Source organism: Phycomyces blakesleeanus, assembly GCF_001638985.1.
Source record: "Phycomyces blakesleeanus NRRL 1555(-) unplaced genomic scaffold PHYBLscaffold_9, whole genome shotgun sequence".
Classification (NCBI taxonomy): domain Eukaryota; kingdom Fungi; phylum Mucoromycota; class Mucoromycetes; order Mucorales; family Phycomycetaceae; genus Phycomyces; species Phycomyces blakesleeanus.
The window spans coordinates 237,874-371,470 of NW_017265142.1; the positions used below are offsets into that span (position 1 = coordinate 237,874).

General features: G+C 35.4%; 45 protein-coding genes and 1 non-coding gene across 46 annotated transcripts; 24 read left to right on the forward strand and 22 right to left on the reverse strand.

The window, feature by feature from the left end:
* Positions 1-1,624: 1,624 nt before the first annotated feature.
* PHYBLDRAFT_167579 (hypothetical protein) lies at positions 1,625-2,133 on the reverse strand (the record flags this gene model as incomplete). Its single annotated transcript, XM_018435672.1, has 2 exons — positions 1,625-1,743; positions 1,821-2,133. The coding sequence occupies 2 exons, from the start codon at positions 2,131-2,133 to the stop codon at positions 1,625-1,627; spliced, it is 432 nt and encodes a 143-aa protein (XP_018292192.1).
* A 1,875-nt stretch (positions 2,134-4,008) lies between these two features.
* PHYBLDRAFT_144608 (hypothetical protein) lies at positions 4,009-5,046 on the forward strand (the record flags this gene model as incomplete). Its single annotated transcript, XM_018431250.1, has 1 exon — positions 4,009-5,046. The coding sequence occupies one exon, from the start codon at positions 4,009-4,011 to the stop codon at positions 5,044-5,046; it is 1,038 nt and encodes a 345-aa protein (XP_018292193.1).
* A 2,915-nt stretch (positions 5,047-7,961) lies between these two features.
* Positions 7,962-10,305, forward strand: PHYBLDRAFT_88021 (hypothetical protein; the record flags this gene model as incomplete). Its single annotated transcript, XM_018443683.1, has 10 exons — positions 7,962-8,080; positions 8,203-8,262; positions 8,382-8,506; positions 8,622-8,711; positions 8,799-8,936; positions 9,039-9,086; positions 9,173-9,304; positions 9,431-9,834; positions 9,908-10,027; positions 10,096-10,305. Coding segments are annotated over 10 exons (1,446 nt in total), but the record flags the coding sequence as incomplete, so codon positions are not given.
* A 1,478-nt stretch (positions 10,306-11,783) lies between these two features.
* Positions 11,784-12,263, reverse strand: PHYBLDRAFT_144610 (hypothetical protein; the record flags this gene model as incomplete). Its single annotated transcript, XM_018431251.1, has 1 exon — positions 11,784-12,263. One exon carries the CDS (start codon positions 12,261-12,263, stop codon positions 11,784-11,786), a length of 480 nt encoding a protein of 159 aa, XP_018292195.1.
* Positions 12,264-13,012: 749 nt separating this feature from the next.
* On the forward strand, positions 13,013-13,740 carry PHYBLDRAFT_167583 (hypothetical protein; the record flags this gene model as incomplete). The annotated part of the gene is made up of 3 exons (XM_018435673.1): positions 13,013-13,065; positions 13,214-13,291; positions 13,437-13,740. 3 exons carry the CDS (start codon positions 13,013-13,015, stop codon positions 13,738-13,740), a joined length of 435 nt encoding a protein of 144 aa, XP_018292196.1.
* A 405-nt stretch (positions 13,741-14,145) lies between these two features.
* PHYBLDRAFT_144611 (hypothetical protein) lies at positions 14,146-15,586 on the forward strand (the record flags this gene model as incomplete). Its single annotated transcript, XM_018431252.1, has 5 exons — positions 14,146-14,163; positions 14,397-14,771; positions 14,955-15,158; positions 15,266-15,326; positions 15,399-15,586. The coding sequence occupies 5 exons, from the start codon at positions 14,146-14,148 to the stop codon at positions 15,584-15,586; spliced, it is 846 nt and encodes a 281-aa protein (XP_018292197.1).
* A 702-nt stretch (positions 15,587-16,288) lies between these two features.
* On the reverse strand, positions 16,289-16,572 carry PHYBLDRAFT_144612 (hypothetical protein; the record flags this gene model as incomplete). The annotated part of the gene is made up of 2 exons (XM_018431253.1): positions 16,289-16,365; positions 16,449-16,572. 2 exons carry the CDS (start codon positions 16,570-16,572, stop codon positions 16,289-16,291), a joined length of 201 nt encoding a protein of 66 aa, XP_018292198.1.
* A 555-nt stretch (positions 16,573-17,127) lies between these two features.
* PHYBLDRAFT_167585 (hypothetical protein) lies at positions 17,128-20,053 on the forward strand (the record flags this gene model as incomplete). Its single annotated transcript, XM_018435674.1, has 8 exons — positions 17,128-17,201; positions 17,364-17,379; positions 17,774-17,956; positions 18,208-18,325; positions 18,454-18,550; positions 18,717-18,806; positions 18,949-19,070; positions 19,176-20,053. 8 exons carry the CDS (start codon positions 17,128-17,130, stop codon positions 20,051-20,053), a joined length of 1,578 nt encoding a protein of 525 aa, XP_018292199.1.
* Positions 20,054-21,001: 948 nt separating this feature from the next.
* On the reverse strand, positions 21,002-21,962 carry PHYBLDRAFT_63888 (hypothetical protein; the record flags this gene model as incomplete). The annotated part of the gene is made up of 4 exons (XM_018441198.1): positions 21,002-21,145; positions 21,288-21,482; positions 21,587-21,700; positions 21,816-21,962. The coding sequence occupies 4 exons, from the start codon at positions 21,960-21,962 to the stop codon at positions 21,002-21,004; spliced, it is 600 nt and encodes a 199-aa protein (XP_018292200.1).
* A 267-nt stretch (positions 21,963-22,229) lies between these two features.
* On the reverse strand, positions 22,230-22,674 carry PHYBLDRAFT_63887 (hypothetical protein; the record flags this gene model as incomplete). The annotated part of the gene is made up of 2 exons (XM_018441197.1): positions 22,230-22,578; positions 22,604-22,674. The coding sequence occupies 2 exons, from the start codon at positions 22,672-22,674 to the stop codon at positions 22,230-22,232; spliced, it is 420 nt and encodes a 139-aa protein (XP_018292201.1).
* Positions 22,675-23,718: 1,044 nt separating this feature from the next.
* On the forward strand, positions 23,719-24,227 carry PHYBLDRAFT_167588 (hypothetical protein; the record flags this gene model as incomplete). Its single annotated transcript, XM_018435675.1, has 2 exons — positions 23,719-24,031; positions 24,109-24,227. The coding sequence occupies 2 exons, from the start codon at positions 23,719-23,721 to the stop codon at positions 24,225-24,227; spliced, it is 432 nt and encodes a 143-aa protein (XP_018292202.1).
* Positions 24,228-26,026: 1,799 nt separating this feature from the next.
* PHYBLDRAFT_133191 (hypothetical protein) lies at positions 26,027-27,357 on the reverse strand (the record flags this gene model as incomplete). The annotated part of the gene is made up of 6 exons (XM_018429553.1): positions 26,027-26,408; positions 26,474-26,627; positions 26,704-26,768; positions 26,834-27,088; positions 27,145-27,216; positions 27,290-27,357. 6 exons carry the CDS (start codon positions 27,355-27,357, stop codon positions 26,027-26,029), a joined length of 996 nt encoding a protein of 331 aa, XP_018292203.1.
* A 1,857-nt stretch (positions 27,358-29,214) lies between these two features.
* PHYBLDRAFT_124422 (hypothetical protein) lies at positions 29,215-29,981 on the forward strand. Its single transcript, XM_018428990.1, has 2 exons — positions 29,215-29,230; positions 29,474-29,981. The coding sequence occupies exons 1-2, from the start codon at positions 29,228-29,230 to the stop codon at positions 29,912-29,914; spliced, it is 444 nt and encodes a 147-aa protein (XP_018292204.1). The 5' UTR covers positions 29,215-29,227; the 3' UTR covers positions 29,915-29,981.
* Positions 29,982-30,593: 612 nt separating this feature from the next.
* Positions 30,594-31,083, reverse strand: PHYBLDRAFT_144618 (hypothetical protein; the record flags this gene model as incomplete). The annotated part of the gene is made up of 3 exons (XM_018431254.1): positions 30,594-30,684; positions 30,881-30,918; positions 31,009-31,083. The coding sequence occupies 3 exons, from the start codon at positions 31,081-31,083 to the stop codon at positions 30,594-30,596; spliced, it is 204 nt and encodes a 67-aa protein (XP_018292205.1).
* A 910-nt stretch (positions 31,084-31,993) lies between these two features.
* On the reverse strand, positions 31,994-35,823 carry PHYBLDRAFT_77533 (hypothetical protein). The gene is made up of 6 exons (XM_018443267.1): positions 35,083-35,823; positions 34,701-34,937; positions 34,235-34,586; positions 33,484-34,100; positions 33,159-33,383; positions 31,994-33,037 (listed from the first exon to the last, which is right to left on the reverse strand). Exons 1-6 carry the CDS (start codon positions 35,719-35,721, stop codon positions 32,381-32,383), a joined length of 2,727 nt encoding a protein of 908 aa, XP_018292206.1. The 5' UTR covers positions 35,722-35,823; the 3' UTR covers positions 31,994-32,380.
* Positions 35,824-35,967: 144 nt separating this feature from the next.
* On the forward strand, positions 35,968-38,107 carry PHYBLDRAFT_144620 (glycosyltransferase family 59 protein; the record flags this gene model as incomplete). Its single annotated transcript, XM_018431255.1, has 9 exons — positions 35,968-36,099; positions 36,175-36,263; positions 36,333-36,636; positions 36,712-36,868; positions 37,033-37,083; positions 37,164-37,305; positions 37,520-37,662; positions 37,773-38,019; positions 38,092-38,107. The coding sequence occupies 9 exons, from the start codon at positions 35,968-35,970 to the stop codon at positions 38,105-38,107; spliced, it is 1,281 nt and encodes a 426-aa protein (XP_018292207.1).
* A 306-nt stretch (positions 38,108-38,413) lies between these two features.
* On the forward strand, positions 38,414-39,263 carry PHYBLDRAFT_111940 (hypothetical protein; the record flags this gene model as incomplete). The annotated part of the gene is made up of 3 exons (XM_018428249.1): positions 38,414-38,614; positions 38,685-38,986; positions 39,062-39,263. The coding sequence occupies 3 exons, from the start codon at positions 38,414-38,416 to the stop codon at positions 39,261-39,263; spliced, it is 705 nt and encodes a 234-aa protein (XP_018292208.1).
* Positions 39,264-39,360: 97 nt separating this feature from the next.
* PHYBLDRAFT_77532 (hypothetical protein) lies at positions 39,361-41,864 on the reverse strand. Its single transcript, XM_018443266.1, has 8 exons — positions 41,232-41,864; positions 41,046-41,161; positions 40,719-40,990; positions 40,484-40,611; positions 40,188-40,427; positions 39,765-40,084; positions 39,614-39,699; positions 39,361-39,546 (listed from the first exon to the last, which is right to left on the reverse strand). The coding sequence occupies exons 1-7, from the start codon at positions 41,855-41,857 to the stop codon at positions 39,692-39,694; spliced, it is 1,710 nt and encodes a 569-aa protein (XP_018292209.1). The 5' UTR covers positions 41,858-41,864; the 3' UTR covers positions 39,361-39,546; positions 39,614-39,691.
* Positions 41,865-42,611: 747 nt separating this feature from the next.
* Positions 42,612-43,410, reverse strand: PHYBLDRAFT_181133 (hypothetical protein). Its single transcript, XM_018438421.1, has 4 exons — positions 43,352-43,410; positions 43,205-43,289; positions 43,026-43,090; positions 42,612-42,950 (listed from the first exon to the last, which is right to left on the reverse strand). Exons 1-4 carry the CDS (start codon positions 43,394-43,396, stop codon positions 42,888-42,890), a joined length of 258 nt encoding a protein of 85 aa, XP_018292210.1. The 5' UTR covers positions 43,397-43,410; the 3' UTR covers positions 42,612-42,887.
* Positions 43,411-43,621: 211 nt separating this feature from the next.
* On the forward strand, positions 43,622-44,340 carry PHYBLDRAFT_181134 (hypothetical protein). Its single transcript, XM_018438422.1, has 2 exons — positions 43,622-43,656; positions 43,704-44,340. The coding sequence occupies exons 1-2, from the start codon at positions 43,641-43,643 to the stop codon at positions 44,093-44,095; spliced, it is 408 nt and encodes a 135-aa protein (XP_018292211.1). The 5' UTR covers positions 43,622-43,640; the 3' UTR covers positions 44,096-44,340.
* A 122-nt stretch (positions 44,341-44,462) lies between these two features.
* Positions 44,463-47,206, reverse strand: PHYBLDRAFT_144625 (hypothetical protein; the record flags this gene model as incomplete). The annotated part of the gene is made up of 2 exons (XM_018431256.1): positions 44,463-45,568; positions 45,631-47,206. 2 exons carry the CDS (start codon positions 47,204-47,206, stop codon positions 44,463-44,465), a joined length of 2,682 nt encoding a protein of 893 aa, XP_018292212.1.
* Positions 47,207-48,973: 1,767 nt separating this feature from the next.
* Positions 48,974-49,820, reverse strand: PHYBLDRAFT_181135 (hypothetical protein). The gene is made up of 4 exons (XM_018438423.1): positions 49,514-49,820; positions 49,363-49,450; positions 49,208-49,309; positions 48,974-49,147 (listed from the first exon to the last, which is right to left on the reverse strand). The coding sequence occupies exons 1-4, from the start codon at positions 49,747-49,749 to the stop codon at positions 49,094-49,096; spliced, it is 480 nt and encodes a 159-aa protein (XP_018292213.1). The 5' UTR covers positions 49,750-49,820; the 3' UTR covers positions 48,974-49,093.
* Positions 49,821-52,940: 3,120 nt separating this feature from the next.
* Positions 52,941-54,839, forward strand: PHYBLDRAFT_167598 (hypothetical protein; the record flags this gene model as incomplete). The annotated part of the gene is made up of 1 exon (XM_018435676.1): positions 52,941-54,839. One exon carries the CDS (start codon positions 52,941-52,943, stop codon positions 54,837-54,839), a length of 1,899 nt encoding a protein of 632 aa, XP_018292214.1.
* A 289-nt stretch (positions 54,840-55,128) lies between these two features.
* PHYBLDRAFT_13635 (hypothetical protein) lies at positions 55,129-55,818 on the reverse strand (the record flags this gene model as incomplete). Its single annotated transcript, XM_018429780.1, has 4 exons — positions 55,129-55,241; positions 55,334-55,486; positions 55,557-55,640; positions 55,710-55,818. Coding segments are annotated over 4 exons (459 nt in total), but the record flags the coding sequence as incomplete, so codon positions are not given.
* Positions 55,819-56,088: 270 nt separating this feature from the next.
* On the reverse strand, positions 56,089-56,863 carry PHYBLDRAFT_63875 (hypothetical protein; the record flags this gene model as incomplete). Its single annotated transcript, XM_018441196.1, has 3 exons — positions 56,089-56,173; positions 56,252-56,401; positions 56,751-56,863. 3 exons carry the CDS (start codon positions 56,861-56,863, stop codon positions 56,089-56,091), a joined length of 348 nt encoding a protein of 115 aa, XP_018292216.1.
* Positions 56,864-61,126: 4,263 nt separating this feature from the next.
* On the forward strand, positions 61,127-61,733 carry PHYBLDRAFT_144631 (hypothetical protein; the record flags this gene model as incomplete). Its single annotated transcript, XM_018431257.1, has 2 exons — positions 61,127-61,372; positions 61,440-61,733. 2 exons carry the CDS (start codon positions 61,127-61,129, stop codon positions 61,731-61,733), a joined length of 540 nt encoding a protein of 179 aa, XP_018292217.1.
* A 266-nt stretch (positions 61,734-61,999) lies between these two features.
* On the forward strand, positions 62,000-64,923 carry PHYBLDRAFT_186720 (hypothetical protein). The gene is made up of 8 exons (XM_018439275.1): positions 62,000-62,655; positions 62,723-62,826; positions 62,927-63,022; positions 63,109-63,355; positions 63,411-63,716; positions 63,794-63,895; positions 63,983-64,198; positions 64,269-64,923. Exons 1-8 carry the CDS (start codon positions 62,016-62,018, stop codon positions 64,898-64,900), a joined length of 2,343 nt encoding a protein of 780 aa, XP_018292218.1. The 5' UTR covers positions 62,000-62,015; the 3' UTR covers positions 64,901-64,923.
* Positions 64,915-66,733, reverse strand: PHYBLDRAFT_124431 (hypothetical protein). The gene is made up of 6 exons (XM_018428991.1): positions 66,632-66,733; positions 66,436-66,527; positions 66,251-66,359; positions 66,071-66,181; positions 65,630-65,987; positions 64,915-65,533 (listed from the first exon to the last, which is right to left on the reverse strand). Exons 1-6 carry the CDS (start codon positions 66,725-66,727, stop codon positions 65,109-65,111), a joined length of 1,191 nt encoding a protein of 396 aa, XP_018292219.1. The 5' UTR covers positions 66,728-66,733; the 3' UTR covers positions 64,915-65,108.
* Positions 66,734-67,887: 1,154 nt separating this feature from the next.
* On the reverse strand, positions 67,888-69,149 carry PHYBLDRAFT_144634 (hypothetical protein; the record flags this gene model as incomplete). The annotated part of the gene is made up of 4 exons (XM_018431258.1): positions 67,888-68,682; positions 68,742-68,820; positions 68,911-68,960; positions 69,021-69,149. The coding sequence occupies 4 exons, from the start codon at positions 69,147-69,149 to the stop codon at positions 67,888-67,890; spliced, it is 1,053 nt and encodes a 350-aa protein (XP_018292220.1).
* A 349-nt stretch (positions 69,150-69,498) lies between these two features.
* PHYBLDRAFT_111755 (hypothetical protein) lies at positions 69,499-70,028 on the reverse strand (the record flags this gene model as incomplete). Its single annotated transcript, XM_018428235.1, has 3 exons — positions 69,499-69,629; positions 69,717-69,813; positions 69,900-70,028. The coding sequence occupies 3 exons, from the start codon at positions 70,026-70,028 to the stop codon at positions 69,499-69,501; spliced, it is 357 nt and encodes a 118-aa protein (XP_018292221.1).
* A 771-nt stretch (positions 70,029-70,799) lies between these two features.
* On the forward strand, positions 70,800-71,914 carry PHYBLDRAFT_144636 (hypothetical protein; the record flags this gene model as incomplete). Its single annotated transcript, XM_018431259.1, has 2 exons — positions 70,800-71,430; positions 71,850-71,914. The coding sequence occupies 2 exons, from the start codon at positions 70,800-70,802 to the stop codon at positions 71,912-71,914; spliced, it is 696 nt and encodes a 231-aa protein (XP_018292222.1).
* Positions 71,915-72,718: 804 nt separating this feature from the next.
* On the reverse strand, positions 72,719-74,962 carry PHYBLDRAFT_63867 (glycoside hydrolase family 125 protein; the record flags this gene model as incomplete). Its single annotated transcript, XM_018441195.1, has 8 exons — positions 72,719-72,909; positions 72,956-73,106; positions 73,227-73,417; positions 73,527-74,027; positions 74,221-74,572; positions 74,641-74,665; positions 74,743-74,877; positions 74,934-74,962. 8 exons carry the CDS (start codon positions 74,960-74,962, stop codon positions 72,719-72,721), a joined length of 1,575 nt encoding a protein of 524 aa, XP_018292223.1.
* Positions 74,963-79,393: 4,431 nt separating this feature from the next.
* Positions 79,394-80,441, forward strand: PHYBLDRAFT_167609 (hypothetical protein; the record flags this gene model as incomplete). The annotated part of the gene is made up of 3 exons (XM_018435677.1): positions 79,394-79,501; positions 79,709-79,940; positions 80,095-80,441. 3 exons carry the CDS (start codon positions 79,394-79,396, stop codon positions 80,439-80,441), a joined length of 687 nt encoding a protein of 228 aa, XP_018292224.1.
* Positions 80,442-93,693: 13,252 nt separating this feature from the next.
* PHYBLDRAFT_63863 (hypothetical protein) lies at positions 93,694-95,436 on the forward strand (the record flags this gene model as incomplete). The annotated part of the gene is made up of 4 exons (XM_018441194.1): positions 93,694-94,462; positions 94,637-94,857; positions 94,931-95,233; positions 95,302-95,436. The coding sequence occupies 4 exons, from the start codon at positions 93,694-93,696 to the stop codon at positions 95,434-95,436; spliced, it is 1,428 nt and encodes a 475-aa protein (XP_018292225.1).
* Positions 95,437-95,520: 84 nt separating this feature from the next.
* PHYBLDRAFT_77526 (hypothetical protein) lies at positions 95,521-96,988 on the reverse strand (the record flags this gene model as incomplete). The annotated part of the gene is made up of 5 exons (XM_018443265.1): positions 95,521-95,866; positions 95,993-96,196; positions 96,259-96,604; positions 96,739-96,862; positions 96,972-96,988. The coding sequence occupies 5 exons, from the start codon at positions 96,986-96,988 to the stop codon at positions 95,661-95,663; spliced, it is 897 nt and encodes a 298-aa protein (XP_018292226.1). The 3' UTR covers positions 95,521-95,660.
* A 4,242-nt stretch (positions 96,989-101,230) lies between these two features.
* Positions 101,231-101,726, forward strand: PHYBLDRAFT_102850 (hypothetical protein; the record flags this gene model as incomplete). Its single annotated transcript, XM_018427743.1, has 2 exons — positions 101,231-101,578; positions 101,658-101,726. Coding segments are annotated over 2 exons (417 nt in total), but the record flags the coding sequence as incomplete, so codon positions are not given.
* A 1,666-nt stretch (positions 101,727-103,392) lies between these two features.
* PHYBLDRAFT_144644 (hypothetical protein) lies at positions 103,393-106,956 on the reverse strand (the record flags this gene model as incomplete). Its single annotated transcript, XM_018431260.1, has 15 exons — positions 103,393-103,540; positions 103,676-103,948; positions 104,052-104,205; positions 104,303-104,471; positions 104,534-104,655; positions 104,763-104,832; positions 104,924-105,068; positions 105,135-105,260; positions 105,349-105,539; positions 105,650-105,709; positions 105,809-105,882; positions 106,031-106,349; positions 106,445-106,484; positions 106,598-106,705; positions 106,802-106,956. 15 exons carry the CDS (start codon positions 106,954-106,956, stop codon positions 103,393-103,395), a joined length of 2,154 nt encoding a protein of 717 aa, XP_018292228.1.
* Positions 106,957-107,502: 546 nt separating this feature from the next.
* On the reverse strand, positions 107,503-107,947 carry PHYBLDRAFT_144645 (hypothetical protein; the record flags this gene model as incomplete). The annotated part of the gene is made up of 2 exons (XM_018431261.1): positions 107,503-107,746; positions 107,916-107,947. 2 exons carry the CDS (start codon positions 107,945-107,947, stop codon positions 107,503-107,505), a joined length of 276 nt encoding a protein of 91 aa, XP_018292229.1.
* Positions 107,948-108,842: 895 nt separating this feature from the next.
* On the forward strand, positions 108,843-110,696 carry PHYBLDRAFT_167615 (hypothetical protein; the record flags this gene model as incomplete). The annotated part of the gene is given in 7 exon segments (XM_018435678.1): positions 108,843-109,046; positions 109,171-109,497; positions 109,746-109,841; positions 109,912-110,016; positions 110,036-110,208; positions 110,376-110,607; positions 110,667-110,696. The coding sequence occupies 7 exon segments, from the start codon at positions 108,843-108,845 to the stop codon at positions 110,694-110,696; spliced, it is 1,167 nt and encodes a 388-aa protein (XP_018292230.1).
* Positions 110,697-111,682: 986 nt separating this feature from the next.
* PHYBLDRAFT_112042 (hypothetical protein) lies at positions 111,683-113,201 on the forward strand (the record flags this gene model as incomplete). The annotated part of the gene is made up of 6 exons (XM_018428260.1): positions 111,683-111,861; positions 111,924-112,012; positions 112,130-112,283; positions 112,367-112,592; positions 112,676-112,786; positions 112,869-113,201. Coding segments are annotated over 6 exons (1,092 nt in total), but the record flags the coding sequence as incomplete, so codon positions are not given.
* A 184-nt stretch (positions 113,202-113,385) lies between these two features.
* PHYBLDRAFT_63857 (hypothetical protein) lies at positions 113,386-114,373 on the forward strand (the record flags this gene model as incomplete). The annotated part of the gene is made up of 5 exons (XM_018441193.1): positions 113,386-113,471; positions 113,535-113,653; positions 113,768-113,881; positions 113,965-114,030; positions 114,105-114,373. 5 exons carry the CDS (start codon positions 113,386-113,388, stop codon positions 114,371-114,373), a joined length of 654 nt encoding a protein of 217 aa, XP_018292232.1.
* A 2,847-nt stretch (positions 114,374-117,220) lies between these two features.
* On the forward strand, positions 117,221-120,035 carry PHYBLDRAFT_133214 (glycoside hydrolase family 51 protein). The gene is made up of 8 exons (XM_018429554.1): positions 117,221-117,262; positions 117,346-117,523; positions 117,616-118,266; positions 118,364-118,775; positions 118,862-119,139; positions 119,206-119,280; positions 119,349-119,449; positions 119,557-120,035. Exons 1-8 carry the CDS (start codon positions 117,257-117,259, stop codon positions 119,788-119,790), a joined length of 1,935 nt encoding a protein of 644 aa, XP_018292233.1. The 5' UTR covers positions 117,221-117,256; the 3' UTR covers positions 119,791-120,035.
* Positions 120,036-124,398: 4,363 nt separating this feature from the next.
* PHYBLDRAFT_t114 lies at positions 124,399-124,471 on the forward strand. Its single transcript has one exon. It is a non-coding gene; the product is annotated as a tRNA-Thr (tRNA).
* A 1,133-nt stretch (positions 124,472-125,604) lies between these two features.
* On the forward strand, positions 125,605-127,173 carry PHYBLDRAFT_181146 (hypothetical protein). The gene is made up of 2 exons (XM_018438424.1): positions 125,605-126,029; positions 126,133-127,173. The coding sequence occupies exons 1-2, from the start codon at positions 125,790-125,792 to the stop codon at positions 126,907-126,909; spliced, it is 1,017 nt and encodes a 338-aa protein (XP_018292234.1). The 5' UTR covers positions 125,605-125,789; the 3' UTR covers positions 126,910-127,173.
* A 285-nt stretch (positions 127,174-127,458) lies between these two features.
* PHYBLDRAFT_144652 (hypothetical protein) lies at positions 127,459-130,470 on the forward strand (the record flags this gene model as incomplete). Its single annotated transcript, XM_018431262.1, has 10 exons — positions 127,459-127,586; positions 127,645-127,723; positions 127,963-128,145; positions 128,200-128,439; positions 128,513-128,821; positions 128,878-129,253; positions 129,318-129,429; positions 129,485-129,613; positions 129,696-129,927; positions 129,988-130,470. 10 exons carry the CDS (start codon positions 127,459-127,461, stop codon positions 130,468-130,470), a joined length of 2,271 nt encoding a protein of 756 aa, XP_018292235.1.
* On the reverse strand, positions 130,428-131,694 carry PHYBLDRAFT_124450 (hypothetical protein). The gene is made up of 3 exons (XM_018428992.1): positions 131,448-131,694; positions 130,940-131,393; positions 130,428-130,874 (listed from the first exon to the last, which is right to left on the reverse strand). The coding sequence occupies exons 1-3, from the start codon at positions 131,684-131,686 to the stop codon at positions 130,467-130,469; spliced, it is 1,101 nt and encodes a 366-aa protein (XP_018292236.1). The 5' UTR covers positions 131,687-131,694; the 3' UTR covers positions 130,428-130,466.
* Between the last annotated feature and the right edge of the window lie 1,903 nt (positions 131,695-133,597).

Sequence of the window (133,597 nt, forward strand, 5' to 3'; positions counted from 1 at the left end):
TTCTTTGTCTAATGGAATAGGATGGCCGCCTTCAGTCTTCTATTAATTTGTGACCTCTCTTTGTGACATAATTTATCAAGAAAAGACTTTGACTATTATTGAAATGTTCACCACTATCTAAATTTGTCTCATAGAACCATTGCTATTCAAGAAAAAATCGGGCATAAAAGTTACCAACGATATATTTTTCGATGCACTACAAGAATAGTATATATATTCTCCATTATTATCAATTTCAGTATACACTTTTATAAATTTTTGATAGCAGTAATCCATATTTTTGGGCCAAAACCAATCGGTTACTATCGTGAATTGTGGATCTGCTGTCCATAGGGTGCTGAATGAATAGGAGTAAAGTAGAGCCTAGTGCATTTAAGAACATGTTTAAATTAAGCTTCCAAAAGCTTGGTATAGCAAAAATGTACTTAAGTCATATACCTATTCACAGTTCTTTATAGGAAGGTTTGATTTGTTGTAAAGGAAATCTTTATATTTTGAAGAAATTAGTAAGAATATTTTATTGGATTTGATAACTGTGATAAGAAAAATAGTTTGTGAATAATTTTATATAAGGCAAGTCAGGCTAAGTGCTTTTTTAAAAAATAATCTTAATGTTAACATCCAAAACTCTGGGATTCCTTAGGATTAAAGCACCAATAGATCAATAGTCAAAGTAAAACGAATACGCTTGGCAAGAAGGAAATATTCTATTATTTAATAAAAAGAGAGGGGCATTAATACTAAGTGGTCTTTTTTTCTCTATGATAAGAATGCCATAAAATGACGATATTTCTCTTTGTAAAGTATAAAATTTCGCTAAAGTAACTGCTTTACTTTTTTTGTAGATATCATCGCAACACAGCATTAACTGTATATTTCAATAAAGCACTAGGTGCTTGTTACTATAGAGTCACCGTTACTTTTGTCAATTAAGCAACTCTAGTTCATAAAAAATATTGTTATTGGCATTGAATAAGCTGAAGGTGTAACTAAACTTTTTTTGTTCAAATCGATAGCAAAATCCCCAGTATATTATTTTTCTTTATTAAACATATCAACTATATATATATATATCTATATTTGCTTTATTTTCTGCTGTTTACTTATGGCTCAATATTGCTTTGAATTATATGTAGTTTTATGTCCTAGTGACTGTTAGGTTCCTTTTGTGTCTACTTGTACTGACAAAATAAATATATAAAAAAACGTTTTTTTGTACCTTTGAGCAAAAAGCGCACAGACCAGTTAAGAGTAACCTACAAATCGCCGTTATAGAATTATGTACTCCATCTTTAGTTATTGCTACACCGATCAAAGCTAAACTCTTCATTATTCTTTTTACTTCATTGCTTCTTTGCTTTGCCTTACTTTACTTCACTTTGCAAAATCGCTTTTATAAGTAACTTTATTAAATATTATTAGCCTCCCCTTCTGTCGTAAAACAGTTACACAACCTCAGTAAAAGGAATATACAGTCATATCACGTTTGCTCTGACGTGGACATCTAGGACTGACAAAAAGCGCAGTCCTAAACTTTAATCGCAGATGAAAACTTTTCGATTACATATAGAACCCCTCCAACGCGCGTCGTTTGTTTTCTCCTTGAGCAACAACAGTCCCGGTTTCATAGTGAGGCGTCTCTTGCGACCGTTGCAGGGAGATTCTTCCATGCTACAAGCATCGGAAAGTGAAAGTTGTTACTCGCCAGCTCAGTTAATTCTGAGAAGTCGTGGGGCATGGTCTCTTTTCTTTTGGAAAGACTACTGTGTACATCGCATCGCCAATGTGGAATCATGATGCTGGGGGGAGGGAGGTCTAACCTGTGGTGAGATGTGCTGGCTCTTCACTGCTAACCTGACTGAACTCTTTAACGGCTGACGGTGAAGCTACTGGTAGTCGAATGAGCTGGACCTTATCACCTAGTGGTAAGTTCTCTGGCGAGTTCGCACCCACATTACTCGGTGACGAGATGTGGGGCTGGATGAACGGGTGCTTTCCGTTGGTTTGCCACCATTCCAGCACCTCCTTCGCTACCAAGTCAGGTTTACGTCCTGAAGGAGATTGAGCCGCGTAATGCGGGGACAAAGAACTTGGTGTCATGCTTTTTATTCTTTTACTCATGTAAAAGAACATTAAGTGAAATTCAATCAAATAGAATAAAATAGCTTCTTTATGTATATCTTTAAATAAATAAATAAAGTCTTTTTTAACTAGTATCGTCTCCAATAAAAAAAACACGCTTTTAAACTTTTTTTTTTTTACTTGATTGAAGAAGTTAATGTTGTAATTAGGAGGGCTCATTTATAAGAAAAAATTAATCTAGTCGAATAAATCTGAAAAGAAATGAAGTAAAAATGTAGTTTAATGTAATATAATATCTGTGCTCTTATCCTTGTGTCGATCACCGTGTTTAACTGTAGAGGCTATTGTTGTCTGTAGATTATATAAGGATAAAGGCAGAATAATTCTTGAGATTTTCGATGGCACGAAATATATATTGGTGAATTTGGCTAATCTTGATGGACATTGTAAATAAGATTATTTGAATGAGAGAAATAAAAAGCAATAGGTCAAAGGCAAAAATAAAAATAAAGAGAGATGAGAGGTGAGAGAGAATAAAGAAATGCGTGTTTGAAAGGGAGACCAAAATGGCGTGGTGAATCAAATACACAAGTAATGCCCTTGTTGTATTTACACAGACTTTGCACAAAAAAGTTTAATTTGGATGTATTTATGAAACAAGCATTATTATCTACAATTTTTTTGTACTTTGTATATTAGTGAATGTCTGTTGCTCTCAATCCTTTATTGAACATACACCAACATACGCGTGCAATTATATGCACAGTGCAAATTATGATCTGAATCCAAATAGGAAGAGTGAGCAAGTATTGATACATTACAGAATATACATCCTTTAATATTTTGTTTAAGAATAATTCGCCAAAGATGTACAAACAGCTTTTATATTATAGACCTTAAAGATAAGCTGATAGGAATAGAATATGTTGAGTAGTAAGGTATGAATGTCATGAACGAGACACATTTTCACTGAATTGCATGGAGTGAAGTGGGATTCTGATAAATTCTGGCTAATACAGTTGATTAATTTATAGAGTTTGTTTGCATGTCAATTTTTTGTTTTGTTTATGTTCAAGTGCCCAAAATATACAGTGCTTTTGCTATTTCAATATCGTTAAATTATTGGATAAAAGCGTTTTCTGGAAGTGTTTTAACCTGTTTAAAAAGGATCTGATTTTGATAATAGTATTTTTTTGCTGTAGTATCTCTTTGTCCTTTGAATAATATGATATACATGTATATATAATATATCTGTATTATATCTTAGTTACACTAATGCTGGAGCATCGATATACTTCAACTTCTGGCAATTGACAATTTAATATAATATAATGAGATAGACCAAAACAATAATTGAAAAAAAAACTCTCCTACACTCATTTAAACCCCCATGACGGAACCTCTTGGTGGGGTTTAATTATTGAATTAATTACATTTATACACTTTTTCAATTGAAAGACTTTATTTATTTATTCTGTTAGTCAAAGTGTATAGATTTGGTTTGTAGAAATATTATTATTTTTAATTTTTTAATTTTTTTTTTAAAAATTTTTATTATAATTTAAAGAAGTACAATTTCAACCAAAAAAGTACCAAAAAAAAAAGAGAAAGAGCAAATTCACATGTCTTTAACACACTTGTGTACTTCTTGTATTTAATACAAAATACTATTTTTTGTATATACATGTCTTTTCGGTTTTTCTTAATTGAATCTTCTAGACTAATACCTGGCTTAATTTCCTTTTTTTACTTTATGCCAACAATATGTCAATGCTAATTGATTAATAATCCATCCTTTTTCTCGTTGTCAGCTTAAATGCAATATCGGAGTTGTGATATGTCTATTCAGTCTATAAAAGGGAAGCCTATGTTGTGAATTTTGTTTTTTTTTTGATCTACACTTCATCACTTCTTTATTGAATCAATATGGTTTCCAACACTCAAATCATCTTCTCCAAGATTCCTACAACCTTCCCCGAGGTTGGAGAGCACATGACAATCAAGCATGACACAATTGATCTCGAGGCTGAACTTCCCGAAAACCACTACATTGTCAAGACCCTGACTCTTTCTGTCGACCCTTACATGCGCGGCCGTATGCGCGCTGCTGGAACCAAGTCTTACTCTCCTGCATTTGATCTTGACAAGCCCATGGCTGGCCACACTGTTGGTGTAATTGTCAAATCCAACAATGACAAGTTCAAGGTCGATGACATTGTCTATGGCATTGGACATTTTGCCGAATACACCCACGTTCCTGCCCAGCTCGCCTTCCTTTTCACTCCTCGCAACGAGGCCCGTGAGTCTGGTCTTCCGTTGTCCAACTACATTGGTGTCCTCGGTATGCCAGGTATGACTGCCTATGTTGGTCTGATCAAGTTCGGTAAGCCCAAGAAGGGGGAGACTCTTTATGTCTCTGCTGCGTCTGGCGCTGTTGGTCAGTTGGTTGGCCAGATCGGCAAGGTGCTTGGTCTCCACGTCGTTGGTTCGGCTGGTTCGGATGAAAAGGTTGCCTACCTCAAGGAGATTGGTTTCGATGGCGCTTTCAACTACAAGACCGAGGACACTAATGCTAAGTTGACCGAGCTTTGTCCCAACGGTATTGACATTTACTTTGAGAATGTCGGTGGCAAGATGCTCGAGAATGTGATCAACCACTCCAACAACTTTGGCCGTATCGTCTGCTGTGGTATGATCTCCCAGTACAACACCACAAACCCCGAGCCTATTCACAACCTTATTCAGATTGTCAGCAAGCGCTTGAGAATCGAGGGTTTCATTGTTGGCGAGCACCCCGAGATGGAGGCAGATTTCCGCAAGGATGTCACCCAGTGGCTCAAGGATGGTGTTATCCAGTACCGTGAGACTGCTGCCGAGGGAATCGAGTCTGCTCCCCAGGCCTTGATTGATGTATTGAAGGGCAAGAACTTTGGCAAGCAGGTTGTCAACATTGCTTCTCTCTAATCCTTTAATTCATTAATTCATTAATTTATTATGTATTATGTACTATTTTCTTGTTTATATCCCAATATTTTATGCCATTCTTTTTATTTCATAATTATATGAATCAATCAATAAACCAAGCTTGTATAATTGATAATCTGTATACATAACATATATTCTGGTTATCTGAATTTGTAGCTTACTAGTGAGCCCAACTAAAATAATCACATCAACAGCAATAGCAACAATAGTAAATGTTCCTCATAATTGTTTTGAACATATTTTTAATTTGGGGTGGTCATTATTATTATTATTTTGACATGCTCAATTTTTTAAGTAAAAAAGAAAAAATAGAGAGGGAGAGGGAGAAAATATTCAAAAAAGGGAATCTGTCAAGCGAGATTTAGGAAAGTGGCGGATATAGCGGAAAAACGTTTTGGCTCAAAAAATAACAGTAATGATTTTTTCTACGATTTTTTAAATGTTCCTCGATTGTTTGAATAAGAACAGCACATTATAATATGATATATATATATCGGATTTCTTTATAAGCTTGAAGATCAAATAGCCATGACATTTTTAGCCATTTCCTTCTTTTTGTCTTTCTTTCGCTCATAAGAATGGAACTGTCTTGGTGGAAGGATAAATATATATGACAATTTTATACAGCCAAGAATAATTTATCCAAAGAAAAAAAAAGACATGTGCTTATGAGTCTCAGTAAAGTTCTGAGGTATAAGGTACAGGATATCATACATATATATATATCTACATATTCAAGTAATAAGTTATAAAGATACAAGAAATGTCAAGGGCTTGTAAAAAAGAGCTTTTTACTCTTTTATTTTGAATATATTACATGATATTTCACTCTATACCCATACCGATATCCACGTGTTATGTAGTATTTTGTCGTGTATTGCTCAACACAAACCTAGCCGTCTCAAAAGTAAAACGATGGGCAAAAGGGGAATAAGAATAAGAAGTAAAAAGCATTATATACATAGAGAAAGAGAGAGAGAGAGAAAGATAAAGGTAGATAGATAGATAGATAGATAATTAATTAATTACTTAAATAAATAAATAAATAAATAGAGATATTACTGTACATAATCTAGTAATCTGAGAAAATGAAGATAAAGAGATTAAATATAAGAGCAGAGAAAGATACACTTATCATTCGGAATTGCGGTTCGGTACAAAAGAGATAAGCAGTTAATCTTGTAAGAATGAAAGAGACAGAGAGATATATAAACCAAAGATAATACATTGTTAATCCTCAAAACGAAATAATAGTATAAAATTTTATTATTATTATTAATATTTTTTAAAAAAAGGACATTATTTTGCCAAGAAACTATCCGATCTTGTGTGGCCTTGTACACCGGTCATTCTCTTATTCTTGTAATTATCTTTTTATTGAATACAAGATTGGCTTTGTAGATTCGTGTGAATTGTTTGTACCGAGTACGTTTTATACACATATATTTTTATATATACATGTGTATGTATGTGTAATTATTGGGATAAAACATCAACCGCCTTTCATTGTAAAGTACATTCTAAATCAAATGCATTGCAATATGATAATAGATATATTAGCATGTAAAATTGATACAGTGCCTAATTAGAACCGAGAAAGATATAGCTTTTGAAATATAGCTATAATAGTGATAATAATAATGTGAAGATGAAGTAACTTATTATATGTGGAGTATTATCGACAGTGAAAAACACACACACAAAAAAATCTAGATCTCATTTCTTTTTTAATTCACACACACAATCTATATGACATATTAAAGCTTTTGCGCAACAAGTGTAACAGTCCACGCAAAATATTACAAAAGAGATGTGAGAAATAATAATAAGGGTAGAATATATGCTATATATGTATGTGTATTTGAGGTGAGACTCTTTGTTCTTTTGACACTTGGCTAACGGTATGTGTAATATCATTTGATGTTGTCTGTACAATGAGAATATAATAGTTAACCTAAAATGATATACTCAAAGATATACAGCACAAGGAGACTAGAGTGAGATTAGGTTATCTTGGTTACTTCATTCCACGCTTATCGACTTTCAAACTTACTACAACCAGAACTTTATTCTACTTCCCAGGAACTATATCTTCTAAACGCACACACACACCCATATGTAAATTATCTGAAGTTTACCTGGTACAAAAAAGCCCATTTCAAAGACAACGCCAATCAACCCTTGAAGTGTTTGTCATCTTTTCATAGTTTTACTCTACTAACTTTTATCGCCTCTCTAATATACATTTTTTTTTTGGTTCCTCTTTTGTTCTTCATTTTTTTTAGCTTTGTAAGAACCAAAGGCACACAAGATATCAGAATTCAGTAAGGTTGTCCCTTGTGACAAAGTTATAGACCATAAAAAGAAGAAAGGAAGGAAGAGAGAGACCAAGTAATGTGATGCTATGGTATATGATGGGAATTACAATGATAAAACTATCAATATTATAAGGAGTATTACCACTATCACTATCATTCTTATTTTCCTTGGAAACACACACACACACACATATATATATATATATATATATAAGCTAGAGATTTTCCTTTACCTTGTCATTACTTTTTTTTCTCTTTCTCTTTTTCTTTATATTATCAAGCAACTTTAAGCTTGACATTCTCCAAACAAGACAAAATAATATGGTGGAGAAAACCAGCACCTCTACAACTGCGACTGCGACTGCAACTGCAACTGTAAATATCAATATTAATATCAATATATTCTTCAAAGTTAGCTTTATTACAGCCACAGTTACAGTTACGGCTACCGTTATAATAATGTTCTATTATTAAAAGATGCGCAAAAAAAGGCAACAACAGCTAACAAACATGTATTAGGTATTGAAATCAACTAGTGATAAACAGGCTTCAGCCGAACATATTGAATCTAATGGTCTTGATCGTGATGCTCAAAGACTCAGAGATCTTGGTTACAAGCAAGAGTTCAAGCGAGAAATCAGTCTTTTTGTCCAGGCTGGCTTTTCTTTCTCCACAATGGCTGTCTTGCCCAATTGGTAAGCAATAAACAAGCAATAGTAATAGTAGCAAGGCATTTAATTAGATAATAAATGTAGACATGTATGTGGGTATTTCTGTGCATTTCTGACATTATCTTCTTTTTGTGAACGTTTTAAAGGCTAGTTGGTTTTGGTGGATGTCTAAGTGCGGGTGGCCCGAGTTCTCTTTTCTGGGGATGGTAAGTGAAAAGCAAATATATATATATATATATAAAGATATTCTTTTTTAAAATTGACAATTAAACAAAATCAAAAACTAATGGGCATCTATGTATATGTTATATGTATATGTATTTAGGGTTGTTGTAGTTCCTTTTGTTGCATGTATTGGATTGTCTATGGCTGAGGTCATTTCAGCTTACCCGCTGGCGGGTGGAATTTATTCTTGGTGTTACATGCTCAGTAACAAGAAATGGGCTCCTTGTAAGTTTGAATTTGAGCTTGAGATCTTGTAGTGGTGATAATTTGTATATATAATCACATTATCCCTTGACCTGATATTGGTATTCTAAATATGAATTTATGTATATATATATAGTCATGGCATGGATCAGTGGTTACCTTTACTTGACTGGTTTAATTACGGCCAACATGACACTCGCTTGGTCTGCAACAGATTTTATTTATGGTAGGATCATACACTTATATATACCCACATATAGATGTTATTTATTTGCTTATTAATTCTTATATATAAAAACATCTTTTATTCTAGGTATTGCTAATCTTTATCTGGAGACTCAAATCACATCTCAAGGCGCATTTGTTGGTCTTTACTGTGGTATGTTTGTTCTTGCTACTGGTTACAACTGCCTTGGAATGAAATTCAGTACCTATCTCAACAAGTTCATGGGTAAGAAAGAAAAGAACGTTATCAATACTATCAATGCTAACAGAATATAATTTAATACTTTTATATCTCTATTTACATATATCTTATTGGTACTTTGATTAGTATTTTGGGTTTTTATTGGTACTATCATTGTTGTTATTACTGTTCCTGGTAAGGTGTATAAAGGTGTATAAAGGTAGATATTAAACATTTGTATGTATCTATGCATATGTGCATATCTTTATTTTAATCATCAGTCATGGCCCCAACCCACACCTCTGCAAAGTGGGTTTTTACTGAATTCATGAATGGCACTGGTTATGACAACTTGGGACTTGTATTTTTCCTTGGACTTCTCCAAGCCGGTTGGACATTGGTTGGATATGAATGTAAAGTCCTTTTGATGATTATTTTGATTTTTTTTTTACCAGCATTTCTATCCAATTACTCACCTACTTATCTATCGATCATTATTATTATTATTGTTATTATTATCGTTATTTTTATTTGTGTAGGTGGTGCTCAGATTGTTGAAGGAACCAAGAACGCCGAGGTTGCAGCACCGCGTGGAATTATTCTATGTATTGGAAGTGCAATCGTACAAGGATTTGTGCTTATTATTGCGGTCCTGTTCTCTATCCAAGACGTGGATGAGCTTCTTGAGTCTCCTATGCCGATTGCCACATTCTTTTTGCGATCGACTTCTAAACCCCTGACTGCGTTCTTTTTGGTGATTTTGCTAGTAGCCCAGTTTGGCTCGTTGTGCAACTCAATTCTTGCCACTGGCCACCTCTTTTGGGCCCTTGCTCGTGATGGCTGTGTTCCTTTTCACAGATCGCTTTATCAATTGTCAGATAACCATATTCCTGTTCGTGCCCTAATTTTACAAATGGCGATTTCTATTATTGTCATTATGCCTGTAAGTTGTAATTGTATATACCTTTTTTTTTACTTATTTTGTGTTTTGCTTTATATACTTTAATAATCTGCAGTCTTTTGGAACCATGATTTATTGGAAAGCTATTATGAGCACTGCAGTAATTTGTATTAATATCTCATATGGTCTTCCTCTCGTTTGCCGCTTGATTTGGACTCGAAAGGATATGCCCAAGGTAACTATTTATAAGTATTATTGAGAATAATATATTTTAATAGTTTATTGATATCATTAATCCAATAGGGTCCTTTTAATCTCCATGGCTGGAGTATCCCATTAAACATCTTGAGTGTATTTTGGATTTTGTTCTTTGGTGTTATTTTGTGTGTTCCCTCTTATCACCCTGTGGAGGCAGAGACCATGAATTGGGCAAGTTTGATGATAGGTGCGGTATCGATCTTTGCCTTGTGTTTCTGGTTTATCTCTGGTCGAAAGAACTATAAAGGACCAGTTCAGACCACTGAAGAGTAGATATATACTTTTACTTATTTATTTCTTCCTGTACATAAAAATAATATGATAAATTACTTTTTTGCTCCATACTCTTTTATCTATATATTCAATAAATTCAAAATAATAATAACAAAAACAACAACAATAAAGGCACCCTTTGATTCACTATTGTCGCTTTAAAAAATGTGGTTGTTATGGAAACCATACAGAATATTATATAAAATAAAAAAGTAGGATATTTAAATGTTTGTATACATGCGTATGCACTAGGATAAATCAGCTTAGACCCTCTTCTAAGCCTATTTCTATTTATTTAATATTGAACCTCTTTAAAGCTATTTAGCTGTATATTTCTATTTCTACTTTTATTACCTTTGTGTTCAGACCATTACGCATCTTTTAACTCCACTCAACTTAACATGTTTGTATCCAACCATTTTGTTCACGCTTTCCTATGTGAAGACGTGTATAAAAATAAATAAAAAATCATTATTTGATTGCATTAGGCGTTCACATAGTTGCGGTCGACCGATTTTTTTCGTCGGTCGACCGGTTTTTTTTCCCAATTTTAGGCAAAAAATTTATTCCAAAAATGGGCAACAAATTTAAGTGCATCCCCAGCAAAAGACAGGGGATGCACTAAAAATCGCTCCTTTTATAGAATATTTAATCGACGACATCTTTTTAAGCTGACGAGTCTTTGTCTACTTTTTTGCTGAAGTCTTAAAGCACTTAATTATTTACATCATCTGCATATTGCTCTTATTTTTTAGGCATTTCTGATAAAGAAAAGGTTGTTATTAAAAAAATCAGTAAAGTTCATTTTTTGAAGCCTTTGAACTGACTATTATTACTGTTATTCATGTTTGTAAATAGATAGAAAAATAAAAGTTTATTAGGGGGTATTTTAGTAAAATACAAATATTATGTGAAACTAACCTCGAGTGACTCTTGTTTTCAATTTCAGAAGCTACTATAAACAGTAAAGAAAATTAAGGCGGTCGACCGTTAAAAATCGGTCGACCACAACTATGTGAACGCCTATTAATTTCTCCATTGAGTGTAACATTGCCGTGAAACGTGGACATTAATTTTGGTTTTGGACAAAACAGATAATAATTTCTTGTTTTAAATGTCATATATACATAAACTATTATAAATATTATATAAAACCATGAACGCATTAAAGCACCAAAGCATTAAAGCAAGATAAACAGTAAGAAAAAAGAAAGAAAAGAGAAACATGAGTAAAGAAGTACGTAATGTGAAGAAATAAGGAAATTTATGAATGAATTAATGCTATAGGTGCTTTCCATGATTCTATATATTTAAAAAGAGATTTTTCAGTATCAAATAAGCTAATTTTATCCACTGATAGCCTCATCATACGTCTACTTTACCTGATGAATGCACGAATATCATTTGGTTCTGTGCTTAACCCGGCAAAATCGATGACTGCCAAACGGATATGTAGCTTGTCATATCCCCATCACAGTTCTTGACCAATGCCAAGTGATGTTTATAGTTTCCTTTGCATCGCAACATGATGATATGTACACTTTGGTGCATAAGCTCCTCGTGCGCAGACGATGGATCATTTCGCTCAGAAGGTTGCATCTAGTGTTAATACGTTCTTTGCCTTTAGATTTTCTTGCATATCCAATTGTTGTCATCGGATGGTGACGACAGTGTTGCTCGTATTTGACCAGGTCCTCGGTAACGTTGATTCCCAAATGTTTGTCCAGAAACACCCACAGCCATCGGCCTTCCAATCTTTTGCCATTTGACTTCATTGCTGTACGTTCACCCCACGCGTTACAGCTGTTGATCCAACCCTCAATCTGCTTCGTCGAGTTCGTGGCTGGTCGGAAGCGTTTTTCCAATATTGATTTTTGCTGAACTGACGCCAAGAAGATATGCTGGAATAGGGTAACATTCAAGGGTCGGTTTACATGCATGATTTGCTTAAAATGTGCCAGGCACAGCTCTTTCGCACATATCTCACTTTGGTCGGGGAAGATAGTGTGAAGAGTTAGTCAATATGTAACGGTCCACCTCTATGTCCCCACCCATCCTCTTGGTCACTCTTTAAACCCACCTTCCCGGTTATTCTCTTCATCCATCTCCCCATTGTTTCCTATTTGACTTTAGGTCTATCTCCCTGGTAGAACCTAGAAGCCTTCAGATCTGTTCTATCTCCTTTGGGAAGACATGGCTACTAGATGTGCCTTCTTGGGCTCTCCCCATCTCTTATTTAGAAAATACAAAGCTCTCAAAAAACATCATATAACAAATAAAATTCAAAACAAAAGCCGTGGTGTCTTCTTTTGCTTCGCAGCAATGGAGGCTCACCAACCCTCTTGAGCACAAAGCTCTCTACAAACAAAAAATATACATTTGGTAATCATTGCCTGTCGGAAAAGTAGTAGACTAAACTCACGAACGCTGCTTCATATAATCAAGCTAACGAGGGATTCGTTAACTTTTATTAAAAAAAAGTCATTTTTTTTTGATATTATGTTAGGGCGGGAATATTACTAATACCTTTATTAGAAAAAATAGTGAAAAAAATAAGTAAAGAAAAGTATACTGAAGGGATGCTTATATTCTTACACGCATACGTTAAAAATTACATCTATTAATATTTTCACGCTTAACCTTATCGTCAATTTAACAACAAAAAATAATACAACATGATTGGTCTATCATGTCTTACAATGTTTTTCAAATTTCTTTCAAGTTTGGCAAACTTTTGAGAAAGTTTATCAAACATTTGCGTTTTTCACGCCCAGATTTCTTTATAAGGATAATTTAAACTCCTCTAAAAGTTTTACAATGGGGATACTCAGCCAGATTGATTGATCAAACTTTAAATTCAAAGCTCAATATTATTGGACTAAAATTGTAGTAGCGACGATCAAAATTTGATCGTCTTTTTGAAAGATCAACTTTCGATCAAATTTCGATCAAAATTTGATCGAAAAACGTACGGCTCTCTGATTGGCTGAATCATTACTTTTTTATATGCAATACGATACTGTTTTTATCTTTCTCCTTAATAGATCATAGAATTTATTGGCGACAAAGTCATATAATACTTCTTTCTCTCCATCTTACATTCCAAAATATAGTACAAAGCAACAAACAATTGATGCCTTGAAGAAATCGCGTAAAATCAGTGAATTTATCGTGAAAAAAAACACTGGTAGAGTCTTTATAGCAAGTATAGACGAGCTTATTAAAGATATTTTAGAAGTAATCAAAAAGGAAGTTAACGTAAAGTTGGAGCAGATGGCTGCCGTGAAGAAGCTTGAAAAATCCCTTAAAGCAAATAGATACATACACAAGGTTGACAATGTATTGCCAGATCTTGAGTCAAATGAAAGAACGCTTGGCTTCTTCGAAAGTCTAGGCGTATATAGGTTCAAAGAATAAATCAGAATGTGCAAAAGGTTGTTCTATATATGCTATAAAATCTAAGAATTTTGTACGAATTTTGTACTTTTGTCTTTTGGTGTCCTCAACTACAAATGGAGATCATTGGCTAAGATTCACGCAAGAATTTGATCGATCAAACTGGCTGAGTACCCCCAATGTTTCACAAGGTCTCTATTTTCTGTGAACGAATTGACAGCTTTGTCTGGGTTTTAATAGTTTCTTTTTGCGTCAGTTAAATACCTTTTTTTGGAGATTGACTTGCGTTTCATACTTCCTTACAAAAAAAAAGAAACCCATCTTTAATTTCGTATTTATTTCATAGCACAACTTGCTTGGACTTATCTCGTTCTTCTTTCTTCTGAATTCTTTACTCACTTTATAAAAGCCGTTACATTTTCTCTAATGACCACCTATAACAAAGTAAATATTATACCAGAAATACTATATAATTCTAGATAAACTCTATATCCATTCGATTAGCTATTAAAATTCATCAATTGATTAGATAGTTAATTAGTTATTTCAAGAAGTATATATATATGTGATAATTCAACAGATTATATATATATATTTAAATTATTATACATCTATATATCAACTTTAGATTTATTAATTTTCTTTACTTTACTTATCTTGGTCGCGTTTGTTAATAGATTCCAACTTCTGACCTTACCAACTTAACATCCACTACGAAATCTGATCAGCCTTGGGATGTTCAAGCTTCAAGCTCAAGTGATGTATCTGCCGTTGACTCCACCTTAAAAATTCAAGTCTCTTGCGATGACGACAATGACGAAGAACAGGAAGACCAAGAAGACCAAGAACGACGTCAACTACTGCAGCAGCAACAAGTCGATTTGGATGCCAGTTTTGAAGATTCAGTTTCGATTGACATGAGCTCTGAGACCCAATCACTTAATACAGCCATGCCATCTACTGCCAGACAAATGACGACTACTGATGGAGTGTTTTGTAATCTGTCTGCTAAGCCTGAATCTGAGGCTAATTCTGTAGAAGAAGCACCACCTGTAAGTTGACCAACCAAATATAATTATTAAAATATATATATATATAATTCAAACCAAGACAAGATAAGAATAGTATTATTTTTATATAAATATATTTTATACTCATTACTCATTACTCATTTTAATGCATATATAAAATATATAATATATAATATATATATATATATACATATTGTTTTTTAGACTTATGATGTTGCTACAGCAGATCGGGTTCCACCTTATCGGTACACTACAATTGTACCGATTCCTATTGGAGACATGATCCTGGTTGAGGGAATTCCAGTTGGAGATTTTTTTCACTTCTTTTTGAATTTCGCTATTTCATACGCTTTCCAGATCTTTGGATTTCTGCTCACCTACATGGTTCACACCTCACATGCAACCAAGGTAATTCATAATATAATTCAGCTCAATTGGATTTAATTGAGTTGAATATTATTGTACTGTATTATACATATATAAATATAATACTGATTTTTTTAAAATGCTTGTAGCAAGGATCTCTTGCAGGATTAGGTTTGACTATGGTCACATATTCAAGCTATCTTAATAACAGTAAGTATAACAATCTATAGTTTGTCTTTTTTTTTTAAAAAAATTAAATTAAATACTTAATTGATCAAATAGTGACTACTGGTGACGGTGATGTACCCGATGATTCAGCACAAAATGCACAGGATTCTAGTATTGAATCAAGCATATTATTGATCCTCGGTTGGTTCTTAATCATGCGTTCAGTACTAGAATACACACGAGCCAGAAAACTTGAACGAGCCATTGCTATGGAACAAGCAGTCGAAGATTCTATTGTTTAAATTCACTGCTGTTCTTGTTAGTACTGATATTTAACCTACTCTCTTTTGCATATTCACAAACACACCCACCACAGACACAGACATACATTTGTATATTGACATATTTCCCTTTTCTTACCTTCCTTTACCTCTTTACTTTTTTATTTTATTTTGCTTTGTTTTGCTTCGTTTCATTCTGCTTTATTATTATTATTATTATCTTATTCTCTCATCATACATTCACAATCTCACCCTCACGATTTCCTTTCCTCTCTTTTACATATATATATTTCTTGTTTATAACATGTTTCCATGTGTATATACACACAAGCATAATATTTATATATATAAAATAAATAAAAAAATAGTTTATTTATTACAAGTATAAGTTTAATCGAAATAATTGCAGAGAATTGGGTGGGTAAGATGAGTAATATTAATATGATTGTTCATTTTTTTTCTTCCTTTTATTCTAAAGCTAATTTGAATAGATAAAAGTACAGAAAGAACAATATTAGTGGTAAGAAAGAAGAAATGGTACAAATGTGGAGTAAAAGAGGATGTTTGATTTAGTGTGTAGTGTGCAGTGTGTATATGTATATATAATTTTAAACTTCTTTAAGAAAAAATAAAATAAAACTGGGTGCCCTTTTGAAAGCAAAAATAAATAAATAAAAAGGCTATAGTTTGTTTTGTGTTTGTTGAACAAGCTTCTTCTTTCTTTTACTTTCTGGCATTTCTGGCTTCCTTTTCCAAGTTCTCCTTAAAGGCTTTCATGAATTCACTGCCGGTCTTGGTACCTATTATTAATATTAAATACAAGTCATTACAAATGTTGTACATTAAGAGGTTAAAATATAAATATATTTATTATCTAATTTACCTTTCTCAGTAACAGTAGAGACATGCTGATGGGTCTTTGCAGCCATGCGGTGGAAGAGAGGACTGGCCAACAGACGCTCGGTGACAAATGAAGACAGCCAGAAGTTTGCAATGCGTTGGAACATTTTGGTTTTATTGTAAGAATGAAATAAAGAACAAAAGAGAGAGAGAGAAAAATAAAATAAATAAATAAATAAATAAATAAAATATATGATATACAGAAATTTCTAGGCTTGTTCTTCCCCCGCCACACACACTCACACACATTGAATACTTATTTCTTATTGTAACCTTTGACATCCAGATGTGGATTTCAACCAATAAAAGCAGTCACGACATGACATCAAATCCCGTCCAATTTTTTTTATTTATATATGTATATTATTTATTTATTTTTTCGAACCTCGCAAAAAAAAACAAGAAAGTAAAAAAATAGAAAAAAAGGTTGAAAAAGAGTTACGCTTGTTTTCCGCACTTTTCTTATTCTCTAAGCGATCTCCCACCCCCTCCTCTTTTTCTCTTTTTTCTCTCTCTCTCTTTCTCTATACATAAACTCCCCTTTTTTTCTCTTTTATATTAAAGGAAGAAAAAGCCATTTTTGTAGACCAGAACAACAAAAAGAAGAACAAAAAAGAACAAAACTTTCATATTATATATATATATATATTTAATATATTAAAATGAGTGACAAATTGACTCGTATTGCCATTATCAATGCCGACAAGTGCAAACCCAAGAAGTGTAGACAGGAATGGTAAGTCAATTGAAAACCAAACGAAGATTGCAAACGAAAAAACGAAAAAAAAAGTCAAAACAGTGCTACTAGTAATAGTATTATGTTGTAATATTATTATTTGAATGAATACTAATGTCTTGTTCATCCCCCTTTATATATATATATATATATATTAAACAGTAAAAAGTCTTGCCCTGTAAACAGAATGGGTAAAGTTGGCAATATTCAATAAGCAGGAGAAAAACAGTATAAAAACATACAGGCAGACAGACTCGTTATATATATATATATATATATATAAAATCAATCAATTAATCAATCAATTAATTAATAAACTAATCGTCTTTATTGTTTCAAATATACATTTTTATTATCTTATAGGCAAGTTCTGTATTGAAGTCGAACCTACTTCCAAGATTGCCTACATTTCAGAATCCCTTTGCATCGGTTGTGGTATCTGCCCCAAAAAATGTCCCTTTGATGCCATTCACATCATCAACTTGCCCACCAATCTCGAGAGCGAAGTCACCCATCGTTATTCTGCAAACTCCTTCAAGCTCCATCGTTTACCCGTCCCACGTCCTGGCCAGGTACTCGGTCTTGTCGGTACCAACGGTATCGGAAAGTCCACTGCCCTGAAGATTCTCTCCGGAAAGATGAAGCCTAACCTCGGTCGCTACGACAATCCCCCCGACTGGCAAGATATCCTTAAGTACTTCCGTGGATCAGAATTGCAGAACTACTTTACCAAGATTCTTGAAGATAACTTGAAGGTAAATAACATTTGCTTTGATCTGATTTGATCTGATTTGATATGGGTTGATCTAAATTGATCTGGATCATTACAAATAATGATAGTAGTTGTAACAACAATTTAGAGATAATTTATTATACAAAAAAGAGAAATATATATAAGGGGGAAAAATAAGGAGTAAAAAGAAAATGGCAAAAATGATATATATTATATATAAATGCTTGGATGAATAATTGAATTTGTTTTTTTTGTGCTTTTAATTGTTCATAGGCTATTATTAAGCCCCAGTACGTCGATCATATCCCCAAGGTTGTCAGTGGCAAGGTTGGCGCTTTGCTCGATGACAAACTTGAACGCAACAACCTCGACGATATCATCGATGCTTTAGGTACACAATATATAATTTAAATTTAAATTTAATGATATGTGAAAAGGGAGAGAGAGAGAGAATATGTATATATTAGATTTATCATTATTATCAAACTTTGATTACTTACATACATATATAATATTTAGATCTCCAGGAAGTTTTGACCCGTGAAGTTGGTCAATTGTCTGGTGGTGAATTGCAGCGTTTTGCTATTGGTGTTGTTTGTGTCCAGCAAGCCCATGTGTGAGTTGGATTTTATTTGTTGTTGTTTGTTTTATGGTGTATGTAGATATTTGAAACAAAAAATGTATATATAAAACATTCTTTCTGAGGGGGGGAGGGGCGAAACATAATATCTATCATGCAAAAAAAAACCTTGATAATTTGTTAATTGATTTGTATTTTATAGTTATATGTTCGATGAGCCTTCTTCATACTTGGATGTCAAGCAGCGTTTGAATGCTGCCCGAGTTATCCGTGGCTTGATTTCCCCCGAAACGTAAGTTCTATAGTGAAAGAGAGAGAGAGGGATAGTTTTTTGAAGTTGGTTAGCTGGTGTATGTGGTGTATACGATGGTATATAAATATGTATGTATGTGCGTGTGTGTACTTGAATAATAATGAAATGTTCTTCTTTTTAGCTATGTTATCGTTGTTGAGCACGATTTGTCCGTATTGGATTACTTGTCTGATTACGTCTGTATTCTTTACGGTGTACCCTCTGTCTATGGTGTTGTTACTCTCCCTGCATCAGTTCGTGATGGTAAGAAATGCTAACTGATGGCTGAAAATAATCATCATGTACCGAATACATAAAATACCTGGTTAAAGCTCTCATATTAATCAATTGATTACTCAAATATTATAGGTATCAACATTTTCTTGGATGGTAACATTCGTACCGAGAACTTGCGTTTCCGTGAGGAATCCTTGACTTTCAAGATTGCTGAGGTTGCAGATGATACCACAGTCGACAAGCAGAGAGACTACAAGTACCCTGCTCTTTCCAAGACTCTTGGAGACTTCAAGCTCGATGTTCGCCCTGGTGAATTCACAGACTCTGAGATTGTTGTCATGTTGGGTCAGAACGGTACCGGTAAGACTACCTTCATCCAGATGCTTGCCGGCCGTCTTGCTCCTGATAATGGCAAGAAGGTCCCCGAGCTCAACGTGTCCTTCAAGCCCCAGAAGATCAGTCCTAAGTTCAAGGGAACTGTCCGCATGCTCTTCATCAAGAAGATCAAGGCTGCCTTCCTCAACCCACAGTTCCAGACCGACGTCGTGAAGCCCATGAGCATCGAGGGTATCATTGATCAGGAAGTCACCCATTTGTCTGGTGGTGAATTGCAGCGTGTGGCCATTGTGCTTGCACTCGGACAGCCCGCCGATATTTACCTTATCGATGAGCCTTCTGCCTATCTCGATTCAGAGCAGCGTATTATTGCCGCCAAGGTCATCAAGCGTTTCATTGTTCACTTTAAGCGCACAGCCTTCATTGTCGAGCACGATTTCATCATGGCTACTTACCTTGCTGACCGTGTCATTGTCTATGACGGTACTCCCTCTGTCCACGCCGTCGCAAACTCCCCCCAGTCTCTCTTGTCGGGTATGAACAAGTTCTTGGCATCACTCCAAATCACCTTCCGTCGTGACCCTACCAACTTCCGTCCCAGAATCAACAAGCTTGATTCTCAATTAGATCAGGAACAGAAATTGAGCGGAAACTTCTTCTTCTTGGAGCAGTAAGAGAAACAAAAACAAAAAGTTTAAAAAGGAAAAACAGAAAAAATTATAATTATAATAACAATTATATATAAATATATATAAATATTAATCATGGAAGTCAAAAAAAAATATTAAAAAAAAGCCAAAAATAATAATATTTTGCATCGAAATTATATTCTTGAAAAAGAAGGGAAAAAGAGGAGGCTTTATTTCTTCTTCTTCTATAATATATATATATATATATATACATTATGATTATTATTATTAAATACATATACATATACATATACATACATGCATACTGCATTCATTCAATACTAAAATAATAACAAGAATTTGCATATAATTATTTTCAAGTGGAACGTTTTGTATCAATATATTAGGGTGTTGGTATAAAGAAGAAGGAGGAAGAGGCTGTTAACTATAAAAGAAAGAAGATCTGTAGAGTCTAGAATAAATATTTATAAAAAAAATACAATATGGGTACAAATGGTAATAATCTACCAATTTTGATTGCTGTTTTTTGTAGCAGATAATAGAGAACTTGTTGGGATGTGATATTTTCAAAGACTGCTAAAAAAGAATTATTAGTGAAACCCAATCAAAAAAAAAAGAAAAAACTCAACCACAGTTGATGAAAACATAAGTACTGTGACAAACATAAGATAGATACATCTTAATAAACTTGGCTTTCCAAGACTTATTCTCTTAAGTAGATAGATAGAGAAGACTCTTGACTATATTAGATTTATGTTAGAAGGTGGAAAAATAAACTCAACTCTTAATAAAAACTTGGTGATGAAATGGAGTGAAAAACTAGAAAACTCCCAATTTTTCACTCCATTTCATCACTAAATGGCCTCCCTCAGTAAAATTTTTTCATCTTTTCATTGGAATTTCAATCGCCGCGTAAAGCAAAAGTGAGTGAAAATTCTAAATTTTCACTTGACAACGGGTTCTCTAATAAGTTCAAAATTCTTTGTAGATATTTCCAAGATCTGAATCCTTGTGCACAGAATACATGTGGTTGTCCTGGTTCATTTTGACGTACAGCTTGGCGTCATCATAATCTTTTGCATGAGATACGGGAACAAGCCGAGCCCAATCAATTTCCTATTTAAAGAAAGACCAAAGTAATCAAATAACCAAATAAGTTGTTGGAATTATTATCAGTATCATAATCATAACAACATTAAAAAAAATTGAACAGAAAAATAAAGTAAGTGATTCCATCTCTTTTCATCTTTTACTTTACCAGGCCACTTTTCCATGATGAGCTTATATCATTGTGTACAATGTAAACCTTTGAAAACCCGAGCTTCTTGTCTATACCAATTGTTCCTGGTATGGTAAGGACTAGCCAACCACGACGAACTATCGAAGGATCGGTGTAAAACTTTCTAGGCATCAAACGTGTCTCATCAGTTACGGGAGATTCTTCAGGAAACGACTATATAAAACGACATAATATATAAGCTCCCGCACAGCTTTTACAGAAACAGATGCTTTAAATAATAACAATGACAATATTCTCTATTCTTTCTTCTTCTTTACCTTTAAAGAAACTCTGAATTTAAACATGCCATGATTTATAATAGATTTAGTGACGCGTATTCTCCATTGAATTTTGTATGTTCCTGAAGGAACAGATTCAAAGTTTCCGAAAATCTTAAAAAGTGGAGGATACCATGCTATTGTTATTCTCCCTTTCCCTTTCCTTTCTCTTTCGATCTTTCGTTGGTTCTTTCTCTTTAGAATTTGACTGTAATAAAAAGATATTTACACTGAGCCAACACACGAAATTTAGTCTGGCTACATGACCGTAAATGCTAGATTCTGTTTTTATAGGCTCCCAATAATGGGAATCCATGTGTATTATACACATATCATTTACAGCCGAAATTCTTAAAAGAGCTATACAAATCAGCATTACAAAATAAAAGCATAAGTAATATCCAAACCGTTAAACAGGTGGGGGATATATCAAGGATGTTCTTTTAAATCGTATGATGAGGAGACGAATGAAAAACAACGACATATATTCATACCTTTTGTAGATACTTTTGTTTCCACAATGAGTTTATATCAGATTAAGGAGTAGTATCTTCGTCAGAAGTAAACTGAGCATTTTACATGACTTTCCAGACATCCTGATCTAGACTAAATAGCCTAAATTTGCTACAGGTCTATGGAGTATTTAGATATCGATATATGGTAATAATACGGTAGTTACCATGCTAAAATGCTTCATATCATATTCATTGAAATTAGAAGCAATCAAGATAAGGATCTCAAAAGGGATCTCAAGCACTTTGGGCGGGTTGGTGGTCGATACATAATTCATTCTAGCAGCATCGGAAGCCTCAGGTTCGTTGCAGGCACAATTAGGGATACGAGCAGTGTATTTGCGACATAGGGAGAGAATGCGGCGCTTCATATCTAATGTTAGCACGAGTAATAGTAAGGATACAATTCCAACGGTATCCAAAGAAATTCTATTTAAGTTATATACAGAAGAGTCACAATTACGGTTAAGGTTAAAAAGGCTTGGAAAATAATATCGTCATCTACTATGTCACAAGAGAACTACTACAGGCTGACACACGGTGGGTTGGTTGTGTGGTGTGAATGTCCAACTCCATGCCAATAAAATGAATACAGATAAAATGATAATTTTATTGAAAGACAAATAAAAAGAGATATTTAGCTACTTCGGGCCGTTTCTACAGCTACGTTACTATTTATAAATTTACTGGGATGAGCAACAAAACAAACACCGTTGGATAAGATCTATCATATCATAATTAACTTATTATTTTTCTTTGCTTGAGAGTGCCTTTAAGGACTGTAATATAAAAGCTGTTTGTACATCTTTGGCGAATTATACTTAAACAAAATATTAAAGGATGTATATTCTGTAATGTATCAATACTTGCTCACTCTTCCTATTTGGATTCAGATCATAATTTGCACTGTGCATATAATTGCACGCGTATGTTGGTGTATGTTCAATAAAGGATTGAGAGCAACAGACATTCACTAATATACAAAGTACAAAAAAATTGTAGATAATAATGCTTGTTTCATAAATACATCCAAATTAAACTTTTTTGTGCAAAGTCTGTGTAAATACAACAAGGGCATTACTTGTGTATTTGATTCACCACGCCATTTTGGTCTCCCTTTCAAACACGCATTTCTTTATTCTCTCTCACCTCTCATCTCTCTTTATTTTTATTTTTGCCTTTGACCTATTGCTTTTTATTTCTCTCATTCAAATAATCTTATTTACAATGTCCATCAAGATTAGCCAAATTCACCAATATATATTTCGTGCCATCGAAAATCTCAAGAATTATTCTGCCTTTATCCTTATATAATCTACAGACAACAATAGCCTCTACAGTTAAACACGGTGATCGACACAAGGATAAGAGCACAGATATTATATTACATTAAACTACATTTTTACTTCATTTCTTTTCAGATTTATTCGACTAGATTAATTTTTTCTTATAAATGAGCCCTCCTAATTACAACATTAACTTCTTCAATCAAGTAAAAAAAAAAAGTTTAAAAGCGTGTTTTTTTTATTGGAGACGATACTAGTTAAAAAAGACTTTATTTATTTATTTAAAGATATACATAAAGAAGCTATTTTATTCTATTTGATTGAATTTCACTTAATGTTCTTTTACATGAGTAAAAGAATAAAAAGCATGACACCAAGTTCTTTGTCCCCGCATTACGCGGCTCAATCTCCTTCAGGACGTAAACCTGACTTGGTAGCGAAGGAGGTGCTGGAATGGTGGCAAACCAACGGAAAGCACCCGTTCATCCAGCCCCACATCTCGTCACCGAGTAATGTGGGTGCGAACTCGCCAGAGAACTTACCACTAGGTGATAAGGTCCAGCTCATTCGACTACCAGTAGCTTCACCGTCAGCCGTTAAAGAGTTCAGTCAGGTTAGCAGTGAAGAGCCAGCACATCTCACCACAGGTTAGACCTCCCTCCCCCCAGCATCATGATTCCACATTGGCGATGCGATGTACACAGTAGTCTTTCCAAAAGAAAAGAGACCATGCCCCACGACTTCTCAGAATTAACTGAGCTGGCGAGTAACAACTTTCACTTTCCGATGCTTGTAGCATGGAAGAATCTCCCTGCAACGGTCGCAAGAGACGCCTCACTATGAAACCGGGACTGTTGTTGCTCAAGGAGAAAACAAACGACGCGCGTTGGAGGGGTTCTATATGTAATCGAAAAGTTTTCATCTGCGATTAAAGTTTAGGACTGCGCTTTTTGTCAGTCCTAGATGTCCACGTCAGAGCAAACGTGATATGACTGTATATTCCTTTTACTGAGGTTGTGTAACTGTTTTACGACAGAAGGGGAGGCTAATAATATTTAATAAAGTTACTTATAAAAGCGATTTTGCAAAGTGAAGTAAAGTAAGGCAAAGCAAAGAAGCAATGAAGTAAAAAGAATAATGAAGAGTTTAGCTTTGATCGGTGTAGCAATAACTAAAGATGGAGTACATAATTCTATAACGGCGATTTGTAGGTTACTCTTAACTGGTCTGTGCGCTTTTTGCTCAAAGGTACAAAAAAACGTTTTTTTATATATTTATTTTGTCAGTACAAGTAGACACAAAAGGAACCTAACAGTCACTAGGACATAAAACTACATATAATTCAAAGCAATATTGAGCCATAAGTAAACAGCAGAAAATAAAGCAAATATAGATATATATATATATAGTTGATATGTTTAATAAAGAAAAATAATATACTGGGGATTTTGCTATCGATTTGAACAAAAAAAGTTTAGTTACACCTTCAGCTTATTCAATGCCAATAACAATATTTTTTATGAACTAGAGTTGCTTAATTGACAAAAGTAACGGTGACTCTATAGTAACAAGCACCTAGTGCTTTATTGAAATATACAGTTAATGCTGTGTTGCGATGATATCTACAAAAAAAGTAAAGCAGTTACTTTAGCGAAATTTTATACTTTACAAAGAGAAATATCGTCATTTTATGGCATTCTTATCATAGAGAAAAAAAGACCACTTAGTATTAATGCCCCTCTCTTTTTATTAAATAATAGAATATTTCCTTCTTGCCAAGCGTATTCGTTTTACTTTGACTATTGATCTATTGGTGCTTTAATCCTAAGGAATCCCAGAGTTTTGGATGTTAACATTAAGATTATTTTTTAAGAAAGCACTTAGCCTGACTTTAAATATAGATTATATGTAATTGGAAAGAAAAATAGAAATACAAAAATTCAGCACCCTCAATGGCTGTGAGATTCAAATACCAAGGGAAAAAATAAAGCAAAAAAAAATCTCCACAACGCTTATTGTACCTTACAATTTTTGTTTGGTTTTGGCTTGTCTTGGGTGTCTTAATTCTTTGTTATTTATTTATTTATTGCTTTTGGTGATGTTAATTATCTTTGAGATTTAAAGTCAAGATATTCAAAGCAGGTAGAATTCAAAGCAAATGATACGTCATTCGGCGTATTTAAGCATTACACATGAGAATTTTCAGTTACTTAGCTTGTATATATCCTTCAGGCTACATTCACTGGGGTATCGCGCTAGGCGCCTATTATTCTCAATCGACAATCGCTGCTATTTTTTTTTACCTTTCAGTTTTAGCTTTCCTTATTTATTTGTTATTGTACATATTTGAAAAAAGAACAGCGACTGGCTTGCTACACATTGATTCACATAATATTGATTCTCTTTTATGAAAGTCCTTTTTGTGCAGCGTTATTAAGTGAAAGTGGATAAGCTAGCATATGGGATATCGAGATGCTTCCCTTTTGATTTGGTGGAATATAGAACTTATGATGCCTGTTGGTGTGCCTGTATACTAATACACACATACACACACACATACATATATATATATGTACAAAAGTAAGTGGATATTTATTTATTTAATTATGTACTTGTATATTAATAAATTTTACAATATTGCTCTAAATATTCACAGTTTTAAGGTGTTGAGGAAGATATCGTTTTCCTGCAGTATCAGCATTGTCAATTAAATGTCTCATCTCAGCCAACTCTTCTTTTGACAGCACGATGCCTCCAGCCTTGAAATTTTCCTCGAGATACTTGATTTTTTTAGTGCCAGGAATGACAATAAATTCGGGACCTTGAGCAAGGATCCATGCTAGCACATATTGACTGGGAGCAACACCCTTCTTGGTAGCAAGCTTAGTAATTCCATCAACCAACTCAAGGTTTTTACCAAAGTTCTCAGGAGAGAAGCGAGGGAATGCGCGTCTAAAATCGGTTATGTCAAGGTCATCAAGACTTTTGATAGCACCAGTCAAGAAACCACGACCAAGAGGAGAACTGTGATTTGAATTTCCATCATATTTTAATATCATATATCTAGATTTCTAGATTTCTGCACTTACTAGGCAACAACAGATACACCTAATTCACGAGCTGTATCAAGCAATCCATTATTTTCGATATCCAAAGACCAAGGGGAGTATTCAACTTGAATAGCGGCGATTGGATGCACCTTGTGAGCACGACGAAGGGTGGCTGCAGAACATTCAGATAGGCCTGATATATTTTTTTTAGCAAGCTTACTGTGAGATATCGAGGTAGCTTTGTCTATATCTTACTACTAACTGCTTACCAAGGAAACGAACACGGCCCTCCCTGACAAGTTCAGCCATTGCTCCGACGGTATCTTCAATAGGACTTGAAAAGAAGTTAGTATATTTGGATACATTTGAAATCCAGAAATAAAGAAAGAAAGGGCTTACGTATTAGGATCCACGCGATGCTGATAATACAGATCGATCACATCAACACCAAGTCTCTTTTGACTTTTCTCAAATGCTTCTCTGACGTGCTCAGGCGAGCCACTTATGCCAGTAAATTCTCCATCCTTAGTACGAATGTGGCCAAACTTCGTAGCCAAGAAGATCTTGTCTCTCTGGGTTTTTAATACATGAGATAGTAGACGCTCGTTGTGAGAGTCGATTCCGTACATATCGGCAGTATCCCAGAATGTTGATCTGTATGAATACACGAATAAGGTTCAGTAAATACATATATATGTTTGTATACATACCCTATCTCGATTGAACGCTCAAGTGTCTTGATATTCTCTTCATCGTTTGTAGGGCCATAAAACTCACTCATTCTATAATTAAAATGTTAACAGGCTTTATATGAAAGTTGGTTTAAGGCAGTGATTTAGTATATGTATCATTTACCCCATGCAACCAAGTCCAATAGAAGACACCAATACACCAGTCTTGCCGAGTTCTCTGAGGTGAGCCATGTTTTATTGTTTGATTTGTAGTAAGATGCTTGTAGAATGAAAATGATACTGACACTATAAACAGTCTTTTGGATTATCAATTTATACTTAATTTTTCTTCCCTCTTTTTCCTTATTCTTTATGGGTACAGCAATTTGTAATACCTGTAACTGAGCCTTTTTTTCGGGTAATCTATTACTCATTGTCCACAAAGCACTAAAGGTTAATTTATTTGTTTTCGGAAATATTTAACAAAGAAAACGGAAATAAATTTTACGAATGTATTCAATAATTAACGTGAACACGAACAAAAGATAAGAATCAGATCATTTGAAAAGGTGGAAAACCATATATAGCAACGTACTCTTCTTTTTTCCTTTTTCTTCCATTTCTTTCTCTTCCAAAATTATACAAAGTATACGCAAGCACATTTGCCCGCTACAAAGCATTATGACCAAATTAGGGAAATTGTTTGTTAAGCTCTAGATTTGTATTGCTGAGCAAATTACCTATTGTTTTTTGTAATATCATTTTTGGTTATCTATTAATAATAGAAACCTCATATGTGTCATAATGTATAACGCCGAAAGTTCATTCTATTTAACTCATTATGTAGACTGTATGATCTCAATAAGAAGATACATATGTGTCAAAGCTATTTTCAATTTTGATGCAGTTGATTTAAATATTTTTCCCATATTTTATCTAAGCATAATATTACAAAAGATGTTTTATGGGACTGAATTACAGATCCTGTAAAAGCTGATAACAATACCTCATCCTTTACTTGCCCCAAGTATTACAGAAACTATTATAATATATAGTACACTGTCCTCTTGTTAGACCGACAGAATATCTTTCGATGATTGTCAAATTAGTCTTTAAAGAATCAAAATTACATGGCCAACTGACCAATGCACTTTGTCTTTGTCGATAATATCTATTTAATACTCTATAGAAATACTCATCCCATTCCATATATAAAAGAGAATAAAAATAAAGCAACCTCAAAAGATAACAGAGTCCTGACCAAGTGTGTACTTGTGTTGCATAACGCGCATTTTGTTATAATTACCATTTCTATTGCCAACGTCTTTGATTCATTGATAATTAGCAGCCTCCATAAAACAGACACATTTAACTAAATAATGGGTCCCCTTTTTTCTACTGAATCAGCATCAAATATATTTTATCATAATACCATTTCAGCCTACTTTGCTCGTGCCTATTATTCAGGCATGGATCCAGTGCTGTGGAGGTATAATCCAATTACCAAACAGGTTTTCTCAGTGAAAGACAACCAAATAAATAATATTAAATATGTATATATCCATGCCTTCTAAACTTGCATGTTGGGCCGTAATTGACATAAATGACTTTCGATAAAATGAGCATACAAGGATGGTTTTGATTTTCTCGAAAACCTTTGGCTCAATCGATAGATGTGGAGAGTTGGGAAACATGTTTATATTTAAGAGCTTTTACAAAATAACTAGTAGACTTTTTTGGAACGTCTAATTCTCTTTATAAATCAATAATTTACAAGATTCCATGATGTCCGATCAATTGGTACGTTTGCCTTTATTTCAAGAAAACGTGCACGAGAGAAAAAAGCGACGTGTTTGAATAACTAAGAATCAGGCACACATACACATACATACATACATACATACATACACACAGGCAAATGATGTCAACATTATAAGACAAGATATTCGGTATCCGCTTTGGAGGGTGGCCCGAGCCAGACACAGGAAAATGGTCGAACAAAAGAACGGATTAAGAGGAGGATGGGAGCGGGATAACCGGCCCCCACAAGGTCCGGCGACCAGTCCCGGATTCTTCAACCCTACCAAGGCGAGCAATCTAATGCTTCCTCCCTTTTTCCAACATGGTACGTAAGCCCTCCCACCTACTATACAACACATCCATTGATTGTCGTGTATACACACACACCCAGAGAGAAAGAGGATGAATGGATGATAACGATCAGGATATATTTTTTTAAAAAAAAAATCGGTTCAATCTTATCGACATTTTCTTCTTCTGTTGGACATTTTCGATTTATATATATATATTTATATATTTGTCAATTATAAAAAAAGCAAACCTATTAACTTCATGACCATCACCACAGGCTGACCAGGAGCAGACTAATCTCAGAAAGAGAACCTTCCGCAAGTTCACCTACCGCGGCATTGACCTCGAGCAGCTCTTGGACTTGTCCTCTGAGCAGTTCATGGCTCTCGTCCACTCCCGTGCCCGTAGAAGATTCCAGCGTGGTCTTAAGCGTAAGCACATGGGCCTCATCAAGAAGCTCCGCAACGCCAAGAAGGAGGCTACCCCCGGCGAGAAGCCCGCTACCGTCAAGACCCATCTCCGTGACATGATCATTGTTCCCGAGATGATCGGCTCTGTTGTCGGCGTCTACAACGGCAAGACCTTCAACCAGGTTGAAATCAAGCCTGAGATGACCGCTCACTACCTTGCTGAGTTCTCTATCTCTTACAAGCCTGTTAAGCACGGTCGCCCCGGTATTGGTGCCACCCACTCTTCCAGATTTGTTCCCCTCAAGTAAAAAAATCAAAACAAACTCTACAAATCAAATATATATGTATATTTCAGTTTTTTGGCTGTGGTTTTTTATATTATTGACTTTATCCATTCAAAGGAATTGGATTGAAAAAGAAATGGGTATCTTGTGTTTCATTCTGCAAATACTTTGTGTGTAATTGAAAGGAATGAAAGTAAAAAAAAAAAGATAATTGGGGTACATTATATGTGTGTTGGCTTGAATCATTGAGTGAGAAATTCTTGTAAAAGATATCTGGCTTTATCCTATGAAATATGTGCTTTTTTATTAAACAAATTATCTCTTGGCTGACTAGGTTAGACAGGTAAGGTGTACTTTTTTGTATTAAATATATAGACTATTTTGAGTACATTTTTTTTATCTTATATAGAATCAAGTCAATTTATGCAAATGAATACAAAATTAAAGGAAGAAATATAGTTTTTCAACTTGAGAGTGAGACACTTTCATTTTTTTTTGGGCGAATCAAAATTAATTTTCAGAAATTTAGCTTACCTATTTTGGAAAAAGGAAAATTAATTCAGGCGAATCAAACTTATCTAGTTCACTATCTCTTTTGTGGATGTTACCGAAATGAAGATAATGTCATTGGAATCATCAAAAAGGGTAAAATACTTTAAAAAAGAGAGCAAAAAGTAAAAATGGTCTCTTGTGTTAAAACATTCTAGTCGTTGACTCCAGCTCTAAGAGATGCGCTCGCATTGTCGATTGTTTCCTCTTTTCGTCCTTCCCTGTCGATGTTCTGCTCGTCAAAACTATATTATATAACACGTATATGCCTTATCAACATTGAAGTCTTTGCAAAACCAATAAAGAGCAACTTTGAATTGGGGCTTTATGTGTATTTTATTGATGAAGATTAAAATCCCAACATACGGAACAGACAAGTAAGATATATTATATACTAATAATATTCAGTTATTTAACTATTGGTTTATTTTTTAATACTACAGACCCAGAGGAAGCTCACTCATCAAGGCCAAAAACATCTCAAAAAATTCAAAAGAAGATAGATAAGAAGGATGTTTTGATACAATTTAGAATTGAAAAAAGTAAAGGCGATATAGAAAAACGGCAACCTTCTTGCAGTCCAACCACTCATCCATGGTCAACATGCAAGCTGTGTTCCAACAGAAAGGAGAACGAGTCTTCATGTGAGTCAGACGAAAGAACTGACCAGTCTGTTATCAAGACGTCCTTGAATACTCTAGTGCTCTGAATATAGCTGCCAAACAATGCGAAACTTTGGCTAAAAATTATATGCATGATAACTACGAGCGAAGATGTTTACGTTATTTTTTAAAGACTGTGTCAGAAAAGAATTCAATTAATTACTGCAAAGAGCTCCTAATTGCTTCAAAGAAGGCTTTGACATATTATGTATATCATGAAAAAAAAAAGGCTCGGATCCTCAATAGCCCTCATCTGTTCCCAATGCCACGCAGAACAGGGAGACTGCCGAAAGGTTACTTACTCTTTGGTCTACTTATCAGCCTGCTGCATGCGACTTTAAAACGCTTTATGCTCAACCTCATCTTTTCTTCAAATGGCTTCACTTTCTTTCGGAAGAAGTACATAAAAAAGTATACATCACGGGACATATGACTTCAAAAGTTGTCTCAAAAGGGTATGTCTACCGCTAGCTTCAAGATATTCCTTTTGTACATACACTGGGCAGAAAGAAGTTTCGTTCTTTGCAAGAATAAAATATGACCATTCCTTCTGGTCAAGTATACAGACCATAGGGGCTATCGGTTTTTTTCCCTCCTCCTGTATACAGTGTCCAAAACAAGCCAATTCCGATTGATGCCCAAGCCTTTTGGAAATTAGTGAAAACGTCTGGTGCAGCAGGATATCCGGCAGACAAAAGAAGCGAGTCTGTCCTCATAGATTTTTATCATTAGCTTTTCAACTTTTCAAAACTAGGATCCCGTACAAGAAATGGTCTTTCGAGAAAAAAAAACCGATTCAGGTATAGATTTCTATTTCATTTATAAAAGTATCTTGCACAAATATATTACATATATTCTACACACAACAATAAGAATAATAATAATAATAATAATAATAATAATAAAGCAAATCTTTTTGGTGTTTATTTTGTTTGAGCCCAAGATATGTGGTTTTGGCTCCATGGCTTTTTTTCTTCTTCTTCTTCTTTCAATTAAAATTTCTTAATTTTTCTTTTTGTATTTTTTTTTGAATTGAGAAGAGATTCGTCTAAAGGATTAGTTACAAATGCGGACGAAGCGTCATTCGCACCTTCATATAAAAAAAAACAAGATGGATTTGATGGGTAGGTAGTGGGGTGGAAGGGATTTTCTTTCTTCTTCTTCTCTCTTTTTTTTGTGTTTTTTGGATTGTACTAGATGGTGTATGTGTGTGTATGTGTGTGTGTATGTGTGTGTGTGAGAGAGAGAGAGGCGGTGGTGGGAATTATTATTATCATTTTTAGGTAGACTTTTCAGCCTCGACCTCTGCTGCTGCTGTCTTTGCTGCTGCTGCCTCGGCCTTTGCTGTTGCTGCCTCGGCCCTTGCTGCTGCATCAGCCTCGCGCTTCTTTCTCTCTTCTGCAAAACGAGCGTCACGCTCTTTTCGCTTGATTTGTTCGTCCTTCTCATATTCGTAAAGCTCAAACAGCTCGTCCTTGGCAGCACTGGCCTCCTTCTTGCGACCACGAATTGTGATAACATCAGGATCCTCAGTCTCTGTTGAGAACGATTTGGGGAATTTGATATAGACGTTGTATTTGTCTTCCAACTTCTTGACGAATCTGCCGCTGGGACCGATCAAGAAACGGTGGAATTCCTTGGGAACACTCAGGCTCAGAGTAACCTGATCAGCCAAGTTGCTAACCATTGCTGAGATGCGTTCCTTAGCTGCCTCTACATTGGTTTTGATACCGTTGATAATGATCTTGACCTTTTGGTCGTTCTTCTTCTTGGACTTGACAATGGTTTCGCCATTCTCAGACTTGTTGGGGTCACTGATGTCAATTCTAACACCAAGATCATCCTTCAGCTTGTTAATGTTGCTTCCGGACTTGCCGATAACATGGGGAGAGAAAGCTACAGGAATCTCAAATTCGGCAGTGTAAGAGTTGGAGAACTATAGGAATATCAAAAATAGTATAAGCATTTAATCAATCAGTCAACTGTATTTTATTCATTTCTCTCTCTGTCTCTCTCTAAATATCCATTCATTTCCTTTATTATATATATATACTTACGTCGTCATACTTGGCTTCATTATGAACCTTGTTGAGCTCTTCAATTGTACGCTTAACCTCGCTAGATGTACCACGAATGATAACCTCATCCTCGTTAGCACCACCGAAACGCACAACAACAGTGGAATCTTCACCCAAAATGGCGTTCAAAGTAGTACCCTTGGGACCAAGAATAGCACGGTGGAACTTGGCAGGAATGGTAATACTGTTGCTAATATAATCAGACTAAGATTATATACATAAAAAATATTAGTAAAAGAAGGAAGAGAAAAGAAAAACTTGAAAACCCGCACACTTCTTTTTATTTTCTCTTCCTTAAACTTACAGAGTCAGAAGCAATCTTCTTGATTTCGGCAGTAACAGCATCAAGAGCCTCCTTTGCTTCGGAAAGCTTGGTTTCTTGGTCATCACCTTCCTTGCCCTCATAGACGATAAGAATTTCTTCGTTTTCGTTATCAGGCACTAAGATGGCGACTGAATAGCGAGCCTTGATGCGCTGAAGCTGCTTGCCATGACGGACGGAGATGTAGTGATACAAATGGGGTTCAACCTTGACAGTCGAGAAGAGAGCAGGGACCAAGTTCTGGAAAATAATGAAACCATCCTGGTATGCAGACACACCATTCTTCTCAACCTTACTGACGAATTCGAGGGGAACAGACTTGCCAAGGGCATCAGCGCGAGGTACACTGATCTCAACGTCATGATCCTGCTCAATCTTCTTCAAATGTCCGCTCTTAACAATGTACTTGAGTACATTCTTGGAATGTTGCTGGGGGTTAGGGACTGAGGTGAAGATGCTGGGAATGTCAAGAACAGCAACATGGACAGCGTTAGATTTCTCCAAGACGGCAGTAAGACCGTTGATGATACAGTCGTTGTGACCACGAATGGTGACTTCCTCAGAAGCATCAGTGGAAGCGGGAAGCTCAACACTGCAGCCTAATATAGAGATATAAAAGATAAGTAATCAATTCATATGATAAATTTCCCTTTGTCCTGCCTCTTTAACCTTCCCCCTTTCTCTTTTTTATAATTCTTTACACATGTGTATATATTCTCGTTTTAGTATTTACCAGACTTGTCAAAGATCTCACGAAGAGTAGAGCCGTTCTTTCCAATAAGATACTTGTGTTGGCGCTTGGAGACACTGAGGTTGACAGTCTTTGTGTCTTTCTCCAAAGAATTATAACGATCTTCCAGAATCTGCTTGGCTTGCTGGACTTTCTCTTTGTCGCCAGAGAGAACGAATGCATTATCTCTCACTTTTCCTTCGACAAGCACATCATAACCGGTCACAATAGGGGGTGTTTGGACCTTGACGCCTAGGGTTTCTTCGATCGACTTCAAGGCACCGTTCTGAGGGCCAGCCAACAAAAGGTGATACTTGTAATGGAAGTTTTCCAACTTGATGGTTTGCTTGGCAGTCTAAAACGTAAAAATAATAATGAAGGTACAAAAAGTGTTAATGATATTGTTTTCTCAATAATAGCAAACTTATCATATGTATATATATATAAAGTCTTTTATTATTATTTTTACCTTGTCACCAACGATGGCTTCAATCTCGGCCTGTGCAATCTTGATGCCGGCGGCATCGCCCACAATGGTCACATTGACCATTTCCTCATCGTTCTCCTCATTAAGCTCATCCTCTTCTTTGCGGGGGGGAATGTTGATGCGTGTGCCAGACTTGGCCTCGATCATTTGAAGAGTCTTGCCCTTGGCGCCAATGATGAATCGGCGGGTTGACGAAGGAACAGCCACTTCAGCTGTACGCTACACGACATAAAGAATAAAACCAAAGCAAGAGAGAGAGAATAGAAGAAGCAGAAAAAAGTCAGAAAATAAAAATAAAAGAAAGCCAATCTCATCAATACGTAAAACATATAAAATATTCTTTTTTCTTCTTCTTTTTCCTTACCTTAACTACCAAACCAGCAATAAGCTCTCTTTTTGCCTTTTCGGTGTCAGCGGGAGTACCCTGAATGAGGAATGTGGTGGTTCCTGAACGGTTTGTGGAAGCAATTATGGTGGTTCCGGTCTTGTTGATGACCTGCTGAATCACATCTGAATTGCTCTTAAAGCCAAGAGGCTTGACTGGCTGGTTAGCGGTCTGCTGGTTGGCGGGCAACTCAAGAACATCAGTGATGTGGGGGACAGTAGACTTTTTAGCAGCGTTCGAGGCAGGTGCACGACCCATTGAGCGGGTAACTGGCTGGGTCTTGACACGCGAGACTGCAGCGGCGGACCAGCCAGAAGTAATTGGTGCGCGAGATGAGCCGGACGAGAGGGATGGGAAGGCCGACTCGGATGCCAGGTCCAGCTTGTCATCCTTCTTCTTCTCCTTCTTGATAACCGCGGGCTTACTGATGGGTGTAGGGTAATCTCCTGCAATCAAAGGCTCGGAAAAGTCTGTTGTTACAACCGGGTCATTCGCACTAGGGACCATAGTCTCTTCTACAGACGCGTCCTGAGGAGCAGCAGTCTGGGCGTGCAGGAGTGCAAGCTTGGCAGAAGGTGTCAGGGAGTCGAAAGCGGGATGGTGTTCCGTGGAGCTCATTGTTCAGATGGAAAGAGAGAGAGAGAGAGAGAGAGAGAGGCAGGAAACGCGGGTTAACAAAAAAAACAACAGGGGGATGGAGCGATCGAAACTACCCGCGAGATGGAGAGAAAGTGATAGAAAATAAAATAAAGGCGGGAGCAGAATAAGCAAGAGCGCGGCTTTTGTTTGGATCCAATCGCAAGACGGCTTGCTTGTTGGACAGACAAACGTGGCTCCTAATCAATTGATGAACCTGAGATTGAAATGAACGGCCGCCCTTTGTTCTTCTTCTTCCTCTTGCCTTGTCTTATGGACGTCTTTGCGCTGGCACTCCACTCGGTGGCGCTCGCATGGGAGTCGTCGAAAGTTAGGAACTATGTTTCTAAACCATATATGGTAGATAAAATAAAAGGAGATCGAAAGCTTCAAACCAACATAGATGTGACACGCCTTTTTTTTTTCTTATCCAAGGACGAGATATTCCATGTCCCACAAGCTCAAAGATATTGTATGGGAGATTATGCCAGTTGGGATCCCAAACTAACTACACCTCCTGGCCTGTAAGTGTATTTTGTATTTACTTGAAAAGAGAATATAAATTAAAATTAAACAAATTATATATATATTAGTTATATCATTAGCCGCGGATTTAGTATCTTGTCAACAGCGGTTGGTGTGGATGGTTGTACTCCAAGTGCTCTGCGTATGACCAACATTTTCTTTTCTCTCGGTCTCTTATTTGTAATTGATTCCTTGATCGGCTGCCTACACCCGACATCACCGGCTATCCGTTCTCGTTATGCTCTTGCCTTGGTTTGGTTTCCGGTCCTCTTCTTCTTTAATGGGCTATATTATACAGATACAGGATCGACTTTTTTTGTCTTATTGTCGTATCTTCTGGTGAACAAAAGACATTACTGGGCAGCAGGAACTGTATGAAGATCAAAACCAAAAAGAAAAATATGATAATCAGATAATCCAGTTAACAGGAATAATTATAATTTCTAGGCTGGGATTGTTTCCGTAACATTTCGCCAGACTAATATCATTTGGGTTTTGTTTTTTATGGTGCTTGTCATCATTCAAACTCTCGAAGACGCAAGCAAGAAAAGCAAGGAAACTACAGCTGTGTATAACCCAACTTTTTCCAATGTCACTCAATTTGGTAAGGGGGGCCAATGGAAGTGATTGAGAAATTTGGACTTTGATTTTATTTTATTAACCTTGTAATTCAAAAAGGAGATATTGTATGCTCCGTCAAAAGTCTTGTTGTAAATACATTGTATAATATTCCTACTATTTTACCAAATGTATTGGTTTTTGGTATAGCCTTGACTGGATTTGCTGGTTTCTTGGTATGGAATGGGGGAATTGTACTAGGTAATCAAGTAAATTACATATTCGCAACAATATTCAGAAAGATCTGACAATATTCAATTTGATTCTTTTTTTTTTCAAAGGCGATCGTTCGAACCATCTGGCAGGGTATAACGTTCCTCAACTGTTTTACTTTTCCTCGTTCCTGTCCTTCTTTATGGCTCCTTGGATATTAAACATCAAGAATATCTCAGAGGTTCTTATGACTTTAACGAAACCTAAACAGTAAGTCTATTGGTTACTTACACCAGCATTTAAAAAAGAAATATTACTCGAGATATTGACTTTTCTTTTTGCATTGAACGTGCAGATTAGCCATGTACTTTATAGGACTTGTGCTCTCTTTGTATACCGTACATAAATTCACGTAGGAGTTTGTGGTTTATTGAAGATTTGTGTATAAATCTTGTAACCTTAACTTTAATTATTATTTTTTAAGGTACGAGCATCCATTCTTACTGAGTGATAACCGACATTATACATTTTATATTTGGAAAAACATCTATCGTCGTCACTGGTCTGTGCGATACATCCTGACGCCATTTTATTTACTAAGCGTAAAGTTAAATATTGCAGCAATTGGTAAGTCAGTAAACATACACACAAACTAAAGTTTAGAACTTTCACTATAGATATAACTAACACTAATAAAAAAACCCCCCTTTCTTCTTGTTCTTTCTTGCAAAAAAAAGTACCATATGTGTCCGTCTTGCATGTAATCGGATACGTCTTTACTCTCGTCTTGACTCTTGTACCGTCTCCTCTTCTGGAGTTTCGTTATTTTATCGTTCCTTTTCTTTTTTATGCTGTTCATTTCCAACCCCAACTGAAACGCACCTACCTAGCCATTGCCTTTTATTCGATCATCAACCTTGCTACACTGTATATGTTCTTTAATCGAACTTTTGAATGGGCCAGCGAGCCAGGATCCTCTCAAAGGTTTATGTGGTAGATGCGTATGATCGTCTGCTTTTTATATATAAACTTTAAGTAATAATTTTGTGTCATTAGTGGCAGTATACTTTAATTAATCAATTAAAAGGTTGAATTTTATAAGACAATAGTAGATAATTGAACATTTGCACCCCTAATAATAAAATCAGCTATTTATTTACTGACATCAAGAGAATACTCAATTAGACTCAAGCTTATCCACATAAAATGAAGGAATTGTTTCCTTTCGTATGTGCTTTATATTCTCGATCGTTCTGCTTCTCCCCCTCTACTTTTTTTTGGCTGAAATTGCATTGAAAAGCAGTCCTAAAAAAATGGATGCTCCTCAATCTTCAACAATCGATGCACTAATTTTCTTTCCCCTCTCCAACACAACACAATGATAGTCGATCAACCCGACCAAGTTGTCCTTCCAGGTGACATTATTCCCATTAACACTGATTCTGCATCTTCCGAAGAGTCTATTATTCTTGGTCCTGGTCTGAGACAGGAGGGAGAGAATATCGTGGCTGTCAAGGCTGGTATCTTACGTCATTTGGAAGTCGGTAACCGATGGTGGATCGAGAGTAATCAAAAGCGGGTAAATCTTTAAATTGATTGAGGACAGATTCTGTATACCCAGACCGTGATATTCACGAGAAAAATAATAGTACATTGCTGCCGCAGGTGATTCCGTTCTGGGCACAGTAACAGCTCGTCTGGCTGAATTTTACAGAGTCGACATTGGAACTGCTCATTCAGCTGTGTTGCCTGTATTGGCTTTTGAAGGCGCAACAAAGCGCAACAGACCTAATCTTGTCAACCGCTCGCTGGTCTACTGTCGTGTCTCTATGGCCAACCCAGATATGGAAGCAGAACTTGAGTGTGTAAACCCTACTACTGGAAAGGCTGATGGTTTCGGTGAAATGAAGGGCGGTCATGTATTCACATGTTCTTTAGGATTATGTCGAAGGTAAGAAAGAAAACAACTATCATTGTCTTTTTTTTAAAAATAACAATAACAATAATAATAATAATTGCTTCATAGACTATTGAACCCAGAGACACCTGTCTTGAAATTGTTGGGTGATGAGATGCCTTTTGAACTTGCGGTTGGTATGAATGGTCGGGTTTGGGTGAATGCAAACACGGTAAAGGACACTATTACAGTATGTAATGCAATTCAGAATTCCGAGTACCTAAGTGCAGAGGAATGCCAGTCAATGGTAGAGAATTTACTACAAGGATAATCACAAAACAATAAAAATAATAAAAAATAATAAAAGGACAGCGAACACTCTGTATATAACACCTTTTTAAGTTTCTTTTTTTCTTTTTTTTCTTTTTCTTTAATGAATTAGACGTGTAGCATGCAAGTTTGCTTTATGGTAGAAAGATAGAAGGAAGGGAGAAAGGAATGGTAGAGAAAAGGAGAAAGAGGAAGGAAGTGAGGGAAAGAGAGAGAGAGAAAGGAGTGACAGTGTATATACTAGATCCCGTTCAAGGAGAATAAAAAAAAGAAACCAAAGAGATCTAGAGAAAACATTGAGTTCTGGGTAAAGAAACAATATGGGAAAACGACAAAATGGCAATTTTTTACCTTGATTTAAGAACAAGATACTTGTTAAGAATACAAGTTTATCGTTGAAAATCAACGGGACAATAATTTAAAGCTTTATTAACCGCCTAGAAACATTGTTTGTTATTTATATATTTATTCAAAATATCTTGGCGCACAAAAGAAGGCTTACTTGGATGAGGTCGTGTGTGATCCGCCCGGTTAGTTGAATGAAGTGAGATGACACTTTGCATACTTTGACTAGGATGGGTGGTTTGGTTTCCTGCTGCCTCAGCTGCTATGTTGATACGAGCGCGCATAGCACTGCGTCGCTGAGAATGCATTGTAACATCAGATACAGGTGCACGAGGAGGGTTGGAGATGCTGGTAATAAATTGTTCGTCTGTCATGTCATGATCGGGTGGAATGGCATAGACAGTTCTGTTGGTCTTTATTGGTTCACGGTCGGGTAAGAGAATACCACGTCTACCGCGTGTTTGACGTCGTTTACGTCTAAAAGAAAAAAGAAACACACACACACACATTCAATTCAATACACTAAAATACACGTCCTTTTGCCCTTTCAATAATCAGAAATAATAGAAAACACCTTTACCTGGCCTCTCTCATACGATCTTTCTCTATCTTTTCTACTTCTGCGTCTGTCAGTTCAAGCAATGCTGGTGTAAAACGCTCGACTTGTTCTCCTTCACGTATAATTGATTTTAGTACAGGCAAAAAGCTGTGCTTCAGATCGTCGTCGGTGACAGGCGAGTCGTTAAATTCATGTCCCACAAGTAAAAGCGATTTGATATACACATATATCTGCTCACGAATCGAATGTGCAATAGCCGTCCTGTAGCCAATTCTCGATCAATCAAAGGTTACCCAACCCACTCCACTCAAGCTTACTTGAATTCGCCTCCCAGGCCCAACTCTGTTGACATAACCTGAGCGAATGCTTCCGGGGAGTTGCGCTGACAGCTAATATCCCATTCAAATTGATCCAGCAATGCACGGTTACCTACCGTGATGTCCAGCTAACACGCACAATAATAAATTTTCATTTTGAATTTTGAATTTTGAATTTTTCTTTTTTCCCCTTCTTTTTTATCACAAGGATCATTTTTGTGCATGTACAACTTACTCTGATTAACATTCGTAATTCTCTACTCTTGACTTTCTTTTCATCTTCTGGTTCCTCTTCTTTCTTTACTGCTACTTCATTTTCATTTCTTTCGGCCACTTCTTCCTTCTCCTGGTCGGAGTCGTCTTTGGTAACCATACTTGCATTGTGAAGATAATAGTCTTGGATCTGATCCCGGAGTGTACGTGTAATCTGAGGTGCAAAAGATGCTGCTGGCAAACGTAAATCCTCACACAGTACATTTGCAAATTGCTCGGGTGTCACCAATGTCTCTGGAATTGAGCAATACATCAGTAAGAAAAATACAGATCTAACTGAACGCGTTACCATTCAAATTCCATGTAAATGTATCTCTGAGCTTGTATCCATCAATTTCCAGGTCGATACGGATAGGTACCAAGGCATCTTCTTTCTCTGCCTGCTCTGTCATTTCTTCCAGGGCACTGAAAATAAAACATATTGTGCATTAACTACATTTATTCGCTCACACACATGTTTAGTATTAAGACTTACAAGCGAAACTCGCGCGCATGTCTCATTCTTTTGCGCTGCTGGGGATAAACAATTCGTGTCTGACCTCCTGTTGTTCCATTACCATGGCCATTGTAACCTGGACCAAAACCTACAATGGGTCCGTGCTGGGTTTTTGCTCTTCGCTCTGCTCCTGCAAGCTCAATGTCTCGCTTCTTTTCTTGAGCGAGATCAATGTGTCGTTTGTGCTGAATATTAAGTGTTTCTTGGTATGTATTGTCACGTTCTCGATATAGTGCTAGATTACGTTTCTGGACAGGTGTGTGAACGGGGGTTGTTTCAACATGTGGAACGACAGTCATTGGCGGTCGTACGCCGGCTGGCTGACCAGCAAATTGCTGGCCCATTCGTGGTGGAGCTGCAGCTGATGGATGAGCAGTGAGACGAAAAGACGGCATCCGATTATTAGGAACTGCACGATTAGGGTCATTCCAACCAGCAAGATCAGGTGCGTGTGGTGCCATACCCGGGGGAGGCATAGACGTGTATAGATGAGGTACTGGTTGGAATTGTGTCGGCTGTAGCCGTGCTGAGGATTGCATTGCATACATGGCCATGCGCTGCTGCTGGAGCTGCTGGAGCTGCGTTGGGGTCATGTTTTTTTGCATTAGGACGATAAAGAGAAGACAACTTTGAACAGAATTGGAGTATAGTAACTTAGAAATTGTCCAGTGACTGGTAAACGGAAATAACCAACCAATGATGACCAAAACAGCGAAATTGGAAGGCAGAACAAAGAAGAACAAAAAAGAGAGAAAAAAATGTCGATTTTAAGAGTTGATTCTCTCCCAAGAACCCCTAGTAGATAAATATAGATGTATATGGATATGGATATATACATATTTATATAAGTGTGTAATATGAACACACACACTCATGCAGATATTACAGATTTACTTACCAGAATTTCAATATTATATTCTGTTAAGATTATTTTTTAGAATTAAATTAAAAAAATATATATATCTTTTGGTTATTCTTCTGGTATAAATTGTATAAACAACTTTATTTAATTTTTTGAATTATTAAGTACAAGTATATTGAAGGTATATGTATAAGCAAGTAGGTTATACGAATATATTTCAATTCAACTGTAAAGATACTATAGAGATAATTGAACCTTCCTTTAAAGGTCCAAAATAATGTAGACAAGTTTTTAACTAATTTAAATGTACCATTTATAATTGAAAATGCATAGTAGATATGTAGCGAAATATTTAGTATTTGAGTTATCCGTATATATATATGTCCTTGCTCAAAGTATCTATTATAGCAGAAATAAACTCTTCTGATTAGCAACAATTGCTCTATTGTAGTGAAATCCATGAACATTTCTAAAAGATTCTTACAACCCATCAATATACAGTATGTCATGTGACAATAATGTTAATTCAATTTGGTACAAACTACACACAAACATATACAGATACAGATACACCCAGATAATGTGTATGGCTGGGGGTTGAGGTGACCCTGTCGATAAGTCAATAAAACAAATTTCCCTTCTTCCACAATATATAAGCAGAAAAAATCTGCCACATTAAGCCAAGTTGATGTGTGTGTGTATGTGTGTAAATATAGCCAACAGTCGTCTTCTTGGTGTTACTTTTTTGTTTTTGTTTTGTTTTTTAATAAAGTCTAAACAGAGGGTTCTTCCTTATGGAACTCAACACCGGGTACATGATGAGGATGGAACACACGCTAAAAAAAATTCAAAAAAAAAGAAATTTTTAACATCACTGATTCAACCAAACATTTCCAATCGCGTTTTCTTACCTCGGCATCAGCATAGGCGGCACCGAAACCCCATCCGGTACTGATAGCAATAGGCCATGTACGCTCTGCAAAACAAACAAAAATGGAAAGAAAGAAAAATAGCGTGAATAATTAAATACATTGATGTTCAAGTATTATAGACCCTCGATTATTATATAACATTAAAGGCCGATGCTTACTCTTGAACAACAAGGCCGATGCGACAATTCCAACACTCAAACCTAAGCCAGTCTTGACCACAAAGTTGGAGATTACGCGATCCCACTTGTTATGACGAAAATAAGGTCAGTTGTCTTGTTCGATAATCGGAATGTAGAAGCGTTTACCTTGTGTGCCAAAAGGTCTTCGCTCTGAATCTTGTTCTCGGACATAATGAAGGAATAGGTTGAAAAGAAGCTCGAAAACACTGAAAAATAAAATAAAAATGACGTATTCTTGTCTATCCGGGGGGTCTTGGGCGGGGCTTGCTTTTTTTTCCCTTTAATTCATTCTTTCATCCTTTCTCTTCTTTCGCTTTTCTCCTTCTTTCATTCATTTCTCTCTGTCTTGACCTTATTAGATTGTGTGTTCTTTTGTCTTATATTTGCTTTTTGCTAGTTTCTTGAAACTACAAGTATGGATTTGGATCAAGGTAAAAAGAGTCATTGGTTGGGATAAGGTTCTTATTGTCTTCTAAAGCTTTCAAAAATCAGGACAAAGAAAACAAGGGTCTTATTGACCTGGAGGGCTTATCGAGTGTTCTAAAACAGACAGGACACTCGAATGAATCTACAGTCGATTTGTTGGCTTTGGTGGACCGCATTAAACAAAGGACTGTAACATTAGATCATGTTCGACGGATCATAGCGTATTTGGATGCGTCTGAAGATACCAGAAATGCATTTCACCTTCTCGCTGGATCAGAAAAACACGGTATTACGCGCACTGCCCTCAAGGAAGCATGCGAAAAACATGATATTGATCTGAGACAAATGAACCGAATGATGGACGAGGCTGATAAAAACCAAGATGGACTTATTGATTTTGAAGAATTCGAAGCTGTCTTTGACAAGGCGGGGGTGAGTGGATAATCATGACCAACGTGCAACTTTAAATGTTTATGAAACATGCAATCATAATTTACTTCCACATTCTCGAGTTGATATACTTATATGATGAATATATGCTATATATTTACGTGTGTTTACCATGCTTATTGAAATATTGGAGTTTGTATATGTATTTTATATATTATAAAACTAAAGATCATTCCACAGATAATTATATAGCTATATATATAAATAATTCTAAGATCATAATAAATATACTTGTGTGTATGTGTGTGAGTTTATACATTGCTGTTTTTATTAATGGGTTAATGTAATTGAATAATATGAACATAAATGCAGTAATAGTAAAAATTTGCATTACAAGGTCTAAGGAAGATGAATTAATGAATTATGGCGACAATGATACAGATGGCGTGGATGTAGCTCTTTTTGTAGTCTTTGGCTTCTTCCGATAAATAGATACTGGAACAATTGGAGTAGGACCCCCAGGAAAAGGACACAGGATATCTTGGGTGTCATATGAAAGAGGATCTCGAGGGCAGGCAGATATTGACTTGTGCCACTCTGCAGCAATATGGTCCATCTCTTCGTGCGACATCAATTTACCCCAGAGCGTGAGTGTAGGCAAAGAGTCATAGATTGGCAACCTGTGGTTAGGTAGCTGCTCCAAAAGAGTGTCGTTTATCATAAGAGATACTTGGAATGAATCAAGCTTGGACTTGCTGTTGACTGTTTTTATGTGGGTACCAATTTCAAGATGATTGGTTGAAAACGATTCAAAATCTTTGTAGTTCGGATATAGCATTACATATGCACGCAAATAAGCCAGCTCAATGTAATACTTTTTCCATGATTTAGACCAATGTTCGGAGCGGCAGTTGGGCACAGTAATGTTGTATTGACTGACAGGGAGAGCGAGATCTTCGAGTCTGCCAGTCAAATAACTGTGAAATTCACGCCAATGCTCAGGGAAATAAACAGCACCCCAACTACAGGGTACCTGGCTTAGGTATGGAATGTTGGCAGGATAACCGGCAATAGCTTCCTGGAGATGGAACGGACGTCGTCCCTCGGGTAGAAGTTCGAGGGTTGTGGGAGAATAAAGACTGATTCCGTACAAGTGAGGGCTAGATTGTTCATAACGATACTTGAGAATAGTATATTTAGCCCAGCAATAGAATAGAGGAGAGACTTCAATATCGTCCTCGAGCAAGACGGCATAATTGTGGTTGTTATTTGGGTACCAAGATTCGACGATAGCGGGCATAAGTCCGCCTTTCTGGATGCGATGGCGCAAAGTCTTGGATCCCTGTCTCCAAGTATAATCATTGACAAGCTCATGAGTTGTTTCATCTGCTGTTTGTTCCATGTGTATAACCAGGCCGACTTGGTCTCCGAGATAATTGGCGTCATTTGCGGATTCAAGAAGACGGTGCAGTGATTGAGAACGTCTGTCGGTGATGATGATAATATCCATCTGAATTTTATGCCATTCTGAAAAAATAAATAAGAAATAAATTATTAATAAGTTCGCCATCTAGTTCGCTAATATTTACGTTGTAAGGCTTCGAGCGAAAGGTCAGCGATCCAGAGAGCATGCTCAATCTCAAGCGAAGGAAGGCTAATGACGGTGGTCTTATCTACACGTTCGAGAATCTGAAGGTTCTCGTCAAAAATTGTATCTCTCACATGTAGCACTACTCGCGGACGAAGCAAAGACATATAGCGAGCCAATCGGGTGGTGAGATCAATCGACAGCCTATCCGTGTGATCGACATTAAGATCGTGGACAGTCGCGGAACACCCGTCTTTGGCAAGTGTTTCAGCGAGTGTTTCGCCTGATAACTGGCCTGCTTTGCCGGTTACAGCAACATGGACCACGTCAGGGAAGCGGCAGATTAAAGGTTGAAGGGCTGCGGCTTGAATGGGACCGTCGACTAAGAATAGAACTGTTTGCTGGGTATATTGATCGAGCAGATGCATACGCTGACCAAGCGATTTTCTCCACAGATTTTCCGACTCAAACTCTGTCAGGATGTGCTCGCATGTCTGGGAGTTATCTGATGTATGGTAAGGATCTGGTAAAACAATTGATGGAATGGCAGCACTGTGCAAAAGAGATTGACTGATGTGGTAATCGAGAGGGAATCCAAGTGTGTCTGGATGAACGGAAGCAGCAAGGGCAGGAATCCAGGAGTGACGTAAAAGCCATGAGCCGTGAATCATGTCTACTGCCTGAGTACGATCGAGCGATCGTGCCTGGTCAGGAACACAGGACAAGGAAGAAGAACGATCTTTATGTACAGGCAAAAGACTTCCCTGGGTGCCGACCAAAGCATTCTGGTAAATATCTGTCTGGAGGACATTGTATACCCATGCTAGAGCACGTGTGTCGAGTGTGGCATCTTGCTGGACTACCCATGTGTAGTCGGTTTTGATATCGGATAAAACACTCAACCAAGGGGTGTGTCCAGCACTACCGGGTGGAAAGCTTGTAGAGGGATCTACAGAAAAAACCATGATGGACACACCAGAAGAGTAATTATCGACCTCGTTTTGAACAGCTGGTACGATTGATGATGGTGCGGTAATCCAGATGTGGTCTACATGAACTGTCTGAGCAAGAATGGAGTTGATTTGGGATGTAAGAGAATTTGTTGAATTGATCGTAAGTACGGCAGTGATTGATGCTGGTGTAGGCGTAACCTGGGCAGTTAGAGTTAGTAATGCTGGTGCGCTGTGGCCTTGGACAGAGAATGTTTGTAGAGCTTGTAAAAAGGGAAGCTGTGTTCCATTTTCGGTTGCACTTTTCCCATTAGGATCTACGAGAATGATCAGAATGAGATTATTAATAAGATTGCTGGTGTTACCTTGTAGATGAGGTGATCGCCATGATCCATCGATTTCTTGTATTGTGCTCGCTAAAGGATTTATTGCCTGGCTTTGCTTATTTGTATTAAACAATACAAAGGATGTCCATAGTAAGAAAAATATTAATCCTAGAACTGCAGCCACATATCGAGGGAAGCGTTTGTAGGTACAGATGGCAGGAATCCATGCAAAGTATTGTGGAGGATGGAGATGTTCATGTAGTGGAGAAGTTGGAGGGGGTGATTCACTTCTGAAATTCATGTTTAGTAAACGCGAATAAGAAAGAAGATGTTTAGTTCGAGCTTTTAACCTTTATTTAATTTTTTTTATGTTGCCGTTGAGCATAAAAAATAATAATAGCCTAGTATAGCTATACGAGTGTATCTCTGTTAACATTGTGGGTTGGGTTTGTATTGGATGTCCGTGTGGGATGCTTCCAACAAGAATATTGCAATTTCCAGGGCACAGCTTAATCAGGTAAAAACAAGAAAAAAGTTTTGGCAGGACGGTTGTCGTGTTACCAGGATTATCCGATGCTTAAAAAGGTGCGAGAGAAACTAAATATAGAAATAGATCTGATTAATGGAAAGTTACCTGGGTAAAGCCTCTTTTTCTTTCTTTCTTTCTTTTAGGCATTATGCAAAGTCTATCGTACATTTATACGTGAATTTCTAAGGGCAAGAGAATGAAGTATGAAGTACTATATTGAATTACTCAAGCCATTCCTTAAAACAAGTAACAGATCTTTGTCTGTTTTGCAATTTGTAGGCTATAAAACTGTTTCACACAGCCTAAACTTATATATATATAATGAAACTCCTTTTAATGTATAACAACTCGCAGTGTTGTGTGCACAAAGCATTGCTATCAAGTCTGGTTTACCTTTCTTTACCTTCTTTTGTTCTTACTTTAGCTAATTATATGATCAATAGTATCTAACTATTACGCGAGAGAAAACCTTAAATTAAAGACTTCAAAACGTAATGCCGTGGTTTTATATTACAATGCAACGACTCCAAATAATATGTAGTAACAGTTTAAAAAGGTGTTCACCAAAGCTACTATCCAGCCTTGATAAACTCAAGATTATATACATATATAACGTTTAATTCTTAGAAGAATCTATGAATTTAATATTTTGGTACTTGAAGAGTTTCTTATCACTATTTTGAAACACATACACATACACACTAGATCTTCAGCCTCCTGACATAAAAAAAAAGCTTTGATATGATAAAAATCACATAATAATCTAAACTTTCTATAAGAATTTTCTTATATATAAAAAAATCTATTAAAAAACTTTGGGTGGCTAAAAAAAATATATAAAAAAAAGCGAGTATTTCTACTTGGCTTCTTGTTTTATCTTGTGAGTTTGACAGGACGCTCCCAACCAATATTTAATGGAAATTCGGCTTATTATATTCCGGGTTTAATTTTACTTTGCATTTACAATTACTTTAGTAATATGGTAATGATATTACACCCAATAAATAGTAAACAAAAGAGATTCATGGCTTAACAATATTTTTATATTTCCAAAGGAAACTGATTTATAGCCAATCAAAACCCGATATTACCTCTATATATCATTGATTTTGTAACCCATTCAATATAAAATAGACTTATTAGATTGATATCTAATAAAGCACAAACGTTTAGTCTAGATTTCTTACAGTCCCACTACCCGGAAAGGGAGTCCATGATCCAAAACGCTCCTTAATAAACATAATAAGAAAAATACAAAATAGGTAGAATACTCGAGCACATGTATATATTCTCTAATAACGTACAAAAGTAGTCAAGGATTAAAAACTTTATATGAATAAAGATTGTCATATCAACTGTGCCTCATTTTGAAGGGCAAGACAGACAAAAGAAAATCAGGTTACACTGAATCCGCTTATGTGGCAGCCTGAGCCATTGGATAATAATGTAGTTGATTTCCCATTCTGTGTACGCTAAATCAATCGTAGCCACTTTTAGAATCAAAACATGTGTAAATTTTGAGGGATTTACACAGTGTATATTGGGAATAAATAGTTTCATTCGACTTGTAAAGATATAAAATATGTGTTTTTATAGTGTACTTTGAAAAAACTAACTTCTAAGTAGCATTATACATGTGTTTACAGAATTGTAAATTCATCATTGTGTTTTGATATGTTCCGTAATAGCTTTTACAACCAGATTGTGATCATCCTACAAATATTTTTTGCCTTGGATAAGCTTTACGCTATCAAGAATTCGTTGCTATGTTACCTGTTGTGCAAGCCCAGATACAGTGATAGTTCCAACCACACCAACGTTTTTGATGATTAACGGAAATGAACCACCATGGCAGGCGTACTCAGTTTCGCTCACCTATATACAATAGATTCAGAATTGATATCTTGCCAAATATCTATTTAACTCACATAATACTTTTGCCCAAAAGAGACACCTTGGCTAGCACAATATTGTCCCATATAGAAACTCGAGTGGCGGAAACGCAATACAGTGTTGCTGAGCACAAAGGCCTGTCAAAAACTACCCCATGTCTTTATCGTTTCATTATCACGCGCCTACCTTTTGCGTTGGATCCATTGGGAATTATCTGGACTAGTACCATCCATAGCATAGCGGAAGAGCTGGTTACCAGCAAGTGTAATATCAATTGTAATAGGACGTGTGAAATTGGTCTTTGCAATATCGATGATCCCCAAACCAAGCTTAAGAGCGTCTTCGCTTGTGAACCTTGTAAATTGACATTTGGCTTCCTCTTCCAAAAGTCCGGGCAACAATGCTTTTGATTCTAGACTCATTTTTTATTATTAAAATTTATCGTTAACAGTGAACGGAGGAAATATAGTTATGAGGGTAGGGGAGTATGGATAGCGGAAAAGCAGATCTTCTGTTCAGCAATATTCAATCGTCTTAATGCTCCAGTCGATCTTCGCGTGATGACGTCACTTCCGTGCTCTTTTTCTGAGCTTTCCCTCCAAGATTGGAGTCGACTGGCCTATAAGAGATATTGATCATTTAATCCCGTCTTTTTCATCTCTTACGGGAAAAGAAAGGTATCAATAACCCGCCTAAATTGTTTTTAAAAGCCAGTTATTTAAGTGATGATAAAGAGGCTAAACGGTGTTTACAGTTGGCATAGAGTTCTGGTTAATAAGCTATATATTCAAAGCTTTAACGGAGGCTTATATATAACCTAGTAAGAATACGTACCCAAAAGGCACTTGAAATGAAATGCTATATACTGTACACTTTTAAAAGACTGTAAGGAATTTCATCAAGATTTTTATATATGTAAAAAACAAAGCTTAGTTGATTAAAATATTTGGATATTATTGCTTACAAACATCTAAATTATTTTTCTTCCAATTAATTTTACAGAACTTTCTCTAGATACTTTTGGCTAGTATTCCTAAGAGTATTTAGGCACATAAGATTAAGAAATTCGTATAGCTTCGAGCTGACATAAGTTAATATATATATATATATATTAATATAGAATTTCTAAAATATCATACCACAAACTGCTTTGGAATTTGGTACGTCTTTCATGTACAGTAAAGTTTTGTATTCTGTAATCCAAAAGTTTCTTTAATCAACATTAAACATTCCTTTTTCTACAGGGCCTTCCAATGATTCTTGCAATCTTGGGGTTACTTGAATATATTTATTTGATTATCAAATTAATCAAATAGTTGGATACTCTATAAGCAGAAATATAACCCAAGCCATTAAATAATTTCCCTTATTCTGTACACCTTTAACAGTAATTGTTTTTTGATCTTTACTAAACCCAACAAGAGTATTTAGCTTCAAGTCTTATGATTGATACAGACTTTTATTCCTCGCTTAAAAAGAAATAGTGAGGCTGTAAAAAATCTATTTTTGCGGCCTAGATGTTATACAAAAGAATACCAAGAATTTATAATATTTATCTAACAATTAGAAAAGGAGATGATCCAAAATTCATCTTTATACGGAAGTTTCGAAGTGATTGGCTGGTCAATTGTTACAATTAACTATTTCTGGCTCTGCGATCGGTATAAAATGTCAAAGAAATTCCTTTTTGTGAGCGAGACAACCTCGAGATCAAACACAATATATATATTAGAATAAAACAACTTGCTTCCTGGGTGGCTAAATCTTCTAGAAAACTGTGGTCCACAAACAACGCGAAAAAAAGGTAACTAATTAGAACGTCAATGAAACCTCGGAATAATAGATGCTTCTCATCCTATTGATTTCTTTTGAGTAGATGGTCATGAGTTTGTCGATTGTTTTTTCTTTATAGATATCTTGGATGTTGCATGCCTTATTTTATTTATTTATTTTACGTTATATAGATTTTTAAGGTATATGATAGACGTCACTATTATTTTTGTGTCAATGAAAACTAGATACAGATACAATTAAGATTCTTACATAGAAACAACAATGATGCTTGGCAAAAACTCTATGTTGGACCTGTGACATTTAGTCTCTAGCTTAAAAATAAAGATGACACCAAGGGTGTAAAATGATATCCCTGCTTTTATTTTTCTGTTTAGAAAATAGATTTAGAGCTATCTTGTCCCACAATTAAACATATTGACAAATATGCAAAAATACTATTTCTTGAATTCCAAGGTAATTTATAGCTATTTATGCTTCTATGTTTATCAAATACAAGAGAGTATTTCATGACTCTTATTGATCAATTGTTTGTTTTTTTACTTCAAATAAGTATCCATGATATTAAATCACACTAGTGAAACAGAATGACGATTTTGCCTGTAAAAAAAAGATAGACTTGTATGATCCCTAACTATAGTACTTACATGAGGCTCAGCATTTTGTTCTTCTTCAATGGTTCCACACCTTTTCTCTTCTTCTTTGGTTTGTAATCGTACAAGAATGATATAATAGATAACTTGGAAGAAAGAAAGAGTTTAATTCCTTAATAGCTGTTCCCAAAGTGATATTTATCCATTGATTTTCCAAAAATTATTTGTGTATTGGTTATCTCTAGTAAAAATAGTCCAGAAAATATAGTTTAGGCTATAGTTAAAGCATACATTTATGGGGTAAGTATATACGCCAATAAATGGTAAAGAATGTCTCGTCTAATCTTGGCCATTATCGATTACAGCTTCCTAATATTATTCAATGATCCCATTTCTATGAGTATCCGTAATGGTAAGACAATATATGGCTACTGGCTAAAAAAAAATATTTCAATTGGGGTTCGAAAAGGAGGATATATCTAAATAACCAGGCTTTTAACCGTAGCTCTCTGCAAGACATTGAACCTATGATACTTTATAGCTCCATTTTCATTAGATATTATTTCACTTTGGTTACACTTAAAGTTTGACCACTTTCAAAAGGTCTTTTTATTACAAGATACTTTATATAGATATATATCAAGCGTCTTTATTCTCATATAAAAAAAGCCAAATTTCCCAATATCTTTAGAGTGATACAAAGACCAAATTTTGTTTTGGTACAAGGTGTATATAAATTGACAACTACAAACTATTATAAACCTTAAATTAATTTAATATTTTCTTGAAACGACTTTTGTATAAAAAAGAAGAAGCTGAAATGTAGCTATATACAAGAGAATTTGCTATATCTTTATATGAAGGGATCTATTGTAAGAAAAGATCCTTTTTCATCTTTCTTATTGTCCGTTTTGCCTATTGTGCTGATCTGTTTAGTAGAACAATATATGATACAATGTCATTTATAATTTTATTCATATGCTTGTGTAGGTTCATTATATTTACAGCACCCTAAAGAAAATTCTGATGACTTCACCATAGCTCTCATAAAGAACCGCTTGAATTGCTTATATTATAATGCACGCAGTTGTTTTGTGTAGCTAAATTATGAAGTTGTCAGCTCCTTATTAAAATTTCTCTCGAGACTATATATATGTATGTATATATTTAAAAGAAAATACATTTATACTCACATAAACACCATCTATTATCTACTTATCTTTAATTCTATGAGTTACAAAATACTGCCATATGAGATTATTTCTCTCATAGCTAGTCATATATCGACAAGAGATAAACTCGCCTGTACCAGAGTGTGCAAAGCTTGGCATTTTCCATTTATGAAAATCATGTTGTTCAGAGTCAGAATAAAAGAAGGCCGCCCATTGAATGCTTTTATTCGATTCATTACATCCTCCCCAGAAAATATAACCCAGTATTGTCCTCTCGTAAAGATTATACACCTAAGGATTCAACACGACCCTCAACCGAAACTAATTCGATGGCTACAAAAACACTTTCAATCGATAGAAAAATTAGACATTGACGGTGGGAGCTTAAGCTCAACCTGCTTTGGCAACAATACTTACTGGAAGTTCTGGAAATCCATGACACACCTAAGGCTAAGTTTGAATGGATATAATATATACAAGAATGATTTTATAGCGGGCCTAAGTTGTATTCCTGCTCTCATACATTTGGGCCTTTCTCAGGGCGGATCAAAAGAAAAATTCATTTGTGACCTTGACGACTTGGAAGCCATCCACTCCCGGTTGCCTGTACTTGAAGAGCTAGTCATGTGCCATGCGTTTAAAAGTCTTTCTAAAGAAGATTTACCAAAAGTGGAAAGTACACCCAAGGCTTACCGGATGAGAGCCGTAAGATTTGAAGTGAGCATGGTAGATCTTGGATGGTTGTATTATTGGGGCTGTAAATATCCAAATCTGGCTATCATTGATTGCATTGCTGGATTCGATCAAGACAAATTTGACAGATATCGCGACCTAGGAATAGAGTCAAGGCCTTATGTAAAGCACATATTTAAATGTCTTTATTTAGCCAAGCTTAGAGCTGATATCGAGAGACCTCAATTTCAAACCGCCTTTATAAACTTCATTTCAAAAACGCGCGCCAAAATCTCCCAGTTTGTTTACGCTCCAAATCATTCCGAAAAGGGCACATTGACTAATCTTTCGATTGTCGAGAATGACACGCAAGTCTTTAAGAACGTCTCTGAGTTTTTTCTTTATCTTCGGAAAGATACGAAGTTACCGGCAGCTTTCTTGGGCGGACTCAGCTACCTTTCTAAGCTAAAAAAACTGACAATAGAGAGCCAACAAGGATTGATTCCTTTGCATGTTGTCCTAGATCATTGCCCAACTCTGAAAAATCTCATCATTCAGGGAGGAACCATTACTTATTCAAAGTCTGATGAATCCTCTTGGAAGCCTCATTATCTAGAAAAATTTGAGATATCCTATGGTACTATACAATCTCAAGCTTTGTTTTATCTCTCTACCCGCTGCCGACAGCTTTTCCAAGTACGATTGATGTATGCCAAAGTCCAAGCTCCACTGAAATCTAGTGAAAGAGAGATAAATATAAACATGGAGCACTCTCGGCTGAAAGAGCTGCTATTCCATCAAGTAACCTTTGAAAGGTTAAATAGAAAAGACGAGTCTACAAAGGAAAATGTGTTTTACGTGGTTGTCAGTCAAGACAATAGAGCAGAAACTTTGAATAAAACGCAACATGACAGCACGATTTCGGTTAAGGACTGGTCGGTATCCACTGGAAGCAAGAAAAATGAGAAACAAATGACTGACGATATATGGCTCTATTTTAATGTCAAGAAACTTGCAGCAACCACAGAAGGAGGGTCAAGATTTTTAAAGGATGACGAAAAGGAAAAAATTACCTCATATTTCAAAGCCTTTAGATTTAATCAGGGCCGTGCCGCAGATATTGAAAGTACCGACAGATCTTCTTACGCAAAAGAGGAACGTGAGATTAGAGATACCACTTTTCCCAGAAGTTATGTAAGATGGAAATGCGCTCATATTGACCGCCTCTATAACGGAATTGAGAGGGATGCGCGTTATCCAAAATATAAAGAGATATCCTTGTGAAGTTCAAAAATCATATTAAGCATTTTCATACGTATAGATATTTTCAATGTAATGTATTTTTAATGATAATAAGTTTGTGCTTTAAGAAGCTTGCTACAATAGCTATGTGAATGATTTGGCTTGTGCCATTTTGTCGAATTGACTTGAATGATAGTAGTTCTTTGATTTAATTATGGCATAGATTTAGAAAGAAAGAGAGAAAGAAGAAAAGAATAGGAATTCACATAATGGTACATTCCTTGCTAGCCATCTTGTCTGAAAGGCGATCGAGCCAGGACATGTCTCCAGTACCCTTGCCAAACTCAACAAAAAGACATCCTGGGTTTGGCTTATTAGGTTCAACATGAACATTATAGCGCTTTACAAGGTCCAAAATTGCAGGCTTCAGTTTTGCAATATTGCCTAAGTGCAATTTCTTTTTGTCAGTCATAATTTTTTAAAAAATGGTTGACCTTTATCTGTTGTAAATAATAAAAATAGAAAATAGAAAATACCTGTGCTGTGAAGCCCTTTTCCAACAATAATAATCAAATGATCATAGTTCTCACGCTCACACCGCTTAATGGCTTCTTCTACTCGCGCCGACGCTTCTTTTACAAACAACCCATGAAGATCAATCTCGGTTGGAGATCGCCCTTGATTTTTTACTATCCATTGACATATGTTAAGAAAAAAAAGGCACATTTTTTAAAACATGATATTGTGTTATATAATTACATTTATAGATATAATCAGCAGCTTGATTGTTGTAGCGATTCATAGTATTGTCATGTTGATGGCCTTGGTTAGACAGCTGTTTAGCTAGACAGTGTAAATAGTACAATGAAGTAAGGAGCCATGCTTATTGGTAAAATATATCTTTAAGCGTACCTAGACCACCGTCGCCGTTTTGATAAGCTACTTTGCTTCTTGCATAGCAGTCGTTTCTTTTTTCAGCCTCTTGGTGGGCCATTTCTCGAAGTCGAGTATATTCAGAATCGTCGTCCCCTGAATCAGGTTGATGGTAAGGTGATTCCGAAGGTTGGTAACCATTGAACGAATGTTGTTGATATTGTTGATGTTGTTGGTTTTGTTGGTTTTGCTGTTGCTGTTGCTGTTGTTGTTGTTGCTGTTTAACAGCTTGATAAATCTGGACACCTTCCTCGACAACACGTCCAATCGATTGTGAATTTCCCATGTTAAATGGCTAGACAGGTTGCCTAATTTTGTCAAGAAGCAAAAGAAAATAGGGGTGCCTAATTTTATTTTCTCACTCGTTACACGAAAGTGCTAATAGAACTCCGTGTGATACTTCGATGCTGAAGGAAAGCTGTAGTCGTTGTTCTCCAATCTGTCTAGAGAAAGTCAAAATCCCAGGGTGTTACAATCGATCGCCATTTTCTCTTTGCAGCTGTTGCAAAACCCGCATTTACATTACTGCCCAACCAGATTTTATAAGAAACATATCAATGTCTTTGTTATAAATAGTATTCTTGCTTTGCACCAATAGAAACAGCAAGTGTCGTTTCTTATTCCACCTTGAAGTTATCTGATAAGTAAGTCTATTGGATTTCTTCTTTGTTCTAAACCAGTGTAATACTGTTGGTTTTTTTAATACTCGTTATTTAGTAATGTATCGAATGTTAGTATACTATATCTTAGGAAAGCTCACAAATATACTTTGGATTGAAAGCATATATTCAATTTGACCAGCAGGAATCAGCTCAAGGCCTTATCCAAATACTATTTCCCAATTTTGTAAATTCTAGATGAATTCCAAGTGTAAGCGATAAGGTACGGATTTGTTTTTCTATATATCAGGCACACTTGCTCAGATCCTGAAGCGATCGATGCACTTTTGAAAATCAAGTGGAGTCCTAAAAACGGCTTGTCTTTTTAAAAAAGACATTTATTCTCTTTATACTATTGTACTTGGGTTGTCGAAACTTTGTGTTCATTCCAAGCATTTTTATTACACGATTTTTAGCATTAGAAAAATAGAACTTCTCATTCAAGTTCGGTAATATTCTCGGTTTTATACGCATTTTGAATCTATACGATTAAGGTACCTACTTTATTTTACATATATATAATTCAATAGTCAAACCCAGAGTTTAAACATGAACCACTTATCACCAGATTTTGTAAATTCATATATACTGGCTCGAATTAATATTTTTCAATCTTAATGATATAATTAATGTGATATCCCATTTTTTGCATAAAGGTAAACTCGCTTTACCAAGAAGATGCCTAGAATATTTTATATTTTATATTATAAAAGAATCGGTTGACTTTCATAGCAAAAACCCGGAGATTGTCACACAGGTTTTGTAGCTGTCTAAAAAAAAGCATGCACATTAACATTTATGGTGAAATTGGCATAACTTTCTTTTATACACGCAACACATCTGTTGCTATTCTAGTAAGCCATATATTCTGGCAGATATTTTATTACAATTGATTATTGCGGATCCTACAGAGTCAAGATTTGATTTCCACAAGACATAATTTGGTCGATTGATACAATACTTTAAATTTTTATTAGCTCTATGGAATAATAATAAGAAAAAGTCTTGGGTTTTCAAAGATAAAATGTGATATTTGTACTGTAGCATTTTTTTTTCTGATGTTAAAGCAGATCCGAGAAATTGGATACTTATTATTGTTTGTATAATATGTTAGCGCTAAAGATGTAAATATCGACTCATTGTTGGAAATTATATTTGCATAAACAAGAACTTATCTACAGCAGTTTTGCTGGTATTACTGTTGTGATGGGTGAATTCAACTTTGTCACCAGTACTAGCTATAAGTATATTTGCTTAATATAAAAGAAATTTAGTCAATAAAACGAAAAATAATCTTAGGTGAAGTTAGATGAAATAAGCAAATTCGAACAAATAGTATTTGTATTTGATTAAAATGTCTGAATAGCCAATACGTTGGTTAAATTTATTAAGCTTTTCAGTTTGACTATCTTTAACAGCTTAAATTTTGCCGGCTTGGAATCTGTTCAAATTAGATCTTATTCGTATAGAAAAATAAGAATGCTTCAAATTATAGTAGATGCATTAAAAGAAAGTATAAGTCCAAGTTCCAAAGATCTCTTGAAAAAAAAGTAACATACCTATTAGATATATGTATATATACGAGGCACGTGTTGACAAACTTGGCAGAATAATAACTGCTAAAAGAAGTATTGATAAGGCTCTCGTACACTAGACTATCCTTTTCTATAGTTAAAATACAATAGACTGTCTGCCTATTACGAGCATGTAATAGAGTTATATATGCATTAAGCTAGTTTAATAATGTAAAAAATAATACTAAATTGTATGTAAAATAGCGCCCATTCTTTGGGAAAATCCAGCAAGTTTATTATTTTTGGAGAAAAAGTTTCATAACCCGCATCACAATATCTTATTAGACCAAGCAACTGAACTTGCCAAAAAAGAAAAGAGGGACAAGTTCACCATGTCATTCTGGAAACCTGGAACTGTTGCGCCTGGTAATAATAATAACATACAAATCATTACAAAAAGTTCCCCAGTACTGATCCACAAAGCTCATTCTCTCTTATTTTCTTAGGCAGTGCTGTCGATCGTGATACTGAGAATGAAACGAATGCAACCGTAATTGCCCATGCAGAAGCCCAGTTTCACCACTTGTCCATTCAGCAACAACGAGAACGTCTTCCAGTATTCAAGCTACGTGAGTGCAGCAATATATATAACTTGGATTTTTACTGATTAATGATACTAAAATAAACACACAGGTAAAGAACTACTTTATCTTGTAGAAATTTTCCAGACTGTAATTGTGGTGGGTCAGACAGGATCTGGAAAAACGACCCGTAAGATCATTTGCATTTTAAAAATGTACTCTGTAGAAAGTTAATTCACTTAAAGATTCTACTTAGAAATCCCACAATATCTGGATGAAGCAGGATGGACACGTAATGGCAAACAAGTAGCCTGCACACAGGTAATTACCATTAAAAAATTAGAATCCTAATTACAAGTGTGGGGATCTTAAATGTACTATGATCAGCCACGTAGAATTGCTGCCACATCGGTTTCCCTACGCGTGTGCGAAGAGAGAAATTGTCGCTTGGGTGGAGAGGTTGGATATTTGATCCGATTCGATGATCAGACATCGTCCCAGACTCGTATCAAGTACATGACAGACGGAATGCTATTCCGTGAGATAATGATCGACCCCCTTCTTACAAAGTACAGCGTAATTATGATTGATGAAGCGCATGAACGTAGTCTGTACACAGATATATTGTTAGGTGTTATAAAGAAGTAAGTGATATTTCAAAAGGTGTACAATTAAGAAATCTCGATTTAACGAAAATCTGCAGAATTCAAAAGACCCGGCCTGATTTACGGGTGATAATCTCATCTGCTACTCTGGATGCTGAAGCATTTTATCGATTTTTTAATCGCAATACATCCAAGGATAAAAGCAAGGATACAGCATCCATAATTTCATTAGAAGGCCGTATGCACCCAGTGGACATTATGTACACAGATGAACCTGTGTCCGACTATGTCGAAAAGGCCATCCAAACCGTATTTGATATTCACACACAGGTTTGTTTTTATCTCATGTCAACTAACGGTGTATTAATTGACCAAGGGACTTTAACAGGAGCCTTCGGGAGATGTCTTGATATTTATGACTGGCCGGGACGAAGTAGACACAATTGTATCCGAGCTTTACGAGAGATCCAAGACGTAAGTTGAAAATATAACCACAAAAGCATCATCTTACACTACAATTAGACTGCCTTCAAAGTATAAGGAGTTGATGCCATTGCCTTTGTATGCTGGGCTAACAGCAGAAGAGCAGCTTTCAGTTTTTAAACCCACACCTCACAACACAAGAAAAGTGATAGTTTCGACCAATATCGCAGAAGCTTCTGTTACACTCCCAGATATTGTATACGTGATTGACTGTGGGTTTGTCAAAGTAAGGACGACATAAATACACACACGTATATATATTTATTGAGAGTAAGAGTTTCTAAAAAAAAGCAAACACACGTTTAGGTCCGCGCTTACAATCCAAAGACAGGCATGGAGGCTTTAGTAGTAACACCTGTTTCCAAGGCTTCTGCTCTCCAACGTGCAGGTCGCTCTGGACGTGTGAGACCTGGAAAGACATTTCGGCTATACACCGAAGAAACTTACCGTGGTCTTCGAGATACTAGCATTCCTGAAATCCAGCGGTAAAACAAACTGAGATGTAGCGTATATGTGATTATTGATATACTTATACCAAAAATCAGGAGTAACCTCGCACCTGTTATCCTGCAGCTGAAGGCGATTGGAATTGCAAATGTTCTCCGATTTGACTTTTTGACACCTCCCCCTGCAGAACTCATGATCCGTGCACTTGAACTGTTATATTCACTAAAAGCCATTAATGATGTCGGAGAGCTTACTCTACCCCTTGGTGAGCAGCTTGCCGAGTTTCCGGTTGATCCTATGCTTGGAAAGATCCTGTTAGCGTCAGGAGAGTTTAAATGCAGTGAGGAGATTGTAACAATTGCAGCCATGCTATCTGTCCAGGACATATGGGTTCAGTCACGGTTACCAAAGGAACTTGTGATGGAAGCCCGTCGCAAGTTTTGGGTGGAAGATGGTGATCATCTCAGTCTGTTGAATGTGTACAATGCGTTTGTAAACAAGGGTAACAAGTCTGGCAAGTGGTGCCATGACCGTCTCTTGAACTTCAAAGCATTGTCGCGTGCCATCAGTATCCGCCAACAACTTATTAGGTATCTTAAACGCTTCAACGTGCCTTTGGTGAGTGCCATCCGTCAGTTTCCTGCAAACGACCAGGGTAGGGAAGATGCAAGCAAGGCTATTCGCCGGTGCTTGACGGCTGGTTACTTTTCACAAGCAGCAATTGCAGAGCCCGATGGCAGTGGGAATTTTAGAACAGTACGAGACAATGTGCTGTTGAGCATTCATCCTAATTCCGTACTATTTAATCGTAATCCAAAATGCGTCGTGTTTCATGAAGTCGTAGAGACAAACCAAGCCTATATGCATGACTTGACTGTGATTGACCCTGACTGGTTGGCTGAACTGGCGCCTCATTTCTATGAATTTAAAGAAGCACCAAGACACCGATAAAAAAAAACTGAAAACTTTATTACCTAGGTCACTCTCCTCCCCTTTTTAATTTGATCTCTTTCTTTTCTTTCCCTTCACAAATATATATATATATATATACATACATATACATAAACATCAATTTTTTTTCATTCCTATTGATTTGATTGTCCTCGAATGTCACGCAACAAATCACCTTGTCTTCAACCACCAACTCGATTCACCTATGACTCATCCGAATTCGAATATGCAATCTACTCGCCATCACCTCGGTTCTCAAAAGAGCTTGAACCTATATTTCCTAATATGTCAGTAAAGCAACGCAAAGAGCTCTTGGTTGTACCTGTAATCCAAAAGTGCTTCCATGACATGGCTGCCAGTACTCCAGAGATTAACCGTGAAAGGGATGAGAAACTTGATTTGGTAATAGGCTAAAAATATACATTTTGAAGTTTTCTTTATATTTATATTTATATATATATTTATATAGTTTGTTGACTGGGGTAAACGAGTTGCCAATCGACTGAAAGGGCTGGGGATGTGGGCCGATATGATGGACCCAGCATCCGGATATCCTATTCTTAGCCCGTCAGGTGCTTTGCCTTACCCTGATGTTCAAGGAACAATTGAATTGATGGGCTATGAAACCCACAATGTAGGATGCTGTCACATCTTGCTTCACCCTAGATGGAGAAGCAAGATCTATCCAAGCACGTTTTTTACTACCGCGCCTGCAGATCTGCTCGTCAGAGTAATCGATGAAGTTCTCGCTTCCAAAGCTTAGATTTACGCATAAATTCTTTAGAATAAATTAAGTTTATAGAATACTTACACCACAATTGTGATCCGGTGTAGTAAAATATATAGACAATTTCATATGGATACATATGTATATAAAAAGATCCGCTTAAACATTTACAACTAGTTTATCAAGAGAATTTCCAATTGTGGAAATTGGCCCACTCGTATTTCCCTAAAATGCAGCATTTTTCTTTCTGTACTTCTGTTTATTCTACCCTTCTACTCTTCCTATTTCTTGTTATCTTAAACACCAAACAAAGCAAAAATGGATAGCACGAACCGTAGACTACATTCGAATACAATCTCTGGCGAGAGACCTACAGAGATCACGATTGTCACCGAGCCATCCTCACCTCGTCGTAATTCTGAAGGTGCTTTCCATCTTCCATTAGATTCAGCACCTGTAACTCCATTGACATCAGAATCTCTCGGCGTACTTTCTCTCCAGGACCATTTCCCAAACCCTCAAAGACAAGAAGCACCTTTACCTACAAATACACCTGTCGCAGTACCCGAGAAACCCGTGGCGACTACTGTTGGTACAGGCCTTACTTCAGCCCCAACGACTGCAACAACGCCTGTAGTTGCTACTGCTAAAAACACAAACTTGCCAACCTTGCCTTTACCAGATGTGTCTTTTAAAGACAACGATGATGATGGTCCTTTGCCGCCAGCAAAGACAACTAGATCTAGAGGACCAAGTCAGTCCACAGTTGACCCATATGAAGATGCTGTTTCTTCATCCAATTCTCCGCCTCGAAGCGACGATCTGAATGTTGTTAATACTCATATGACAGTAGGATCTGTTGCCTCGAGTTGTGGAGTTGATTTGGCAAATGCCAAGAGAAATGCAGATTTTCATGCGTTATTTCGCAGCGTACCAGAACAAGACATGTTAATAGAAGGTATTGAATGCTTTTTTTTTATTGATAATACTCTTAATTAACTATCGAATTATTGGGATGCCTATAGATTATGGCTGTGCATTGCAAAAGGAAATCCTATTACAAGGTCGAATGTATATTTCCGAGAATCATGTTTGTTTCAACGCAAACATCTTTGGTTGGGTGACAAATGTAAAACGTTTTTTCTTCTTCTATACATACATACATTTTTCTTCTTTCTTTTTGCTTTAATGCGCGTGGCTTAAATCTAATTATCCTTCATTTCTATTAGCTGGTTATCGCGGTTTCTGATATTGTGGAGATTGAAAAGAGATCTACAGCTATCATTATCCCAAATGCCATCCAAATATCGACATTACATGCAAAGGTATAATAAGTTGAATTGGATCAGGGTCTTTTAAATATAATTAAACCCTCATTTTTGCTGTTGTAAATTCTGTACTGGTATTTTAGCATTCGTTTGCCTCTTTTCTATCGAGAGACCAAGCCTATGATTTATTGATCGACGTATGGAGATGTGTCAGACCACCACAACAACCTATTGAAGGTCAAAAAGTATCTGAGACTGACTATGAAAGTGATACATCAGAATCCACATTCTCCAGTAGCAGCTCTATCGGATCTAGTGGCGAATTATCCTCAGATGACGACGACGACGACGATGATGATGACGACGACGATATAAATCTCATGGAAAAAAGTATATCTTTATTAAGCAAGAAACAAACAATTAGAAAGCTTAACAACAAATATAGGCCTACCTCCTAAGCTATCGATATCTTCTGCATCTACATTGCCAATTTTAAAAGAAAAGGCACCAGAAGAAGTTTCAAGAAAGAGAGCTCAATCTGAAGCAGGCCCACGTCCACGTCCAGCGTCCCCGGCAGAAAAATCAGCTCAGGTTCAGGACAAGACAGAATGTGAATGCGGAAAGAACAACAGTCATTATCCTGTTATTGTAATGGACCAAATCTTTGACTGTCCTATGGAAAAGATTTTTCAGCTGCTTTATGAGGGTGATTTTATAAAAACATTCTTGGCCGATGTCCAGAAAACAACAGGTATGGAGATTTGGTCAAGTAGCTATTTCCAGAAATAGTATGTTCTAAAGATCGGATTTTAATGATTTGCTACTTAGATATTCAGATTACTGAATGGAGGAATGGGGACGGAGAAGGGGAAGGAGGAGCAGAACGTGTTCGAGAAATCAGCTATGTAAAACCATTGAATGGTGCCATAGGTAAACAGCTCACTTTAACAACAAAAGGACATTTCCATTATTCTTTTGTATAACTATGAATTAATAAGCGAGTTTATTCTTCCGCAGGTCCCAAATCTACCCGGTGTTTATTGTCAGAAGAGATCATGCACAAAGATTTTAAGGATTATGTCACTCAAATTACTACCACACAAACTCCAGATGTTCCATCGGGAGGTGCATTTAGTGTCAAGACAAGGACATGTCTTACTTGGGCAGAGAAAGGAAAGACTCGGGTATTTGTAAGTGTCCTTGTAGATTTCACAAAGTCATCTTGGTTGAAATGTAAGTTGTGGTATATCTTAAAACTCATAAAAAATCTTTATCTGATTACTATATATATACATCTACATAGCAACGATAGAAAAGGCTTGCATTGATGGTCAAATGACTTATTACAAAGATCTTGAAGCTGCTCTCCGACGCTTCACCGAAAAACAAAAACACGTTGGTCTATCAAAGGCTGATCGTCGTAAACGGAAGGTGAAGAAGGAAAAGAGACGCTTGAAAAAGACACCAAAGAATATCGAAGAACCTGTGTTGGGCTGGAAGGATAAGGCGATCAGATACATCAGACAATTATCTGCACCATCAACGACTCAATTGATTGTATTTGGCATGTGCACTATGATGCTCATCAATTTTTACATCGCATCCAAACTTGCTACGGTTGAGAAGCGACTTCACCAGTACTCACAAGGTGTCTCTGACAACAAAAAGGCTGCCCAAAAGCCTATGGCAAGTGATCAAGGCGAGACAGTATGGGCATGGTTGGGTAAATTAGATTATGAGGTCCCAGAAATGCACAATTTCCCGTCAGAAGAAAGTATCGAAAAACGATTACAAGCATCTCGAGAAGTGAAAAATAGGCTAGATGCACACATGGATACCTTGGGAACCATGCTTCAACGTGCAGAAGAGAACATGGAACAAGTGTCAAGGGCAGTTGAAGAACAAAAGGAAAAAATAAAGAATAAACGAGTATAAATACCGCTATAGATATTCAAACCAAAATAAGTCACTCCTCTTTATAATTATATTTGTGTAAACACACACATATGTATGTATGTATATATGTGTGTATGTTTTTATGTATGTATAGTAAAACAAGACAAAAAGGCGGGTGGGAAAAGGGAATAAAAGAAACAAAGTATATTATCTGTCACGTAAGATCCAAGAATCTTTCTTTTTTTTTTTAGTTAATGACCACAGACCATGGGTGCTCTACTTCTCCATACTGGATGTTCATAATAGCTTCACTGAATCTCTTAGTGTAAGGACCAGCCTGAGAAGTAGAGTCATTAGGATCAAGTGGGATGTTGAGATCTTCACCCATGTAGGAAATTGTCTTGACAGGGCTGACGATGCAAGCAGTGCCAGCACCAAACACCTCAACCACACGGCCTTCCTTGGAAGCATCTCTCAACTCGGGCATAGTAATCTTTCTCTCCACAACCTTGAATTCGTTCCATTCTCTAGCCAAGCTAAGGATAGAATCACGGGTGACACCGGGAAGAATAGATCCATCAAGAGGAGGAGTAATCAACTCAAGCTCACCCTGCTTGTTCTTAATCATAGTAAAGAGGTTCATGGCACCGACCTCAGTAAGCTGATGGTCCTCTAATAAATAGTCAAAATAATATTGTTATTATTTGTCTAAAGCCCTGCTCTGCCCCTCTATCTCTCATCTCAGCGTATATAGTTAGATCTTCTTACCACCAAACAACCAAAGGTTCTGCTGGTAACCAGCCTTAGCAGCTACACGCTGGGGCAATAAGCCAGGTGCATAGTTTCCACCAATCTTGGCATCACCTGTACCACGAGGCCATGCACGAACGTATTCAGTAGTAGCCATCAGCTTTACGGCAGCAAATCCAGTCTTGTAATAAGGACCAACAGGGCATGCAATAACAAACAAAAGAGCATCTGAAGGAGCATTGACACCCAGAGATTCTTGGGTACCGATCATAGTGGGACGGAGGTAGAGAGAGTAACCACGCTCAGAAGGGATCCAACGTTCCTCGGTCTTCAAGTACTCGGCAATGCACTTGATGAGCTCATCTCCATCGAATTGCTTTTATATACATATAAATATAATAATAATTGTTAAGTAAATTATATATGCTTAAATATCAATAAAAAGGAAGGTCTACTTACAGGAAGAGCAATACGAGCAGTAGAACGGTTCATACGGGCCATGTTCATATCAGGGCGGAAGAGGCGAATCTTACCATTCTTATCCTTGTATGCCTTCATACCCTCAAAGCACTATATAATTTCAATAAAATCAGCACCTTTAAATCCGTAATACTATACTGTTTTTTGGGGGGAACCTACCTCTGAACCGTAGTGGAAGACAGCAGCACAAGGCTCGAGTTCGAGCTTAGCGTAAGGGGTGACTTCAGGAGAAGACCATCCTTTGTCTTCGTTCCACTTGGCTGTCAACCTGGATAATAGTAATAAATAAATAAAAAAGCTTAATAAACTCACTCTTCAATTTGGGGATATTTCGAGATACTTACATATGGTCAGTAAAGGTCTTTCCGAATACAAGATCCTTGTTGGCTACGAGAGGCTTAACAACATCTGCGGTCTTGATGCTCAACTTAGAAGCCTAGTAATAAAATGTAGATCACCAAAGAAAGAGAGAAAGAGAGCGTTGAGTGTTACAATTTTCTTTTAAAAGAAACGAGCAAACTTCTTGATTTGGAATCTTACATCTAAAGGTGCGTTCTTAGAGATAGTTGCATTGAATCTCTTGGACTGGGCCAGGGCATTGATGCGAATTCTCGAATATAAGCGTGCGTTGAACATACTTAAAGTTGTCTAAAGAGTAAGGAAAGGAAGAAGAAACGGATAAATAATTGTGGAGATATAAGGGAAGATTGGAAGATGAAAAGTCACGTTCAGTCACCGATAGAGCGACTTGAATAACCGCTCAATTAAGAGATAATCATAGCCGGACCAAAGGGTTAAAGCTATGTTGAAAACTTTCCCACGCAAAGAGACCAATACAGTCATTGTTCCTCAGATTCTTATTTTCTTTGGATGTATTAAAATTTATATGCTACTAGTACCCACTATGACTTTTTGTGAGACCGGGGCATTAGTATCTAAATGAAGTGATAGATCAGGAACATCCAGTTGTATATAAACGAGCGGACTCTTCTTTGATATCCTTTTTACTGGATCTTGGTTATGCAGCTGCACCAATCAGGGCTCGTATTAATGTTGTATACAACTGCATACACTGCCAACCAGTAAACGCACATTTACATGCTATTGATAATGATAACTTAAAACTTGAGTCATTTTGAGCATTGTAATTAAAGACTCGTACAAGCAAATACAGAATAGAGCAGAACAAAGGATAGGCACCCTCCCTTGCTCTCTTGTTCCTGAAGCACATTTCTCACGCGAAATCGGGGATCGACTAAAACTCCAAAAGTCCAAAGGTCTTATGGTTTTGTACCCTGCTGGGTTTGCTGCAATTGAGTTCAATTATACATGTGTATGAAACGAATAGCGTGGGGATGTGTATATATGTATGTATGTATGTATGTATGTATGTATGTATGTCTGTATGTCTGTATGTGATCTATTGTTCACAAACCACAGTTTGCTTTTTTTTTGTACCTGATTGGTGGCCCTAGTCCGGTCCGGGGAGCCGATACAGAGTGTTGATTTCTTGGATTTAAACAGCATGCACTCGACGTCAAAAAGAGTCATCGTAGTGCAAACAAAGTACAAAGAAAAGTCGTGTTACAAGTAAGCCAAATAAAACAAAATAATGCGATAAGATGCTTCCAAGAAACTAAACCTTCTGAGATCTACGTTTACTCCTACACACATGCTTATAGAATTATTTTAGCTCTGTCCAGAATATATAGCTTTGATGTTATATGATTTTATTACTTAATGAGGGAATGAAGGATATATGTGTATATATGTAAGAATAATATCTGCCTAGCAAGCTATAAGTTGGAAGATAGTACAGGTACGGGTTTCCGTAAAGGACGTTCCATATCAACCACATGGCCATCCTCAACCTTAAAATCGAACCCAAACAAGCTTGACTCTCTAGCTTGATCTCTAGCATATCTGTCCCGTAAACGGTCGATCTGAGCTTCGTGTGCAAGCTTGGTTTCTATGTGGATACTATTACGACGTGGTTTAAGGTGGCGTAAAGAGAACGTCTTTTGCTTTCGAGGCCTGGTGTTGTTGAGAATGATGACGTTAGAGTTTGGGTCAAAAGGAATAATAGGTGGCGGTCCAAGCGGCTGTGGACCAAGAGGCGGAGGACCAAGAGGTGGGGGACCAAGAGAACCTGGTAGGAGCCCGTTGTACTCCATCATGTTACGCTCTTTAATGCGCATAGCTGCTCTTTTATGGCTCAATGAATGAATACATGCTGCCCAGTAGATCTGACATAAATTTGTTAGAAGCCGGATAGTCCACAATGAAAGAATTGTCCTTACATAGATTACGACCATAAAAACAATAACAATGAAGCTAAACTTGACTTCATTATCCCACAACTTTTCGCAGTTGTAAAGATCTAGGGTTCTAATTTCAGTTGGGATAGTTAGGTTGATATTTGCATTATTGAATTTCGTGATAAGTGAATTGCCAGACTCAATAATACACCAGTCTTGATAATCAGAGTGGACAGTGATAAAAATAATGACATTGACAAAGCCGTCAATCAGAACAGCCATGACGCCCACCCAAGTAGCATGCGAGAAGGGGCGAAGAAAATTTGGCTCATCCTAAGAATGGACATGTCAGTGACTATTATTGGGACTAGAGCAATTTTGGAATATCGTACATAAAATATAGCAAATAGGCCCCAGAATGACACTAGTGTCAACACAAGATTGGTAATTCCGTAAGCCATGATAGGACCGCTGGGTAAGTAAGAAAAAAATGCTGTACAAAACAGTGTTTAGCTCGAACTTCTCAAGGCAATAATATATATATATATATATTATTTTTACATACGACTTTTATTCTGGAAAGACATAATAGCAAAATACAATGAAAAGCCCTAACAACAGTAGAAACAAAGTCAAAAAAAATAGCGACAGTTATTCCTTTATTGACTTACTGCCCACAGAACACAAGAAATCCATGCACCTGTCCGCAGATGAATGCAGCCGCAGCATTTCTTCAAAGCCCTTTGGGTTGATTGGACATAACGACGTTGACTGTGCGGTCGAAATAGATCAAGGTCCATTTGTTTTGCTTATTTTATTTTTTACGGATTATAAAATTGAAGAGAAATAGATAGAAAAATAGAAAGAGAGTAGAGAGAGAAAGAGAGATGAGAATATCTTAGCAAATGTCTCAAGAGTATTTGGTACGATGATGATGATGATAGAAAAAAATAGAAAGAAAAATAAAAAGGCTTTGGCCGTTTTAATATTATGTCAACGGTTGTTTGCCTTTGGCCCATTTTTGGAAAGCCAAGTATAAATTTATGTAGTATTCCGGCATTTTTTTTTGTTTGAGTTTTATCTATAAATGGCTTTTAATAGAGTATAATTAACTACCCCCAAAGAAGTTCGCATATTTTGAAGAAAATTTTAACGTTGGATAAGCTTCTTCCCAATCGAGGCACTCTTGACACGCTCTTTCTTATAACGGCGATGAGCTTCTCTCAAATGCTCGGGTCTGATAGCACCAGAATGACCCCATTCTTCCATAACTTCGCGTGCTTTTGCAATGCATAATTACAAAAGAGAGAAAGAAAAGGTTAAATAGGCTCCAAACATTCAAAGAGTCCACAATCTATTGGATTTACCTTTCTCGATGATCTCTCCTACATACACCTTTGAAAAGCCAGCAACAACAAATGCCATTGTTTGCGAGCATTGCTGGTTCAATACTTGACTGACCAACTGTGGCAATATATATATACATACATGCACACAAGTACCAAATGAATTAAAGATGTATTAACCTGATTTACCTTGTTATTGCTTACCCTCTTTACGTTTGTTCGATTTAGAGCAGATCTACGATAACCCTCGTAACGATGAAGTTGATCTCCTGTAAAATTCTCTAGTAGAACCCTATGAAAAAAATATATACCCAAACACACAAACAAATTCATGATTTTAAATCACCACTTTCCTGCAACTCCACTTGAACCTTCATTTAGATAGAAACAGATGAGAGTTTTACCTACTTCATATCTTCTTTTGCTTTTTCCATTTGTGCCTGCATGTGTGCATCCATATCCATCACAAGTTCCTCTTTGTTCTCATCGTCATCTTCATTTTCAACATCTTGTGCTGGTTGTGAAAGTGGAACACTAGGATCTACAGGTGCAGGCTCTTCATCTTCTTCTACTTGTACAGGAATTTCATCCCGATCAATGTCGACTGAACCTTGGCGTGAGCTGGGTGTTGGAGTAGGTGTACTACCACTTGTTCGGCGTGGCATCCATCCCGTTGATGGTGTGCGTTTGATGGCTGCAGCTGCTGCAGCGGCTGTGGATAATGGTCGGCCATATGTAGGCATAGTTGATGTTAATGATGTACTGAGCTCGGTTTCTGAAGGTGAATATGCTGATTTAGCTGATTTGGCAGGTGATGCATGACTAGGTTTACGCTTTGCAGGAATCATATTATTGTTGTTATATTTTTTTTAAAAAGATAATTGAATCAAGCTCTCTTATTTCTTTTTCACTTTTAGAGACTTTTTTTTGGGTTACAGTTTAACAAAAGAGAAACGTCGCAGTTTTACCAGTCACTTGGACTGCAACAGCTATAATAAAGGGAGGGGGAGAGAAAAAAATGGCGATTCAAGATTCCTTTTTTTTTCATTTTCTTTTTATTCTCTAATTCATACATATTTACCATTTTTTCATCATTGCTACCCAATGGATTTTCAACTTAAAGCATCATATACCTACCTATGTCTTAAAGGCCGAAAAATTGATTTTATTGGTAGTCAAGACTCTACTCGTTTGCCATTTCCTTATATTCAGAATCGTCAGCAGCGCGATGGAAATGAATTCCACATCACAGTCATTAGTCCTCCTGATTGCAAAGAACTTGCCAGCAAACGACAACTGCCAATGACAAATAAAACAAAATCAGACTCTCTCAGACAACTATTGGCAGAAGCTAAATCTCAGTGCACTGATTTCTGGGAGAATCCTATTGATCTAGGCCCTGGGCGTATTGTCAACAACCACAGCCAAACATATTTTCGAGTGATCCACTGGCCCACAGGGCAGTTGTTACGCCAAAGAATGGGGCTCACAAACCCTGCCTTTTTTCATATTACCACCGGATTCCACCCCACTGATATTTTCGATTACAAAGGTCCGGGTGCACTCGATGTTCTCCAAGGCTACGCCGAATGCACTCCACAGATATTCCACGCGCTTTCTCATCTATCGGTATTCTACAAGGATGACCTAGTATTTATGCGCTCTCTTTGGTACCAGGCCATGAGGCTCGGTCTGGTATTAGACACTCTTTGCACTGGGTGGTACGTGATAAGAGGTCAGAACAAATTTATAGCAAACAATCACGCGTACACAAGCATGTGTACACGTCTGTTTGCTTTTCTTTTCTTTTCTTTTGTGCATGTGTGTGTGTGTGTGTGTGTGTGTGTAGGGAAGGAAGGGAGGTGGGGTGGGGGATAATGCTGTTTTATAGAAATCATGACTAACGCAGCAAGATATAATATCCAGCCCTTTTTATTTTGAGCATAAGAAAGTGGACTTCACCTCGAAAGTAGAGCAGACCAGTATAATACCAACGAAGAAGAACATAGAGAGAATAAGCGAGAGGAAAAAAGAGAAGAAACGAGAGAGAAAAAGAGAAAGAGAAAAAGATATGAAAAGAGAAAGTGAGAAAGTGATAGAAAGAGAAGGAAGAGAAGAACAAGAGAATCAAAAAAAGGAAGAACATTATCATAGACGCCGAAAGAATGTCCATCAAAAACATGCCCAACAAGAGCATTAGCGGCTTCACGAACAAATGAACATATTTTTTGTCTACAAGTCTTTAACTTATAAACACGATATACTAAAGTTCAGGTAAAAACACTTATTTTCTCTCTCTTTCTATATTTCTATTCTCCTTTAAACATAATTCAAATAATTGAATAGTATATATTTATACCCACATATTGCATTTCTTTATGTTTTAGAAGAAGCCTCTTTTTTCATTACCTTCCCCTGTTGCCTATCAGTTTCGATTAAGGGTTATCATATATTATAAGTAAATAAATGAATGAATAAAAACAAATAGTTGAATGTGTGCAATCTAAACTTCTAAAATAAATCTGACTTTTGATAAATGACTTTGATAAAGCATGAGATTGTGACAGAATTTCAATTAAATATCATATGGTTCATTTGAAAAAATAACCGGACTACTTTGGTTGAATTATATGATAGATTTATAGATCACAGATTTCAAATTATTCAACCAGATTTTGAATATTGGACAGTGTTTGAAGCTTTGTTTTTCTTAAAAATAGAAGAAGTCTGGATAGGTATGACAAATTAAATAATACGTATATGTATTTATACAATTATTATATCATTTAATTAAATTAGTTTTATTTATTTTTTTTACTTTCTGGAAACAGGTCCCTTGGGAAAAAATCCGTATTAAAATATACACAAGATAGTCAAGTACATAATCAAAGATGTGTGGGATGAGATATTACAATGGTAAAATATAGATATCATATATACGTATACGTATAAGAAAGATACTACAGTTGAAATAAGTGCTTAATAAAACTTGGTATGCAAAAGGTACAGATTGTCTTGGCACATCATCCTTGTCTGTTCATTATCTTCGCTGGGCCACCTCTGATGGTAATTAAAGGGAATGAAGAGGTAGGAAATGTTGAAAGCTGAGATTTCCTAAAAATAAGATGAGGTCTTTCCTTTGCAATTTTTAAGATTGCTTGGCCAAATAAACCATTTGCCCAAGAAAACCAAGAACGAGTATAAGGCGTGTCATCTAGATATCAGTTAGAATATATATATATATATAGCTCTGAGCTTACTGTCTCGATTCACATTAAATGACTCGTGTACAAGACCAGTTCCATCAGTAGAGTGTAGGATTATAGACAGAGCTTCAGATATTTCGGTATCATTTGAAGACGATAGTATCCTAACGATTTGTGACATAGGCCATGCATAATTCAGATCAACCTACGTCGATTTTTTTTTCAAGAAGCAGTAAATACAAAATTTGAAAATAAAGGGGAATAATGCTCGAAATTTCAGTACACTTTTTGTTTGGTTGTCTGCTTGTTTTGTGTATAGACTTACATGTGGACCACCTATGCCAGATCCTCGGGGTCCAGAGAAATAGTATGGATTGCTGTCAGATAGAACAAGCCTTCGAGTATTTTGATAGATTGGATTATCGTGTTCGACAAACCCTAATAAACTTAAAGATAGAAGAGAGGGTACATTTGCGTCATCCATAATCAATGAAGAACCATATCCGTCGACCTCATCTACAGAAAAAAAAGTATGGATATGTATGTGTGTATTTATGCATGCGCGTGTACAAGTCTAAACCAAAAGAATAATAAAATGATAATCATAAGCTCAAACAAACTTTACATGCGAAAACTCTGCCGTATTCCGGATGATGAACAATGGCATGTTTGTAGATAGCCTTCTTAATCTGACGCGATAACTGATTTGCCTGCAAGGCCAATTTGTCATGCTGCTTTGTTTTGTGGAGCATGTTTGATAGATTCGCAAGCTCCACAGAAAGCATCGCATTCCCGGGAACGAAGAACGGGTATACAGTTGCATCATCCGACGGTCTGAAAAGACTTTTGACCATCCCGGTGTACTTTACCGGCATTCCACGCCCATTGATAAACTGGGTCTCTGTTGGTCTATTGGTCTGCTGTTGGAAAGTGTAATGGGGTGTTTGCAATCGGTTGGATATGTAGGTTGGCGTTTGCTCGTCGACGAGTGTTTGAATAATCAGTTCAACTGCATTAATCCAAGAAGTGGAGTTTGTAAATGAAGCATCCTGCGTTGTGTTCCAATAACGGTACGAAAGTCCAAGAAAAGATCCAAGTGAATCAATCTCCCATTTGCGTTCAAACACTAAAAAAGCAGATCTTTATGAGTTCTTGTTTGAGCGATGATTATTAGTTGACCAATGCTGTTTATTTGTATCTTCTTTCTACTTTCCTCCCAAACATAGATCAGGTATTTTATTTGTTTATTTGCTTATTTATTTAGCTATTTAGCTATTTAGCTATTTAGCTATTTTGTACCAGCTAAATTCTCGTATTACCTCCTTGTTTTCTTTCAACATCTCGTTTCATCATCTGCGGTCGGCTTAGAAGATCAAGGTTGGAGGGTTGGTCAAAGGCATTTGCGTAGGGGTCCAGCTGTATAAAATGTGCCTGCATATAGATTGCCCCCAAGAATAATTTCTGAAGACCAACATCTTTTTTTACATAGTCAAGGTAAGGTAAGAGCTGGTTTGCAGAGTCTCGAAGCCACATGGCATTGATGTCCCCAGTTATGATAAATGAAAGTGGCAGACAGTTTGTTTGGTTCATACATGCTGTCTGCCAGATTGTTGTGTCGAGCGTGTTAGGAAAGGCGTTAACAAATAGACGGGCAAGGTCGAGATCTGTGATCTGTGTATCATAGTGAACGTTTCGACAGGTTTTGAGTAACAAATTCCAAATAAGAAGAATACTTTTACATCAATTCGATGCAATTCAATTGAACTTGATATAAATCAAAGCAATATAATATAATAGAATAAAATGAAATAAACTAGAGGCATAGACCCTTCTTTCTTTACATTACTTTGGAGGCAACAGATTCAATAACTGTATTAATGATATCACTAGTGAATCGACGACAGGCTTCTATTGGTCGTTGAAATGCCAGACCAAGTGGACCTCCGCTTGCTGGACCATGAAACAGTTTGGAATATCTATAATTTGAACTAATATTTCTAGCGATCTGTTGATTATATACAATACAACTTACTCTCGATAGTCTGGACATACTTCTGACATTGCTGATGATGTGAATTCGATGTTGTGTTCGTATAAGTGTATATATGTCTTAGCTATTACAATTTTTTCTTTTTTTTTTCTTTCTCTTTAGAAAGATTTGCTACAAATTTTAATAGAAAGAAAAACACGCCCACAGAGAAGGAGATTAGCGAGAAGCAAGTACAGAAGAAGAAGAGGGAGAAAATCACTGTGAATTATATCTATATTTCTGCTGTGATTCTGTTTCTTTATATGAACAGAACAGGGATTGTGAGGTCATTCTTTCTGCTGTTTAGCAACCTGCGGGATAATTTTTTCTTCTTTTTTTGATATTCCGTTTGGAGGATTGTGTCTTGTCACCCAAAATTTTCTACCTAGACAATTCTCTTTATCAACATGTATACTTTTCTTTTTTTAAAAAAAGTATATGGTAGACGTGGAAAAGAAGCCCAAAATTCTGCAACATCGTACAGATAGCCTCCTAGCCCCGTGAAATACATACTGTACATACATATACACACAATACGCTGTATACAAAAGAAAGTTTAAAGAGGGGAGGCACATGGGTTGGAAGCGAATAATGGACGATTCAAGAATCCACATTTATTCATTTGCTTCTTTTTTTGGAGCACACAAGAAGCAAGTGTAGAATTAAGACTGTCAAGGTCTAAAGAGTAAAAACCAAATACTAATAATACTAATAATACTAATACCAATATTGATATTGATGGTTGTTATGTCTAGTGTGCAGCATTATGAGCTCACAGAATAATGAAAGGTGAGAAAGAGGAGAGAGAAAGAGAGAATAGTATTATATGTAGCCCTGTCACAAACATGGTCAACGGTCTCTATTTAAAAGTCGTCTTATGCTTCTTTTAGTCATTTTACCCTAGGTGTTTGATACTATTTGATATTATTTACTTTGATTTTGTACACAGATTATTATCAAACAATTTACGTGCCTATCATTTCTATCAAACTAGACTTTGAGTAAACACGTACACAAAGGACAGTTGTCATGGCAATAAGCCTTACAACCTATTGTGCATATTAGACATGTCGACTGGGTAAGTGGTTGTCAATTCAGTAGGAGAAAAAGAAGAAGAAAAGTCAGGCAGGCAGGCAGGCAGGCAGAAAGACAAACAAACAGACAGACATACGGACAAACAGTAAGTCTCTCTCCTTTGTGACAAGAAACATGATGCTCTCTTTTAAAGCCATGACCTCTTGCAATATTTTGTGCACATTTTTCAGGTCCTTATTCTATTGGTCCCAATAATATCCTTTCTTGTCTTGTCATTGTGCATGGAGTTTCTACTCTCTCACACCCACATAAACATAAACATACACATACAAATCTGCGACACTTTGTATTGTTCATTTGCGAGTCACCCGTTAAAATATACACGTGCAAACGAGTGGTTGACTGAGTGATTGAGCGAGTGCTTAAGTGTGTGAGTGAGAATGTGTGTGTATAATATAGTGTGTGATGTGTCTGCGTTGTGTGGCGTATGATGTGTGGCGTGTGTATATGTTTTTATGGATGTTTTATATATATATATATGAAAAATGCACCGTGATCGACTACTTAGTTTCCACCATTGCCTCCAGCATTGCCTCCGCCATTTCCACCCATGAATTGACGAGCCCTATAATAATAATAATAATAATAATAATAATAATAATAATAATAACAATAATCAGCCAAAGCATTCCTCTCTCTAAATCTCGGCCAAAAATTCTTACATGTTCATCATTTCTGGGTTGCGCATCATCTCTGCCAAACCACCAGCACCGCCATTACCCATCATTTGCTGGGCCCTAATAAAAATAAAAAAAAATAATATATATAAAAAGACATGGTTAAACACAATTTTAGTTGTATCTGTAGTTGTTTGATTTCTACTTTCTACTTTCTTCATCCCAATTCCCTCCTCCTCTTCTCTCTTTTTTCTTTCTTTCTTCCACATCCATATTAATAAGATATACCAAGTTTTCTTACATTCTAGCGATTTCTGGGTTGTTCATCATATCACCCAATGCACCAGACTGCATCATCTGTTGGGCCATACCCATCAAGGCAGGGTTGTTTAACATGGAGCTGAGATCGGGCATGCCCTCTGGTGCAGATGGAACGCTTCTTGAACCCTCGGTTCTATCAACAGCAGTCGAATCCAACTTGGATTTGGCAGTCTGGAGAGAAGATTTGAGGGTGGGGTTCTCGGGGTCAAGTGTCAAACCATTCTCATAGGCCTCGACAGCCTCGGCATATTTCTTTTGGCAGAACAAGGCGTGACCCATACGGCTATAAGCCTTGCTGTACTTGGGATCAATTGTGATGGCCTGCTTGGCATCATCTACAGCCTTCTGGTGTTCACCCTGCTGACTGTAAGCAGCAGCTCTACAATAGTAATAGTAATAGAATGAAGCAAATAGCCAGATGTGAGTCTACTAAGTTCCACGCTTTTATATATTTATTCCAATTCATTTATATGTCCTTTTCTCTCTCCTTCTTTATTTTGTTACCTGTTTGCATAGTACACAGCCTGGTTACCGTTAATTTCAATAGCCTGGGTGTACAGGTTGATGGCCTCAGGGTAGTTGCGTTCAGCGACCTTGCGGTTACCAGCTGCCTTGAAATCCTCTGCCTTTTTCTTATCCTCTTCAGAGAGCTCGACCTATATACACCCATTCACACGCACACGCCATTAATCATCTATATCTATGTTTTTGACTCGTCTTTTCTTTTTTGAAGTAGCGGATCAAATTTGTCATGATAATTACAGCTAAAAAAAAATCATATATATTAAAATTAATAAAAGAATAATTTTAATATTAATATCAATATCAATAATTCGATTCCAAAAAAGAAAACATCCCCCTTTTATATCTCTTTTTCTTTTTTCCTTGTTTTTTTTTTTTTTTGGTAAAATGTCAAACAGATTTAGACTGTAGGAAAACTTACATTTGACTGGTTCTGGGGTAGGAGACTATAGTCACACAAGGGAATAAAAAGAAACGAAAAGAAAAAAAAATCATATTATTAGAATTTTTCCATAAAATAACAAAGAATAAGAAGAAATGGTCTAAATTTTGAGAATCTCTATACATGTGTATGCATGTACAGATATTTGTATATATATATATATATATATATATAAAGATTATTATTTTACCTGTGCCTTTGACTTGGTCTTTGTCTTGAGATAGACCTCAAAGATAGACAAAAGGTTGGCAGGCTTGGTGCTGTAAAGAGCCTGTTGTTGAGCATCTTCGGTGTCTACACCAAAGGCCTCACCGATGCATTGCATGGCAACTAGATTTATTATAGGTTAGATTTAAACAGCATCAAAGATGTATATATATATATATATATATATATATATATTGGGAATTATAAATTCGCACGTACGCGTATTTGTAATACTATTATTATTACTATTATTATTATCTTACCTTCAATGCCCTCAACATCATCTGAACTGATGGTGTTGTCATTGCAAGACTTTTGGAGGAACTCCAAAATAGAGAACACAAGAGCTTTCTTATTTTCAGTGGCCATGGTTGAATAATGGAATCAATTAGAAAGAGAAGATTTAAAATTCTCAAGCCTTGGGAGTTATAAAAATAAAATAAAAAGGGTACGCACCCTTTTTTTTTTATATAGATATATTTCTTTCTTTCTTTTTTTCTGAGACAAATTAAAGTCTCAGATTTAATATCAGAAGGTGGTGATTAAACATATTAAATCGCAACTTATACCAACTTTAATTTAGGGGTGTTCAGAGGTCTTTCAGACTTTTAGATTTATACTTTTGAGTTTAAATTGAAAGAAATTATTGGCTTGAATTGATTTAAAAGCATAAAAGTATAAAAGCAAAAAATAAAAATCTTTGATCTAGGGCTTAAAAGACTTTTTTTTTAAAAAAAATACTCTGGTATTTGAGATTATATTTGCATTTCTAGGAATAATCAAGCGCAAATAATAATCATAATTATAAAGATATCATTGTCGCACCTCATATTAATAAAATTTTGGTCAAAGTATTGCTATCGGATACGTAGGTATTTAAATATGTAATCGGCGTTTTAACATGAAAACCAGTCAAGAAAATATATTTTTTAAAAAAAAAAAGAGAGAGAGAGAGAGAGTCGGTGTTGCTTATTACAAAAATCTATTTTTCCCCTTTTTCATACTCACACACACACACACATAAATATATATTACTTTTTATTGCTGCGTGAATCACTTTGACCTGTCACAGAGATACACACTATTTGTACACTGTATTAATTATACGCAACGAAGCCTACCAAAAAAAAAATATTAAAAAAAAAATATATATATTATAGACCTGACACGATCTATTTATCTTTTGTGGTCTAAATACACTTCCTCTCTTTCTCTTCATTTTCTCTATCAACCTCTTTGTCTCTTTTCCATTGTACATCATGACCACCAATAAACGATCTCGAAAATCTTGCCCTTTGTGCTTTTCCCCTGTTGAAGAATTTGGAATTCATCTAGATTCTTCAATTGTAATGTGCTCAGATACAAAGGTAAGAATATTATATATACGCACTTGTATAAATAGATTGTACAAGTAATCCTCAAGAGACTGAATAAAAAATCCAAGATCTAGAATAATAGATTATAAAAGAAAGAAACTACAACAAGAACAAAAAGAAAAAAGAAATGAGCTCTGACATACACACACATACACGAATTGTATACAACGTATTTTCTTTTTCTTATTATCGTTTTAGTGTGATTACCCGTTTAATGATTCCCTGGAAGAATTCATAAAGACTACACGACGCCTTCCTGCCAAACGACACAGATCTCGTGCTGCAAAGCCACCTGGATTTATCAATGATAACAGTTGTAGGCAAGGTGCATTACTTTCGAATAAAGAGCATTTGGATAGCTCCTCACAGAAAGTGCGCTTAGATTCCAGTGTCAATGTAGCCATGGATAATAGTGAAGTCTTGAATTCCTGTAAGTCTTCTTTTTTTTAAAAACTTTATTATTATCATTATCATTGTGCGTGTATTTAACAGTATAGACACACAACTATTGATGCATATTAAGGAATCAAACCCACTCAATTTTTCAAACACTTTTTTGTTTATGTATGCTTGATTGACATTAGTTTCTGAGCCAAGCAGCTTGACTTCTACTTCTACTACGCCGTTTATCGATGCTGAGATGCAGAATAACAATGATGCGGTTTTTGATATTATGAAGGGTATTGAAACAGACGGTTTGTCGGATACAGCATCTCGGTTTTCTTTGGCAGATATTGAACATTTACTGGGTGATGAGGAGCAACATTTAGGCGAGAAAGACTATGGATCCTCGTCTGTGGTGACACCCAAGGATGGAGAGGAACTAGGCTGGATGACTGGATTAAATGATGTATTTAACTTTGGACCTACAGACTCTAAATACGATCCATTGACTGGGAATCAGGAATTCGATATATTACTTGGTTTGTAAAAAGGCAAAGGCAAAGGCAAAGGCAAAGGCAAAGATATATCAACAAGCTCTTTCTCTCTTTCTACCTCTTACACGCATATACACATACACAAGCCATTTATATATTTATTTTTATATGGCAGAAAAAGAAAAAAAGTTCCCTTTTTTTCCCCTTTATTCTTCTTCTTGTACATAAGTAGGAAAATGCTTTGATGACTTTATTACTATTACTACTGTTATTGCTATTTTCTTATAATTTTACTTATATTTATTTATTCTTCTTACTCCTCTCCTTTCATCTGTGTGTTTCCTTGTACACTACATTCACATTAAATTTCATTTTCTTATACACCTCATTGTACATTCTTGATTTTGTCTATAACATCTTCTTTTTCTTTTTCCCTTTCATTTCCTTACTTTTACCAAACAAATAAAACCAAATTAAACACATCTTTATCAATAATGTAAAATTCCGTATTCTTTTCTGTTATTATTATAATATTCAATATTTCATTTATTTACGAAATTCATAATTAGGGAAATTAAAACAATGATAATAATAGAATAGAATATAATAGAATAGAATAGAAAAGAAAAGCAAAAGGCAATATATAAAGTAAAAAGTAAAATAGAGATAGAAAAATAATAGAAAGGAAAAGAAAAGGAAAGAAGACAAGGGAAGGAGAAGGAGAGTTCAAGTTTATTAAGTATCTTCCTTTCCATCTTCTGCCCGTGTTTTCTTTTGCTTTCTCTTATTAATTTCCTTTTCATTTTTCATTGATCAGTTTGGCAGTGAATCCACACGCTTTTTTCTGGGTTTGCGCATAATTTTTTTTTTAGGAGAAATATTTAAGAAAGAAAGAAAAAGGGTGAATAAAGGGTAGTATATGTAATGTAACGTAACGTAACATAACGTAGCGTATCGTAGTGTATCGTATCGTAGCGTAGCGTAATGTGCGTGCGTGTGTGCGTGCGTGCGTGCGTGCGTGCGTGCGTGCGTTTGGGAAAAATTATAATTTAAGAAGAATAAAAATAAAAATAAAAATAGTGATAGTGATAGTGATAGTAAGAATAAGAATAATGGTAGCAATGCTAATGATTTAAAACTGAAGTAATAATCGAACGGTTCCATTTGGCTTAATTTCCCATTCTACCAACATTACAGCATGATCCGACAGGTACTGGACCAGCACAGAGTCTGTGACGGGCATATAGCTTTCTTCGTCTTGCTTGCGTCTCTCGGACCATCCAGACAAGGTGTTTGTGTCGAGCCGACGTGAGCGGGCGCAGAGAACTTCGGATACTTGGCTTGGGTGTAGTGACAGCTTATCTGACAGACAGCTGATCAAGGCGTTCAGGGTGAGGGAGGGCAAATAAAGGGCTTGTAAGCGAGGGGATTTTCCTTGAGAGGAGTTGGAGTTGGAGTTTGAGGAGGAGGACGAGGAAGAATTGGATGCAGAAGCCTGAAAGCATTGATGCTGTGTGGTTTTGATGTCGACATAAAAGTTGATTCCTTTTTTTTATATATATATATATAAAGAATAAAGGGTTAATAATGTATTGTATACATATATTTACAAGAAATACTATTTTTCTATTGTGAATTATTATTTTTTAAAAAGATTTGGTATCAAGGAATCAAGAAAGCTTCATTTCTTATTCTCACCTCTTGTTTGACATGGGAGCATACTATTTGAAGAAAGGTTATTGCTGTTCATGGCGGATAATAGATCGACGTCTGGGTGGGTTCTCATTGCACTCTCCAAGGAAATTCCCGTAAAGCCATCAGTATATGATGGGTATGTGGTGTCAAATGGAGCTGCAATGAGCAATGGGGGTGTGAACAGGCTGTCAGAGATATCAAAATGCCCTGGTTCATCTTTGAATGGTTCTGCGAGAGGAGAAGACGGAATGGACTGGAATATACTGTGCGAAATTGCTCTTCGGTTATAGATATTCCACAGTGGGTTTGTCTTGTGGTTTCCTTCTGCTGTGTAGTCAAATTAAAATTTAAAGTGTTAATCATTATTATTATTCTAAATATCAAGGTTCTTCTTTACTTACAGAAAAGTTTTTCAAGATGCCTGTTGATCTGCTTGGCATCATCTTTAATTTTGCGTTCAGCACCCTATTTTGATAGAACACAATATTCCAAAAGTAATTAATATTTCGTATATTTGTCTAGGTTACATATTGATACTAAATAATAAAGCTTTACCTTGTCTCTGAACAATTTAATCTTGCAGAAGCAGCTCTCGACATAGTCGTAAGTACCGTATTGGCTGTCAGAATCTTCGGCACATGGCTTTGAGTAATAGCCCAAGGTGGGACTGGGTGCTGAAAAGTTCATCTTTGTTTCCATGTGGGCCCTCATTGGAATTCCCTTGACTCCTTTGATGCGTGAAAAGTCGGTAGAAAGACAGTTGAGTCGGACATAGAGAGTTGCACCTTGACTTCCATCCCATTCAAATGAGACACGGTCAAAATCAGACACCTGTACTTTAACAATTCCAACAGATCGATCGAGGTCTAAGTTCAATTACGTAAATGAATGAATAAAGAGATAAATAGATAAATAAATAAGGATTATGCAAGGAAACTCAACGTTAAATTTTGATTTTTTTGTTTTTTTAGATTGATCATTTTACCTATTTCGACAGCTCGGGCATGATGAGTGGCTCTCTGTTGGCTCATCCAAAATTTCCAATAATTGGATGCTACTTTGCGGTGAGCTGGGTTGTGGAATGTCAGTGCAAATGTGCTGGTGAGCTTTCCGGCAGAGCTGTATGTATCGTTCAGTCGAATGGCATACAATTGACCACGGTTTAGATAGGTTAAAGATTCGTCACCTGTCTTTTGAGCAGCTGCTGTAGGTGCTAATATAATAATTATAATAATTATAAAGGTAGAGAGAGAGAGAGAGAGAACAGAATAATATGATAAGTATCAAAGGGACACATTACAGCCAAGTCCCTCGTTTATCTCTTCCTTTTTCTCCCCTTTTGCTGTCCTTGGTACATTATTATTATTATTATTATTATTATTTGGCTTCTAGTGACACAGATGCATAAACCTACACATTACATTACACCACACTACACTACACCACACTACACTACACTACATTAAAAGGTACTATATGAAAAAGCACTAAACTAAAAAAAACACACCTTCAAGGACTATGTGAAACCGTAGTTCCCTAATTAACAATAATAGAAATAGTACATAATGTTAGATATGTTTCCAAGCAGTTCTATAGTTAACCACACACTGCAGTTGAATCCCCATAATTATATGTGTGTATATACTAATAGGCACACACACACATATATATATATATATTACTATATAGGCTTCTCCTTTTGTGCCTCCTGTTTGATGCCATCTTTTTTTAAGTCTTTTTTTTGCCACCCTCCCAGCTATTATTATTATTTTCTCTCTCTTTCCCATATATATATATATATATATATATATATATATGTATGTATGTATGTATGTATGTATGTATGTATATACTATGTGCCAATGCGAAGTGCATGCTTTTGTCTATCTATAGTGTCTGTGGAAAATCCCCCGTATTGACTGGAACTCTCCATAAGCATTTTCACGCCCCAAGTAACCAACCAACCAACCAACCAACCACCCCTTTTCCTTTTTTTCCTTTTGCTCTTTTTATACATATAAATTTCCTGCTCGCATAAGCACGGAAAGATAGTTTTGCCTTTTGCTTTGTATTTTGTGTGTATGTGTGTGTGTGTGTGTGTTTATGTAATAATGATCTTTAGCACTCCCCCTCCCCCAGAAAATAATGGTAATAATTGTAGAAAGAAAGAAGAAATAAAGAGTAAAAGACACTGTCACTTACTTTGTACTGTCCATGGATCCCTTGTCAATGTCCAAAGTAGGGTCTTCAGGCACAGATTTTAAAATAAGGTTTCGTGCAGGCGTCTCGTTTTCCTGGTGAGCATAGACTCGCTTCTTTCTTGATTGGATAGCTTTTGATAATCCTCTTGCTGCTCCTGCTGATCCTGCTATTGTTAGTGGTGCTTCTGAGGCTGATGCTGATACTGATGCTGAAGTTGATGTTGATGGCGATGTTGATGCTGATGCTGATGCTGATACTGATACTTGTTCTGATGTTAATGATTGTGGCTGTGCTTGTGCTTGTGCTTGTGCTTTAATAGTGGTTAGTGGTGCTGTTGAGCTTGAAAGAAGTCCACGCCTTTTCGGTGGCATGGCAAGTTCAAAATCAAGATTAGAGGCACTGATTGTGTAAGGCGGATAGGCTTCGTGGGATAAGGAGATTGAGGTGTGTGGAAGGAAAGAGGACGATGAAGAAGAGTCGAAAGAAAATGAAGATGAAGACAGGCTGTCTTGGGAGGAAGAGATGATTTCTGACATTGGTGTGTATTGCCAGGCTAATGGAGACGGATAGTCGTTAACTGGTGTATTGGTTGGTGGATGATAGAATGCTTGATTTGCAGTGTGTACTGTATGTGTTGAAGCTGGTGTGATTGCAAAGGAAGTTGGGTGAAGTGGTAAAGAATATGAAGATGATGGAGTAGACGGGACGCATTGTATGGAGAGTGGTGAGTAGCTTGGGTGGTTACTGTTATCATTGTTATTACCAAGCGACTGAAATGAAAAGTAACTGGTCGGACAGGGTTGGTAGACTGGCGAAATCGGTGGCATTGTTCCGGATTGTTGAGTGACATTACTAGGGTCAAGGTACAAAGGAAGATGTTTTTCATGTGCTTGTTGTCCGATCATGTTTTCGTCTTCCAGATAATCGGCAGCACAAGTGTTTGTGGATTTGATATCCATGAGGTTAGTAGATCTGAAAGTATTATCGGTGATATGGCATGAACTAAATTATATATAAAAACATTTTGTTAATAATAATATCTTTATTTATTTATATATTAGATAACAATAATGATATTACCTGTCCATGTATTGAAAAGCCGGATAATTGAGCTGGTTATGTACTGATTGATCGAGTGTATGATCGTATTCTTGATAGCTTAACATTAGGTACAGATAATTTACTTATATATAAATAAATATATTTATTTATATATAAAAATACGTTTGCTTTTTTTCTTTTAAAGAGAGTTGGAGAAAATAAGAAGAGATCCAGAAAAAATAATAAATTAAATAAATTATCAAATGTTATATATATATATATATATATATACAGAATATAAAAGCGCTTAAACTGTAAATAATTATACTCACGGAATAATATTTATATATGTATGTGTATGCGTATGCGTATGTGTGTCTATACAATAATAGAAAGGTTATTGTTATTATTACTTTAGAATAATAAATATAAATTAATAGTGATAGTAATAGTAATAAAATGCTGTATATAACAACGCGGTGGGTTTCTATTCTAGCTGAAAAAAAAAACTAAATTATTGGGATTTTACAAGATACGATGTCAAGATAAAAAAAAATAAGAATAAGAATTATGAGAAAATCACGGCACAATAGACAATAAGTCGTTGAAGTTTAAAAGGGTTCAGAATAAACATCAGTATATCTAATTATATATATATATATATATATATATATATATAATAATAGTAGTAATTTAGATACATAAAACGACATGAACAAAAAATAAAAATAAAATAAAAAAAGCGTAAGGGGTGAGTAGGTAGGGTACGACAGTAGATATACTTGGGAAGTTAACCCAATCTATCTGTGCTAGGTTTGTGCTTTATTTTTTTATTTTTTCTCACTTGCATAGACTTTATATGGTGAAGGTTGAATTCAACAGGGGTTTGTGTGTAAATTTGTAAATTTGTAAATGTGTATATTTGTATATATTTGTATATATATATTGGGAGCCTGCAATGAGGAGGTGGGGAGGCGTAGAGTGGTAATAATAATAATAATGTAGACAAATAGACAAATAGATATATAGGTAGATAGGTGAAGAGAGAGAGAGAGAGAGAGAAGAGATATTTATGTATATAGAATTAAGAGAAAATAGAAACCGAGGCTGGATTCTGACTGCTTACATATGGAAGTTATTTATGTGTAGCCGAGGAGACACGCGAAGGCAACGTTTATGTAAAAGGCAATAGATGGATAGCGCATGGACACTTGGTACAATATTCTATATAATCACTCTTTCCATTTTTATACAAAAAATTCATATATACAATACTTTATTATAATGCAAATGCAAATGCAAATAAAGGTTTTGTGTAGGGCATTTTATGCATTTACCTAAACCTTTGTATTTTATACCATTTTTTTTAATATATTGGCTTTTAACAAACGTTTTCTTTTTCTTTTTTTCTTTTACTAAAAGGTGTACATGTATAAGAGTATTAAAGCAATTAAAGCGTCACAGCGCATTTTGATTTAGGTCCTACATTGAATTATCTAGGTATCCATGTATGTGTGTGTGTGTGTGTGCGCGCAAGAACAAATGTGGCTGTGTGCGTGTGTAATTCTGTTTTTGTTATTATTCGTTCTTGTCTTTGTCTATACATAGCTATATACTCACACTTCTATATAATCACTTGACTCTAAGCATAGTTTTTGACATGTCATACAAATAATAGCCATTTGTTAATTATTAGTGACAGAGTAAATATAAATCCGTGTCTAAGTGTCCATATGTGTAGGAGTAAGGAGATCAAAACTAATAAAATTAAAAAAAAATGTAAAGAAGTGTATAAGACCAATAGATAAAAGTAAAATATATAAAAATGGATGCTAGACTTGTGCAATTGCCAAACAGTCCTCCGAATAAGAAAGAAACAATATGTAAGATCATAGGAGGTTATTATTATCATTATTATCATTATAATTAGCATTAGCATTATCATTAGTATTAGCATTAGCATTGATGTAATAATTATTACTTCAGGTCAATAGATATTAATACAATTTATAATAGAATATCAGGCAATACTGTTAACAAGAAGAGTAAAATCATTTCCAGAAAAGTCTAGGTTGTTTTGAAGATCAAACAATTCGGCGGTAAGGTTGGGGTCTTTATTTTATATTTTATTTTGTGGGATAATCAGGGACAGTAGATGTACAGGCAAGCTTATATAGATACAAAAAAAAGCACAATGTGTATATCTTCATTTGCATTTCTATTGACTTTGGACATATACAAATTTACCAATAAAGGCCTAGCTATATATTACTTTTTCTATTTATGTTAAAGCACAAAATACACCTACTTGCAAGGTTTGATAATAATAATAATAAAAATAAAAAAAAGAGGGAGCAAAGGCAAAATTTGCATATATACATACATAATTATGTATACGGCTTAATGCGTCTGTCTATCAATGGAAAACAAGGTGCTATTGGTATTAGAAACCTTTAACTTACCTTATACTATACAGCTATTCATATCATTTATAATGAGTTGAAGGGTGAAAACTAACATGCCAAAAAAACATCCAAAGAATATACGGCACCAAAACCAAATTAAAGAAAAGGAAAACACATGCCATGACTACTTATAATTCACTGTACTATACACTTCAAAAATAATATATATATATAAGATGTATATTTATGAGGGGGGGTTAGAAAGGTTATATTATATTATATTCTATAAACACGTTTTAATTCTTTTGATATGTAATAGAGGTTTCGTTCTTTAGTATTATTCAATTTTGGACCGTACTTGTATTTGATAGATTTTTCTTAATGGTTTATAATTAATAGTAATAACAATCAATACTTAACAATCAAATCTCGACAAAACTTCTAGAACCATCCAGGTTATTCTTCTTTACGTATTCAACAGAAAAGAAAGAACAAAAGAACAAGACTTTATCTAACTATCTCTTTACTTTGCTGGCCTCTCTGTCTGTCTGTTTGTTTATTTATCTATCTATCTTACAAGCATAGGGTTAAAATATGTATTTTTCTCGTATTATTCACACTTACTAATTGTTTATTTTACCTTATTGATTCAAAATAGAATGAAGTATATATGAATATCAAATTTACTCAATCTCGGATAAAGTTTTGCTTGTAATAATACAAATATACAAATATCTTTTGTGCTTTAGAAAATAAGAATATAATAAAACCGCGTCACAATCTAAAATAAAATAAAATAAAATACAATACAATAAAAGCCCCTCCTTCTTCTCCCATCTCCTTCCTGTCCCAAAGCATTGTATTTTACTTGCCTTGTATATCTATTTATCTATCTTTGTATGTTTGTGCGTATGTTTTTGGGTAGATAAAGTATAACTTGAGTCGAACCAATTGAACAAACAGAAATATTTGCAATATGAGATAAAAAAAAATCAATCAACTACAAAAAGAGTTAGTCACCTGTGTTTTGTGTACTGGAAAATCCACACTGTCATACAAAACAGGGATGACAAAGGCCTGTACATTTTATCTTAATCATTACAAGCTTTGGGTATTAAACAAAGGAGGATTTTATTTATTTACTTTTATTTTTATAAATAAATAAAGGCTATTTCAAATTGATTGACTGATTTAATTGATTTAATTTTGATTGACAATTTGAAATATATATATACCTTATATTGCTACTGTTAGTGGTTTTGATGTTGGTATTCGTGTTTGTATTAGTATTGGCAGTTATTATCATTCCCTTTTACAAAAAAAAATTAAGATTATCTTTTGTATACTTTAATAAAGCGAGTACAATAAAATGTATATTTCTTTTTACCTTGTTATTTTTTTACTCTTTATTTTATCTTTAGTTTTCTCTTTATGTCAATCACGTTATATTAACCATTTGCGCTTCTTTAAATAAGTGCGGTGCTATTTTTTATTTAGTAGGAGCTTATATATCCTTCTTGTTTGTATCTCAGATATTCAAAATTATTTTTCCTTGTTATTATATATAAATCAATTTACTTATATTCAATCTTTATGAGAGTAGTTTCTTGTATTAATAAATAAATACAATGTGTGTTTTGCTCACGTTATGGTTGTAACTGGCTTTCCAGTCTTAAGATTTCTCTTCTCTCATTTCTTTATTTTTATACAAAAAAAACAATTGTGCTTATAATCGGAGATACAATGACTGAGAATTAACTATCTATAAAATCATATTAAAGCCCGCCAAACATTGTGGGAAAAATCATTAATCCTAATCTTAACTGATAACAAAAGAAAAGAAAAGCAGGTATACTATATTTCGGGTAATACAAAATGACTCTAGATGGCGTTGGTGCTGTATAATAGAGTATATACATATAACTATCTCATTACTGTAAAAAAAATGAAAAAGTGATACTGAAACTAATGCTAATTGTCATTATCGTTATCATTAGCATACTCCCTTGGATTATTAGAGTTTCTTGATAGAAATACACACATACATACACATAAATATATATATATATATGTATGTATGTCTATATACAAACATACACACACATACATACATACATACATACATATATGTACTTGTATTGATCTCCTTTGATATATATATATATATATACATATATATATATGGAAAATATAAACTATTTTTTTTTAAAAAAATTCATTCGTTCATAGGTGTAAATTTTAATACAAAAAGAAAGGAAAGAAATAAGTTTGTGTTATTGATATTATTATCTATCAACGTTCTCGTTCCTGTATGTGTGAGTTATCTTGGCTTACAATTTTGGTATTCGAATTCGTGCTTCTACAGAGCGTATTTTTGTAATAAATATATATATACACATTGTTGTTGCTTTTGTTATTTTAAATATGTAAAGAAATAAGAAAGCGGAGAACCTTAGATTCCTTATACTACTTTATTTAACCTTTTTCTTCTTTTTTCTTTACTTGCTGTATAGACATTAAGCACTAGGATGTATAGACCGGCTTTATTTTTATGCTTGAAAAAAAAGGGGGGTACATATGCCAACCACAGAAGATTAGATTTATATTTGTGTGTATATTCTTTACTTACAACTCGGGCCATAGACATTCAGAGAGACAAATTCCAGGCATTTGGTTGCATTGATTATTATTTTAGTTTTTAAGGTTATTATATAAAAATACTATAAAGCACAAACACACGCTACCTTTTGGTGATAAATAGAGGGAATTAGTATCACCAATATAAATATAAATATAAATCGAAAATTCTTTCAAAGCAAAAACCAAGGAGAATCACTAATCGATAATTACATATAATAAACAATTAGATAAATTGATATATGGTTATTCTATTCTATTATTATTTCTTTAGACAGACAGTAGTACAAAATGTACCCAAAAACCCCACTTTAAAATACATACAGTGTACATCTCCTTGTTTAACAGTAGTATTGGAATAAGCTATAGAGTATCATACACATAAGCTGTTTGTAGATTATATTTGTTCTTTTATAATAGTGTTCATCTGGTGTGTATAAATACGTTAGATTGCCCTACAGGTATTTAATAGGCTTATTAAAGAAGAATACAAACATATAAAAGGTTATAAGAAAAAATGAATTAAATGTTCTAGATCTATAATTGGGTAATTGCCACACAGCTAATATCCTTCCAAGCAAGCCAGAAATATATATATTATTTTATGTTTATTTTGCCTGAAATAAATTATCAATAAAGTAAGAGGCGCATTTCAATTCTTTTTTGCTTTCTTTTTAGTATTTATTTCGAGAACAAAAAATAAAATAAAATAAGGAGTTTTGTAATAATATATTCATGACACAGTACAAAAAGGCTGCACACAATCTTATTTCCATCTCCCCCTTTTTTTTATATATAGATATATATATTCTTACAGACTGGTTGACCTACCTACCTACCTACCTACCTACCTATTTAACCTTCCATTTTCTATTAGTTGTACAGTCGATCTAATAGATAAGAAGATTCTTAGTATCAATTCTCGAACTTTCTTTTGCCTTTATATTTTATCTATATAAAGAAACTCATCAATAGATCTCTATAATTACTATTATAGTAGTAGAGCTAGGGAAAGAGAGAGAGACAAACAGAGTATATTGAATTGATATCAAGGTTTTGTTTGGGTAATATTTTAAAGAAGAAGAAAATGAAAATGAAAAAGCAGAACATCATCTATCAACCTAGTACATGTAACACGGATACACAAGAGACACACGCACGCTATACATGCTATACACTTTTACACTTACACACACATACATATATATATATATACTTTGGTGTTGTCTAGCTAATGGTGTATTCGTATAGAGTACGTGGGTTACACATTACGCATTTGTTGGACTTTGCCCAAGACCATGTAGTCCGTGCAACTACAAACCAACCCTCAAAGGAACAAACTCAACCCCCTTCCCTTCTTGTTATATATAGGTTTCTATGCTTCACGATATCCATGTCCTTCTAATTGCTTCTTGCGACAAAATAAACTATTATTTCTGCTGCTGTTGCTATAGCCTAGATAATATATATTGTCTATCTGTTCACAATTGAATAAAGAAAAGAAGAAATTAAATTAATAAGCCAGAATGCTTTCTGCTCCAATTTTTATAAGTAGATTGGTTGACTTATTGATTATGACTTTTTCACACAATAAGCTGTTAATATCTCAAAGATTAAATAGTAATATTAGTAAGTAGTAGGATGCTGATCATATATATGCGTGTATGTATATATAAATAACATTGTCAATACTCAAGGAATATTCTCTTTATTGCTTCCATTTGTTCCTTACTTTTAAACCCGCTTTTTTATATATATAAGTATATATATATAAAGAAGAAGAAGAAGAAGAAGAAAAGGTCTGTTATTTTGCATGATCCCTTGATTTCACACACTTTGATATCTCCTCCTCCATCTTAATTATTCTCCTTCATCAAAACTTTTGACCTTTGAAAATTATAGCCACAATAACGACTATGATACTGAATACTAGTAATTCATTTGATAGGTTTTTTTTTTATAATTCAAAATAACGGCAGCCTAGATCGCTTAGAATGCCAATGTTCATTAACATATTAAGAAGCAGAAGAAGAAGAGGTGAGATCATGACAGACAATAGCTTTTTAGATACCAATACATGCCCTATGAATCAAATACATCTTACTCTTCTTTAAGGCTCATGAAGGAAAGAGAGACGAGGCTTTCGAATGATTAACGACAAGATAAATATATTACTGCTACTATTTTTTTATCGCCATCACTACCGTTACCATTACCATTACCATTACCATTACCATTACCATTACCATTACCATTACCATTACCATTACTATGGATATTACCCCCTTTTTTTTTGTTGCTGTTGTTATTATTATTTTTCTTTGTCTCACAAACAAAAAAGCAAAGAAAATCTCCCAAAAGAATTGCTGATTATAAATCAAGAAAAAAAAATACAGTGTTTCTACTTATTGAGACAAATTAGGAAATGCTTTGGACAGAACGAGAATGAAATTATCATCATATTTTTTGCACCATTAACATCTCGCTTCCACGGTGTATTACAGGTTTTAAAGACCAATAAAGAAAGGGCATTTAGATAGTCAAAAGGTTTAAATGTTCTTTTATTAAATAAGCACAACTTGAGCATCTCTTTTTGACCTGTATTCAATTCTCGGTGTGACGAGTATACACTATATCTAATGATTTCCAAAACCTAACCACTGAAGATGTTCTTAATGAACCCGAGTACTTGTACAGAAATGACTACAGCAATCACCACCACAACAACAATTCAATTACTGTACCTAAATTAGTTTGTCTCTTTGAGACATTTAGACATATAGGTAAAATGGCTGAATAAATGTCTACTTTGTCTAAAGTTCATTCTCGTTCTATCCAAAACATTTCCTAATTTATCTCAATAAGTAGAAACACTGTAGCCATTAGTACTATAGGTATTTTAGAATTTGTGAAGCATGGGCAGGAATCAAACAGCATAGCACGCACACACATAAAACACACCAAATATTGTGTGTGTGTGGGTTATTTATTTATTAATCAATATATTTTCTTTAAAATATATAATGCACAATTCGATTAAGACTTTGTCTTGTATAAATCATAAAATAACTACAATAATAATGGGTCCTAATCCCAATGATTATTCTTTAGCCTTTTCTCTCTTTCTCTCTCTCTTTCTCTAGCTCCCTCTTTCTCCTTCTCCTTTTCCTTCTCTTTCTCTATTTCTCCTCTTAACAGACCAACAACGATAACAGCGATAACGACAATAATTGTTGCTAATCCTTCATAATACTCTTCTATAAATCACTGCCAAGTTCAACACTATCCAACCCAATAAAACCAAATCAAATCAAACCGAATTTCAATGACCTTGATCCAACTTCAAGAATGTACCTCAAAAATATGCTGCCAGATCCCACCACCGTCTGGCCTATCCAAGCCATCTAATGCCAAACAAGAGATCAAACAGGACCCTGGGCTGGTGTACCAGGAACTGTACGACTCTGTTCTCTGGCTGCCCATAAACATCCTCAATGTGACCTTGGATGTCTGGTCCCACCTTTCCGGAAAGCCAAAGATGCCCTCGTGGAATCTCCAGACGACCGCAAGAGTGGGTCTCATCCAGGCCCTCAGAGACCAGTCGTGCCAAAAGAGTATCGGATTCTGGAGAATGGTCTTAAACCACTTGCCGGCCTTTCTTTGCCTTATTCCGTCTTATCGGCCGACAATCCAAGACGGCTCATTTTACTGCGCCAAACAAAATTTGCCTGGCATACTGAGCGAAATTGACCAGGAAGACGAAGCTGGAACACGGATCATGAGTGCTGAGTGGGTATCTACCGAGAACGAGGACTATGATAGGAAGACGAAAAAGAAGAATAAGAACAAAAAGAAGGATGAGGAAGAAGAGGATACATTAACCAAAAAGACAAAACGGCTCTTTTGGTCCATCGTCTCGTTCTCTTTGCCCTCTTTAAGCCAGAGATTAGACACTAGGCCAACCAGAACTCAAGCCAGACCAGACGAGAAGATCATTCTTTATATACATGGCGGAGGATTCTACAGCATGAGTGCCCAGACACATCGCAGCGTTACCTGTGCACTAAGTAAGGTAACCAAACGAAGAGTATTTGGTAAGCTACCTTGGTTAATTGCTTGATTAATTGATCGCTTGATTTATTGAGTGAATGAGTTGGTGAGTGAGTGAGTGAGTGATTTATTTATTGATGACCATACATATGCATATGCATATATAAATATAAATATAAATAATAATAATAATAATAATAATAATAATAAAAACTTAGCTGTCAATTACCGGCTTTCACCCGAGAACCGCTTTCCAGCAGCACTGTGCGACGTTGTACAGTCGTATTTGAACTTAATAAATGGATCTAGTCAAGGCAGCTTTGATCCGAAAAACATTTTTGTTGCTGGAGATTCTACAGGAGCCGGTCTTTGTTTAGCAATGATGCTTTATTTACGTGATCATGGCGTACCATGTCCAGAAGGTGCTATATTACTTTCAGTAAGACAACCAACACTCAAAAAAAAACATTTCATTTCATTTGGTTCACTGACTTTGTAGTTGATATTGTTAGCCGTGCGTTGACCTTACCTACAGACACTCTGTCTGGAATGAGACTGTTGTGAATAATGTATTCGTACCTCGGTCAGAGATTCCAGGAACCTTGAATCCAGCCATACACTACCTTGGACCTGACGATCTGCACAGATTTGGCCGACATCCTTATGTGTCACCACTTTATGCGGATCACTTTGAACATTTACCCCCTCTGTTGATACAGTCAGGCGCAGTAGAATCACTCCAGACCGAAATCACTGAACTCGTCTATAGACTAAAGACTGCAAAGACGACTCGAATACAACACGAAGTATACGAGGTATATAGATATATGACCTCAAGGTTCTTTTATATATTCATTTGGTTTGTCTTTGCTTTGCTTTACAGGATATGCTTCATGTGTTCCAATCATATTCATTTCAACAATCACCCAGTGGGATGGAAAGTATTGGATGGTGGGTCAATACAGGAATTCCATTATTAGACAAGTGGCAGAGTAGCAGAGTAACCAGAAGAAATTAAAAACTATATCTATCATCTTGAAAGATTTTCAAAATTCTACCGTTCAAATTTATAAAATATACAACAAACTGTCATCCTCTCTATATATTTTACTTTTATTTTATTGTTTGTTATTTACAACTTGACTTTTTGGTCAGTGTCAGTGTCAAGGTACTTAATACTACTCTTTTTTTTTCATCTTATTTTTCTCATAAATATATATGTATGTGATTGTGCTTTAAAGTTTATAACTTTACATCTTCGCCAGTCAAGAGCTTGCAGGCTTCCTTGTACTTGGCCAAGGTGTTCTCGATCACATCGGTAGGCAATTCAATGCTAGTTTCCTTGTCAAATTTGATTGACTCTAGGTAATTGCGCAAATACTGCTTATCAAAGCTATCCTGAGCACCTCCGGCTTTATAAGTAGCTGCAGGCCAGAAACGAGAAGAATCTACACATATAAATAAATAGATAGATAGATAGATATATAAAGAAGAATAAGGGATTTTTAGTAATAATTCCACCAAAAACAGATATATATATATATATATAAAAGTAGAATTGTTATATTATTTACCGGGAGTTAAGATTTCATCTACCAAAACCAAGGAATTGTTCTCATCCAAACCAAACTCGAATTTTGTATCGGCAATAATGATTCCCTTGCTTGCGGCATATTCGCTCGCCTTCGTGTACAAGGCAATTGCTGACTCGGTGAGTTTATCAGCAAGAGCCTTGTCACCAAGAATATCAACCATCTTTGAAGGATGAATATTTTCATCTATTACATTTATTACAAAAAAATTAGCTTATATAATAATAATTATTATTATTTAAACTTACCGTGATCACCAATATCAGCCTTTGTGCTTGGAGTAAAGAGTGTCTCGGGTAGCTTCTGGCTCTCGACCAATCCCTTTGGAAGTTCAATGTCGCAAATAGTACCCTTGCGCTTGTACTCGGACCAGCCAGAGCCGGTAATATAACCACGGACAATGGCTTCGATTGGCAAGACGCGTATCTTCTTGACAAGAAGCGAGCGGCCGTCAAGCTGGTCACGGTACTTTTGGATATGTGCTGGCATCTTGTCAAAGTCGGCAGTGATCAAATGGTTGGGAAGGACATCCTTCAGAAGGTCAAACCAGAACAAAGAGATCTGGGTCAAGATCTTACCCTTTCCTGGAATAGCCTATACATAATAACAATTATTATTATTATTATTATTATTATTTCTTTAAAAAAAACAGACAACCAAACTTGTAGCTATAACTATTCAAAGTATATATAGAGATATTTATAGACAAGTGAGTGAAGAATACAAACGTTTTTCATAATGACATCAAAGGCACTAATACGGTCAGTGGCGACAAAGAGCAGCGAGTGCTCGTCTACTTCATAAAGATCACGGACCTTTCCACGAGCAATAAGCTTAAGGTCAGGACAGTTACTTTATATATATATAACAGAAAATTATAATTATATTTGAACGTTTAGTTGATATTGATAGACAAGAGAGACTTTGGTTTTTTTTGGGTGTTGGGTTTTGTAGGTTTTACCTAGAGATGAGTGCCATGGCGTTGAGAAAGAAAGAGAAGAGAATGTATGCAAGAAGCGTAAAGCGGGGTTTATTTCTCTCTCTATATCTCCTTTTCTGTCTGGCTGTCTTTTTTTAAAAAAAAAACCATGCCAAATCAATGACTCTTAGGTTAGAGTGGCTTATCCTTGAAAATCGAGATGGAGCTGAGAGTTAAATTATAGCAAATGTACTATGGCATCGAAAAATGACTCCAACTTAAGATATAGATGTGATCAATAGATAAAATAAGATACACCCAAAAAGACAGATATTATATATAATTAGATAAATATTTCAAATAATCAGACAACTCAAATTGTGATCCTTTTGTTGTATTCTATTTCACACCAAAAATAAAGTAAAAGCAACAAGCAACAGGCAACAAGCACTATATATGTTACCCTTGATTTTTCAAACCTTGAATAACAATAATTATTTTGGCAGAAAATAATTTATCAAATAATAATAATAATAAGGAATATACACACACATATATATATATATATATATATGCTTGGGTGAGGGGTGTTATTTGTATCATAGACCTTTAAAATCTACAACAATTATTTCTTTCTTTTCTCTTTATCTCTTTATTATCACATATATGCACATATATTTCTGACACTTTATTCCACACGCTCGGGGGACCAAAGGAGACAAAGGGGAAAGGAGGGCAAGGGAAGAGGTGGGTAGGGTAGGGTAGGGGAGGGTAGGGGAGGGGTGTGTAGGGGTTGGGGAGAAAGGGAAGTGGACTAATGAGCAAGTAAATTCAAGGGCCAACATAAAGATAAAGAGAGGTGTAATGCTGTGATTAGACTTTAGATAATGATGCTGTCAACAAAAGGAGCTGAGGGGCGAAAAATGACATTTCCATCAGATCACAGAAAAGAAAAAGAAAAAAGGCCAAAATCAATAAATCAATTTTCTTTTTTTTTAAAAAAAAAATATATGTACAATTTGGTATGAGGCAAATATAAACAAGTACTAACTTTTATTATTTTGGACTGTAGACCCTGTCTAGGAGAACTCTTATTTTATTCTTTGCTTCTTTTGTAAACTACGCGTTCAAAAGCATACTTCTCCTCACCTGTCTCCTCGTCCTTTCTTTGGCATTGAACTTGTGCTTGACCAACTGATAATGATAATAGTGATAATAATGATACAATTTCTTGAGGAATTTTTTTTAAAAGAAAAAAAGGTTATATAATATAATCTAATGGTTTTATTTGAATTCTGTAGTTTCCGTATCAATACCTTTTTATATTAACATAATACTTCTTTTGTGTACAGTATAGAAAAAGGAGATTTGATAAATTACTTGAAAGCGATCAACTCAAAAATGATTATGGTTTGATATATACATAGGTTTTCTCGCTTCTTATTTTATTTTATCTTAGCATAGTTATGAATGGGTTGGCTTTGTATGATATACGTCAACATGACACATGCACCAGAGCAAAAAAAAAAGATAGAGTTTTAATCAAGTATGGTACGATTTACCTAGCTTCTTGGCAGGTTACCCTAGTCGCGGTAGAGCTTGTGAAAGAAATAAAGAAAAAAGGTTATTGTCGTACCAGTCATTTCTTGATCCGAAGTTCCGGCTTAAAAATAACAAATTATTATTATTATATACGTTTACTCATTTCCCCTTCTTTTCTATACAAATACGTGTGTGTGTTTTTGTACAAGGCATTAACTATTTTATGAATAATTAACAGTATAATACGCGTTAGATCATTAAGGTAGCATAAGAAAATAATTCTCGACCACAAGTTTTTCTATTCTATTGATAATTATCTCCTTGGTCAACATTACATCTATCGTCATTAAACTTACTCTAAATGACACCACACCACATTAAAATTAGCTATTAATATTTTTGGTGTGGATCACTAGAAACTACTACCTTTGATAATATAATGATATACCTAATTAAGGGCATTAAATGAAGATATAAAAAGGGAAAGCTAAGCATAATTCAACTATTGTGGGTTGAGTGACTAAATGAAGCTGGTTAATAGAAAGGCTATAGTATAATTCTTTTTTTTTCTCAAATGCTGTCATAATATTACACTTTATGAGATTTGGTTTCTGCTCTCTTCGGCGGCTTTAAGAATTGACGGTGAATCACAAGATTCCAGAAAATGATTTCTACCAATATACTTTCAATTTTACCAGCAAATAAGTAACATTTCTCCATGGTGATTCTTTGGCTTAAAGGAATATCATTGTTAAAGTAAAAGTTCCGGAAATAAACAGATTTGTATACGTTGCTATAGACTTTTTAAACAATACCTCGTATAAATAATCATGATACTAGAAATGATTTATAATCTGATTCACTCGATGACAAAGAAACTAAAACAACCAAAGAAACAGGGCATTGCATTGGACGAATAGAGCAACTCAGCACTACAAATCAGTTCAAAAAAAAAAGATTTGAATTTAAGCAATGGAGCAATTGGATCTAAATCTATTTCAGGTACATCTAATAAAGATCATTAATGGCCAGGGCTTTTTTTCTTTATAAAAGGCTCAATGCTTGTGCTGTAGTATATTCAGTCTTCTTTACCAATATAGTTAATAATAAAATGAATGAGAATTGAAACAAATTGATGTCTAATGAAGCGTGGTGAAATATGATTTAATGGCAAGTACACAAGTGTATCTGGATCTTAATCTGTTTCATACTCCAGTATTTTGCTTCTTTCTTGAAGGGTGTGCGCAATTATTTTCCAGCAAGATATAGTGTATTTTTTTATTGTATTTTATTTATATGAAAGTTGAGCCAAAACGTTTAACAGATACTTTACGTCCTTCCTTTTTTTTGGGGGTCAAATGTCTCTTGATTTTTGAAGAATAAAGGCCTTGATATCTTGTACTTTGGCTCTTGGAGTATGCTAAAAGTATTCGATTAGATTCAAATGAGGACTTTGAGATGTCTTATTGGTTAAAGCATTTGATTTCTCAATTGGGGGTTTTCTTTTAACAAATGTATGGCCCCATTGTGATAGCTAGAGCAATATTTTTGGAATATAAAGCATGGTGCTCATCATCTGTTTGTTTGTTTGTTATTTACTGAGAGCACAAGTAATTGATTGAGTTGTCAGAAAAGGTCATGTCAAAATAAGGTGTAGCTTGTTCCATTTAACCATTAATTTTTCAACACACTCCAAGTATAGTGACTGTAATATATATATAAGGAAAAAGAAAGAAAAAAGGCTGCAGCTTATTAATACCCAAAAAAGGAAAAATAGAGAAAAGGCTAAAAATATCAAGATTATGTTATATAAAGAGTATTTATCTATTTTCCTATGGTTCGACCAAGACTAATAGAAAGATAAAGAGATACATATGGATATATAGATTCAGCATGTACACAAGCCAAAAGTAACATGATGTAAAGGACAATAAAAGGTAATCAGTATTGAGATTTAGAGGAAAATATTTCCTATTGGAGTAAATAAATGTAATTATATACCTTGATGCACATAGCTGTACATAATTATTATGTCTATTTACCTATCTATACATAGACATATTTATTTATATTTATATACACTGATATGTGTATTAAATCTATTGTGATTTGGTTCAAAGAGGTTAATTTTCATATTGTAAAGGAATAAATATAGAAAATAGGTCGGGCATAGACGGGGAATATAAAACATGGAACACACACACAAATACACCCACACACCCACACCCACATATATATATATATAAGAAGGTCATTAATAAAGATATATATATAGTGAAAGGAAAGGAACACATACACAAGGGTCAAGAGGTTCCTTTTTATTTTATATGTATTTTATATATATATATTTTTTTGAGTCTTGGCTGGTTCACTCGATAGGTCAAAAAGGTCAGATCACAATTATAAGTCCAGTCAATGTGTGACATTATCAATATCTATTTTTGAGCCATTTGTATATATATATATATATTTCCTTTTTACTTTATTTTTTTTTCTTTTTCTTTTTCTCTCTCTCTTTTATTATTACCATTTGTGTGTATATATATAAAATTATATAAATCCATTGAATTCTTCGACTTACTTACCTATTCATCCTCTTCCTCTTCTTCCTCTTCTTTGTCTTTGTCTTTGTCTTTGTCTTTCAATTCACCTAATCACTCAAACAAACAATATCAGTAATGCTCATTAAGTTGACTTCAATCATTGCCTCTGTTGGCTTGCTCGCAAACGTTGTCAGTGCTAGTGGAAAGATCGCTCAGGTAGTCGATGCGTCCAACTTCTGCGTCTTCTTGCCTCCCTCAGACTCGGTCGATCGCCTCATTTCTGATACTGAGTGGGACGGAGACGCCTTCTGTCTCGGCTCAACCCCAGAGGCAACCGGGGCCGAAACAATGCCCACCGACTTTATTCAGTCTGCTCACTTTGTAGCCACAGATGAGTACGTCCAAGTAACCGGCCAAATCGACCCATCCAAGGCCAATCTCAATGTATCTGACGAAGGTGGTCAGTTTGACGTCAGAGCTCCCATAGGATCCACCTGTGCTGGTTGGACCTACTATGTCAATCTTATTGAACCCATCAATTTGACTTATTGTATGAGATGTTGCGTAAGTAACTCACTGCTACTACTGTTATAATTTCCTTTACTTATCTTTTCTATTATCATTATTATATATTTTATAATAGAATGACACAACAAACTGTAACCGTGGTATCTCTGAGAAAGGATGTGCCCACATTATCCCCGGTGACTATAGTGGTCCAATGGATACTTCTGCTATTGGAACTACTCCAGATACCACCACCCCTACTACTAGTGATGGAACTACTGCTCCAACCAGTGATCCTGTTACTCCTACAACAACTAGCCCAATTGAAGAAAGCAGCAGCTCTGCTGTTGAGGCTACACCCGCTGCATCAAGTACCGTCGCACCCGGTGAGACCACCCCCAGCGCTGAATCTACCCCAGTTGCCACCACCTCTGTACCCGTACCCTCTCCTGCTGTTTCTTCTTCGGACCCTATTTCTAAACCCAGTCAAATCCCAAACTCACAGTCCTCCGGTAAGGCATCGTCTGCCTCCGAACCTCTCAGCCAAGAAACTGACAGCGCCCAATCCATCAACAGTGCCGCAAGCATGCTCCAACCTCGCACATTTGCCCTGGGTGGCGCTGTCCTTTTGGTTGCTGTCATGATCGCAGCATAAGCTCCACAAATGTTATTTTTTTTTGGAAAAAATAATAATAATACCATCTATAAACCAAGCCAACCCACATATATAAATTTTGGTCAAAGAAGGAAAGAAGAAGAAGAGGAAGAAGAATACCTTAATCCTATCCTATCCTATTCTATCATTTATTTTTTTATTTTTTCTATCCGAAATTTTCAATACCTTTATCATTATGTATTTTCTCTTTCTTATCTCTCTTACTTTCTTTGTAGTATATCTATCTATCTATCTATTCTACACTACATTACATTACACTAAACTGCACTAAACTGCACTGTACTGTACTTCAGTAATCTCATTTTCTTAGTCTGTATTTCTACCTATACACCTTTATATTTTAGAGACAGAATATATTGCAGAGTTTAAATAATACACAAACATTACACGCACTATAATTACTGATTCAAAAAAAAAGGAACTTATTTTTATCGACCAAGAAACGTATATATATATATATATATCTCTATGTATATATTTGTACCTTGTTAGTATTTTATTGATATTTAAAAATGTTGTATGTAAACTTCTTGGCATCTCAAGATTAGCAGTAGTATTAAAAATGATCTACGAGATTTTAGCTTAAAAAGGAATAAAGTAAAATATATTAAGAGATCATAGACTAACTCCAAATAAATTAGGTTTATTTGCCCTTTTTTTTTTGGTTTTGGTTTTATTTTGTAAGCTGCAAAATATATATATATAAGAGCTATAAAATATTTTACAGATTTTATTTATTTATTTCGTTTTTAAATTGGCACACAAATGCATACAAACAAGCGGGTAGACTACCAGATTAAAAAACTAGCAGACTAACAGACTAACAAACCTGCAAACATGCAAACAATATAGAAATAGCATTGGCACACACATGCACAAAATATGTCTGCATACTTGCATGTTTGCTTACTTGCATGTTTGCATGTGCGTGTTTGCTAGTATGCTAGTTTGTATGTTTGCTTATTTGTCTGTGCGTAAGTGTGTGTGTGTTTAAGAGAGAGAGAGAGAGAGAGTCAATGTTACCTCTGTAGTGTTTACATGTTTGCTAGTTTCTTAGTCTGATAGTTTGCTTGTGCGTGTGTGAGCCAATGTTACCTCAATAGTGTTCGCTTGCTTTCTATTCTTCTAGTTTTCTAGTTTTTTGTTTGTTTGTTTGCTATTTTGGTTGTCTGTTGTTTATTTGCTTGTTTGCTTGCTACTGTGAGACTTCTAGAATCTTAAGTTTTGATTTACAAAGACGCTGCAAAAGAAGGCTTGTTTTTCCCGCAGCTTCGATATCTTTGTAAATACCATGGTGACCTTGAGACACAAGTTCCATAAGGTTGAGACTATCCTTGCAATGCCTAGATTATTGTATGCATGTATATATATATGTATATGTGTGTAAAATATAATATAATATTTAAAAGATCAATAAAGAAAGAAAGAAAAATATTAAGTAAAAGGATATCAATAAGTAATAATTAGTTCAAACTTACTGTTCAAAGATATCCGAGGTATCAAAGTAAAGATCGTGGAGGTAGAATACAAGTTGTGTGATGTAGACCTTTCGAAGCTCAGCATTAGACAATCGTTCGATCAGAGCTGGTTCCAGATCCCAGTCCATGTATTTCAAGACTTCTTTCTCGGTAGAGCTAACCCTCAACCACTTTGAATTCAGAACAGCTTTGATCTTTTCCGAGAGTTCCTTTGTCAAATTACGGAAATCTTCTCTCGCTTTTTGAATAGCATCTAGTGCTTCAATGGTTGCTCTAAATAGATTAATAAGTTAATAAACAAGACAAAGAAAAATGAAGAAGAAATACTTGCGTGTCCTCGGGTTTGTTGTCTCGCTTTTCTACCCATTTGGGATACATTCTTAAAATCTCAATCACACTTCTGTGGTAATAGAATTCTGAGACAACATCGGGTATTGTTGAAGGTCTGTCTGCGTAAATGGCAAACGTATTTAAATATGAAACTGGAACGGAAATGGCTACAAAATAAGCTAATCCAATTTGACGCGTAGCTACAGATACAAAATACAGCTTTGAATGTGAGAGTCTGAAAAACGTGAATAATATACGAATGTGTGTCTGTGGTGTTTTTGACCTAGGTTTTCTCACCAAGTAGGTATCTTAGGACTCCATTGATTCTTTCGATCAGGTTGTTAGCCATAGCGTTATCCATGCTGAGCCAACCTACGGCTTTGAGGCAGATCCGATCATTTTTTGACAACGCTCCTTCTAGTTCAAATTTATAGTTTTCTTGTAGGCTAGACTGAGAAACGGCTTGCTACAAATGGTAATAAACAATTTGGAATAAAAACCATAATCATAATTACAGTGATTACTTACTTTATTCACAAATTCTGTCATGTAGAGTACAAATATACATTCTAGAACACTGGAAATATCCACCCTGTATTTTCTTGCTATCTTTACTAGTTCAGAGCATGCCTTTTTGTCTCCATCAAAGTCTTTTTTTTTTGTTATCAATATTAGATATACATATTTCATTAATACACCTCAAAAACAAGATTTTTTTAAAGAAAAAAGTTGTGAGCATTCATTCACTCGAATTTACTTTTAAAAAATCTAGCCATGAAACTTGTCTGTAAATCACTTGGGAGCGTTGAGGTATACATAGCCATGTCCTAAAGCAAAAAAAAACAAGATAGATAGTAATAAGGTATGATCAATTGGTATACATACTACTTTTTGTATGTGCTATTGGGGAGTACTTACATCAAAAGATCGGTCAGCGAGTTTTGTAGCATAACATTCCAACAAGGAATTGATCTTTGGATCGTCTATTTTATAATAGACCTGAACATACAGAGCAAAGGAAGCTGCAACCCGCAAGAATACGTCCTGTAACTTTGGATTCTCACTAAACACAATTTACCATTCAAGTCAATCAATCAAATCAATTTTCTTCTTATATTTTTCTACTTACCTAATGCCACTTAGTGCATTCCACTTTTTATCTACACAAATGGTGTACAAACAATCAATAAGCTCGAGTGGCTTGCTAGAAAGAAATATTGTCTGTGCATGGTGAAAGAAACAAGCAATTCCAGGCCTAATAAAAGAATCATGAAAGTAAGTAAATATAAAACGATTATTTATGTATATGAATAGGCTTAGGTGTAGATTGTACTTTCTTTGACAGCAATATATCCTTGCCATTTGCTAGGCTAGCAATCTCAAGAGGTAGATAGGTGATATCATTGGGTTGACTAGGCACCGAAACATCATCGGAACCAGGTTGATGGCTAAGGAATTTCTCGATGGTAGCTTGGAGACATGCATTATTGTAAGACCAAATTACGTCTTCCCAAGTCTCGCACACAGGAAGGAGCTAATTCAGATTTTTATTGTTTTGTTTTGTTTTTGCAACAAAATCGAATCGATTGAGCTGAGTATATACATATATACATATATATATGATAAATAGAAGATAGCTCTTACATGCTCTGTCCTTCCAGTTATTGCAGAGAATACTGCCTTTCCGTATGGGCCTAGATTTTTCTGCACAACAACAAATAATAGTAATAATAAGCATAAGTATATATATATGTATTATCAAACTCAATTTTCATATACACATATGCATATACATATACATACATCCTTAAGTTGATCATCACACATCTTTTTCCACATTTTTCGTTTTTCTGCTTTCCATTCTATGCCGATTCCATCTATAGAAATAAATAAACAAGCATGTAAATTAAGGAAAATAGAGTACGTGAGGAACTTTTTGATATATATATATATATATATATAATTATATTAACTATCAAGATCAAGCAATCAATGAATCAACTTTAATAGTAGAGATAGTAGTACCTTCTGCCTTCTTCATAAGATCAGCAAAATGAATGAAGAAAACCTTTCGGGAATCGGTGTGTTGGGACGCCAAGCTAGTCAGCTCATCAAACTGGCCGCGTCTGATCAGCTTGAGAATCGTTATGTAGTAAGCTTCGAGATCTTGTCTGTCAAAAGAGTCCAGTCTTCGTTTTTTTAATTGTCTGGCCTGTTCTTTGGCCTTTATATTGGAATTCAACACTGGTATCTCATCTTCCATATCGTCATCAGATTCGCCAAAAGGTGATCTGTCTTCTGTAAGATTTGCTTTGGTTGTTTCCTCTAGCCATGATTTGATATACTATGCATATTTTCCCACACGCATATATATATAAACATTATGTTGTCTTTATGCTTTGAATTCATATTTGTATGTAAAGCGTTAAATTATCTTACCAAACAATGCCATAATGGACTAGGTTGTTTTGAGCTTGCACTATCAAAACGTGAGAGCGAGAGCGAGAGAAACAATAAAACGAATGAATTAATGTAATAAATAATGGAATATTGAAATCTTTATATGCATAATGTATATATATATATATTTACCGTGAAAAGGAATCTAATAGATTCCATGCGATGACTTCATGTTTCAGAAGAGTAATTTCTTGCTGGATTTGTTTATTCTTTACATTGATTTTCTCAAGTTGATCGATTCTGGATCAAGTGTCAGTAACACGGTGATAGAATCCTTTGTCAGAGGAAAAGCTTATTTTTTTCTTATTTTATTTGATTTTCTTTAATTCTTTTCACCTGTTCTGAACTATGGCTCTCATTTCAAATGGAAAATGAAGAGCTGATTCTTCTGGTGATGATTTCAGATGATAGCATAATTTTGTAAATCTATGTTCAAGTATAGTGTCGTCTGCTGGTAATGTTGTAGCTGCCATTCCTGTGATTTTTGACATTTTGGCTTTGACTTTTGTTGGAGGAGGAGGGGGATATATATATATATTCTTTAAAAACAATATCAATAAATCAAAATAATAGCTTAAGAAATAAGAATAATATATAGACACACACTGGTATGCACACAGGCACGTTATATAATCTGTCTTTTTGTCTTTTTACAGACAGGCACACACAGACACACCAAACGATGCTAATAGTTTCTTTTATTGACCGCCTCACAAGTCACAATGAGAAAGGAACACACACACGCATTTAAATATATACCCTATATAAAAAAATAGGCTATTTTAGTGAATTGTTGCAAGTTTTCCGGGGTTTAAAGTGTCTTGTAGTTGAGTTTTAATTAAGCACCAATTTCTCTCTCGCTCTCTTTTATATTCTACTTTTTTTTTTTACCCCACCATGTTTTTTGCAGTCAAAGCAAAACATCTTTTTCTTAGCTTTTTCAACCCATTACAAAACTAAATACCAAGTTATTCAAATCTAATGGCTTACCAGCGGTAGCTTGGGTGGGTCCTAAGCTGTAACCAGGACGAATTTTTTCATCTTCTTTGAAGTCTAGTCAGTCTTTGTCTCAAACGACGACCCTCCTGGAGATCTTCTTCTGCTTGTCTTCTGATACATCCAATCCGAATAACGCGGGTGAACCTTACAGGTATAGTCCCATCATATCTCAGATTTTTAAGTATATGTCGGAAGTTCAGGACAGCAGCAAGATCCCGATTCCACAAACGATGCATAACTTCTGACCCGTCCATGTTCTCCAAACAATTTAGATTGGTACATCTAAAAGGACTTACCTATTTTTTTTCACAAGGTCTAGAATTATTAAATGTCTTTAAAAGAAACATGCTTAATAGCTAGCAAGGCTAGTATTAATAAAATACGAATCAGCAAGGTTGACAAAAGAAAGTAACTTGAGAAGAATCGACAGAAAAATATCTGCATCAAGTACAATTTGGCTGTCAAGATTGCTCGCATGCTCATTAGAGATCTCGGTAGCTTTAGAGAATTGCAGGGAATCTGTCTTCTGGTTTTTCAAAAGTAGGAATCAGACATGACAATGTTAACACAAAGCAGGTTTATTATCTTTGATAAAAAGAATCAATTAAGCAATATACATGCCTTCATCAATATCATAGTACTTAGAGAATAGCCTTTTTTTTTAGCTAAAAAAATGTAAAAAGTATCACATAAAAACAGATATATGTATATTATTTAGTAACTTTATAGCTTAAACTGCTACTAAATATTATTAAACTTTTATTTTGATCAATAAAAACTATAAAATTCAAATATAAAACTGTGCATTTGTTGAACCAATTATAAGAATAAATATATCTAAAAAAAGGTATAGATTTGCCATATTTAGAATATTTGATTGGATTAGATGCAAAAATAATTTGAAATTCAACGAATTGTATTATCCAAATTTGCTATAAAAAGAGAAATATGTACCTAAAAATGGTATAATTTTGCTATTTTATACGATTTTATTGGATTAGATAAAAAGTAATTTTAACTCCAATAAATAGTATTCACTGTAAGTACTTTTAATTTACTAAAAGCCAAAATTCTATTGGAAGACATTGCAACTCCGCTACCGTAGGAATTATACGGATTCATATAAGATATACGGGACCGTATAATTCCTACGGTGGCGGAGTTGTAATGTCTGCCATTTACTACAGTGATAGTAGATATTTGTATTGTCCTTATATACTGTATCGTACTGTAATATTATATTACTTTATATTTATATTACATATATATATTAATTCTAATTCTTACTCTCATGGGGCACCTCTTTTTTTCCTCCTCTCCTTAATTATTATTATTTTTTTACTTTCAGCTTTCCCTTTCTACTGCTTACAGTCGTATCATGTTTCCTCACAAACAACAACAAGCTATCAAGTTTGTCATTCGATCAAAGCTCTCTGAAGAGCAAGTAGTTGCACCCAAACCTACAGCCGAAAAGGTCGAATCTGCATCTAAACTTTCTACTGAATCGGCTCTTCGTTTGGAAGAAGAATTTGAACGGAAGCGAAAGAGAGCCGAAAAAGATACACTAGTATCATCCAAAAAGGTAAATGAAAAAAGAAAGAAAGAAGAAAAGTTTATATGTTAATGATTATTAATTAATTAATCATATACTATACTATATTGTATTTGACTATTACATACCTTCGTCATCGCTCTATCCATTGCAGATCCACACCCAACTTCAGAAATGGAATCAAAAGAAAGCTGAACTCAAAGACCCTTTGGAAGACAAAAATTCGGCTGAAATAGAAACCAAATCTAAACTTTCGGAACCATCAACAAAGGAATCAAAAGATTCCAAGGAAGAAACAGAGACAAAACAAAAAAAGGCCGAAAAAGAAGCTGACGAAGAAGATGATGCAGCAACAGAAAATAAATCAGAAAAAGACGACGATTTTTCGGATAGAGTCATGAATGCATGTCTGCTGTGTCAGCGTAAATTCAAGTCTGGTCAGGATTTAGAGAAGCATCAAGAGCTTTCTGAACTTCACAAAGTACGACGAATACACTCAATCAGGTGTATATGTATATACATATATATATGTATATGTATATATTACCAGGAAGAAATGATAGATGAGAGATAGATATAAAGAGGGGAAAGGGTCGAAATGGGTCAGGGACTATGAGTAGAGCTGTGGTCTTTTTTTTTTGGTTAAAGTTATATTCCTGTGATAACAAAGAAAGTTACCCTTTCTATGTATATATCTTGTTCTGTCAATCCCATGAACGAACCTTTTAGAAGAATCTCCAGGACCCAGTTGTCATAGAAAAAGCCCGGATGAAGAAACGATTTGTGAAATCTGAAGCCGAAAAGGCAGAAGAACGAGCTGTAGAGGTAAGGCAAATTGCATGAACAAGAGAGCTACATACATACCCAAAGTATAGAAGGAGGTGTATATATACAGCAAAGTGTGGGGGAGAGGGTTCGAGTGCTAGTTCTAGTGTTGGCGTTTAGTATCGGTGCTACTATTAGTGTTACCGCTACTATTAGTATTAGTGCTAGTATTAGTGTGTGTGTGTGTGTGGAAGGAAAGAAAGAAAAGAAAAGATATTCTTTATCTAGGATACTCCAAACTCAAATCTCTCCAGCAACATTACCGTAATCGAGCTGCAGAGCGCAGGCAAGCTTATGGTCAGCCAGAAAAGCCATCTCTTTCAGACTCTATTCACCGTCCTCCACCGCGACTCAGACCCGATGAGAGGTTAGAGTAATATCAGAATATATATATATAAATCTATTTCTTGAAGTCAACTAATCATGTACACATACAAACTAAACAAACCTGTGCTAAACACATACATACATACATATATATATGTGTGTGTGTGTAATTATAATTATAAATGTATATATAATTATACACATTAGACCTACTCAAAGTGCTTCTGTAAAAAAAGCTTTAGGAGATGATAATGTAGGCGCACGTATGTTGAAGCTAATGGGATGGCGACGTGGAGAAGGACTTGGAAAGGATGGCTCTGGTATTGTTGATCCTATAAACGCAGAGAGATATTCTCAGGGAGCAGGACTTGGTACTGCATATGCAAAGAGAGACGCTTCAGATGGATCTGATTCTTACAAAGACAGGGTCAAAGAGATGGTAGGTATTCATCCGTATTGGTGTATTGTATTGAACATTTTTATTGTTAATAATCACAGGCAAGAAGACGCTTTGAAGAGGGACCTTGAAGTGGTTCTATACTTTTATACTATATATATACACACACAATATACATACATAATACATACATTTTTATGTATATCTATCTACAACATAATATAATATAATACAATACAATATATCTATATATCTATATATCTATATGTCAATATATCAATATATACGTATATACATATATATTAAATAAAATATATAAAAAAATATGAATAAAAAACACACATACGCACACACACACGGCACAAACGGTACACACGCACACACAATCTATATATATATATATAAAGAAAGCCAGACTGTCCAGGAAGGTTTGAAGGGCGGATTACCAAAGAACGAAAACGCAAGTCCTGCCCTGGACAATCTCCTTTCTATTTCGTTACAGGTTTTCCTTTTTTAGCTTCTTTTTTTTCTTATTCTTATTCTTCTTCTTCTTTTCTTCTTTGGCTTAAAATAAACTCCACGTTCATCATGGTCATCGCTTCTGGGCAGATTACCACAGAGACCAACACTGACCCACGGTTATCTATCGACAGCACCTTATACGCACCTGAAGAACATGCATCTGCAACCCAAGGATTACTACAACCAGAAGACATCTCCACAAACATTCCCACTAAAACGCCAAAAGAAATGAAGAATGCCCACAGAAAGAACATGTTAAAGACATCGGCTATCAATCTATTCTGGATATTAACGTGGTAAGTGTCTTGGAACCTTAATACCAACCCCAAGCTTAAATAAAGAATAATATGTATACATATGAATACATATGAATACATATATATATACAGGTATACGGTAAGCTATAATATACAGCCTATTGAAGTTTCGGATTGAGTATGAACGCCCACGCATACACACACACATATATATATGCAAACATGAAATGAAATTAAATTCTGTAAAATAACAGAAAGGGAGCAATAGAGAGGGAGGGGGTGGGAGTAGGAGGGGAGTGAGAGTTGGAGACGTGGGTAAGCTAATATATAATTCTTAGTTTGCTACCATCTTGTCAGTTTACAACAAGTGGATGTTTTCGGCCGAGCACTACAACTTTCAATTCCCTCTATTTGTCACTACAATCCACATGGTTGTACAGTCAATCTTTGCTGGATGTTCTCTGCTTATCGTACCTAAGCTCCGGCCCAAGAAGATTCCTACTGGCAAAGAATACATGTAATATTCGCACACTTAAATGACATAAATATACACAAACTAAATATCATTGTCAAGCTTAGATACAAAATATTTCCTTGTGCATTAGCCACCAGCTTTGACATTGGTCTCTCCAATCTCTCTCTCAAGACCATCACTCTCTCATTCTATAGTAAGTTTTTATTTATTCATTTATTTATTTATTTCTCGGTTGTGTGTCCTTTTTTCCCTCCATTTTTTGTTGTTGTTGCAATTGTCTAATACAATTCAATTGTATCATATAATTAAGCCATGTGTAAATCATCTACCCTGGCTTTCGTCTTGCTATTCGCGTTTATGTTCAAGTTGGAGAAACCCAATGTCAAGTTGATCACTATCATCCTTATCATCACAGCGGGTGTTGTTCTCATGGTCTCTGATGAAACAGACTTTGTCTGGTCTGGGTAAATAAGAGAGAGATTGTTGTTTGTGTGTGTATTGGGATTAAGCAACTCAATATGTCAATATATATATACATTTGACATAGTTTTCTGGAAGTCATGACAGCCTCTGTTTGCGGTGGCTTGAGATGGGGTCTCACAGAGGTCCTTTTACGAAAAGAAAGTATGGGATTAACCAATCCATTCGTCTCAATATTCTTCTTGGCACCTGTCCAGGCAATTGTTCTTCTTGTCCTTTCAGGGGCAGTTGAGGGCTATATCACCATCTTCAAGAGTGCCTTTTTTGTGACATTTTCAGATGCTATGCACACCGTAAGCTACAAAAAAAGCAACTACAAATGCTCAAAAGGATATATATATTAATAACGATGTGTATGCTGTGTGCAATAAAACAGATGGGTATTATTCTCTTGGGAGGTTCCTTGGCATTCTTTATGATCATGTCCGAGTTCTTCTTAATCAAACGCACATCAGTTGTCACTCTTAGTGTGTGTGGTATTTTCAAGGTAATGCTAATAATGATAAAAAAGCTGCATAAATTTGAGAATATATTAATCTTACAAGCGTATCTTATATATGTTTCAACAGGAAGTGGCCACAATTTTTGTCTCAACATTAGTATTCGGAGACCGTCTTACAATTGTAAATACTGTTGGTCTGTGCATCACATTGTTTGGTATCTGCCTTTATAACTGGATGAAGATTCGAAATGCAAATCAGGCAGCGAATAAGGCAATTGAAGACCAAGAGATGTCTAATTCTCAGGAATTGGACAGAAGCGAAGACCCAAAACATATGTACAACATGGCTGCTGAAAGCACTCCAATATTGATGGTCGATGGTGCGCTGACAACCTATAGAGACAGCGACGACTTTGAAAGAAGAAGAAGTTCAGAACAAGAAGGATATGAATTACGATAGACTCATTAACTTTTTTACTATTATTTTTATTTTGCATTGCATTGCATTTCATTCGTACATAAAACAAAAAGCCATCAAAAAGTTCACGAGTCGGAGTTATTGGTGGTCTTTTTTTGGACTGTTATCTCTCTAGCACTGTGTTTTGAAGCCTTTCTTTCTTTTTTCTTTTTTTTTTGCTTTTGACATGGTGGCATCAACGTCCCTCGATGTCGTCCCTGACGATCCAACTGCCTACAAAACCCAGGCTTACTGGGAAGAGCGCTACCAAAAGTGAGACTTACAAGATAAAGTCGTTTTTTTCTTATATATTATTCTTTCCTCATACTTTCTCAGAGAGAACGCAGACACCACTTTTGACTGGTTCAAGACATATGAAGAATTGAAACCACTCTTTTCCGAGATTATTCCTTCCAAGGAAGCTTCAATTCTGATGCTTGGGTGCGGAAATTCAAGTACGTATCTCATTTTTATTTTTGGATCTGCATATGCGTTTTGTAAGATTTGGTTATATCAATTTGATTATTAAAGGCTCTTTTTATTATTATTATTTTACAAAAAAAAATAAGCCTTAGGAGAAGATATGTATAAGGATGGCTACAAGAACATCACCAATATCGATTATTCAAAAACTGTCATTGAAAATATGAAGAGTCGATGTGTACACATGCCCGAAATGAAGTGTAAGTTAATGCATGAAACTAATATATATATATATAGTTTAGTGGTTGGATTATTATTAATTTTTTTAATAAAAAATATTTAGGGTTGGAAATGGATATTCGTGATCTCAAGTTCGATTCTAGTTCATTTGATGTTGTTATTGACAAAGGTAAATGTTAATTTTATAAACAATGATATATATATATCTTTTATTAATTAAAAAATTATATTTAAAAATATTAGGTACCATGGACGCTCTCATGTGCGATCGTGGTGATGTATGGGATCCCTCTGAAGAATTGATTGCCGAGGTTAAGGCTGAGGTGGACGAAGTTGAGCGTGTGGTTAAAGTAGGTGGTGTGTTCATCTACATCACTTTTGGACAACCCCATTTCCGCAAGAGACATCTTACCAGAGATTGTTGGGATATCAAGACCCGGACAATGGGAGATGCGTTCCACTACTTTTTCTACACAATGCGTAAAGAACGTCCGTCGGTGAATGCCAAATGAATGAATTAACTAATTAATGGTTCTTGTGCATTCTGTAAATAAAGAAGTCCACTGATTTGTTCTTCATATATGTTTAAATATCTAATAACCAATACCAATTCCAACAATTCTTGGAAGGACGCTTTTTTTTTAAATATATGTATATACATATGTATGTATGCCCTTGTTTGACCCTTTACTGCTATAGAAAATAATATTATATCGATGTTCTCTTGCGGAATACAAAAGGTTATTTTTTATATAAAATAACATACTTCTCTATCTTTTATAGATATATGTTGAATAACACATTATTGAGATTCATATTTGCAATTAAGAAAAATAAAGAGAGAGGTGGGCTTAAACGGAAGACAATTTATAAAAGTTCTTTTTAAATTCTAAAGACCAGGATTCAGGTATTCTTGCTTCAAAACAAGCAATTTCAAACGTTGAGTCGAATCAATAATACTACCAGCTTTTCGTTTCGTATTTTTGTCAAACCAACAAGTTTCTCAACCTTCACTTTTCTTTTATACTATCTAGTAATATATTTTATTGTTGTTATTTTCTGTACTGCAGTAGGAATGGGAATGGGGGAAATACAGGGTACTTTGCGTTAATTGTAAAATAAAATAAAAGCATGATGAGGCAAAAGTGGGATTTGTTGAAAAGGTGCCTTTATTTCTGAACTATAATAACCAAAAAAAATAAATAAGAAATATTGCAATCGAAACATATAAAAATGAGTAAAAGTATTACTTAATCAAAATTTTAGCCTTAAAATAATATCTGAACCCTCCAAAAACGCTCGCAAAGTTCTCCTACTAAATTTGCCTATGTTTTGTTTTATTTTTTCACTTTTGAGTTTTTTTAATAAGCTAGTAATTAAAGAATGAATGGAAAGGTGTATGAGAACGTTACGGTTAAATACATTTTATGCTTATATTTGATGGACTTTGTACTCTCCAAAATAATATCCTGTAATCCCCTCCCTTTGTTTAGTGTACCATTTAATTTTATCTCTCTTACTGTATGTGTGTGTGTGTCCTGTTGTTGTTGTTTTTGAAATAAATAAGCACTTTAAATACAAGGGGGTGGTGGCCATGAACTAAAGCAAATAAAGTTCCTACTTAAAATGAATTTCTCCTATAGTACTTGGAAAAGTTGACTACATCCTTGAGTAACTATTTATGTACAACACCCACGTACAGCAGTAAAGCTTAATGATTAACGGAGAATAATCTATAAGAAAAAGGAGTAATAAGAATTCCCAAAATATAGGTATTCTTCATGCGTTTCCCTCGTACCAAGGAGATTAATCCATCAATAAAGAAGGACTCTCGTAGGTTAAACCACGGGCACTCATCTAGCCATAATATATATGTTTTTTTTTGGAGGAATATTGAATATAATATCTTTGTATTGCTATATATCTATGTTTATTTTCTTACTAAACATTTAATTTATATCAACATTAGCTCTCAGAAAAATAGTGTAGCTCTTACAAGTAAATAAAAAAGCCAACAATGGAAAATTCAGTAAAATTTACCCTTTTAAAGAGTATAAATCCAATCTTGTACACCATTAGCTGAAGTGTAATCTTATTTTATTCTTCAGATCAAAATAAAAACTACGCTAATTAATTATATCCTCAAGTCTGTCAGTTATTTTGAATAAATTATCGTATTAAAAAAATATGTAGAGAGAGAGAGAATATGACTAATGATATGTTTGTGATACGTATTCGCCTTGACATTATAAAATACATTATTACTATTATTATTAGATTTGGGGGTTGCAAAACATTACATTATGTAGTGGTGGGATTTACCGAGTAATTGCAATGATTTGCTCTTGAATGGAGTACCCACAACGATCGAGACTTTATTAGCCTTTAAAATCAATTTTCCGAGAATTTAATCGTCCAATCATATTAGAAAACTTAACAAGACTTTGTATAATGTGTCCTCGTACATTGTGGCATTATGTGGTTCAAGGTACACAGTCTGTTCTTAACCTATTATAATTTTTATGGAGAAGGTTACCATTTACTTTCGGATAATATGGCGGAAAATAATATCACTTTTGCCTTTATACAGTCATCATGGCCTTCTATCCCTGTATCTTTTGTATGTATACAGCTTCTACATATGCTAGTTACTTTATATTAATGTACTAAGAATCATTGGATATTAACTGATTTCGTACGCATATTCACTTATAAAACTAGCTTATATATATACTTAATTGTGGAATATACCAAGATTAACATAAAGATGCTCAGAAATCATGTCATGTTCTCCATTTTTTTTAAATTAAAACATGGAGCCGAGGAACGTACAAAGCTATGCCAAATACAATGTTATTGTGCTTGGCTTTATTTTATTCTTTTATTCTTTTGTTTGAGTGCCCCCCGCACAGCTTCACATTTACTCTCTTTTGGTAGCTTGGGTACTACTACAAAGCATCATATGTTACATATATTGACACAAATATGTCTTTTCTTTAAAAAACAAAAAAGAATGGGAGCCTTGTAATTTCCCACAGTCAAGCTTTCAATAAGATAGCCAAAAATTGCATAATACTCCTTTTGATCATATTTTCCGAATACGCTAGAAATGTACCTGAATAGCCTTCACAATTTACCACAGGTTCTCGGGCTCCAATTAAAGCTCGTAAGTTTACTTGTAAAGCAAAATAACTGTTTTTAAAAAGAAAATAAAGAAAGACTATATTATATATTTACCCTGATAGTGAGAAAAACGGTAAATTTTGGGAAACCCAACAGTAAAAACTACAGAAAAAAAGACAAAAGCGTTCATATATAAGTAGAGCGATTATTCTTGTCTTTTTTTTTAATTATACCCTTGCATTTAATTGACACTTGCAAATATTCTAATAACAATGAAGGTATGAATTAAATTCACTGGAATTATATCTAACGAACTAAATAAAATAAAATAAAATTGCAATGGGTCTCGTTTGTGCTTTAGATCTCTTCCACCAGTTTGAGCCTATCCGCTGTAGCTGCCCTTTTGTGCATCTCCAGTACATTTGTCAATACAGCTTCTGCTTTGTCTCTTACAATTCGCAATGATGTTGCCGGAAACTCTAGCTCTCCAATTTTGTATGGTTTCATGTATGAAGATATTAATTATTCTGGCGACAGTGGTATGTATCTCCTTTCCTCCTCTTTTTACCAATCATCCGCAAGATCAAAACATTGACATTCTCTTTTTGTGGGGTGGGTCTTATCATACTAGGTCTTTACGGGCAGATGCTTCGTAATTGGAACTTCCAGGCCGGAGACACTGGAGGAGCTGCTGATCTTTCCCACTGGAGCCTAGTAAAGCAAAATACTGGTTCAGCCACTATCACGCTGGATACCGCAAATCCTCTCAATTCGATCAACAAGAACTCGTTGCGTCTTGATGTCACGACTTCGAGCGCAAGTTCTCGTGTTGGCTTTTCCAATGAAGGCTGGTGGGGTCTTAGAGTCCAGCCAGGAGAATCCTACACCGCTACATTCTTCGCAAAGGCAACCTCGGGTTTCACTGGCCCACTCACTGTATCTATTGAGTCCAACTCGGGCACCGTCCTTGCTAGCGCTTCTGTTTCTGGTCTGACCGGAGCTTATCAAAAATTTACTGTAACCCTCAAGCCTTCCGTAACCACTACAACCATTACCAATAAGTTTGTTGTGTCTGTGGCTTCTTCAGGTGCTGTTGGAAAATCTGTTTGGTTTGATGTGTTCTCGCTTTTTGGAAAGACCTATAAGGACAGAGAAAACGGTATCCGTTCTGATATTGGTAATGTTCTTGAAGCCGTTCAACCTTCGTTCTTCCGTTTCCCTGGTGGAAACAATCTTGAGGGACAGTCAATTCCTCAGCGCTGGCAATGGAATGAAACAGTTGGTAAGTTTTGGTTGAAAGAAACGAAGAAAAACATAGGCAGGCTAGTTCAATGATTCTCTTTACTTATTATATTATTTATTCGTTTCTAAAAAAAAAGGTCCTCTTGAGGAGCGCAAGGGTCGCTTTGGAGATTGGAGTTACTGGAACACCAATGGACAAGGTCTCTTGGATTATGTTTACATGTGTGAAGACATGAATATGGTTCCTGTTCTCGGTGTCTACGCTGGTTACTCTTTGGATACGTCCAGTGTTCCCGAAGCTAATTTGGGGCCATACATTCAACAAGTCTTGGACGAACTCGAATATTTGATGGGTAGTACTTCCACCACTTACGGCAGTCTTAGAGCAAAGCATGGTCATCCAGAGCCCATTGATATCCCATACATTGAGATTGGAAATGAAGATTTCTTCAGCACAACCTACGACTATCGTTACAAAGCCTTTTATGATGCTATTAAGAAGGTCTATCCTGACAAGAAGTTTATCTCTACAGGTCCACAAACATCAAGGTAATCTGCATACATAAAGATAGACTAAAGTAAAGCAAAACATTATATTAATCTTGGCTTTTTTCTTAATATACAATTTTCTTAAGACCTTATGACCTTTTGGACGATCATTTTTACTTGACATCAAAGGAAATGATTGCCTTATTCAATCATTATGATAATTATGCTCGTGGCGGATCAGATATCTTTGTTGGTGAATTTGGTACAAACTCGCAGGGATGCTGCGGTGCTTCTGCTGCAAATTTGGATGCTGCTTTAGCAGATGCTGTATTCATGACAGGTTTGGAGCGTAACTCCGATTTGGTCAAGATGATTGCCTATGCTCCTCTTTTGAACCGTGATGGTCAGACACAGTGGAACCCTGGTAAGATCATTTTACTACTTTTTAATAATTCAAATATACTGAAAAAGAACTTGTATATATCCATAGATCTTGTTGGCTTCAACACAGAAATCGTCTGGGGTACTCCCAGCTATTATATTCAACTCTTGTGGAGTGCCAACCGTATGTTGACCACATAATGCTTTTTTATGGGCTTGTTTATATGTGTGCTTACTTTCTCTAAAACTTAGGTGCCGACACTATTCTTCAAGTGGACGCCTCTAATGGTGGTTTTGGTCCTCTTTACTGGGTCGTTGGTTCGAAGGAGTCTACTAAGCAAATATTTGTAAAGGTAAATACAACTTTTGCTTTTCTTATTATTAATTGGTAAATTAATTGGTCAATTGATTGGGATGTATCATATCTAATGAACTTAAAATATTTAAACATTATTTTTAGATGGTCAACACTGGTAGCTCTTCCCAAACCATCGGTATTAATCTCAAAGGTGCCAGTGTTCATTCCCAGGGAGTTGCTCGCGTAGTGTCTGGTGGATTGGAGGATACCAACTCTGCTAGCTCTCCAAATACAGTAGGAATCAAAGAATCTGTATTCTCTCTTACGTCTGCGACTGGTTTCAACTACACATTTGCCCCCTATTCTGCTACAGTATTGCTTTTGCATCGCATGTAGTTTATTTCCTGGAATACTTCCTGAAAAATATACCGACTATTTATTCTTCTATCTGCTTAATTAATTATTTATTTATTAAAGAAACTTTAAATTTCTAAAGCTTCCAAAAAAAGTGTGTTTCAAAATCAGTAAAGAAACTGAGGGAATGTTATATAAAAAAAAGGAATTTTAAATTGTATTTCTTATTTTCAAACATGTAGATATCATCTACTTTAAAAAATAAACAAGAATATGTCTCTTCTATTTAATTATTTTCAAATCCGAATATATATAGCTATTAAACTGCAAAAGATAGCCTGTTTGAAACTCTACTTAAATACTCATAAACAGCGTGTATTTTAGTTTTTTTTTTGGTGTAAAATTAAATTATTTTCACTTTTACCTTTGCATTATATACACTTCATAAATATCAACATAAATTACACTTGAAAAATATTCCTATAAAAAATAATACGCTCTTAAGCAAAAAATATGTTTTCCTAAATAATTTGAATAATTTGAGTATTTACCAACTTTTTTAATATAATAAATGTGAATAGAAAAGCAATTATTTGCTTAAGCTAGTTGGGGTGAAATTACTTTAAGAGAATATTACAAGAAGTTCTGATTACATTTTTTGCAGAAATATATTTGTGTGATTTCTCTCTTCGATATAAAGAGCTCAAAAAACTTTTTCTATTTCACATATCGCGAGATATGAATCTTTTTCTCGGAATTTTGGGTGCAATATATAAATCTCTATACGTCCAGATATATATTCTGCTTAAAAGAATGCTACCAAAAGAAAAGGTGTTGCTTTAATATCACTATGAATGAAATTGGTGTGACAATACTACTAATTTGCATGAAATTTGGTGGCTGGCCACACTACGCTAAAGTAGGAGAAATTGGTGGTAAATGAGCTATGCTTGCCACTAATCATAGTGGTATTGCCACTAATTTACTGAATAGTAAAGCAGTATGTTTGATTGGCTTAATTTCAAACAGATTGGTAGTAAAAGTATGGTAGTAAATCTGTATATAGAGAAATTGGTAGTAAATTCATATATGGAAAAATGGGTGATAAAAGTATGGTAGTAAATCCATATATGGAAAATTTGATGGTAAATTTGATGGATTTTATTTTTATTCATACGCTTGCTGCGCAGTAGGATATACAACAGAATATATAATAGAAATATACAATGGACTATACGATGAACTATATAATATAATATAGTATACTATGTCTTTAACATGGCATATAATGATACATATGCATATATAAGTTTAATAATAATACTAGCAATATATCTTGCACATATACTAACTCATATATTAGTTATACGAGTAATACATATCTTTAGATATATCAGCTATGGATGACGGGATTCTTCGTTATGAATTATAATTGTTGATGCTTTTCTATTGAAAGAACGTTTAAGCAATCCTATTCCAGTGTTGTGTAAAGCTAAAGTAAAGAATACTATGAATATACGTACTTAAAAGTATTTTTTTTTGTAATTACCTCAAGTATGCTCATTAACAGCTTCAAGTAATTGTGATTAAAGTCAAAGTCTACAAAAATAAGTTAATGTATAAAGTAAATACACATAGCCCCATAAGCATACCCTTATAATTTGTTTGCATTCAAAGATTGTCTTGTGGCTACCATACTGTAGCACAAGCCCCAAGTAATTAGATGCACCTACTGATTGATAGCTAGCCAGATTGTTTAATATATCCTATACAATATCACTTTAGTAAGACTGTAACTTACATTGGCTGTATTTTGTGAAAGGAAGTCAAGAGTGTATTATATAGTAGCTGCTTGAAAGAAAAAAAACTGCAAAAAATGTGTTTTTCTAGTTGCATTAGTCTTTTTTTTAATCAAAGCACAATTGTAGTAATTTTATATCAAGAGTGTCTTGAAGTTTGAGCGGTGCATGTTGTTTGAATGTGATTACAGGAAAAGCAATGGAAGAAAGTAGAGGAAATGAGTTGATTTGTCATTTATTAAAAAAAAGGTGATTGTAAAGAGAATTTTTTGTTGTTGTTCTGGAAGATGGAAATAACAGGGAATTCAAAAATAAATAAATTCGATGGCTCTGCATGTTTCTTCTTGGTGGTGAGGCTGCCACACTACTTTCTGCCTCACCAAGGCTACTTTTAAAAATATATTTTAGTCAGTGTATTAAGTTTTACGTTTGAACAATCTATACATATCTCAACTCTTCTTCTTGAACTTCTCTGCTTAACTTTGCCAGCATATTTTTTAATAAAGAAAAGTATTAATGAAATATCTTACATGACACTAAATTTAATATGTATGATTTGTCACTTCTCCATTTAGTGTTCAGCCTTTATCACTTCTTGAAGGAGAAGAACAGCAACTCATTGATCTCTGAATTTGTATAAAGCAAACTAGTATTTCGAAATTAACTCCTCAAGTCTCAAAGAGTAGTACAACTTTTGTTGACTATTCAATCTTCCTCAGTTTGTCTCTACAATGCCGTTGTTGTGAATGAGTATTGATTACTGCTGAATCTGAGAGTAAGACTGAAGGATAAAATAATATCCTCAGCTATTCCAGTCAAACGGATCTCCCTTTATGATATTATCTAATACACAGATCATCATACACATAATTGATTATTTATTATTATCACCATGACATGGGATATACAAATACATATACATTATATATATGGCATCATTATATTTCATCTACATATTTCTTTTATTATACAAATACTTAATTGAGAGACTACAACTACAACTATCTAATATTATGAAACATTACCCGAGTATCTGGGTCGGAATACTAAAATATTACCAATAGCATAAATGCTCTTCTTTACCAAAACTCTTGGACTGATCTGACTGGAGAAGTATCATATCAATTGGTCTTTCCGGATCTTTCCAGAAGAACAATACTCCTAGAATATGACTCATCGTGATAAAGATTACTTAAGCACACACTGAATTACAAATTAGAAAAACATATAAATATCAGTAGATAGTTCCGTGTAGAAAGACGATCGAATTTTATCATTCTTTACTTTTCTTTTGAAATAAACAACCTACACAAGTTCTCACGAATTCTTTCGTCTATATTATATTTTGCTTTATTTTCTCCCCACAACAGCCGTCTTCGCACATAATATGTCAGCATTGCCTTATATACATGTGAAACTGCAGTTGAATGAGCTTTTGCTCTTCTAAGAATACACTGATATCTATCTTCTGTTTTTTTTCCACAGATAGTTTATCAGTATATTTATCCTTGCAGTTGCACTCGGTATCTTATTTGTTTTTCTTGGGATAAAGTCAACACGAGCCTCTGTCATTGTAACAGGAATATGTCTTACTCCTCTCACAAGCAATAAAAAATAACTTTTTGTTTTTTCAATAATTAAAATATACTTTTATTTTAGCAAATTAAAACAGATAAAAATAAAATAGAGAGCAAGTTATGTAAATTAGATGTATAAAGTAGCTATAGAGATTCACCATCATCTTAAAAAATAACTTCAAGATGATATTCATTTACGTAGAAAGGGAAAAATAAATGCAAAGTAAAAATTCGAGCAAAATAAAATATAAAAAAAATCAATTTAAATCCTACACTTTTGGTAAATTAGTGTGTTGTGGTGGTTGAAGTTGAAGAAGTTTTTAAGAGGAAGAATTGAAGATTTGAGATTAGGAACAAAGATTCGTGAGAACTTGTGTAGGTTTTGTTTATTGAGAAAGGATTTTATATCAAAGTTTGACCAGGTTCCTACACTGAACTACTACTATTTATATTGTTTTGGATTGGGAAAATTATATGACTGAGGTCAGGTAATCAATCCTATCTGAGCCTTAATCAGAGCAACGTGATCTTGGGATAATTAATGTATAATTAATTATATAAATGTGTGTAGTCCTAATGCAGTATTAACATCGAAAGTAAATGTGTTTATGAGTTATAATTATGCTTATAATAATCCACTGATGTATCCCATATTATGATGATATCATCATATGAAATATAATCATTATCATGCATGCTAAACCTGTGTGTTAAATAATAAAGTAATCGGTAGACACCTTTGACTGAAATAGCTGAGGCCTTATATTATTTCCTTCAGACTTATTCTCAATTACAGCAGTAGTCAATACTCATTTACAACATAGTAGAAAAGATAGTTGGTCTGTCACATTGATTAGTGGTATTGTCAAAATACAACAATCTTGACAATGAGACAAAAAAAAGTTTTATGATTTCAAATAAAAAATAAATAAATCAAATTGCTATACTCTCTATATGATATAAATGTAAAAAAAAGACATTTCTATTATGTTATTTTGCTCTTAAATATAACTTTATCTTTTTCAACTTTTTTTAATATTTTTATCAAACTCTAGAACCAATTTGATTGGTTGATTAAAATAAATTAGTGGCATATCCACTACCATTAGTGGCAGCCACACCAATTTCATTCATAGTGACTATATCAAGCTTTGACTGTATAATATAATTCTATAATTAAGTATAAATATATAAAAATAAAAATATATAAAATGTCAATATATAAAACTAAATTAATTTGTTCATTATACATAAATGGCCCATTTATCACAGTTGCCTGCTTGGCTCAGTTGGCAGAGCGTCGCTCTCGTAAAGCGAAGGTCGTGAGTTCAATTCTCATAGTAGGCAGTTATTTTGATTAACTTCACAACTTGTGAACAATATTTTACATTTTTATTATTTTATTTTACATAGAATTATTTTTTTGCCTTTGTGTTCTTCAGAGTCGCTTTTTTGACAGTAGTAGTTTTTGTAATCTTTGCTTTTTTGAAGGCAGGTGCTTTTGGCTTAATTTCTTTCTTTGTTTCTGCTTCTGCTTTCAATTTTTCTTCTGCTGCCTTTTCGGCTTGTTGAAGCTCCCATCGCTTTCTCTTCAGCTCTTTACGGTGATCCTTTACTTTCTAAAAAAAGGGTGGAACAAATTAACACAATGAACACCATATAATGCAACACCTTATCATCCAATTCCTTACCTGGTGTGCTTTGGATTTTCTCTGCTTTTTGATTTCTTCTTTCTTTTCTTTAGATTTTTCCAGTCTTGCCTTTTGTTGTTCAGTCATTTCGTCGTCCGATTCAAGACCATGCTTTCGCAAAAATCTTAAGCGTCGGTTATGTTCCTATCAATGTTTTGTTTAAAAACAGACGATTAGAAAAATTTCAACTTAAGAATTCCAGAGTTTTTCTTACCTTGCTCTTCAAGTGAATTTCTACTTGTCTCTCAACTTTTAGATGTTTGTTGGGGCAAATCTTGCATGAATAAATAACGGGGCCAGATTCTTCGCCTTCAATTTCATTTTCACTTTCTTCTTCTTCTTCGTCATTAAGTTCAATGTCACTTCCGTTGTCATCCGAGGCATTGTCTTCAGATTCATCGGCATCAATTTCGGCTTTTAAGTATTTTTCGCGACCGAAATTTGCAGGAATAACAAGTTCATCGTCGGACTCGTCGGACTCGTCCTCTGATCCTGAAAACACGCCAGCTAGTCGTTCCTCGGTCAGTTCAATCTCTTCATTATAGTCTTCTGTGTGAATTGCTTGTTTAGCAAGCTCTTTTCCTGCACGTTTGAACATGTTTTAACAGATGTTTGGCGATTTCAGAAAAAGGAGAGTAACAAAAAAATAGGGACAAAAATGGACTTGGGCAGGACAAGCTGTCACGGTGGCTATCCTCGTGGTGTCGGAGGTTGACGCAAGTGAACAAAAATGCCGCAGCAGGTGCTCCTTTGTTAGTTGTTTCTTTTTACTTCTTTCCCTTCCCTTTTTACTTCTTCATCACTGCCCCCCTTTTTTAAAGAAAAAAACTTCTTTTTCAAAAAAGGCATCTCCCCAATATCATTCTATTCCAATCTCTTTGAGAAATCTTTGTTTCTAACCAGTTCATCTTTGTGAGAGAAAGAAAGAATAATTAAAAAGACAAGACACAAAAAAGAATAAGATTGTGAAAAAGATGACGACAGCCATTCCTTTCCCATTGCGAGAGCCACATCAAGTAGATGCAGGCTCCCAGCCATTCCATCCAAACCTCAGTGTAAAGCTTATATGTCCTGATTGCCGTGTTGATCCTCCTCAAATTGTTGAAGAGTTCGCATCTGGGGATCTTGTCTGTGGTGAATGCGGACTTGTGCTTGGCGATCGTATTATTGATACTCGCTCAGAATGGCGAACATTTGCCAACGATGAGGGAGATGTATGTATAGATGACAACATCTCGCTCGTGCTTTCTTTTTTAAATAATAGGAAAGGCTTAATTTATAAATTAAATTAAATTCAATGTGGCCATGTCTCTGTAGGACCCGTCTCGAGTAGGTGCAGCTGCCAATCCTTTGTTGGACGGCAACCAGTTGGACACAATTATCTCACGGATAGACGGTGGGACTGGAGCGGCTAGGGATCTCAACAGAGTTCATGGGCGAGCTACAGCAGTCAGGGGAGAGCGTAACCTTGTTCAGATTTACAAGGAGATCAGTGCAATGTGCGACTCGATTTCTTTGTCAAAATTGGTGAGCGATACCGCAAAACAGCTCTACAAGCGAGTAGAGGACGAGAAGTTGTTGAGAGGAAAGTCCAGCGACGCTATTGTAGCAGCATGTATCTTTATTGCCTGTCGTCAAGAGAATGTTGGACGTACATACCGCGAGATCTGTGCATTGACCCGTGTGACTAAGAAGGAAATTGGAAGATGCTACAAGGCCTTGCAGTCTAAGCTACAGACAAACACAACCATCATGAACTCAGAGGATTTGATGTCGAGATTCTGCTCTAACCTCCAATTACCCAACTACGTCCAGAAATCTGGTGTCGACCTTGTTAAGAGAGCCAAGGAGCTTGGTACTCTGGCCGGAAAATCACCTATTTCGGTTGCTGCTGCATGTATTTATCTGGTGTCTTACCTATTTCGGCAACCTAAAACTGCACGTGATATCGCTCATGTTGCGGGTGTATCGGAGGTGACTATCAAGACTGCTTACAAGTCGCTATATGCTGAAAAAGAGCGCTTGATAAACTTGGAGACTCTGTACAGTTCACAAATAACCGATATCACATTTGAAAGCCTCGTCTTACCTTGATCATACCATTCTTCCCTGCCCCCCTTAATACTCATAACCGAAGAATTCATTTGATTAGACTTATTTGACTTGATTTGGATTCTCCTTATATATTATGAATGCAAACGCTAGCTTTGTTATAATCTACGCAATTAAACGTGGAATTTGAACTTTTTTAAACAAACTTTGGTGTGTATAGACAACTTTGTAATACATGTGTACACACATTACACTGAAGCCAAAGTATTCTTTTTTTTTATAGAAATAAATTCCCCTTAACATTTTTTTGAACGGAAGTAATTGTAGAGTTACAAGTATATTACCATTATTAAAAAAACACAACATTCGAGAAGGCGAAGCATAATTAGACTAGCATGAAAATTGTTAACAATCGCCGGCGGTAAAAGAAATCAATAAAGATTCAGAGAAACAATGGTTACAATGATATGATTATTCCTAACTTGTCTGATCCATTCCTCTTCCTTTCTCTTTCTCTCTCTCTCTCTGCTCTTGCTCTTGTTTTTTTTTGTCTTACTTTACTTTACACTATATTATTATTACTATTATTACATGGTTAAAATAACTGGAGAAGGTCTTGTTGCTAGACTGGAGGCTCATCAGCATAAAAAACGCATGCCTCTTGTGTATGCACTTGAAAAGTCACTAGGCTGGAGGATATTATCAGAAGGATGGAGAGCGTGAGTTGATAAGACAATGGGTGAAATTGATTTCAACTTTTTATTATTATTACTTTAGAGCAGCAAAGGGACTCAAGTCCAATTGCTTCATAGTCAGCCCAAATGAAACCTATTTTACTTGCATGACTCAGTCCGAGGTAATATAAGCAAATTGAGACTATTATATAATTGCCGTCATAAAGGCTGTTACTAATAAAGCGTATATGTCAAGAATACAAATGTAATTGCACTGGGGTCAGGAAATCCAATAGGACAGCTTTATTTTGTTAAAGACTATTTGACTACGGATGATGTTAGATGCTCACGTTTTCAAGCAAGTTGATACTCTTTAAAATGTGTGTATAAATATCGCCATTTAATATTTCTATGTTGGTAGCTATTCCAAACAGAGCGCTTGAATGCCCCTATACACTCCTTAGATTGGTCTGGTCAACATCTTTTGGCAGGTACAAATAAAGGAACAGTCAAACTATTCAATGTTGAAGGCGACTTTGATGATGAGGATATGCCAGCTAAATTTGTAAAGCTGGGAAACTATGTCAGCCCATCTATGGAAGGAGTAAGGCACAATATATAAATCAAATCAGACAGCTCATTGATTATTTAATTATAGACTATCCACTCTAGACATCTCCCGAGTTACTCTCATAATACCTTTGTAAAAGCAGTGGCGTTCTCGCCAAATTACTTGGATGGACAAACATCTTCTTCTCCAGTTTCCTCGTCATCTTCCACGGGATCACTAAACGAAACACAATCTTATAGGCCTTCTGGCCATTTTTTATCAATTACCGCAAATAATTTACATATATGGGATGTCAACGAAGAGAGAAAACCAGCTTACATACAAACGGTAATATATAAACATTTTAATCTTAAAATAAATAAATATATAAAAGCAGTATATTCTTACCTCTAGTTAATAGACAGATAAAAATAACCTCCAGTGCGCAAACTGGTCTCATCATGCACCATATTCTCTTATTGCGACAGCTGGAGATGGAAGATCATTAAATATAATTGATACACGTGTGCCAACAAACCATCAAGACGGAGTAGTCTGGAGAGCACCTAATGCCCATGATCGACCTATAACGACAACTGCTTTTAGTCCATTTGTTCCCTATTGGCTTGCCTCGGGTGGTGAAGATTGTATGGCTAATATTTGGGATATTCGATCGTCCTGTCATTTGCCAGTTGGAAAAATCGATGGGCATTTAGGAACAGTCAAATCTGTAAGAATTTATTAATCACAATATGTACATGTAATGTACTAAAGTTATTATTGTAGATTTCATGGTCAAACTTGCGCCCAGAGAACATATCAACCACTTCCTCTGATGGTACAATGCGAATGTGGACTCTTTCCAGTGACGCTATCCCTATCTGGGATACATATAATAAGTTAACTAAAAGCTATGAGAAAAACAGACAACCTGTATTCCAAACAATCTGGGAAAAGAGAGATTGGTTAAGACATGAATTCAAGACAAAGAATGAATGGCAATTTAAGGACATACCGGATAATGAGGAGCCAAGTCAAGATAGCTGTTCGGAAACTATGATGCTGGTTGGTGCTTTTGGAATTGGTGAGTGGGGAAAATGCGATGGTGTGCCAATTTATGTTGGTGAAGACAGTGAGACCAGTAAAGGCCATGTTGTGTCAGGTAAGATAAATTTACAAGTATTTTGAAAAAAATGGCATTGATTAACAAGGGCTGTAACACGTAGTAATTGCTTCAAAAACATATCCTGGACTGTATTATACTGCTACTGATCGCGGGCAGCTCACAGCCCAGACTGTGCGTTTCAGTATACTTACTGAATTGGATTGCAACCACATGTAGGTGGTATACTGTTATTAGCATATAATGTAACAAAGTCATACTCCTCTATAGATATGATTCGGTGAAAAACCCCCTCGCTTTTCAGTTCGAGTGCGATGCTTATTGTCGGCGTATACGAGATGCCAAAAAAGTGCTTGCAGAGCTGGAGTCTGACCAGCCTACTACCCAAGAAAAAGAATAGTAAGAAAAATAAAGACAAATGCCAAGATTTTTTTTGTTCGTTCAAAATAACCCAAAATTTGTATTGTACATAATTCATTAGTTTATCTGATAAAGACATTGCCGCATTAAAAGAGTCCTTAGTCCCCATGAATCAAATTACTCCAGAAGAGTGGGAAATTGATTCAATCCCAGATCCGAATAGTACATTAACGTCTGATCGACTATGGAATAATGATGATAGATGGGATTTTTCTATCAACAGATTCAGAGACGATCTCAACTATTGGAGTAGACGCATGGCACCTGGCTATAATACGTGCTTTAATATTCCCGTAATATACTTCCACCTGTAACCTTATACAAAGTATCTAATATATATACGTTTTCTTTAGTTTGATTTGTCAGACATACTCGAAGAGAAAGTTGAACCAGAGATGGATAACACAACACCACAAGGAGACATTGAATTATCCAGTCCCGAGATTAAAAAAGAAGACACGCCTTTAGTAACTCCAGAAGAAGAACCTACTGAAGAGTTGTTTGAAGATAATATGTCTAATCTTAGCAGGTCACGCACTGCAATCAGCTACACAAGTGGGAAAAGCCGCGCGACTCGTAGTGATAGTATTCGAAGTAATATTAACCAAACTTTAAGACGCAATTCACGAAGCTCCCACAGCTCAGAAGCAACATCATCCATACTGCGTAATAACAATCCACTAAAATCTCTCAAACGCGTGTTTTCTCGAACAAAACCACATGGAACATCATCCACTGAACGCAAAAATACACCCGAAGAACCGATGCCCAGTCCATCATCTCCCTTAAAACGTAAATCGACTATACGTCGTAATGCCATCCTTGGCTCTTTTTAATCAGAACGTACATAAAAATTGAAAAGTGTTTTGCTTGCATACACATCTCCCTTTTGTAATAATACACTGCTTCTCCATTGAGGCTTGTTGACGGCATCTGGAGGGCGCTGACTCTCTAGACAGAAGCCAGCGTGTTGTCCAATTGGGGCGTTCTTTTGGTATTTTGTGCCAGTGAGTGCACCTGGGGTGATCCAACCACCAATATAGAACTGAAACCCGGGTTCAGTTGTTGCAAAGTCTAGAGAGATTCCAGTTTCAGGGGCGTGAATTGTAGCAGCTTTGCGGAGAGGAAGTGAAGAAGTATCAGTTTTGTAATCCTCATGAATGATATATGGATGGTCGTAACCGTGACTGGCTGGAAGACAGTTAATGCGAGCACCGATTGGGGTGCCTGCGTTTGAACCCTACACACACAAACACATATACACTACCGTAAGAAATCAATAGGTACAACTGGCTAAAGCCCTACCGTAAAATCAAACCAAGGAGCATCTTTAAAGTCCAACTTCTTGCCGGTAGGAAGAGAGTTTTCGTCAAGAGCTAGAGTTCCTTTCACATCATTTGTCATTGTGACCTCATGTCCCAGAATGGTTGGATCCAAGTCAAGGCCAGCAAGATTAAAGTAGGTGTGGTTAGTGAGGTTTACAATAGTATCCTTGTCGGTAGTAGCATGGTAAGATATTTCAAGAGTATTTTCATCCGTGACAGTGTAGGTAACAGATGTTGTGAGTGTTCCAGGATAGTTTTGATCACCATCTGGAGAGACTAGATCAAGACGGATAGAAGCAGGACTTTCGGATAATACAGTTACATCCCAGATGCACTTGTCAAACCCTTTGATACCACCATGGAGAGCATTCGGCCCATTGTTTACAGCCAGATTGTAATTCTCGCCATCCACAGTAAACTTTCCTTCACCAATACTACACGTCTTTTGTCAAAAAAGAAAATAGGTGTTTGTAAGTATTTTTGTTTACCGGTTAGCAAAACGGCCAATCAATGCGCCAAAGTAAGGGTTTGCTGGGTTTTGGTATGCCTCATAGTTGTCAAATCCAAGAACAACATCCTTTATGGCTCCGTTCTTGTCAGGTGTGAGGATGTGGGTGATAATCCCACCGTAATTCAGGACCATGACAGCCAAGGTCTTCTTTTCATTGATAAGAGTGTACTGATCAATGCCAGCAGAGGGGGAGATGGATAATTTGGTAACGGGCATGGTTTGTGTGAGTTAATGTGAAAAAGGAGAAGAAGAAAGTATATAGGGTCTTTTTATAGCTTTTTTATAAGATTTATGATGTCGTTCTTGTCAACCAGTACTAATTGTACTCAGTAACCATATCCCGCAGTTGATGATGTCTAACAAAGGTTAAATCTACGAATGTGGAACACACGCTAAAAAACGCGATTTGGCAAGCAATTCTATCCCAGCAGCAAACATTTACAACTGGGGGTTTCCGCTGAAAGGGAAACAATTGTTCCCAAGGATGAGCTGGCCAATAACATCTCTTTTTTACGTTACCGCAACACCATTTTATACTCTTGGCGGGGGGATTACCCATTTTCAAACGGGAAGATTAGCTAGCTCTCAAGAAGTCATGCATAGACACCATTTACAGTCATATTTTAATTAATAAAACACTCTGGAAAACCTAATTCTGCGAATCATTTGGCTTAACGCGACAGGAGTTAACGGGATGTTGATATAGCTATGCAACAAAAGACACTATATATTTCATTCCAATGACAGCAAAGATAGTTTTTTTAATAAAAGTTTATATTTCCATTGCAATAATAAAGGGTATCTTCTCTCTATAAGTACTCGTGCTTGAAAGTAGAAGGATGCAAGGTATATATACAGCAAAACAATTTTTGTGCTATAATTGTTTACCAGTTATGCCACCTCAAATAGTATTTGCATGGCAGGCCTCAACTCCGTCAATCGGCGTTGTTCTTTTGAGAGTGATTCTATCAATACAACAGGTATTTGGACAAAGTAGAGATTCTGATGCTGTCAATACCACACGATCTAAAATACCAATAAATATTATAATATTTTACAAAATTATATCGTAGAGGTTATACGAGTGATAACAGGTGGCATTCGAGCAGGAAGAAGTGGCACTTTTAATTTTTTCTTTTCAAGCAGAAAACACAAAACAATAAATAGAGGTAGATATATTAGCTGGAGTATCTAATCTTAGTCTCAAAGACAGAAAATATCGTGGCAGAAAATATCTCATTAATTCATATCAATAAGGAGACCAACTTAACCTTGTTAATATGATACAACTTCTTGTTGATCTGTAAAATATAAACAAAGCCACAAGGCTGGATATCTTATAAGCTCTATTTCTTTTATTCCCACATTGCTAATCGAGTTTCATAGGGCATAAGAATTGTCCTAATGCTTAGATTTTGTTTTGCCATATCTGCCAATGTCTCCCAGAAAGTCAATTCTTATTTGATTGACAGCTTTTGATAGCTGTTGAATTTGTTACATTAGCTCATATATATATAAGAAAAATACGGATATTATCTTGAATATCACAAGGAATGTACCCAAGACGGTCTTTAATGATACTAAATCTGTAAAATCCAGGTACCTTAACAGATATTTTCACACAAAAAAGGGCAGGTCATTTATTCTTCTTTGTTCACTTTCGAGTCACTGACAAGACTACCTTTGCTTAATAAGTTATTTCAAAATGATCAAGATACTCTCGAATGAAGAAGAGCCTTTCTCAACTTTACTTATTATCTTCAGTAGTGATGTTGGTGAGTTGCTTGATTTAATGTGGATGATTCACCTGATGGCACAAACTTCAATAACAACTTCTGTCAAACATAATTTATACTCCGAGGTCTTAACTCCAATGCTAATTAATCGAAGTGGCATCACTCCAGGAAATGAAGCCCATTTTAATGTTTATGAAATTGTTGTCAAATTATAGACGGTTTCGTTAGAATGGATATTGTTTGTCAACTTGTCTGGTGAGAACATGAGTTTAGGTAAGAATGTGTACCTCAATGGGTGGTAAGTCTTTCTTTTTCTTGAATTATCTGTTTAAAACAAAGAAAGTATTCGCAGTCACTTTGTATAAACAGAAAACAAATCATAGAAAAATCA

What these genes read in the sequence shown, in the direction of transcription:
- PHYBLDRAFT_133214 (XM_018429554.1), top strand. An exon ending in ACAGGTCCACAAACATCAAG is followed by an intron (nt 118,776 to 118,861) that starts GTAATCTGCATA and finishes AATTTTCTTAAG; the next exon opens with ACCTTATGACCTTTTGGACG. An exon ending in TCAGACACAGTGGAACCCTG is followed by an intron (nt 119,140 to 119,205) that starts GTAAGATCATTT and finishes ATATATCCATAG; the next exon opens with ATCTTGTTGGCTTCAACACA.
- PHYBLDRAFT_186720 (XM_018439275.1), top strand. Translation starts at nt 62,016, where the DNA reads ATGGATAGCACGAACCGTAGACTACATTCGAATACAATCTCTGGCGAG. An exon ending in TCTTTGGTTGGGTGACAAAT is followed by an intron (nt 62,827 to 62,926) that starts GTAAAACGTTTT and finishes CATTTCTATTAG; the next exon opens with CTGGTTATCGCGGTTTCTGA. An exon ending in ACCATTGAATGGTGCCATAG is followed by an intron (nt 63,896 to 63,982) that starts GTAAACAGCTCA and finishes ATTCTTCCGCAG; the next exon opens with GTCCCAAATCTACCCGGTGT.
- PHYBLDRAFT_181133 (XM_018438421.1), bottom strand. Translation starts at nt 43,396, where the DNA reads ATGTCCGAGAACAAGATTCAGAGCGAAGACCTTTTGGCACACAAG. An exon ending in ATCGGCCTTGTTGTTCAAGA is followed by an intron (nt 43,091 to 43,204) that starts GTAAGCATCGGC and finishes TTTGTTTTGCAG; the next exon opens with AGCGTACATGGCCTATTGCT. An exon ending in CCGCCTATGCTGATGCCGAG is followed by an intron (nt 42,951 to 43,025) that starts GTAAGAAAACGC and finishes AATTTTTTTTAG; the next exon opens with CGTGTGTTCCATCCTCATCA.
- PHYBLDRAFT_124431 (XM_018428991.1), bottom strand. Translation starts at nt 66,727, where the DNA reads ATGTTCAACGCACGCTTATATTCGAGAATTCGCATCAATGCCCTGGCC. An exon ending in CTGCTCGTATTGCTCTTCCT is followed by an intron (nt 65,988 to 66,070) that starts GTAAGTAGACCT and finishes TGTATATAAAAG; the next exon opens with CAATTCGATGGAGATGAGCT. An exon ending in GAACCTTTGGTTGTTTGGTG is followed by an intron (nt 65,534 to 65,629) that starts GTAAGAAGATCT and finishes ACTATTTATTAG; the next exon opens with AGGACCATCAGCTTACTGAG.
- PHYBLDRAFT_77533 (XM_018443267.1), bottom strand. Translation starts at nt 35,721, where the DNA reads ATGAGCTCCACGGAACACCATCCCGCTTTCGACTCCCTGACACCTTCT. An exon ending in AAGCCATCGTTGGTGACAAG is followed by an intron (nt 34,587 to 34,700) that starts GTAAAAATAATA and finishes TTTACGTTTTAG; the next exon opens with ACTGCCAAGCAAACCATCAA. An exon ending in AGAAGATTGCTTCTGACTCT is followed by an intron (nt 33,384 to 33,483) that starts GTAAGTTTAAGG and finishes ATATAATCTTAG; the next exon opens with TCTGATTATATTAGCAACAG.
- PHYBLDRAFT_77532 (XM_018443266.1), bottom strand. Translation starts at nt 41,857, where the DNA reads ATGCAAAAAAACATGACCCCAACGCAGCTCCAGCAGCTCCAGCAGCAG. An exon ending in ATTTACATGGAATTTGAATG is followed by an intron (nt 40,991 to 41,045) that starts GTAACGCGTTCA and finishes GCTCAATTCCAG; the next exon opens with AGACATTGGTGACACCCGAG. An exon ending in AATTACGAATGTTAATCAGA is followed by an intron (nt 40,612 to 40,718) that starts GTAAGTTGTACA and finishes TGTGCGTGTTAG; the next exon opens with CTGGACATCACGGTAGGTAA.
- PHYBLDRAFT_181135 (XM_018438423.1), bottom strand. Translation starts at nt 49,749, where the DNA reads ATGAGTCTAGAATCAAAAGCATTGTTGCCCGGACTTTTGGAAGAGGAA. An exon ending in CAATGGATCCAACGCAAAAG is followed by an intron (nt 49,451 to 49,513) that starts GTAGGCGCGTGA and finishes CTTTGTGCTCAG; the next exon opens with CAACACTGTATTGCGTTTCC. An exon ending in TATCTGGGCTTGCACAACAG is followed by an intron (nt 49,148 to 49,207) that starts GTAACATAGCAA and finishes AAATATTTGTAG; the next exon opens with GATGATCACAATCTGGTTGT.
- PHYBLDRAFT_181146 (XM_018438424.1), top strand. Translation starts at nt 125,790, where the DNA reads ATGACGACAGCCATTCCTTTCCCATTGCGAGAGCCACATCAAGTAGAT. An exon ending in TTGCCAACGATGAGGGAGAT is followed by an intron (nt 126,030 to 126,132) that starts GTATGTATAGAT and finishes ATGTCTCTGTAG; the next exon opens with GACCCGTCTCGAGTAGGTGC.
- PHYBLDRAFT_124450 (XM_018428992.1), bottom strand. Translation starts at nt 131,686, where the DNA reads ATGCCCGTTACCAAATTATCCATCTCCCCCTCTGCTGGCATTGATCAG. An exon ending in ATTGGCCGTTTTGCTAACCG is followed by an intron (nt 131,394 to 131,447) that starts GTAAACAAAAAT and finishes AAAGACGTGTAG; the next exon opens with TATTGGTGAAGGAAAGTTTA. An exon ending in CTCCTTGGTTTGATTTTACG is followed by an intron (nt 130,875 to 130,939) that starts GTAGGGCTTTAG and finishes TTGTGTGTGTAG; the next exon opens with GGTTCAAACGCAGGCACCCC.